The sequence below is a fragment of the Alligator mississippiensis genome, chromosome 7, assembly GCF_030867095.1.
Source record: "Alligator mississippiensis isolate rAllMis1 chromosome 7, rAllMis1, whole genome shotgun sequence".
NCBI lineage: Eukaryota > Metazoa > Chordata > Crocodylia > Alligatoridae > Alligator > Alligator mississippiensis.
Window position 1 is genome coordinate 15,274,415 of NC_081830.1, and position 144,179 is coordinate 15,418,593.

At 45.8% G+C, this 144,179-nt stretch overlaps 10 protein-coding genes and 1 pseudogene across 10 annotated transcripts; all 11 read right to left on the reverse strand.

Annotated features, from left to right (window-relative positions):
* Positions 1–10,171: 10,171 nt before the first annotated feature.
* Positions 10,172–10,690, reverse strand: LOC132251679 (olfactory receptor 14C36-like; the record flags this gene model as incomplete). Its single annotated transcript, XM_059731628.1, has 1 exon — positions 10,172–10,690. A coding segment is annotated over exon 1 (519 nt), but the record flags the coding sequence as incomplete, so codon positions are not given.
* Positions 10,691–18,382: 7,692 nt separating this feature from the next.
* On the reverse strand, positions 18,383–19,300 carry LOC132251818 (olfactory receptor 14A16-like). Its single transcript, XM_059731741.1, has one exon. It carries the CDS (start codon positions 19,298–19,300, stop codon positions 18,383–18,385), a length of 918 nt encoding a protein of 305 aa, XP_059587724.1.
* Positions 19,301–25,826: 6,526 nt separating this feature from the next.
* On the reverse strand, positions 25,827–26,618 carry LOC106740075 (olfactory receptor 14A16-like; the record flags this gene model as incomplete). Its single annotated transcript, XM_059731742.1, has 1 exon — positions 25,827–26,618. A coding segment is annotated over one exon (792 nt), but the record flags the coding sequence as incomplete, so codon positions are not given.
* A 10,272-nt stretch (positions 26,619–36,890) lies between these two features.
* On the reverse strand, positions 36,891–37,811 carry LOC132251819 (olfactory receptor 14A16-like). Its single transcript, XM_059731743.1, has one exon. It carries the CDS (start codon positions 37,809–37,811, stop codon positions 36,891–36,893), a length of 921 nt encoding a protein of 306 aa, XP_059587726.1.
* A 7,356-nt stretch (positions 37,812–45,167) lies between these two features.
* LOC132251820 (olfactory receptor 14A16-like) lies at positions 45,168–45,926 on the reverse strand (the record flags this gene model as incomplete). Its single annotated transcript, XM_059731744.1, has 1 exon — positions 45,168–45,926. A coding segment is annotated over exon 1 (759 nt), but the record flags the coding sequence as incomplete, so codon positions are not given.
* A 4,633-nt stretch (positions 45,927–50,559) lies between these two features.
* On the reverse strand, positions 50,560–51,429 carry LOC132251821 (olfactory receptor 14A16-like; the record flags this gene model as incomplete). Its single annotated transcript, XM_059731745.1, has 1 exon — positions 50,560–51,429. A coding segment is annotated over exon 1 (870 nt), but the record flags the coding sequence as incomplete, so codon positions are not given.
* Positions 51,430–59,165: 7,736 nt separating this feature from the next.
* LOC132251680 (olfactory receptor 14A16-like) lies at positions 59,166–60,379 on the reverse strand. Its single transcript, XM_059731629.1, has one exon. The coding sequence runs from the start codon at positions 60,356–60,358 to the stop codon at positions 59,402–59,404; it is 957 nt and encodes a 318-aa protein (XP_059587612.1). The 5' UTR covers positions 60,359–60,379; the 3' UTR covers positions 59,166–59,401.
* Positions 60,380–71,805: 11,426 nt separating this feature from the next.
* On the reverse strand, positions 71,806–112,708 carry LOC132251822 (olfactory receptor 14C36-like). The gene is made up of 3 exons (XM_059731746.1): positions 112,561–112,708; positions 83,106–84,066; positions 71,806–71,933 (listed from the first exon to the last, which is right to left on the reverse strand). The coding sequence occupies exons 2-3, from the start codon at positions 84,037–84,039 to the stop codon at positions 71,806–71,808; spliced, it is 1,062 nt and encodes a 353-aa protein (XP_059587729.1). The 5' UTR covers positions 84,040–84,066; positions 112,561–112,708.
* Positions 87,246–88,152, reverse strand: LOC132251823 (olfactory receptor 14A16-like; annotated as a pseudogene).
* On the reverse strand, positions 110,990–112,014 carry LOC132251824 (olfactory receptor 14A16-like). The gene has a single exon (XM_059731747.1). The coding sequence runs from the start codon at positions 111,944–111,946 to the stop codon at positions 110,990–110,992; it is 957 nt and encodes a 318-aa protein (XP_059587730.1). The 5' UTR covers positions 111,947–112,014.
* A 12,674-nt stretch (positions 112,709–125,382) lies between the features above and the next one.
* On the reverse strand, positions 125,383–126,366 carry LOC106740150 (olfactory receptor 14I1-like). Its single transcript, XM_059731630.1, has one exon. It carries the CDS (start codon positions 126,295–126,297, stop codon positions 125,383–125,385), a length of 915 nt encoding a protein of 304 aa, XP_059587613.1. The 5' UTR covers positions 126,298–126,366.
* Positions 126,367–144,179: the final 17,813 nt, after the last annotated feature.

The window sequence follows — 144,179 nt, forward strand, 5'->3', positions numbered from 1 at the left end:
GGGAGAAAGCTACCTGGACTCTAAAACTAGGCTAACATTTGGGTAGAAACAATTTGTAGCTGTCAACTTAGTATGGCTGGTTTCATGCCAGTTTATCTACATGGTCTTTGTGTCTGTCTGTCTATCCATCCCATATCCAAACATCTTACCAATATATTTATCTAGTCTGGCTGGTCACTGCTTTTTTGTTCGAAAGGCAAGGGTTCCTTAGGCTGGTATCTTTTATTGGATCAATTATATAATTGGAATAAAACTTTCAAATGCAAGGCTTTCAATACTTGGTTGACTAGATGACCTATCACTTAACTCTGAGGCTGCTTTTGAAACCCTGCTTGAACTGAGTGCAGGATAGTTTCTGAGGTCTATGTTAAAATCCTTTAAACGTGATTGATGAAAATACATTGTCAGCCCTTTGTGCTAGTCTAAACCCAGAGAGTGAGTTCAGACTGAGATCCAAGATTGCTGTATCTCCTCCTCTTTTTCATCATTGCCAGCAACAAAGTTTCCTGCTTATAGACTCACAAAGTCAGTACTGAGGACAAAGTCTCATCCCCACACAATCTACCTTGTTTTCTACGTGAAAACATCTTGCAGCCCCCAGTGACCCTCATGCAAAGTATTTGGACCAATCTGAGTGACTGGAAAAGAATGAACAATTATTTTCATTTTATATATGCATACATGTCAAATGGAGTAATGCCAGCTCCTATTCCTGCATGCTTAAAAAATGAGAAAAAAATGAGAAAAAAAAATCATTCAGTGTAGAAAAAAATTACACTCTGAATACAACATGGAGAATGGGTGAGCTGAGCAAGAAGCTATCTTTTTAAGCAGAGAGGTTGGAATCAATTAGCTGTATTTGCAAGTAGAAGAAGGTTATTAAAGGTAGATCAGATTTTGAAAACAGCTAAAGGGTGTGCGAGTGCTAGCTGTTTGCAGGACAGTGAAAAATTAGAGAGTGCATAGAAAAACAGGTATAAGAATTATCTGGAAATTTGCATTTGAGAGAAAAATCTTTTTATCATTTATAAGAAAACTGAGAAGAAGCTTGATACCAGAAGCAAGCTTCCTGCACTAGAAGCAATGATTAAAATCAGTCAGGTGTTAGAGTATGGAGGAGACCAATTACGGGTTTTGAAACAGCCTAAGTGACTTGGAGAACAGGTTTGCACTGACTTGCAATGGAGGTGGGCAGCTAACAGTTCCAGGCTCCTCTAAAAAACACAGCCAATATCTGGAAAGCCTTTTAGAAAGGGAAACAGTTTGTAGCACTAAGCATCATCTACCTAACCAAATCTCTCCTGCATCATCAAGAGGATCCCACAGTATCTTCCTCCACACTCATGAATCAATAGTGCATCTCTAGCAGAACACTGCACAATTTATGCTCAAAGACTCATTACTTCATATCCCCAGCCTGGGCTGTAACTGCAAAAGTAGGTGCCTCTGACTGTTAAAAATATAACCTTAGCCAGTCCCATCTCAGACCTCTTCATGTTTTTGTTTTTTTTTGTAAAAGACAAGGAAGGTGTGTCAAATTTCAAAGAGTAAAGCCTTGGAATCTTTCCCTATTCTTCCTCTTATTTAATACCCTCCCAGTAACACTGAGGCTGAAAATCCTCCCAAGGTTTACTAGATGAGATCAATAAAGCTACTGCTTCTGAAAGGCAGATCATTCATGTAAGGATCCTGTCCTGCAGTGTGAGCTACCTCTGTAAAGCTTACAGAGGCTCCTGCCCTGCAGCCTTTTTATAGCGCAGTTGACCCAGTTACTACTAATCACAGTCAGCTGACCCCCTCTGATTGGTTATGGGGCTGCTTTTAAGAAACCTCTCCAGTACCTGAGTCTCCTTAATCATTGTCCTAATCTTCAGTTTCTGAACAGCTTTTGTTCTAGTAACATCCATGCTTGTTCTCATTCTTGATCCTATCTTTGACTTGTTTCTAGGTTTTAGTTTTTAATTTTCCATGCAGATCTGGTTCTTGATCCTGGTTTGGTTTACTATTCATAAATGTTAGGGTCAGAAGGGACCTCAATAGATCATCGAGTCTGACCCCCTGCATAGGCAGGAAAGAGTGCTGGGTCTAGATGACCTCAGCTAGATGCATATCCAACCTTCTCTTGAACACCCCCAGGGTAGGGGAGAGCACAACCTCCCTTGGGAGCCCATTCCAGACCTTGGCTACTTTAACTGTAAAGAAGTTCTAATGTCTAGTCTAAATATGCTCTCTGCTAGCTTGTGGCCATTATTTCTTGTAACAGCCAGGGGCACCTTGGTGAATAAAACCTCACCAATTCCCTTCTGTGCCCCCGTGATGAACTTATAGGCAGCAACAAGGTCGCATCTCAACCTTCTCTTGCGGAGGCTGAAGAGGTCCAGTTCTGTAGTCTCTCCTCGTAGGGCTTGGCCTGCAAGCCCTTAACCATATGAGTGGCCCTTCTCTGGACCCTCTCCAGGTTATCCGCATCCCTCTTGAAGTGCGGTGCCCAGAAGTGCACACAGTACTCCAACTTTGGTCTGACCAGCGCCCGATAAAGGGGAAGTATCACCTCCTTGGATCTGTTCGTCATGCATCTGCTGATGCACAATAAAGTGCCATTGGCTTTTTTGATGGCTTCGTCACACTGCCGACTCATGTTCATCATGGAGTCCACTAGGACTCCAAGATCCCTTTCCACTTCCGTGCCAGAAAGCAGGTCATTTCCTAGGCAGTAGGTATGCTGGACATTTTTCCTCCCTAGGTGCAGCACTTTGCATTTCTACTTGTTGAATTGCATTCTGTTGTTTTCTGCCCATTTGTCCAGCCTGTCCAGGTCTGCTTGTCGTTGTTCCCTGCCCTCCGGTGTGTCCACTTCTCCCCACAGTTTTGTGTCATTCACAAACTAGGATAGAGTACACTTCACTCCCTCGTCCAAGTCGCTGATGAAGACATTGAAGAGTATCGGTCCATGGACCGAGCCCTTCAAGACCCCACTGCCCTCACCCTTCCAGGTCAAAACCGACCCATCCACCACGACTCTCTGGGTGCGACCCTCTAGCCAATTCGCCACCCACCGGACTGTGTAGTCATCCAAGTCACAGCCTCTTAACTTGTTCACCAGTATGGGGTGGGATAGTGTATCGAAGGCCTTCCTGAAGTCTAAGTATACAACATCCACCCCTATTCCTGTGTCCAGGTGTTTTGTAACCTGGTCATAAAAAGAGACTAGATTAGTCAGGCATGATCTGCCTGCTATGAACCCGTGCTGGTTTCCCCTCAGCATAATTTGTCCTGCCGGGCTCTCACAAATGTGAGCCTTGATAATTTTTTCAAAGACTTTGCCAAGGATGGAGGTGAGACTGACCGGCCTATAGTTGCCCGGGTCCTCCTTCCTCCACTTCTTGAAAATGGGGACCACACTGGACCTTTTCCAGTCCTCGGGGACCTGGCCCGTGCGCCAAGAGTATTCAAATATTCCCACCAGCGGCTGTGCAATGACTTCGGCCAGTGCCTTCAGTACCCTCGGGTGGAGCTCATCCGGGCCTGCCAACTTAAAGGCATCCAGTTCCTCCAAGTGCCTCTGCACCATCTCAGGGTCTACGCTTGGTAGTCTGGTGCCTTGCTGCTGCCTCTTTACAATCCCAGTGAGAGACTTGTCTTGTCCCTCGCTTAGGAACACTGAGGCAAAGAACTAATGGAGGAGTTCAGGCTTGCCCCCCCTGTCTGTCACCAATTGCTTATGCCCATTTAGTAGGGGTCCTATTCCACCCTGGGCCTTCCTTTTACTCCCTGTATATCTAAAGAACAATTTTTTGTTATTCTTAACTTGGGATGCCATCCTCAGCTCCATGGTAGCTTTGGCCTGTCTAACTGCCTCCCTACAAGCGGGAGCAGAGGAAGCATACTCCTCTTTGGTGATCTCTCCCTGTTTCCACTTTTTATATGCCCCCCTCTTTGCCTGGAGGCTGCTCTGGATATCTCTGGTCAGCCAAGGAAGCCTCTTGGCCCCTTTCCCCCTTTTTCCCCGCATCGGGATCATCTCTCTCTGTGCCTGAAGGATCATTTCCTTAAGGGACAGCCACCCTTCCTGCGCTCCCATCTCTTCAAAACTCTTACTCTGCAGTGCGTCCTTGACTAAACGCCTGAGTTCTTTGAAATCAGCTTTCCTAAAGTCTAACACTTTCACCCTACTAGTTACCTTACCCACTCGATGTCTTATGATGAATTCTATTATTTGGTGATCGCTGTCCCCCAGGTGACCACCGATCTGTAGGTCTCCTACCATGTCATCCCCCATTGCCAATACCAGGTCCAGTAAGGCATTCCCCCTAGTGGGACCATGTACCTCCTGCATCAGATGGAGGTCCTGTACACAGGATAGGAACGTGCGTGAACGGTGAGACTTTGCTGTCTGCGTCTCCCAGCAGATGTCTGGGTAGTTTAGGTCCCCCATGACTACCGCCTCCCTAGTTTTTATGGTCTCTGAGAGCTGCCTCAGGAGCCCCAAATCTAGTTCTTTCCCTTGGTGTGGGGGTCTGTAGCAGACCTCTACCACCAAATCCCTTTCTCATAGACCTCCATGTAACCTAAGCCACAATCCTTCTACTTTCTCCTCCTCCGATTCCGTTTTGATAAGGGTCGATGTATATTGCTCATTGACATAGAGCGCAACCCCTCCCCCTCTCTTTCCCACTCTATCCTTTCTGTACAGCTTATGACCCTCAATGTGTACCGCCCAGTCATGGGAAGAATCCCACCAGGTTTCAGATTGCCCTACTAAGTCATAAGTGTTTTCTGCAAGCAGGAGTGCTAGTTCATCCTGCTTGCTCCCCATGCTCCTAGCATTAGTGTATAGGCACTTGAGTCGGGTGACTGGCGCCTTTGTTGTCTCCTGGCTCTGATGCCCAAAGGGCCCCTTATTGCTTACCTGTGGTGTACTGCTGGTGTTCATCTATCTTCCTTTCCTCTTGACTGGTATCTATGACATAAACATAGGCAGGATCCCAAGAGTCACTTTGTCTGGAAGGAATCTACACCAAGTTCAGCCTGCCACGATAAGCTGATTTATATGGTCCCCTCCCTCAGATGGACAATCAGCTCTGTGCCACAATAGGCCAATCCCATCTTCCTGTTACCTTCACTTTGTGTCATTGGTCTTTGTCAGTTGGGTACAAGTTCTTTAAGCTCTTTGGGCAAGGGATGCTTCTCACTATGCATTTGCTCATCACACTTCATTGGGTCCCCTGAGTCTCATTTGAGCGGCACTCACATATGTAAAATGAATTTTGGGGGGTATCAACAGCGGGGTTTACTGAGTTATCCCTTCTCCAGGTGTTTTTTCTTTAAAACAACAAAATCTGGGTGCAATGGTGGGATTGTAAGTCTGGTGTTGCTGGGAAATATGGATGCTCTGCTGTGGGGCTTAGAAGTTAAGCCTGGAAAGATATTTTTTTTATAAAAACATCTTCTCTTAAAGACATAATGTTTTGCAATATGTACATTTCTTCAAAAACATATGTTTGTGTAGAACTAAAAATAAAATGTATGGGTGAGAGGATTATTTGGTTTAAACCTGCAGTTTCCAGGAGCTTTTGATCGAAAATGTCTAGTTGTAAAGACACTGAAATATGTGGGTTCTTGGGAGCAAGTTCAGCTTTTCTAAAGGGAACTGTTTTATTTTCTTTCATTTTTTCCTTTGATGAGCTAAAGAATTTTGAATACCTTGCTATTAAAATGTTGATAGATTTCCAGCTGTGTGTCTTTTTTAGGTGCTTAAATAAACCACACACCCCCTTGTTACCAACCAACCACAGCTAATTGCAATAACAGACTTACAGCAATGTTCTTTGGGATGTTTTTCTCAGCTTGTGACACATCCTCCAGTGCCAGGACTCCTCGCTTCTTTTCTCACTACTGACCTATCTCATTTCCCTTTTCCCTGCCACTGCTAAATCTTTCAAGTCAAAATATCTTAGTAGGAGCTTTCTCTTCACTCCAAGACTGAACTGGCAGAAGTAGATCCAACCCAGTTTCTCTCTGCAGATCACAATAAACTTCATTGGTTTGGAAGGACTGATGCTGCAGAAAGGTGATTTATCCACATCTCTCTTCTTAGGGCTTCTGGGACTTGTTCCCTAGAGCCCAGCTTAGCTTTGAAGCACACAATCAGAAATAAGCCATCCTGGATTCATATATTTTCAAGACAGAAAGTTTTATTTTGATTGTTTAGTTTCATCGCCTTTTATTTAGTGTATCCTGCTTCTGGGCCAGGATACGTACCATCTGGGAGCCAAGTTAAAATATTCAGGCATCTCAAAAAATGGTGAGCTATGTAGTCACATTTAGGAAATGAGTTACACAGGTGTGCTGGCTCAGTTTTGTAGCTTAGGTGGTGTTGTGAGTTTTACACATAACAGTGCCTCTGATATAGGTGACCCAGTATCTTTTCTCTTCACTTTTATGCCCTGTAATTCTCCATGCTCAGGTATATGTGTTACTAGATCCATCCCATTATTTTTTCTGTTGTTTGGTTCTCTTTAATTGCAGAACAATAAATCCTGGGACTGGCAAAGCAGTAGAAGAGACTGAGGAATGAGGTCTTCAGTGCTCTGTTCCTTAGGGTGCATCTATACGTCATCGTACAGCGGTGTTGCTCCAGTGCCATGCTTTAGCTCTTCCTTTTGGAAGTACTAAAGCACAGTGCAGCAGCTGCCCCTGCAGCACCATGCACCTGTTGCACAGGTTGATTTTCCTGCTATGTCGCCGTAATGATACACTATACCAGGAGAGCGCGCCACTACAGCGATGTAGCTGCCGATCTCATGTAGACCCACATGATTGTTATGTCACTGTAGCACACCGTATGGTGACGTAATGCATTGCTACATCACTGTAGGGTGACATGTAGACATGTCCTTATAGTCTCCAGAAAATCAGAGCCTAAAATGGCAACAAACAGACAGGAAACAGGGGCTAGTGAAGGCAGGTCAGGATGGCTGGGACTCATAAAAAGCTGCACTCATCTCTGCAAATAGATCACTTCACATGTCTCCGAGCACAATATTCCACTCTGGGCCCTGTAGGGTCAAAACACAGGCTGGAGGAAATATAACCATTTATTGTGTATTTAGATTTGGGTCCGTCGTTCCATCTAAAATCAAGCATTTCAAGAAATTTGTAACTCTACTAAATTATTGTTACCTTGTTTTTTTGTCAGGCCACAGCCTCAAATCTGAATCTCAACCTGTTCATCCCAACCTACAGCCTCTCCAGCTGACCGTTCAGGCTGGGGAAGCCTGTGCAGAAACCTCCAGGGGGGCCTACCCTTCTGCCCACTGACGTTCTTCGGTCCCGCACTGTGCCTCCCTGGCACTGGTCAGTCGCTGCCCCCGCTCTGGGGCTGGGGTCTCCCCACTGCCGTGGGTCGCCTGTGAGGCCTCCTCCAACCCCTAATAGCCTCACCCAAACCTCTGGTGAAAACAGCAAACAAAACACAAGCCCCTGGGCTATAACATCAATCCTAGCCACCCGGCTACAACATTATTCCAGCCACACCAGGGGGGCCTTCCCCAAGCTTGGCCTGTACCTCCAGTCTGGCCTCTCCCCACTACTTGCTCTGGGAGAGCTCCTTCCCCCTTGGTTGCTGGCAGGGAACTACCTCCCTGGCCTCTGCCCTGGGGTTTAAATGGGAGCCAGGCCCTGCCCCTTCCGGTCAGCTGACCGCTAACTGGTGTGGGTCACTGGCTCCCTCCGGTTGCCGTGGTAACCCACAGCTGGGCTCCTTCCTCACTGCTCCAAAAGTAGCAGGCACCTTAGTGCCCTGCTACACACCCGGTTTCAGATTGACCTCCTGGTTCCTCATCTGGCTCCTTCCTGCGATCTGCTCCCTCTGCCTGCCCCCTTCAACTCCAAGTGACGCCCAGATCTGGGAGCCTGGGACTTGGTGTGACACTCTCAGAGGCCATGTCTACATGAAATGTTGACTGCACAGTAGCCCGAGACTACTGCACAGTACTGTCGCATGGCAGAAAATGTGACGTGACACTACTGCTGAGTGGTGTCAGGCTACTGTGCAATCAGTGTCAAGAAAGAGCCGCTAGTTGGTGGAATTCAGCAGTAATGCCATTTCCTGTGCAGTCATTTAGTACTTGCTTATACAAGTAGTAAATGACTGGGGACTAACTACTGCTCAGTCAGAGTCTCATATAGACAGGGTCAGAAAGCAGCCAGAGCCCAATGTCCTAGCTCTGACAAGACCAGAATCAGCTGTCACAAACAACCTGGGCTCAGTTGGCATTATCTTAAGTGTAGCTGCCTTCCTCACAAAAGTATGGTCTGGGTATGGTCATCATTTTGCAAGAGATGTGTGCATTACCATCTGCATCCAACTGAAAGAGATTTGGGATTCCAAAACATGTCATCACAGCAATGAAAGGGTCTGTGACTCTTAGGTGCATGTCCGGTGTCCTAAAACTAGGCAAAATGGAGGAGGAAGAACCCACCTCTTTTCCAGGAACCTAGCACTCACAACACTTTCCCATTAATCAGCCTCATACTCAGTTCCTTGGAAACTGAGAGATCTGCTTTCAGAACCATCTTGGCCACGGGAAGATTAACCCATATCACCCTCTTCTTGGACATGTATCCCATCATGACTAAAAGTTTGTGCTTCAATTCACCATTCAGTGAGAAAATGCATTGGTCAAAATGAGAACTCTTCAAAGAAAATGGTTACTCCCAACAACATCAACAGGATCAACACGTGCTATTATTCTTCAGTCATAGGTTGTCCTAGGAAATACTGCAAGTCCTCCTCTTCCAAAATGCCTTTCCATCACGCTAAAATTGACACAGCATGTATGTATTTAGCCACTTGGGTTTAACATGAAAAAGGGACACGTATGTAAGATTGTGGGTTCATATTAACAGATGGCTAAACATGCAGTAGGGTCCAACCAGCATTAATATAATATTTTACCTGGGGATGTGCCCATCCAGAAAGCTACACAGACTCCTTTCCAGCCATTTAATATTGGAAACAAATACTGATGATGGCATTCTTTAACCCAAGGATGCCGTGATATTTACACTAAGATCGCCAGGGCACGGGTGGACAATCACTAGTACAAGCCCTGGAAGAATCAGGGCAACCACAGAATCAGGAGGTCAGGTAACACAAAGGATCTCACTCCAACCCCAGCCCCAAAATGAGACTCTTCTAAGAGCACCGGGAATCCCAGAGCTCCCAATCGCAGGCTTAGCTTCCTGTACACAAATGCCAGGAACATGGGGCCAAACAGAAGAAACTGGCTCTTTTGGTAACCAAAAATGAATATGATCTCATAGGGATAATGGAGACCTGGTGGGACTCCACCTATGACTGGACCACAGGTCTTGATGCCTATACCTTGTATGGGAGGGATAGTGTTGCAAGAAAGGGCAGGGGTGTAACTCTCTATGTGAAGGAGCAGGACACTTCCCTACAAGCAGAGATTGGCACCCATGGAGGGTGACTTGAGACCCTCTGGGTTACAATACGGGGAGACCATGGTGGAGGGGCTATAACTGTAGGAGGCTATTACAGACCTCCTAACCAGGAGGAAGAGCTTGACCATGAATTTGCTAGGGAACTGGCAGCAGCTGTACGCTTTCACTGCATGGTCATCATGAGTGACTTCAACCACCCTGATATCTCATGGGAAGAGCTTTCACATTAAAAAAGGAGGTTGAGTAATAAGACATCCAATACTCCTACTGTCTCACTGTTTAATTAATTTGTAGACCATTGTTTAAATCCCCTACATATTAGTGATGCAAATAATAATACTAATACACCAACTGGTAAACTAAAGTCTTCCATTCATCATCTTGCAAATGATGGCATATATTTTAGGTGGTGCAGATGGTAAAATTGAAGCAAGAAACATTACTTCCCTGCTTCAAAAGAATTTAAACAAAATGACAAGTCAAGTGTCATTGTACCTACGAAGTTAGAGAATAACCCACCACCTTTATTTTCTGTAAATAGGTTGCACACTAAAGTATGAAAACAATAATTTCATGAGTTAATTATAAAAGAAATATAAGAAAAGCAAACTCATGAAAGAAAGATGGACATATTGTTCTTGGAGCGGATCAGCCTGTGGAGCAGTTTCCTCAGGGCAGCTTGGATCTCCCTGTTCCTCATGCTGTAGATGACCGGATTCATCAATGGAGGCACCACAGAATACAGAACAGCTGCCAGGAGATCCAGGGGGGACGAGGAGTCAGAGACGGGCTTCAAGTAGGAAATGCTGCCAGTAGACAGAAGCAGGGAGACCACAATCAGATGAGGAATGCAGGTGGAGAAGGCTTTCTGATGGCCCTGCTCAGAGGGGATTCTCCACACTGCGGTGAAGATCTGAACATATGACACAACGGTGAAAACAAAACAGCCTAAAACTAAACACAAACTGAAGACAAGAGCTGCCAGCTCTCTGCGGTATGTGCCGGAGCAGGAGAGCTTGAGCAGCTGGGGCACTTCACAGAAGAACTGGTTGATGGTATTTGAGTGGCAGAAGGGGAGACTAAAGGTGTTCCCGGTGTGCATTGCAGAGTACATGACACCAGCAGCCCAAGCACAGGCAAGCATCTGGATGCAAGCTCTCCTGTTCATTATTATCTCATAATGCAGTGGTTTGCAGATGGCAATGTACCGGTCGTATGCCATAACTGTGAGAAGGGATAAATTTGCTCCCAAGAAGCAGATGAGACAAAACACTTGGGCAACACATCCAGCATAGGAAATCCACCTGGTGTTCAATAAAGAGTTAGACATGGATTTGGGCATGGTCACTGAGATAGAGCCAAGGTCTAGGATGAATAAATTTATCAAAAAGAAGTGCATTGGGGAATGGAGGTGGTGGCTGAGGGCTACAGCTGTGATTGTTAGGAGATTCGCTGTCAGGGCTGCCAGGTATGCTGCTAGGAAGAGGAGGAAGTGTAAGATCTGCAGCTCCCGAGTGTCAGAAAACCCCAGAAGGAGGAATCCTGTCCCTGCAGTTCTGTTGGACATTTTTCTCCTTGGTGCCTTGTACAAGGCTGGTGAAGGGAGAACAAAGGTAGCGATCAAGGTCAGAGCAACAAATGTACAAGGGAAGCTCACATCAGTAGTAACATCTCGACCAAAATGTCAAAGGTGCCCACGTGGGACTGCTGGGAACAGTTTAGTGGAAAGCAGCTTTTCTGGTTTTCACTTGTTGCGACTTTCTGTAAAAGTCGTTGCTTGTGACTGTACCTCTATAAACACCAAGGCATCTAAAAATAATATTTCAGGGAAAAACAGAGCATTTTATATTTTTTTTAATTGATCCTGTAATGCTTCATGGAGCATGTTATTTCATTGCCTCATTTCCCCTTCTCCTCCAAGGCATCACTATGAATAAACCCATCTCCCCTCTACAGACTGGAACACTGATGGGATATAGCCAGACCCGGGAACCAGCTGGGAAAGAAGAGCAGTGGCCTGAGGTGTTGAAACACTCAGCTATGAACCATCAGAAACAGCATTTCCAAAACAATCATTCATATGCTCTTTTTAGCAGTAAATAATTCTGCATTTGATATTTCCCTAACAGAAGCAAAAGCAAGAACTACAGCAACAATTAGTGGCCCAGGAACAGCGGTCTCTCATTACACTGAGTAGGGCTGTTAATTTTGTGAGATGTCTCCACAGCTCCTCACCATCAGCATGGATTTTACCAACTGGGATACTGAGTATCTTGTGGGAACACTGAGAATGGCCATTTAGCCCAACCCTTTGTTTCATGACATTTAACCAGATATACCCATGGGACTTATCATTTTATTCCTACTATCTTTTCTATCAAATTCCAGGGATAGAAGTGAAAAAACCTTGGGCTGTAGTTCCCAAGACGACTTCTGGAGCCCTTTTTTGAAGTTGGGTGTTGTGTTGTCAACCCGAAACTCTTCTGGTACGGAGGCCCTTGCTAGGTGACATGCTATGAACAGCAGCCCTGCAGTTTCACATATAATTCCTACACAACTCTCAGGAAAGATGATCAGGTCCCAGTCACTTGCTTACTGTTTTAATTTATGGATTTGCTTTTAAAACTCCTCCCTTGTCACTTCATTTTAATTTCTCTGCATTTATATAGCGTGGATCTAGCATGGGCATCTCCCCAGTATTTTCTACTGCCCAGTTTACTACCCAGCTTCTGATATACTTTTAAACAATTCTTCGTTCTTTCACAAAACACTTTTCAAATTCCCTTTTGGCCTACCTTACTATGCTTTACAATTGACCTGCTAGAATTGGCATGCTTTCCTGTTTTCCTCCTTGGGCCACAGCCCTACTCGAACCTCTCTTGGGTCGGAGTAGCTGCTGCTTAATATGTTTTCTCAACACAGTATTTTAAAGCATTTGTGTTTAGCTGGTAGTGCTGTGCTCAACAAAATGCTAACTCAGCCTCCTTTCCTCTTCCCAGGTGCATACAGCAGAGCTACAAGTAGCATCTAAGTGTCACCTTGTCCTTGCCACCTATTGTCACCCATCACCTCTGATCCTCACCATCAAGCAGTTGCATTTTCACAGACCTGCATTTTACACACTGGTTTCTATTCCATCCAGGGGAACAGAAAACACCATCACACTCTCCCTATGCCTGAAGAAAGGTTTTGTGCCCAAAAGCTTGCAAAAAAACATTTTTTTCAACTATTTAGTTGGTCTAATAAAAGGTATTACAAAGGACCTTGTCCAGAATGATTTATATTGAGCTCCATGTGCAGACCGCCTGCCACCTGGTTCTAACCCCTTTACGTGATCCCAGCCCAACCGGAGTGCTAGCTGTGTGCCATCCCTGCCTAGTACCATCCCTCTGGTCCCCTAGACTCTGTCTCATTCATCTTTGCCATTTCTGTACAAGGATGGTAAACTGTTTTGGGAAGGGAGTGCATCTTACTATGTGTTTGCTCAGCGTGCTTCTTAGGTGCCCCCTGACACAGATTTTGGAGGCACTATGAGATGTAAAATAAATTTTGCTGGATATCAACAGTGCCGGTCCCTCCTCTGTTCTCCCTGCAAGCATTATTCTGGGGAACAAGAGATAATGCGTGGAGGGGGTTGGAATTGGGCTATTTCTGAGCATTGCTGAGGCTCTCAAATCGGGCTTTGAATATAGAGCCGGAGGTCTGTTTCCATTAAAGTTTTCTGCTAAAAAGAAGTATTTTTCTAAACCTAGCCTTTGTCACAGTATTTCTATTTCTTCAAAACTATTCACTTACATAGAAACACTAATATTAAAACATAAAAAGGTTCAAAGAAGGAAAGAAGAAAATTTGATTTAAAATGTTATTTCTGCCAGTTTTGCTTGAAAATATCCAGTTGTCAAAAACTGAAATAATAAACGGATTCTTGGTGAAAAATTGAAATTTTCTGGGGGGAGGTTTTTTCTGGTTATTTTGTTTCATTTTGATAATTTTTCCCCCTGCCCAGCTAGAGCATTTTTAATACTTTTACATTGTCCTCTACGTTTCTAGGTTTAACTCATTTTCAAGTCCCTAAATGACGTGGGGATGGACACACACACACACACACACACACACATCTTTTAACCACCCAAATACATTTTATTGCAATGACAAACTGCCTGCAGCTTACTTACTCAGGTTTTTCCTGGTTTGTGATCTGATTATCTAGACCCAGGAGTCTTTATTCACTTTCCTTCGATCAATCTATATAATTTCCCTTTTCCCTAACACAGTCTTATCTTGGTGTTAAATGCTCAGATATCTTACCTTCACTCCGTGGCTGACAGAACTAGACCCAAACCAGTTTGTCACTAGAGAGAATAGAAGACCTGAAGCTGCATGAAGGGGATTTAACCACGTCTCTCTTGGGCCACATGGGACCATTCCCTAGAATCCAGCTTAGCTTTGAAGCAGAGAACCAGAGGGAAACATTCCCAGATTGATATATTTAAAAAGTTTTAATTTTAATCTTTTGGTTAGACTACTATATAATTGTTTGTCTTGCTTTGGGGCCAAGATCTGTATCATAGGGAGGCCAGACTATCAAAGATATTTAGGCACCTAACAATTCAGAGGCACTCAGACACTTTCAGGAAATGTGTATTTTAGGCCCATCATCACCTCTGGTATACGTGGCTTGGCATCTTCCCTCTTGCCTTTTATGCCATGTGCTTCTTGGTGTTTTAATAAACATGTCACTATGTCCACCTTGTTCTGTCTCAAACTCTGGTCTTCTTGACTTTCAGATGAATTGTGAGATTAGCAAAGGATAGACAAGCCTGAGAAATGCAGATCTTCATTGCTGTGTTCCTTTAGACTCCATGAATGCCCTGTGCAAAAATGGCAACAAGCAGACAGAGGAAAAAGGCACTAGGGAGGACAGATAAAGATGGCTGCGACTCCTCAAAGCTGCCCATAACTCTTCAGCTAGCTCTTTTCAGCTCAATAATGCAATTTTGATAACTTTCTTTGGGAATCTTTTAACTGTATGTTAATATAGCTGTCATCTTTAATTCAATGCCCCGTGTCTCTGATAGAGGCCAGGATCAGAAAATGGACCTCTTACAAACTGGACCATGGGCCACGGAACAGGGTGGGCCACCTGGGCCATGGCCAGTTACAAAAAATAGCTATACAGTTTTAACCAGCGGGACAATTGTGCATTTGTGGGTTATATAAACTAACATGGTAAAAGTTGGTCTGGGTGGCTCACCCCATTCTGCAGCCGATAAACTGGACTATCTCCTGTAGAGATGCCTTGAATTGTATTCAAGGGTTATCTAGTGAAGGTGTTGCATGCAACTTGTGTTGTGGACTGGCCACGTCTTCTCCTTGCAGCACATGTAAACCTTTATCCCTGTGCTCCCCATGCAGCACAAACCCCTCCCCAGCACCGTGCACAGCATAAGTTGTGTGGGGCCAGTCCGGCGTATGTGCTGCACACAGAATGCAGGGCCTGTCTGGGGTGCATACTGCATGCAGCATTTGCACCACACTGACTGTGCACACTGGATCCTGCATGTAGGGTGGGTCAATGGGCCCAATCCAGATAAACTCCCAAACTAGTACAGAGTGCTGGCCTGGCACAGGTGCCACATGAAACATCCTTCCCACTGCAGCCTCATGCCATGTACCGTCCATGGCAGGCAGGCTCCACAGGGAGCATCACGGCAAAAGAGACTCATTCATGGACCTGATTTCTCTTGATCCCAACCTGACAGGTGCCAGAGCCTGATGTGACAAAATGTGTCCCTTGCATTCAGCATCCATGCTAACATCCTCATCTGGGGTCTCCCAATTGGGCCTGTGGTAGGAGTCCAGCAGCTCGAAGGGAGAAATTTAAAGATATCCACATTTCCCAATTCCAGAATCAAAACCCTTGGAATTTGTTCACAAAAACAGAAGTCCCAAAATACATCTTTTTGACTTGATCAGTTTTGTCTGGGCTTTCTCCCAGAAGTTGGCAATCTAGGGGGTTTGTGCACACAACATTTTTTGCCCTACAAAACCTTTGGCTTTGATCCCACAAAGCCATTGGCTCCAGCCTGTAGAGCAGGGTCTTTGGCTGCTTTTGATAACATGGGGCTTTACTTGTACTGTGCTGTGCTGTACTGCAACTGGGTGGAAAATCCTGCTGACCCCCTACTTTATCATATTGGCTTGTACATTATGTTGGCCACATGAATTACACAGACATCCCATAAGTCGTCCTTGCAACCTTCCAGGGAAAAACAGTTTTGATTTCCTAACGTGAAAGCCACCACTGACCATTCAGTGAAAGGCAGGGAGGTAAATGACTTCTGGTTTAGAAGACAGTTCGTATCACATGTCTTTGGATTGAAGGTTAGAAAGGCCTTTCTGGTCAGTCTCCTCCAGGGATTTCTGTGTTAAAAACACTAGACACATTTAATCATTCCTTGCATAGCCTCAGCTATAAATTAGTACCTACTTTGGCCAACAGTTCCTATCCAGCTCCTTCCCTCATCATTCAAACCAGCTCTCACACCTGCACCTGCAATACCCATTTAGCCCCACCCCGGTGATAGCCTTACCCCTTGCTCACAGCACCATACAGTTGGATAGCCCCACCGTTGCCAATGCAACTCTCAGCATGTAAGACCCCTCCAGCCCATCTAGGATCAACCCAATCCCTGACACCTGGAGATCTCTAGTCGTCAGCATTTTGTTCTGGAATAAAAAGCACGTATTCTGTGCAGAAGTTGCAGATAGAAAAATGAATAAAAGATAGTGTAGAGAGTTCTCTGTACACATCACAGGGTTTAATCCTAATTGAATTACATTGGTTTATAAATTTTAAAGTGATTCATACTGGAGCATCACATCAGTGTTTGCATGCACTGGGTTTTTGAAAAAATTAAACCCATTCCCTGGCCGGTGCCATAGGAGAGTGAGACGGTTCTGGCTGCCCCACACTAACCCGGGGCCCCCAGCCCATGCCCTACCATGCAGCTGTGGGAGCAGGGGTCTGGCACATGGAAAAAAAAACAAAACAAACAAACAAAAAAAGCTGCAGCAATTCGAAGGGGTGAACTACAGAGAAGTCACTCCACCATCTGGTGGACCAAAAAGCTTGTTTTATGTCATTGAGTGCCTTTGTGTTTGCAGTCTGCTGTTTTGATCCACTACATATTAGTGACTCATTTTAAATAATTACTAGCAAATTGCCCATCAAGAATGACGGGGAAGGGGGGCCAGTGGGAATGGAGCTCCCCATCCAGCCCCGCGCCCCACGCCCCTAGCCTCGCTCTCCACACTCTCCTCAGCTGGCCCCACCATTTCTAAAGGGTTCATGTCAATTTATTATTTTTTTTGCTTCTGTGGAGTTGGGGTGGAGGGAGCCACTGCACCAGAGGCTGCAGGAGAAGGTGGCACAGGAAAGGGGCTCCTGTTTTAACTCAGCTGGCCCAGCCCCTGGATACCCAGCCAATCGGCACATGCACAGTAAGGCAAAAGCTTTATAGATAGGCAGACAGACAGACAGACTAAGCCTTTTATTATATTAGAACAATAAAGTCAAAGGGTTAGAAGGGGCCTCAAGGGGTATGTGGTCTAAGCCCCTGTAAAAATGCAGGAAAGTTACTCCTAAACCATCCCTGATGAGTACCTATCCAGCTTCTTTTTGAAAAACTCCAATGAGGGAGACTCCACAACTTCCCCAGGAAGTCTATTCCACTTCCTCACTTTTCTAAAAACAAGGGTGCTTTTTTTCCCCCAAATTTTAATCTACTTCTACTTTGCTGTAATCCGAAGCTTTATATCCTTCCCTATGCAGCAAGGGAGAACAGCTGTTCACCCTCTTCTTCTTGGTAGCTTTTCAGATATTTGAAGATTGTTACGAATAGCTGCTTAATTGCCTTTTCTGCAAGCTAAATATGCCTAGTTCTCTTAACCTCTCCCTGCATGACTTGCCTTCCAGCCCTTTAGCATTCTTGACACCTATCTCTGAACTTCTCTAACTTCTCCATATTCCTTCTTAAAACATGCAGGCCAGAACATCACAAAATAGTTTAGGTGAAGCCTAACCAGCACCATGAAGAATGGCCGCTGCAACCTCCCATGTTTTCATCTAATACCTCTGTTGTGGCAGCTCCAAACTGCATTCAGTTTTCTGCAGCTACATCACATTGCTGCCTCATGATGAGTCTGTGATCCGCCAGGCTCCCCGGATCCTGTTCAATACTGCAGCCACCCAGGCATTTATAACCCAACCTGTATGTTGGCTTTCGATTATTCTTTGCTAGATGTAGCACCTTGCATTTCTTTCTTTACAATTCACCCTGTTGTTTTTCGCCCATCTTTACAATCTATCCATATCTATTCTTATCCTACAAAGTGTTTGCAGTTCATCCCAGTTTCAGCTCAGTAGGATATTTACCTATATATTCTGTCATCCAAATAATTGATTATATCAATTAGTAAAATCAATCCTACAATTCTCCATAATTCTGGGACTTGGACTAGATCGGGGTTCTCAACCACTGGGCTGCGGCTGTCAGTTTGCAGCATGTTTGGCTGCTGGACCGGAAGTAGCCACAGACCGGCAAACCATGGTCCCCCCAGAGATCCCTTCAAATGCTAATTCCTATGATTCTCTGTCATTCTATGACCTTGCAATTGGTGGGGTTTATTTTTGGTGGGACAAAAAAAATTTGATGTATGGGATATTAGTTTTCCATTTCAAAACTGTTAATATAAAATGATCTGTGTAAAGTGTCATTGTCCTTACAATTTTACAAAATGTAGTCCAACAGCTTTATTTTTATAATCAGGTTTCACACAATCGTATGAAAACAGTTCATCACAAAAATGTATATATAAGTAAATTGAAGGTCATGAAACAATGATGGACCTATTATTTCTGCAGTAGTTTCCACAAAGAAGCTTGGATCTCCTTGTTCCTCATGCTGTAGATGACTGGATTCATCAATGGAGGCACCACACAATACAAAACAGCTGCCAGGAGATCCAGAGGGGACGGGGAGTCAGAGACGGGCTTCAAGTAGGCAATGCCGCAAGTGGAAAGAAACAGGGAGACCACAGTAAGGTGAGGAATGCAGGTGGAGAAGGCTTTCTGATGGCCCTGCTGAGAAGGGATTTTCAACACCGTGGTGAAGATCTGAACATACGACACAACAATGAAAGCAAAGCAGCCTAAACATAAACACACACTGAAAGCAAGAGCAGCCAACTCTCTGCGGTATGTGTCAGAGCAGGAGAGCTTGAGCAGCTGGGGCACTTCACAGAAGAACTGGTTGATGGTATCTGAGTGGCAGAAGGGGAGACTAAAGGTGTTCCCAGTGTGCAGTGCAGAGTAGATGACACTAGCAGCCCAAGCACTGGCAGCCATCTGGATGCAAGCTCTCCTGTTCATTATTATCCCATAATGCAGTGGCTTGCAGATGGCAACATATCGGTCATATGCCATAATTGTGAGAAGGGATAAATTTGCTGCCAAGAAGCAGAACAGACCAAAGACTTGGACAACACATCCAGAGTAGGAGATCGACCTGGTGTTTAATAAGGAATTAGACATGGATTTGGGCACAGTCACTGAGATGGAGCCAAGGTCCACAATGGACAAATTAATCAAGAAAAAGAACATGGGAGAATGAAGTTCACAGTTAAGAGTTACAATTGTGATGATGAGGAGATTTCCCATCAGGGCTGCCAAGTATGCTGCTAGAAAGATAACAAAGTGTAAGATCTGGAGCTCTCGAATATTGGAAAATCCCAAGAGCAGGAATTCAGTCATGGTGGTTTGGTTGGACATTTCCCTCTTCAGCACATTGTGCAAGGCCTGTGAAGGAAGGACAAGAATAGTTGCCAGGATCAGAGTTACAATTATAACAGGAGAGAGTCTCATATTAGATACAGCTCATGAACCAACTGTCAGTACTGTCTATCTTGAAGTGCTGTAAAACTGCTAGTGGAAAGTATTATTGCTGGAAACACGGTTTTTCGAGTATAAAGAAATTCCACAAAAGTCCTAATCTGTGTGTGGTGGGGGTGGGGAGCAGTGGTGTATGTATATATGTGTGTATATATATATGTGTGTGTGTGTGTGTGTGTGTGTGTGTGTGTGTATTTAAATCACCCAAAAGATAATATTTCACAAGAAAACAATATTTATAATTATGAATATTGGTTATGCAATATCTCAGACGGTTTGCCTTTTAATTATTTCATGCTCTCATTATCCTCATTTCAGATCTCGCTATGAAACCATCTCCCTTCATCAAGTTGGCAGACCAGAGTGTGGTATTTTGTATCTGATTTTTAAAAGCAACAACAGGAAAAGCAAGAAGCTCAGCAAACTTCAAGGTGAGGCACAGTGAACACAGCACTTGTGACTACAATCAGATTCTGGTTAATTAAATGCTAGCACATCCTCCCCTTCCCTCTTCCCTGGTATATACAGCATAAACATAGACAGCATCCTAAGTGTCACCTGGTCTGAAATGAATCTATAACATGATTATTAGCACATTTATACAGTCCCCATCCCCATCTGGACAGTCATCTCTATGCCATGATAGACCAATACCATTCTCATGTTATGTCCACGTTGTGTCATTGATCTTTGTCATTTGGGTACAAGAACTTTAAACTCTTTTGAGCAAGGGATGGTTCTCACTATGCATTTGCTCATCACACTTGGTTGGTTCCCCTGACCCTAATTTGAGAGGCACTCGGATATGTAAAAATCATTTTCAGGGGGATCAACTGTGGGGCTTACTGATTTCTCCCTTCTCCAGGCATTTTTTCTGGAAAAATGACAAAATCTGGATGCAATGACTGAGGTGGGATTGTAATTCAGGTGTTGCTGGGCAATACTGAATCTCTGCCATGGGGTTTAGAATTTAAGCCTAGAAAGATGTTTCTTATAAAAATGTATTTTGCTAAACATCTACTTGTTCACAATACATTTATTTTTTTCAGAACCATCAATTTATGGAGAAGAACTATCAATACAGGGCTGGAGGGATAAATGGTGTAAATGTGCAGCCTCCAGGAGCTTTTGATTGAAAAATCTCAAGTTGTCAAAGCTGATCTATCTAATTTCTCCCTCTACTGATCTATTTAATTTCTACACACATCCCTCTTCTTACCAACCACCCACAGTTAATTTGAATAATAAACATACAGCAATGTGAAGTTTTTCTCAGCTTGTGATCTGATCCTCCAGTGCCAGGAGTCTTTGCTTATTTTCCCTCCACTGAGCTATCTAATTTCCCTTTTCCCTGCCACTACCATATCTTCACAAGTCAAAATATCTTAGTAGGAGCTTTCTCTCCACGTCAATACTGACCTGACAGAAGTAGATCCAAACCAGTTTCTCTCTGCAGAAGACAGTGAACTTCACTGGCTTGGAAGGACTGATGCTGAGGGAAGGTGATTTATCCACATCTCTCTTGTTAGGGCTCCTGGGACTTATTCCCTAGAGCCCAGCTTACCTCTGAAGCACAGAATCAGAAACAAGCCTTTCTGGATTCATGTCTTTTAAGGCAAAAAGTTATGTTTTGATTCTTTATTTTCATCATCTTTTATCTATTGTTTCCTATTTCTGGGCCAGGATTTGTATCATCTGCGTTAAACCTGTGTGAAGCGGCTAGTATTCACTTCGGATTAGGATTCATTCGGTTCTGGGGACAGTGATTCTATTCAGTGATTCAAATCACTGTCCCAAATCGTTTCAGCCAAATCTGATTTGGAGATTCGACCGCTGCCAAATTGGCCGAATCTTCAAACTGAACAGACACAATCTCCCACCCACTGTCCCAGCCCCATCAATGGCTTCCCCGCCCAGCCCCAGCATCCCGGCATCTTAAATAAAAAAGAAGCAAAAAGCCCCGCACTCACTGGCTCCTGCCAGGCAGGGGGGAAATCCCCACTGCCCCCCACTACCCCGCACTAGGTGGGGGCTCTGCCATGAGGCCCCAGAGGCTGTGACAGCCGCTGCAGCAACTGGTGAATGCAGGGCTTTTTAATTTTTTTTTTAAGTGTTAGTTAACCTCAAGGTTACAGTGCATTAAAAAAAGGGCCCAGTGGGTGCATCTACACAAGACACTACTGCACCGTGGTTACTGCATATCTACTTAGTGCGTGTATAAGTTATGTATTAAATAAATGCACAGTAACCAGAGTTACTACACAGTAGCACCAGCAAACACCTTTTCTGTGATGCTACTGTGCAGTAGCCTAATACTACAGTTAACTTCACCGGCGCACTAGGCTGGGCGATATGCCAGATTTCAGATCATTAAGGTGCCAGTAGCCCTGGGACCTCCGTCAGGCAGATCTGCTGACTGGGGTGTGGCCCTCACCGTCCAAGCATTTACTCCAAACTCAATGAACAGATTGGTTTCTTTAATATATATATATATATATATATATATATATATTTACACACACACACACAGGAAGAGAGACAGATTAATGAAAAAGAAGGCATATATACATATATATATATTATCAATAGAGAATAATAAAACCAATCATTTGAATACAATCTAGCAATGTAAGTGTAATTGAATATTTCTTACACAGGGGGTTATTTCCTTTCTGCAGACTCCCGCACTGATAACGCTCACTTGGTCATATCCTTTTGATTAAAAAAAAAACCAGTTTCCTTTTAGAATTAAACCTCCCCTCTCATTGTAATAAATAGCAACACATTTATTGCTAGGATCTGCCAATAGATGCTGTGGACACAGCTCCTGTTATTTATGAGGCTCTGAACCCACTTCTGGGAGTGCTGTGACCATTTCCAGGAGTGCTGTGGCTGCTTCCCAATTGACAAGATTGGCTGTGTGGGGCCCACAGACCTCAATCGGTGAGACTGGCCATGAGGGGACGTCCACCCCCCGCAGTCACAGACTAGTTGCTGAGGGGGCATGTGTCCCCCCGACTAAGGTGGCACCAGTCACCCATGCCTGCAGGGTTCTGACCTGGCAGCTGCCAAACAGCCTACCAGCTGAGGCTGGCCATTCCCTTTCCCTCTTCTCCTGGGGACAACCTGTGTCCAGAAGCTGCACAGCTCCATGCCTGGTGAGGAGATTAGCTCCTGGTGGTGCTATACATGCTCTTCCTTGTCCTGATGTTGGCTTCCAGACCAAGTCTCAGTCCCCGTTCCAGTGAGGGAGTGGGGGGATGTGCCTCTTCCCCTCTCTCACAAAGTTGGAATTGGATCCTCCTCTCCTCAAGCAAGCACAACGACCAGAGCCCTCAGCTCACAGCGGGGGCTCTGATTACATTGCAAATGGTCCAATAAAAAGCATGCATGGTGCAGAGTGTATTTTCCTGCTTGGAAAAACCATAGCACCCAATCATTTTCTGGCTTTTCTGCAAAGGGTACTAAACATGGCGCGCCCACCGAGCTTGCAGCCCAGGAAGCTGTGCAGCTGTTACAGTCCTGTGCAGTAGCATCTCAGCACAATGTGGCAAAACAGTGTTGTCTGGTAAAAACTGTCAGCCTCCTAAACTGCACCTGGGTATGTGTATACATGTGCACCTGCATCAGGAACAAGTCTGCTCCCAGTGGGAGCAGTTGAGTGCAGGGCTGTTCCTACCCTGCAGCAGCCAGGGGGAGCTCCAGGCTTCCCCGGTGCCAGCTCTGGGCTGGCAGGGGGCACAAGGGTCAGGCCTGAGTTTTGGAGACAAGGGGGAACTGTCCTGAAGTGGGGAACAGCTCCCAGTTGCACGGATCTTGGGATCCCAGGCCTTGTGATGCCCTGTGCCTGGCAGTGGGGCTAAGCAGCAGCGGGACTGCAGGGAGAACATGGGAGTGGGTAAGAAGCTGGAAAACATATGCACCTCGTACTGTATGCCAGAAAACATAAATAGAGGGCTCTGAGCTGGGGCAAAGCCCTTTTCTTCTGAGCAGCTCTGAAAGCAACAGAAGCTCACACGTCCCTGCTGCAGGGGGATACCAAAATCAGCCTTCCCTTGAACGGGGCTGGGAACAGCTGGGGGCGGCACCCTGTGTATGTATACCCCTTTAAATTGAGCACTGCTGCAGTGGGGAGAGGAGGAACCAGGCTCAGGCCCACCAGCCAGTTGGGGCACCTCATTTAGCAGGACGAGAGCATGATCCCTCCCTGACCCACCCTCCATGAGTCTGGCCTTCGATCCTCTTCATTGCATGTGATCTTCATTTCCCACCTAGGCATGCTGATGGCGTCTCTAAGAAACGCTACAGGAAAGGCCTGGTGCTGCTTCCCCCTCATGTCTCCCCTCTCTCCGGTCCCACCAGTTCTTACCATCCCGACCCGCCTGCCCCTCTCCCCCCCGCCCCGCCCCGCGCTCCCCGCACTCGGGCACAAAGCATCACCCTAAGCCAGCACCCTCGAGCTGGACTGAGATCCTGATCTCCACACAGGAGCCATGGACAGGTCTCCCACCCCATCCCCTGTCCTCTGTGGCCCCCCACTGCCTAGGGTGACTGGGAGCAAATTGCTAATCTAATGCCATCTACTTTAATTCTGCACCCAGGAACAAGAAACTCCAGCAAAAACTGTGCTGGAGTTCATTCGGCTGTGCTAATTGCATAAACAGATGCACCCAGAGAACAGCGTTCTTGTATTAGGACCAAACAAATCATTGGAGAAAGCAATACTCTCCCATCCAGTACTAGGATCTTATGAATATTTTGAAACAGGCAAGTGAGTTTGAGACCTTAAATCTCATTTAAAGTAAGCACCTAACTTTCTTTAGGGAATTTTCTTAAAAACCACAACTTGTTTGAGCAGTGGTGAACAGATATCTATTGCCCTGAACCTTTTTTCCCTGATGATGTGGTATCCCTCCCTTACTATGATCAAAACACAGTAATGTGTTTTGTGATTAGCAGCCAAGTTGATCAGGAAATTTCCTTAAAACTTGTTTGGAAAGTGCTGTGTTAGTATAACTGGACAAGTTCACAAAACTTAGTCATATCAACTCAAGTTCCAGCCCTTCACACATGCATGAACTATTAGGAGGACTAGTACCCATCTGTCTGCCTACCTTCCAAAAGGAAAAAGAAAATAAAAAGCAATTGCATAATAAACTCACAGTAACCCTACTGTCTCAGTGTCCATTCACTTGCAGTTGACTTTTTTAATCCACTGTATATTCATGATGCAATTACAATGACAATAATAATAAACTCATAGGGTTAGAAGGGGCATCAAGGATCACGTGGTCCACCCCCTGCACAAATGCAAGACTGTTACTCCTAAATCATCTGTGAGCAATGACTATCCTCTTTTTGAAAACCTGAAATGAAGGAAACTCCACAACGTCCCTGGGCAGTCTATTCCACGTCTGCACTAATGTAGAAACAAGGGTGCTTTTCCCCCTGAAATCTAATCTAAATCTACTTCACTGTCATATGAAGCTTGACTTCCCCATTCAACAAGGGAGAACAATTGTTCACCGTCTTCTTTACAGCAGTTTTTCAGGTATTTCAAGACTGCTCTGATCTGCCTCTTAATTACCTTTTCTGCAAGCTAATATGCCAACTTCTCTCCATCTTTCCTTCACATGGCTTGTCTTCCAACAATTTATCATTTTTTGTCACCTATCTCTGAACTTCTCTAGCTTCTTCATATTCCTTCTTAAAATGTGAAGCCCAGAAATTCACACAGTAGTTTAGGTGAAGTATAACTAGCACCATGTTGAGTGGTACCATCACCTCCCATGTTTTGCATCTAATACTCCTGTTGCTGCAGCACAAAACTGCATTAATGCTTCTGTAGCTACATCAAATTGCTGATTCATTTTGTGTCTGTGATCCACCCAACCATGCAGATCCTTTTCAGCATTCATACTACCAAGCCATTTATAACCCAATTTGTATCAGTGCTTTTGATTTTTCTCCCCTAGGTGCAGACACTGTATTTCTTTCCTTGGACTCCGTCTCGTTGTTTCTAGCCCAGCTTCCAAGTCTATCCAGATCCATCTGTATTCTGTACCTCTCCCCTAAAATGTCTGCGGTTCATCCCACCTTCCAGAATCTGGATATTTGTCTATATCCAAATAATGAATTAAACCAACTGGTAGACAAAATCTTCAATTCCTTATCTTGCAATTGGTGGCATTTATTTGAGGTGGAATAGATGGTAAAATTGATGCATGAAACATTAATTTCCTGCTTCAAAATTTTTAACACAAAATGACCCACGTCAAGTGTCATTGTCTTTACGAAGCTACAGAACTAACCCACCACCTTCATTTTTTGTAAATAGGCTGCACACTATAGTATAAAAACAATGATTTCATGAGTTAATTATACAAGAAACTTAAGTAAAGGAAAGTCATGAAACAGAGATGGGCCTATTGTTTTTGGAGAGGATCAGCCTGTGGAGCAGCTTTCTCAGGGCGGCTTGGATCTCCTTGTTCCTCATGCTGTAGATGACCGGATTCATCAATGGAGGCACCACACAATACAGAACAGTTGCCAGGAGATCCAGAGGGGACGGGGAGTCAGAGACGGGCTTCATGTAGGCAATGCCACCGGTGGAAAGAAACAGGGAGACCACAATCAGATGAGGAATGCAGGTGGAGAAGGCTTTCTGCCGGCCCTGCTCAGAGGGGATTCTCCACACTACGGTGAAGATGTGAACATATGACACACCGATGAAAACAAAACAGCCTAGAAATAAACACACACTGAAGGCAAGGGCTGCCAGCTCCCTGCGGTATGTGTCAGAGCAGGAGAGCTTGAGCAGCTGGGGTATTTCACAGAAGAACTGGTTGATGATATTTGAGTGGCAGAAGGGGAGACTAAAGGTGTTCCCAGTGTGCAGTACTGAATAAATGACACCAGCAACCCAAGCACTGGCAGCCATCTGTATGCGAGCTCTCCTGTTCATTATTATCCCATAATGCAGTGGCTTGCAGATGGCAATGTATCGGTCATATGCCATGATAGTTAGGAGTGCAAAACCAGCTGTACAAAAAAGGAACAAGTAAAAGACCTGGGACACACATCCAGCATAGGAAATTGCCCTGGTGTTTAAGAGAGAATTGGCCATGGATTTAGGGACAATGACAGAGATGGATCCAAGGTCAAGGACAGACAAATTTGCCAAAAAGTAGTACATGGGGCTGTGGAGGTGGTGGTCCGTAGTTACAGCAGTGATAACAAGGAGGTTCCCCAACAGAGCTGCCAGGTACGCTGCCAGAAAGATGACAAAGTGTAAGATCTGCAGCTCCCGAATGTCAGAGAAGCCCAGGAGGAGGAAATCGTTTACAGTGGTCTGGTTGGTCATCTTCCTTCCCAGGGCACCGTGCAAGTCCTGGGTATAATAGAACAAGGGCAGTGGTAAGGAGGAGAGTAACCAACTCAGTGGCTGTGATATTCCCATGAATAACATCCCCAGATTTCATGCTAAGAATGTAAATATTCCATTTTTTGCCTCATGGAAAATTTGATTTTAGTAAATTATTTTCCCTGGCAAGACCCTACATAAAATAAAATATTTTGATATTCCATTTAGAAAATGAAGAAAATGTTAGCCCAGCCACAACTCAGGATTTTTTTTTTTTTAAATCCAAAAGTCTATAATTTATCCATCTGACCTAGAAAATGTATAACATTATCTGAATTAATAGCAAAAACAGTGAAATATTCTTCATTCACTCTTGTAGCTTTGAGTCTATTATACTTAAAATGTAGTATGATTTCTGTAGCCAGGTTTTCCAACTTGCATGTTTTTAATTGTCCTCTGCATCTTCCTAAGACATGAGACTTCACTGGTACAGAAATCTTACTGAAATTGTTTCTGTAGAAGTTTCCTTGTCTCTTGTGTCATATTCAGGCTTCCCCTGCTGAGATCCTTTGCTCTTGTTCAGTTGATCTCTCAGATCTCCTCTGCACCAACCACTAGTCTAGGTCCCCAGAAGCACAGCTAACTCAGAGGTCTTTTTCTGCTCCCTCTGTCACTGAACGACTGGAGTAAATCCAACCTGGTTTCTGAGTGTGCAGCTGACCTCAACGATGCCTTGTAGAAAAGGAGTGAAGCAAGATGGCAATTTTTCATTTTTTCTTCCCAAAGGCTCATGGGACTCATTCCCTGGAGTCCTGCACAGCTCAGAAGGAAAAGCCCAGATGTAAACAGTCTGAGCTGTACAGATGTTAGCAAAACAGCAGAGCTGTGCTCTGGTTTAATCTCCCTCACAACACAAGCCAGGGGATCTCTGAGAAGGCCCTGAGCTTCTCTATCTGGCTCTGTTGTTCAGGTTAGCCAGCCTGGGCACCTTAGCCTGCCATTGACAAAATATTAGCTCAGCAATCATTAGCAGGGTCATGGTTCTGAATCTACTGTCATGAATATGACAGCCCTTTAGACCACTTTCCCCTGACTCGTATGCATACAGGGCCCCAGCTCCCCCCTCCTTTCCTACACCACCAGCTTCCCTTGAACCCAGCACTGTCAAACACAGATGGACCCCATCTGCCAGGTCAAGCCCACAGGGGTGGTCTAGTGGAGGCACTGCATGCAACGTGCATTGTCGACTGGCTACATCTGGTGCTTGCACCATGTGTACAGCTCTAGCCCTGCACACCACATGCAACACAAACTGACCACAGCACCGTGCACAGCATAAGACTTGAGGGGCAAGTCTGCGGCACATGGTGCCCACAGCAGGTCACTGGGGTGCGTACTGCATGTGGCATTGGCGATGTGTAGGGGGTGTACGGGATGCATTTGCACCCCCTGATATTTGCGGTTCACCCCGTAAAAGAAGCACCGCCAGCACCTGTGGGGTGTTGCCACTTCCCAGTGCCCCACCACCACCACCAACACTGCTGACAGCATCTGCAGACGGTTGCCAATTGCTGCTGTCCACTGCCAACACAGCTGGTTGTGTCTGTAGGTGGTTGCTGACCTCCAATCACCACTCGCAACTGCCCCTGCCCCCACCGCCGACATTACCACAGCTGTCTGCGAGGTTCCCCATACGCTGCCACCACCAACACCTGTGGGCTGTCACCATTCCCCCCCCAGCTTCCAGGGGCATATGTCGTTCATAGCATGTGGCATTTGAACCAGGAGAGGTGTATCTATACAAGATGCTAGGTTGCTGTAGTGATGAGCTATGCCACACATCCATTTATAACCCAGCTTGTATTTGTGCTTTTAATTTTTCTTCCCTAGGTGCAGCAACCTGTACTTCTTTCTTTTAACTTCATCCAGTTGTTTCTCGCCCAGCTTCCCATTCTGTCCGGATCCATCTGAATTGTGTGCCTGTCCTCTAAAGTGTCTGCAGTTCATCCCACCTTCACAGAATCTGGATATTTGTCAATATCCAAATAATGGGTTACACCAACTGGTAAAGAAAAATCTTCAGTTCCTCATCTTGCAATTGATGGCATTTATTTTAGGTGCCGCGGACAGTAAAATTGATGCATGAAACATTACTTTCCTGCTTCAATATTGTTAACACAAAATAACACAAATCAAGTGTCGTTGTACGTACAAAGCTACAGACTTAACCCACCACCTTCATTTTTTGTAAATCAGCTGCCCAATATAGTATGAAAACAGCAATTTCATGAGTTAATTATAAAAGAAACATAAGTAAAGAAAAGTCATGAAAGAAAGATGAACATATTGTTCTTGGACAGGATCAGCCTGTGGAGCAGTTGCTTGAGGGCAGCTTGGATCTCCTTGTTCCTCATGCTGTAGATGACTGGATTCATCAATGGAGGCACCACACAATACAGAACAGCTGCCAGGTGATCCAGAGGAGACGGGGAGTCAGAGATGGGCTTCATGTAGGCAATGCCACCAGTGGAAAGAAGCAGGGAGACCACGATACGGTGGGAAATGCAGATGGAGAAGGCTTTCTGCCTGCCCTGCTCAGAGGGGATTCTCCACACTGCGGTGAAGATCTGAACATGCGACACAACAATGAAAACCAAACAGCCTAGAGCTAAACACACACTGAAGACAAGAGTGGCCAGCTCTCTGCGGTATGTGTCACAGCAGGAGAGCTTGAGCAGCTGGGGCACTTCACAGAAGAACTGGTTGATGATATTTGAGTGGCAGAAGGGGAGACTAAAGGTGTTCCCAGTGTGCAGTGCAGAGTAGATGACACTAGCAGCCCAAGCACAGGCAGCCATCTGGATGGAAGCTCTCCTGTTCATTATTATCTCTTAATGCAGTGGCTTGCAGATGGCAATGTACCGGTCATATGCCATAACCATGAGAAGGGATACATTTCCTCCCAAGAAGCAGGAGAGACAAAAGACTTGGGCAACACATCCAGCATAGGATATCTGGTCATAAACTGATGACCATAAGCTGGTGGAGAATAGGTTTAGAATGGAGATCAGAAGGCAATATTTTACAGTTAGGGTGGCCAAAATCTGGAACCAACTTCCCAGGGAAGTGGTCTTCACCCCTACCTTGGGCATATTCAAGAGCAGGTTGGATAATCACCTGTCTGGGGTCTTGTGAACCCAGCATTCATTCCTGCCTGTGGCAGGGGGTCAGGTTTGATGATCTGTTCAGGTCCCTCCTGACCCTAGCTAGTATGAAACTATCTCCCTGGTGTTCAATAAAGAGTTGGAAATGGATTTGGGCATGGTCACTGAGATAGAGCCAAGGTCTAGGATGAATAAATTTATCAAAAAAAAAGGCATTAGGGAATGCAGGTGGTGGCTGAGGGCTACAACTGTGATTATTAGGAGATTCACCATCAGGGTTGCCAGGTATGCTGCTAGGAAGAGGAGGAAGTGTAAGATCTGCAGCTCCCAAGTGTCAGAAAACCTCAGGAGGAGGAATCCTGTCTCTGTGGTTCTGTTGGACATTTTTCTCCTTGGTGCCTTGTGCAAGGCCGGTGAAGGGAGAACAAAAGCAGCGATCAGGGTCAGAGCAACAAATGTGCAAGGGAAGCTCACATCAGCAGTAACATCTTGATGAAAATGTGAAAGGTGCCCACGTGGGACTGCTGGGAACAGATTAGTGGAAAGCAGGTGTTCTGTTTTTCTCTTGTTGCAACTTTCTGTAAGAGTCAATGTTTGTGGCCATACCTCTATAAACACCAAGCCATCTAAAAAGAATATTATAGGGAAAAAGAAAATATTTAATAATTATTTTAATTGATCCTGTAATGCTTTATGGAGCATCTTCTTTCATAGCCTTATTTTCCCTTCTCCTCCAAGGCCTCACTGTGTATAAACCCATCTCCCCTCTACAAACTGGCAAACTGATGGGATATAGCCAGACCCGGGAACCAGCCAGGGAAGAAGAACAGTGTCCTGAGGTATTGAAACAGTCACCTATGAACCGTCAGAAACAGCATTTCCAAAACAATCATCCATATGCTCTTTTTAGCAGGAAGTAATTCTGCATTTGATATTTCCCTAACAGAAGCAAAGGCAAGAACTACAGCAACAAACAGTGGCCCATCAACAGCAGTCTCTCCCCAGGGGACTCCACTCTTGTCCTTCCTTCAGCCTGAAAAATGGCCATTTACCCCGACCCTTTGTTTTGTGTTTTTTAATCATGTCTTGATCCATTAAAGGACCTTCTGTTCATTCCCATAGTCCCTCACCAAAAGGTCAATTTTAAGAACTTTCAGTGAGGGACCTTGTCGAAACTCCTGATACTGGGTTGGGTTGGATTGGGCTGGGTTGGACTGCACTGGACTGGATTTGATCAACTGCACCCCCCTTGCCCACATGCTAACTGATGTTGCCAGAGATCTCCAGCAGATGGTTGGGATAGAATTTCCCTTCAAAACATGATGCTGACACTTCCCCTAAACACCTACTATATCCATGTGACTTCTGATTTGATTTCGACTATATCGTCTATCAAATTCCAGGGATAGAAGTGAAAAACCTTGGTCTGTAGTTCCCTGATGACTTCTGGAGCCCTTTTTTGAAGTTGGGTGTTGTGTTGTTTACCTGTAAATCTTCTCGTACGGAGGCCCTTGCTAGGTGACATGCTATGAACAGCAGCACTGCAGTTTCAAATATAATTCCTACACAACTCTCTATGGGAATAAGATCAGGTCCCAGTCACTTGCTTACTGTTTTAATTTATGGATTTACTTTTAAACCTCCTCCCTTGTCACTTCATTTTGATCTCTCTGCATTTATTCAGTGTGATTCTGGCATGGGCATCTCCTCAGTATTTTCTACAGCCCAGCTTACTACCCAGCTTCTGATATACTTTAAATAATTTTTCCTTCATTCACAAAACACGTTTCAAATTCCCTTTTGGCCTGCCTTACTATGCTTTACAATTGACCTGCTAGAATTGGCATGCTTTCCTGTTTTCCTCCTTGGGCCACACTCCTTTTCTAACCTCCATTGGGTCAGAGTAGCTGCTGCTTAATATGTGTTTTAAAACATTTGTGTTTAGCTGGTAGTGCTTTGCTCAACAAAATGCTAACTCAGCCTCTTTTCCTCTTCCCAGATGCATACAGCCTAGCTACGAGTAGCATCTAAGTGTCACCTGGCGCTTGCCTCCTATTGTCTCCCCTCGCCTCTGTACCTCACCATTAAGCATTTGCATTTTCACAGACCTGGATTTTACACACTGGTTTCTATTCCATCCAGGGGAACAGAAAACACCATCACACTCTCCCTACTCCTGAAGAAGGGTGTTTGTGCCCAAAAGCTTGCAAAAAAACATTTTTCCAACTATATAGATGTTCTAATAAAAGATATTACAAATACCCAAAGAACCCTGTCTGACCTTGTCCGCAATGATATTATGTTGAGATCCAATATATTTGAATATAGAGCCAGAGGTCTGGTTCCATTAAAGTTTCCTTATAAAAAGAAGTATTTGTTCTAAACCTAGCCTTTGTCACAGTATTTCTATTTCTTCAAAACTCTTAACTTTCATAGACACACTAACATTAAACCATAAAAAGGTTCAGAGACGGAAAGAAGAAAATTGGATTTAAAATGTGTCATTTCTGGTAGTTTGCTTGAAAGTATCCAGTTGTCCAAAACTGAAATAAGAAATGGATTCTGGGTGACAAATTGAAATTTTCTGGAGGGAGTTTTTTTGCACCCCCCCCAGTGCCCAGCTAGAGCACTTTTAATACATTTACATTGCCTTATAGATTTCCAGGTTTATCTCATTTTCAAGTTCTTAAATGACATGGACACACACACACACACACTCATCTTTTAACCACCCAAATACATTTTATTGCAATGACAAACTGGCTGCAGTTTTCTTACTCAGGTTTTTCCTGGTTTGTGATCTGATCATCTAGTCCCAGGAGTCTTTACTTACTTTCCTTTGATCAATATATATAATTTCCCTTTTCCCTAGCAGAGTCTTATTTCGGTGTTAAATGCTCAGATAGCTTACCTTCACTCCGTGGCTGACAAAACTAGACCCAAACCAGTTTGTCACTAGAGAAAATTGAAGACCTGAAGCTGCGTGAAGGGGATTTAACCAGGTCTCTCTTGGGCCAGACTAGCAAAGATATTTAGGCATCTAACAATTCAGAGGCACTCAGACACTTTTAGGAATGTGTATTTTAGGCCCATCATCACCTCTGGTATACGTGGCTTGGCATCTTCCCTCTTGCCTTTTATGCTATGTACTTCTTAGTGTTTTAATAAACATGTCACTGTGTCCACCTTGTTCTGTCTCAAACTCTGTGGTTTTCTTAACTTTCAGATGAATTAATTGTGGGATTAGCAAAGGATAGATGGGGATGAGAAATGCAAATCTTCAGTGCTGTGTTCCTTTAGACTCCATAAATACCCTATTCAAAAATGGCAACAAGCAGACAGAGGCAAAAGGCACTAAGGAGGACAGATTAAGATGGCTGGGACTCCTCAAAACTGCCCATAACTCTTCAGCTAGTTCTTTTCAGGTCAATAATGCAATTTTGATAATTTTTTTCAGGAATCTTTTAACTGTATGTTAACATTGCTTTCATATTTAATTCAATGCCCTGAGTCTCTGATAGAGGCCAGAATCAGAAAATGGACTTCTTACAAACTGGACCCTAGGCCATGGAATGGGGTGGGCCACCTGGTCCATGGCCCGACCAGCTTTTAGCACATTAATTTAGCAAGCTATGCAGTTAAAAAATAGCTATACACTTTTAACTAGAATGACAATTGCGCATTTGTGGGATATATAAATTAATGTGCTAAAAGTTGGTTGGGCCATGGTCTGGGTGACCCACCCCATTCTGTAGCCTATGAACTGGACCACCTCCTGTAGTGATGCCTTGAATGCAATTGCTACAGTGATGCCTACCTGAGTCTACAGAGAGCCTGAGACAATTGCCCTGAGACAGAGAAAGTGCCCCTAGTATCTCCATGGGGTTTAATTTTCAGCCCCACTGATCACTGGTACCCTTGCAGCTGCGTGCAACTTGACAGGGTCGGGAGGGGAAAGCAGTAGTCTGGCCTTCCTTCCCAAACTAGACCTGCCATGGCTAGAGGGGTAAGGACGAGGAGACTGAACTACCTCCTGCATATCAGGGGAACCCTGATCTCAAGGGGGTTGTTATTGCCTGTCCTTCAGTGGAGGACAAAGGGGTAATGTATTCATCTCAAGATCTGTCATGGCCATTTCACAGGCAAGTGGGAAAGCCCTGTGTCTATCTTGGATTTGTCAATGCTGTAGTTTAATGAAACACAATGGGCCTATTTTCCAAAATCACCCTGGGAGCTACAGTGCTGAGGGCAAGGAGTCCTGAGAGCAGCCGCAGATGCTGCTCTTGAGGAATGAGCAGGGATGTTCATAATGACCAGTTCTGCCCTAGCTTTCAGGTCAAGTTTACCCCTTTGAGGCAGTGTCTGATTGGAGACCTGTCATCAGAGGTTTTGTGTCTTCCAGAGTTGTGTCCCTATGATGTATCTGGAGAGGACACCGGAGCATGAACTGGAATTGTCATCACACAGGGAATTCTGAGTTTCCAGCATTTTCCCCAAAGGCCGACAAAATTCATACCCTTTTACTCGCAACCAAATATTGTGAACTTATGTCAGGCTGACTTTGTGTCAGCCAATGTTACTTTGAGAACTGCCTCTGCAACAGGTCACTAAGCACACCCCACTCCCCCCTTTGGGTCTGAACCTGTTCCCCCACTTTGGGTCTGAACCTGCTCTCCCACTTTGGGTCTGACCCCATCCCCCCATTCAGTTCCAACCCTCCCCCTACTCCCTGCCTCGCCCTGTTTCGGGGAGGCATCCCTCTCATCCTGGTTTGGGTTCAATCTTGTTTCCCCCATCCCCCCTGGATCAGGCCAGTCCCTGCCATCAAACACCCTCAGTGTGTGTCCAACCCAGCCCCACCTCCCTCCCCCCCGTTAGCATCCAACCCCCACACTCTGCCACCAATCATGTCCAACACGGTTCGCCACCCCCCCCCACTTCAGGGCTAACGCTGCTCCCTGCCCCCCCCACCTGGTTCAGGTCTGACCCCGCCTCACCCACTCCCTCCCCTGCTCTTTGGGTCTGACCTTGCCCCCACTGTCCCCCAGTTCAGGTCTGACCCCACTCCCCCTCCTCCCCACCCCTCAGGTCCAACCCCACCGTGACAGAGGGGCTCACACTTTACCTCAGCTGGCCCCACCATTTCTAAAGTGCTCATGTCATCTTTATTTTTTTTCCCTCTGTGGAGGTGGGGTGGGGGGAGCCACCGAGCCAGAGGCTGCAGGAGAAGGTGGCATGGCAAAGGGGTCCTGTTTTAACTCAGCTGGCCCTGCCCCTGGCCACCCAGCCAGCCCAGCCAATTGGCACATGCACAGTAGGGCAAAAGCTTTGCAGACAGACCAACAGACAGACTAAGCCTTTTATTATATTAGAACAATAAAGTCGAAGGGTTAGAAGGGGCCTCAAGGGGCATGTGGTCTAAGCCCCTGTACAAATGCAGGAATGTCACTCCTAAATCATCCCTGATGAGTGCATCTCCAGCCTCGTTCTGAAAACCTCCAAAGACGGAGACTGCACAACTTCCCCGAGAAGTCTATTCCACTTCCTCACTATTCTAAAAGCAAGGGAGCTTTTTCCCCAAAGTCTAATCTACTTCTACTTTGCTATAATCTGAAGCTTGATATCCTTCCCAATGCAGCAAGGGAGAATAGTTGTTCACCCTCTTCTTCTTGGCAGCTTTTCAGATATTTAAAGATTGTTATGATCTGCCCCTTAATTGCCTTTTCTGCAAGCTAAGCATGCCTAGTTCTCTTACCCTCTCCCTGCATGACTTGCCTTCCAGCCCTTTAGCATTCTTTCACCTATCTCTGAACTCTCTAACTTCTCCATATTCCTTCTTAAAATGCGGAGCCCAGACCTTCACAAAGTACTTTAGATGAAGCCTAACCAGCACCATGGAGAGTGGAAACCATCACTTCCCATGTTTTAATCTAATACCTCTGTTGTGGAAGCCCCAAACTGAAGTCAGTTTTTTTGCAGCTACATGAAGTTGCTGTCTCATGTTGAGTCTGTGACCCACCAGACTCCCCAGATCCTGTTCAACACTGTTGTCACCCAGCCATTTATAACCCAACCTGTATTTGGCTTTTGATGAGTGCTTGATAGGTGCAGCACCTTGCATTTATTTCTTTACATTTCATCCTGTTGTTTTTAGCCCATTTTCCCAATCTATATATATCTATGTTTATGATATAAAGTGTTTGCAGTTCATCCCAGTTTCACCTCATCTGGATATTTTTATATATTCTGCCATCCAAATAGCTAATTATACCAACTAGAAAAAAAAAATTCTAAAATTCTTTATAATTTTGGGATTTTAACTAGATCGGGGTTCTTAATCCCTGGGCAGCAGCTGCTGGTCTGCGGCATGGTTGGCTGCCAGACCGGAAGTAGCAGCAGACCGGCAAACCATGGCCCGCCACAGCTGGATGGAGAGGCCATGGCCCCTTTGGCTAGGCCCATGGCAGCTCAGGGTTTGCTGCACCACTGCCCTGAAGATGGGTATCCTTACCTGTCGGCCAGAAAATCTGTCCGCAGTCCTCTGTGACTGCTGGGCCATGGTTTGCCAAGCCATGGTTAGCTGGGTCATAGCATAAAAACTTTGGGCACCCCTGCACTAGATTACATCTTTTGATCCCTTCCAATGCTAATTACTATGATTTTCTATAATTCTATGACATTGCAATTGGTGGGATTTATTTTAGGTGGGACAAAGAAACATTGATGAATGAAATAATACTTTTCCACTTCAACAGTGTTAATGCAAAATGATCTGCATAAAGAATCATTGTCCTTAGCATGCTACAAAATTAAGCCCACCACCTTCATTTTTATAAGCAGGTTTCACATGATAGTATGAAAGCAATTCATCACCAAAAATATATGTACTACTGAAGTGAAGTAATTAAAGAATGATAGACCTATTATTTCTCAAGTAGATTCCTCAAAACCTTTGGAGCAGTTTCCTCAGGGCAGCTTGAATCTCCCTGTTCCTCATGCTGTAGATGACTGGATTCATCAATGGAGGCACCACACAATACAGAACAGCTGCCAGGAGATCCAGAGGGGATGGGGAGTCATGGATGGGTTTCAAGTAGGCAATGCCGGCAGTGGAAACAAACAGGGAGACCACGATAAGGTGAGGAATGCAGGTGGAGAAGGCTTTCTGATGGTCCTGCTCAGAGGGGATTCTCCACACTGCGGTGAAGATCTGAACATACGACACAACGATGAAAACCAAACAGCCTAAAGCTAAACACACACTAAAGGCAAGAGCTGCGAGCTCTTTGAGGTATGTGGCAGAACAGGAAAGCTTGAGTAGCTGGGGTATTTCACAGAAGAACTGGTTGATGGTATTTGATTGGCAGAAGGGTATGGTAAAAGTGTTCCCAGTGTACAATGCAGAGTAGATGACACCAGCAGCCCAAGTACAGGCAGCCATCTGGATGCAAGCTCTCCTGTTCATTATTATCCCATAATGCAGTGGCTTGCAGATGGCAACATATCGGTCATATGCCATAACTGTGAGAAGGGATACATTTGCTCCCAAGAAGCAGATGAGACAAAACACTTGGACAACACATCCAGAGTAGGAGATTGACCTGATGTTCAATAGGGAATTAGACATGGATTTGGGCATGGTCACTGAGACGGAGCCAAGGTCCAGAAGAGACAAATTAATCAAGAAAAAGAACATGGGAGAATGAAGTTCATAGTTAAGAGTTACAATTGTGATGATGAGGAGATTCCCCATCAGGGCTGCCAAGTATGCTGCTAGAAAGATAACAAAGTGTAATATCTGGAGCTCTCGAATATCAGAAAAGCCCAGGAGCAGGAACTCAGTCACGGTGGTTTGGTTGGACATTTCCCTCTTCAGCGCATAGTGCAAGGCCTGTGAACGAAGGACAAGGACAGTGGTCAGGATCAGAGTTACAAAAATAACAGGAGGGAATCCCATGTTGGAAACACCTCATGAACAAGCTGTCAGTACTGTCTATCTTTAAGTGCTGCAAAATTGTCAGTGGAAAGTATTATTGCTGGGAATATGTTTTTATGAGTATAAGGAAATGACACAAATTCCTTATCTGTGGGCATATATGTATGTATAAAACCAAACATCACAAGAGAGAGTATTTCAGAACAAAACAAGGTTTATACTTATGAATATCAATTTTGCAACATCTCAGACGGTTTGCTTTTAATTGCTTCATGCTCTCATTCTCACATTTCAGATCTCACTATGAAACCATCTCCCTTCATCAAGTTGGCAGACCAGAGTGCAGCATTTTGTATTTGATTTCTAATAGCAACAACAGGAAAAGCAAGAACCCCAGCAAACTTAAAGGCCACAGAAAGATCAGACACAATAAACACAGCACTTGTGACTACAATAAGAAGCTGGTCAATAAACTGCTAACACCACCCTTTCCTCTTCCCTGCTACATACAGCATTAACATAGACAGCATCCTAAGTGTCACCTTGTATGAAATGAATCTATACCGAGTTCTGCCTGCCACGTGGTTATAAGCCAATTTATATGGTCCCCATCTGCATCTGGACGGTCATCTCTATGCCATGATAGGCCAATACCATCCTTCTGTCACCTCCACATTGTGTCATTGATCTTTGTCATTTGGGTACAAGAACTTTAAGCTCTTTTGGGCAAGGGATGCTTCTCACTATTCATTTCCTCGTCACACTTTGGTGGGTCCCCCAACCCTAATTTGAGAGGCACTCGGGTATGTCAAGTACATTTCCAGGGGGATCAACTGTGGGGCTTACTGAGTTCTTCCTCCTCCAGGATTTTTTTCTGGAAAACAACCAAATCTGGATGCAATGACTGAGGTGGGATTGTAATCCCGGTGTTGCTGGGCAAGACTGAATCTCTGCCGTGGGGCTTAGAATTTTCTTTTCTTTCTTTTCTTTTTCCTTTGACCAGCTAATGAATTTGGAACACCTTGCTATTAAAATGCTGAGAGCTTTCCACTTCAATGTCATTTTCAGGTTCTTAAATACCCCACAAACCGCCCTTCTTGCCAACCAACCATATTTAATTGCTTTTAAAAACTTAAGCAGAGAATCTCAAGGATCTATCTTAAACTGAGAAAAACTTCACAAATAATGTTGCATAATTTTCCCTCTGCTGATCTATCCAATTTCCACACACATCCCTCTTCTTACCAACCACAGTTAATTTAAATAATAAACCTACAGCAATGTGAAGATTTTCTCAGCTTGTGATCTGATCCTCCAGTGCCAGGAGTCTTTGCTTATTTTCCCTCTACTGATCTATCTAATTTCCCTTTTCCCTGCCACTACCATATCTTCACGAGTCAAAATATCTTAGTAGGAGCTATCTCCACTCCAACACTGACCTGACAGAAGTAGATCCAAACCAGTTTCTCTCTGCAGATGACAGTATACTTCACTGTTTTGGAAGAACTGATGCTGCAGGACGGTGATTTATTCCCATCTCTCTTGTTAGGGCTTCTGGGACTTATTCCCTAGATCCCAGCTTACCTCTGAAGCACAGAATCAGAAACAAGCCTTCCAGGATTCATGTCTTCTAAGGAAAAAAAAAAGTTTTGTTTTGATTCTTTAGTTTAATCATCTTTTATCTATTGTTTCCTACTTCTGGGCCAGGATATGTATCATCAGTGGTAGGCCTGTGTAAAGTGGCTAGTATTCACTTTGGATTCAGGGGACAGTGATTTCAATTCAGTGATTCAAATCATTGTCCCAAATCAATTCAGCCAAATATGATTTGGAGATTTGTCCGCTGCCATTTGGCTGAATCTCCAAATTGAACACGCCCGATCCCCCGCCCACTCCCCCAGCCCCATCAATCACTGCCCCACCCAGTCCCAGCATCCTGGCACCTTAAAAAAAAAACAAAAAAACCCCAAGAAAAAACAAGGAAAAAAAAAAAGACCTCCACTCACTGGCTCCTGCCAGCCAGGTGTGTGATCTGCACAGCCCCTCACTACCCTGCACTGTGTGGGGGGGCTTTGCCATGAACCCCTAGAGTCTGTGACAGCCGCTGCAGCACCTGGTGCGTGCAGGGATTTTTTTTTCCTTTTTCTTTTAAAGTGTAGATTAACCTCAAGGTTATTGTGCATTAAAAAAAGGCCCAGTGGGTGCATCTACACAAGACACTACTGTACAGTGGTTAGTGCATATTTATTTCATACTTATATAAGTTAAGTATTAAATAAATACGTAGTAACCAGAGTTACTACACAGTAACACCAGCAAACACCTTTTATGTGATGCTACTGTGCAGTAACCTAATACTACTGTAACCATCGCTAGTGCAGTAGGCCGGGCGATATGCTAAATTTCAGATCCTCAAGGTGCCAGTAGCCCTGGGATCTCCCTCAGGGAGATCTGCTGACTGGGGTGTCCCTGGGAGGGGTGTGGCCCTCACCCTCACCACCCAAGCATTTAATTCAAGCCCAATGAACAGATGGGTTTCTTTATTATATATATAACTATATACAGAAAGAGAAAGAGATTAATAAAAAAGAAGGCATATATACATATATATGTTATCAATAGAGAATAATAAAACCAATCATTTGAATACAATCTAGCAATGTAACCATAAGTGAATAATTCTAATACAGGGGGTTGCTCCCTTACACCAGACTCCTGCACTGATTACACTCACCTGGTCATATCCTTTTGATTAAAAAAACCCCAACAGTTTCCTTTTAGAATGAATCCTACCCTCTCATTGTAATAAATAGGAACACATTTATTGCTAGGATCCACCAATAGATGGTCTAAACACAGCTCCTGTCATTCTTGAGGCTCTGAACTCCTTTCATCAGGCTGGCCATTGCGCCGAAACTTCAGGGCAGATGATGCGGGTGAAGGGTTTCCTCTTACCTCTTCTGTAAATAAACTGCCTGCAAATGCTACAGTATTAAATGTCTCCTCACTCCCCACCTTTGAGGTTTGTTCCTTCTCATCCATTCCTCTTCTCAAATGGCCTCCCCTCCCATGCTCACAGTCCAGCACAGGAGTTCCCCTCCCCTGGCATGTCCTTTATTCTTGCAGCCCTGAGCCCTCCTGGCTCAAACCAGCCTCCCTCCTCCAGGCATAGGGGTGCACCCCCTGACAAGCCGTGCTCCTCACTTAGATAATGGGCAAGCGGAAGTGCCAATGCCCCCCCCCCCCCCACGAGCACTAGCCGAGGAGGGGCAGCACCATATGAAACACTGTGGTGACTTCTGGGAGCAATGCAGACATTTCCAGAAGTGCCATAGCTGCTTCCCAGTTGATGCAATTGGCCGCGAGGGGACCCCACCCCTCCCAGTCACTGACTGGCCCCTGGGGGGGCACCAGTCACCCATGCCTGCAGGGTTCTGACCTGACAGCTCCCAAACAGCCTACCAGCTGAGGCTGGCCATTCCCTTTCCCTCTTATCATGGGGACACCTGTGTCTGAAAGCTGCACAGCTCCATGCCTGGTGAAGAGATTAGCTCCTGATGGTGCTATACATGCTCTTCCTTGTCCTGATGTCAGCTCCTGGAGCAAGTTTCAGTTCCTGTTCCAGTGGGGGAGTGGGGGGCTGTGCCTCTTCCCTCAAATCTTTCAAAGCTGGATTTGGATCCTCCTCTCCAGTCCTAGGATCCTCCTGTGCAGCTGTTACACTACTCTGCACCTGCTCCCAGAGGGAGCAGTTGAGTGCAGGGCTGTTCCTGCCCATCTGCCCTGCTTTGCCCCCTGCAGCAGCCAGAGGGAGCTCCAGGCTTCCCTGGTGCCAGCCCTGGGCTGGCAGGGGGCACAGGGGTCAGACCTGAATTTTGGAGAGAGATGGGAACTGTCCTGAAGTGGGGGACAGCTCCCAGCTGCACGGATCTTGGGATCTCTGGCCCTGTGAAGCCCTTGTCTTCTGAGCAGATCTGAAAGCAGCAGAAGCTCACACATCTCTGCTGCAGGGGAATACCAAAATCAGCTTTCTCCTGAACTGGGCTGGGAATGGCTGGGGGCTGCACACTGTGTACCTATACCCCTTTAAATTGAGCAGTGCTGCAGTGGGGAGAGGAGAAACCAGACTCAGACCAACCAGCCAGTTGGGGGACGTCATTCATCAGGATGAGGCCGTGATCCCTCCCCCACCCACCCTCCTACGGTCTGGCCTTCGATCCTCTTCATTACATGTGATCTTTGTTTCCCACCTAGGCATGTTGATGGTGTCTTTAACAAACCCTACAAGAAAGTCCTGGTGCTGCTTCCCACTCATGTCTCACCTCACCCCAGTCCCACCAGTGCTTTCCACCCCCCACCCCCCACACTTGGGCACAAGGCATCACCCCAAGCCAGCACCATTAAGCTGGACTGATATCCTGATCTCCACATAGGAGCAATGGACAGGTCCCCCCAACCCAACCCCTGTCCATTGTGGCCCTGCACTGCCTAGGATGACTGGCAGCAAATTGCTAATCTAATGCCATCTACTCTAATTCTGCACCCAGAAATAAGAAACTCCAGCAAGAACTGTGCTGGAGTTCATTTGGCTGTGCTAATTGCATGAATAGATGCACCTGAAGAACAGTGTTGTTGTATTAGGACCAAACATAGCATTGAATCAGGTAATACTCTCCCTTCCAGCCCTAGGATCCTAAGAATATTTTGAAACATGCAAGTGAGTTTAAGACCTTGAATCTCCTTTAAAGTAAGCACTTAACTTCCTTTAGGGGTTGTTTTTTTTAAAAAAAACCTCAACTTGTTTAAGAAGCAGTGAACAGATACCAATGTCCCTGAATTTTTTTCTCTAGTGATGGAGTAACTCTCCCTTACTATGATCAAAACACAGTATTAAGGCTTGGAGTTAATGAGACAGCTGTTTCCAAACCAGCCAGATATAGTTAAGCACCCAACAATGCTAGAGCTCTTTCCAAAATCCTAGCCCTCTGAACACTGGACCTCAAGGCTTTGGTGGAAAATGATGTGCTCTATCACACAGATCAATGACAATCTGTTCTTCAATGGTTTGCTTTCCTCAACCTTGAATCATTCCTTTTGCCATTTAGAAAAAAAAACAAAACAAAACCCTCTGTCTGCATCACAAATAAAAATGTCTCCATAAGCAAATCTACTTGAATGTTCTCCTTGTGTATCCTCTTCCTTGTGGTGCAAAAGATGCTTGTTTCATGGTTTACTGTGGGCCCAAACTGACTGAGCTGCCTGTCTGTAGTTCTCATCCTTGCCCTGAAACCTTGCAGTCAGAGCCTGGAGGGAAAAGAAAGATGAAGGAGCACTTGGGAGATATGGGCAAGGAAGCATGTTCTCAGATGGAAAGAGGAAGCACTTTGCCATACCGAGGTTTAGATAGGATATTGTTGTATTGAAAACTTAATGAAGATACTTAAGATATGGGCTATTTCCTCAAAGTTTAATGTGATCAGTAGCAAAGCTGATCAGGAAATTTCCCTTCAAACCCTTTTCGTTTGGAAAGGTCTCTGTTAGTGTAACTGGACAAGTTCACAAAACCTTAGTCATGTCAACTCGAGTTCCAGCCTTTCACACATGCATGGACTATTAGAAGGACTACTACCCATCTGTCTGTCTACCCTCCAAAAGGAAAAAGATAATTAAAAGAGATTCTGTGATAAGACATGCAGTAATCCTACTGTCTCAGTGTTCATTCACTTGCAGTTGACTATATATTCATGATGCAATTACAATGATAATAATTATAAACTGACAGACCTGACACTTGCTGGTTGCAGTGCAGTTGTAAGGCTCCTGGTGACCTTAGCTTATCTGCCCAGCATGCCAGCTTTTACATTGAAAACACCTTTGTCAGGCTGAGGAAGTACCTGCAGTTGGTGTGTCTTCTGGTCCTGGATGGAAGGAATTGTAAAGAAGGCAGAGGCTGGCCTGGTACACAATGCAGGCAAGAAAGCCAGTCAGTGAAAATGGAAATGGAGGTATCAGGGGGTGAGGGACAGGCTGGGGTGTGGGTTGTGGGGGATAGGGGGATGTAGCAGCACAGGTAACAGTGCAGAGGTACCTGGGCAGTCAGATGTCCGGCGGGTCACAGTGTGCCAGAACTCCACTGTCTAATCTAGATTGAGTCCATGAGTTTCTGTACCTAGGAGACTGATGAAGTGAAGTTCATAGGCCCGGCTGTGAAAAGTGGTTTATAATTTGTTCCCTCTTGGATCAGGCCTGAGAGACTGGAGGCAGAGTGTCTTTTGGGTGAGGAATGTGCCCCCGCAGGTAGCTGGGTATTGTTGTCTTGGATAGATGCTGGTGTGCAGTTTGTGGTGTACTGGGGATGGTTGGCAGGTTTTGTGTTTGGAGATGTAGGAAGTTGGCTTCAGTTCTGGTGATGAGATTAGGTGCTTGTTTGAATGTGCAAACCACTTTTCACAGCTGGGCCTATGAACAGCACTTCATCAGCCCCTTAGGTATAGAAACTCATGAACTCCATGTGTTGGGGAAAACTTGTCCCCAGGTTCATTAGGCGGAGGCTCAGACGAACAACAACATAAGTTTAAAGACTTGATTTATTAAAGAATGCATTCTGAACAGACAACTGCCCCGAGAGGAAACTGTCTGTTGTTCTACTTCGCGTGCAGCTTGATTTTATAGCAAGTATGATATAGGAAGTATGACATCTTATGCATAGTAACAGATGCATCAATCTATTTAATAGCCACACTCTTTCTATACCACTATCCTGTTTTTACTAAACTAGAATTGTTCCAATTTGTGCTTAGCCTAGAAGTTTGGGGTCAAGCCCTTTGACTTCCTCATAGCTTAAGCTGTGTACGTGACCTGCTCGCTGTCACATAATGGCGATTGACTCGGTTCTGTTCCCCTTCACATATACACAGTCGAATTGTGGCACACTGTAACCTGCCAGACAGCTGATTCCCCAGGTACCTCTGCACTTTTACCTGCACTGCTACATCACCCTACTCGCCTCTCTCCCAACCCCAGTCTCTCTCTCACCCCCGGATGCCTCCATTTCCATTTTCACTGACTGACTTCCTTGCCTGCGTTGCGTACCAGGCCAGCCTCCACCTTTGTTTTTTATATGTAGGATTCACACAATACTATGAAAAAACTCATATTTTTCTTTTATAATTTATTCAGGAAATAAGTAAAGCAAAGTCATGAAAGAAAGATAGACATATTGTTCATGGAGCGGATCAGCCTGTGGAGCAGTTGCTCAAGGGCAGCTTGGATCTCCCTGTTCCTCATGCTGTAGATGACTGGATTCATCAATGGAGGCACCACACAATACAGAACAGCTTCCAGGAGATCCAGAGGGGACAGGGAGTCAGAGACGGGCTTCAAGTAGGCAATGCTGGCAGTGGAAAGAAACAGGGAGACCACGATAAGATGAGGAATGCAGGTGGAGAAGGCTTTCTGAACGCCCTGCTCCGAGGGGATTCTCCACACTGCGGTGAAGATCTGAACATACGACACAATGATGAAAACAAAACAGCCTAATGCTAAAAATATACTCAAGACAATTGCTGCCAGCTCTCTGAGGTATGTGTCAGAGCAGGACAGTTTGAGTAGCTGGGGTATTTCACAGAAGAACTGGTTGATGGTATTTGAGTGGCAGAAGGGGAGACTAAAGGTGTTCCCAGTGTGCAGGGCAGAGTTGATGGCACCAGCAGCCCAAGCACAGGCAGCCATCTGGATGCAAGTTCTCCTGTTCATTATTATCCCATAATGCAGTGGCTTGCAGATGGCAATGTATCGGTCATATGCCATAACCGTGAGAAGGGATAAATTTGCTCCCAAGAAGCAGAAGAGACAAAACACTTGGGCAACACATGCAGAGTAGGAGATCGACCTGGTGTTCAGTAAGGAATTAGACATGGATTTGGGCACGGTCACTGAGATGGAGCCAAGGTCCACGATGGACAAATTAATCAAGAAAAAGAACATGGGAGAATGAAGTTCACAGTTAAGAGTTACAATTGTGATGATGAGGAGATTCCCCATCAGGGCTGCCAAGTATGCTGCGAGAAAGATAACAAAGTGTAAGATCTGCAGCTCCCAAATATCAGAAAAGCCCAGGAGCAGGAACTCAGTCACGGTGGTTTGGTTGGACATTTCCCTCTTCAGCGCATAGTGCAAGGCCTGTGAAGGAAGGACAAGAATAGTTGCCAGGATTAATGTTACAAATATAAAAGGAGGCAATCTCATATCAGATACAGCTCATGAACTAACTGTCAGTACTGTCTATCTTTAAGTGCTGTAAAATTGTCAGTGGAAAGTATTATTGCTGGGAATATGGTTTTATGAGTATAAAGAAATTCCACAAAATTCCTTATCCGTGGTTATATTTCTATATATATAAAACCAAACCACCCAAAAGAGAATATATCAGAAAACAATATTTATTTATGAATATTCATCATGCAATATCTCAGAGGTTTCGCCTTTCAATTGCTTCATGCTCTCATTCTCCTCATTTCAGATCTCCCTTTTAAACCATCTCCCTTTGTGAAGTTTCAGACCAGAGGGTGGCATTTTGTATTTGTTTTTTAATAGCAACAACAGGAAAAGCAAGAAGCTCAGCAAACTTCAAGGCCACAGCAAGATCAGACACACTGAACACAGCACTTGTGACTACAATAAGATGCTGATCAATAAAATGCTAGCACACCCCCGTTCCTCTTCCGTGGTATATACGGCATAAGCATAGACGGCATCCTAAGTGTCACCTTGTTTGAAATGAATCTATACTGAGTTCTGCCTGCCACGGGGTTATTAGCTGATTTACATAGTCCCCATCCTTATCTGGACGGTCATCTCTATGCCATGATAAGCCAATATCATCCTCCTGTTATCTCCAAATTGTATCATTGATCTTTGTCATTTGGATACAAGAACTTTAATCTCTTTTGGTCAAGGGATGCTTCTCACTATTCATTTCCTCATCACACTTTGGTGCGTCCCCCCAATCCTAATTTGAGAGGCACTCGGGTATGTCAAGTACATTTCCAGGGGGATCAACTGTGGGGCTTACTGAGTTCTCCCTCCTCCAGGAATTTTTCCTGGAAAACAACCAAATCTGGATGCAATGACTGAGGTGGGATTGTAATCCTGGTGTTGCTGGGCAATACTGAATCTCTGCCGTGGGGCTTAGAATTTAAATCTAGAAAGATCTTTCTTATAAAAAAGGTCTTTTGCTAAACATATCCTTTTTCACAATACATGTATTTTCTTCAGAACCATCAATCTATGAAAAAGAACCATCAGTACCGGGGTGGAGAGATAATCTGGTATAAAAGTGCAACCTCCAGGAGCTTTTGACTGAAAAATCTCAAGTTACTGAAATGCTACAAATCTGAACTTCCTACCGAGAACCCACACATTTCAAAGGGAGCTGTTTTCTTTCCTTTCTTGCCTTTTTTCCTTTGACCAGTTAAGTATTTTGAATACCTTACTATTAAGATGCTGAGAGCTTTCCAGCTGAATGTCATATTCAGGTTCTTCAATACCCCACACATAGCCCTTCTTGCCACCCAACCATATTTAATTGCAATTAAAAACTTACTGCAGCATTCCTTGTGAAGTTTTTCTCAGCTTACGAGAGATCCTCCGGATTCTTAGCTTATTCTCCCTCTACTCATCTATCTAACCTCTACACACATTCCTCTTCTTACCAAACAACCACAGTTAATTTGACTAATAAACTTACAGTAATGTGAAGTTTTTCTCAGCTTGTGATCTCATCCTCCAGTGCCAGGAGTCTCTGTTTATTTTCCCTCTCCTGATCTATCTAATTTCCCTTTTCCCTGCCACTACCAAATCTTCACAAGTCAAAATATCTTAGTAGGAGCTATCTCCACTCCAAGACTGACCTGGCACAAGTAGATCCAAACCAGTTTCTCTCTGAAGATGACAGTGAACTTCACTGGTTTGGAAGAACTGATGCTGCAGGAAGATGATTTATCCACATCTCTCTTGTTAGGGCTTCTGGGACTTATTCCCTAGAGCCCAGCTTACCTCTGAAGCACAGAATCAGAAACAAGCCTTCCTGGGTTCATGTATATTAAAGCAAAAAAGTTTTGTTTTGATTCTTTACTTTGATCATCTTTTTGGTATTGTTTTGTACTTCCAGCCCAGGATATGTGTCATCTGTGGTAGGCATGTGCAAAACGGCTAGTATTCACTTTGAATTCGGTTTTGTCCTGTTCAGGGGACAGTGGTTGGATTCAGTGATTCAAATCGCTGTCCCAAATCAATTCAGCCAAATCTGATTCAGAGATTCGACCACTGCCAAATTGGCTTAATCTCCGAACTGAACAGGCCTGATCCCCCACCCATTCTCCCACCCCATCTGTGGCCACCCTGTCCGACCCCAGCATCCGGACACCTTAATCAAACAAAAAAAAGCCCCACACTTACTGCCTCCTGCCAGGAAGGGGGGCAATTCCTACTGTCATTCACTATCCCACGCTATGGGGGGGGGCTCAGCCATTAGCCCTCAGAGGCTTGACAGCTGCTGAAGCAGCCGATGAGTGCAGGGCTGTTTTTTGTTTTTTTTTTTAAGTGGTGTTTAATGTGATCAGTAGTAAAGCTCATCAGGCTGCTCTGATGTGCCCCCATAATTACCTTTTCTGCCACCTAGATATGCCTAGTTCTCTCAACCTCTCCTTGCATGGCTTGCATTCCAACCCATTTTCATTCATGTCACCTATCTCTGAACTTCCCTAACTTTTCAATATGTTTTCTTACAACATGGAGCCCAGAACTTCACATAATAGTCTAGATGAAGCCTAACCAGGAGCAGGTCAATTGGCTGTATAGAGCCATAGAAACATAGAACTGGAAGGGACCTGTAAGATCATCAAGTCCAGTCCCCTGCCATGGGCTGGAAGTTTTTGGACTCAGATGTGCTCCTTTCCAGCCTCATCTTGAACACCTCCAAGGAGGTTGACTGCACCTGGTGAAACTTACAGAGAAGAAGTTTTTCCTTATGTTCAACCTGAAGTTACCCTTTATTAGTTTATGCCCATGAGTCCTCATCCTCCCTTGAGGTGCCCTCCTGAATAGTCGTTCTCCTACTTCTTGATGCTCCCCCCCGATGTGCTTGTAGGCAACTATCAAGTCACCTCTCAGCCTTCTCTTACTCAGCCTGAACAGGCCCAGTTCCCAGAGTCTCTCCTCATAGGGCCTACCCTCCATGCCCTTACCCATACAAGTGGCCCTTCTTTGTACCTTCTTGAACTTATCCACATTTTTCTTGAAGTGTGGTGCCCAGAACCGGCACAGGACTCCAGCTGAGGCTGACTAGAGAGGGAGGAGCCCCTTCCTGGATCTATTGGCCACATATCAGTTGATGCATGCCAGAATTTTGTTTTACCTTCTAGAAGCCTCAACACACAGTTGGCTTATATATGCTCGTGTTCCAGTTGATTGTGACCCCCAGGTCTGATTCAGACGCTGCGCCAGCCAGTGGACCACCCCTCATTGTATAGTTGTGGTGAGGGTCCTCCCTACCCAGGTGAAGGACCTTGCACTTCTCCCTCCCTGTTAAGCCTCATCTGATTTTGTTCCACCCATAAATCCAGTCTTCCAAGGTCATCCTGACCGTCACCCTATCTTACGGTACGTCTGTGTATTTGAACAGCTTGGTATTGTCTGCTGACTTAATCATTGAGCTTTCCACCCCCTCGTCCATATAATTAAAGAATATATTGAATAGCATTGGTCCGAGCACTAATTCCTACCACCTCCCATGTTTTCTAACTAATACTCCTGTTGTTGCAACCCAAAACTGCATTCATGTTTTTTTAGCTACATCAAATTGATGACTCATGTTGAGTCTGTGAGGCACCAGATCCCCAGGATCCATGTATTCATAGATGCTAGGGTCAGAAGGGACCTCAACAGATCATCAAATCCAACCCCTGCCTACACAGGAAAGAGTGGTGGGGTCTGATAACCCCAGCCAGATGCCTATCCAGGGTTCTCTTACAGACCCCCAAGTTAAGGGAGAGCACCACCTCCCTTGGAAGCAATATCCTAATTTTGGACACACTTAGCATTCAAGATCCTTTTCAACAATGCTGCCACACAGTTATTTATAACCCAGCTTGTATTTGTGCTTTTAATTATTCTTCCCTAGGTGCAGCAACTTGCATTTCTTTCCTTGGACTTCATCCTGTTGTTTCTAGCCCAGCTTCCCAGTCTATCCAGGTCCATCTGAATTCTGTGCCTGCCCTCTAAAATGTCTGCAGTTCATCCCAGCGGCACAGAATCTGGATATTTGCCTATATCCAAATAATGGATTACACCAACTTCCATTCATCATCTTGTAATTGATGGCATATATATTAGGTGGCGCAGACAGTAAAATTGATGCATGAAACATTACTTTCCTGCTTCAATGGTGTTAACACAAAATGACTCAAGTCAAGTGTCATTGTACGTACAAAGCTACAGAATTAGCCCACCACCTTCATTTTTTGTAAACAGTTTGCACATTATAGTATGAAAACACTAATTTCATTAGTTAATTATAAAAGAAACATAAGTAAAGCAAAGTAATGGAAATTTTGTTCTTGGAGCGGATCAGTCTGTGGAGCAGTTTCCTCAGGGCAGCTTGGATCTCCCTGTTCCTCATGCTGTAGATGACTGGATTCATCAATGGAGGCACCACACAATACAGAACAGCTGCCAGGAGATCCAGAGGGGACAGGGAGTCAGAGATGGGCTTCAAGTAGGCAACGCCACCAGTGGAAAGAAACAGGGAGACCACGATAAGGTGAGGAATGCAGGTGGAGAAGGCTTTCTGATGGCCCTGCTCTGAGGGGATCCTCCACACTGCGGTGAAGATCTGAACATACGACACAACAATGAAAACAAAACAGCCTAGAACTAAAAACATACTTAAGACAAGAGCTGCCAGCTCTCTGCAGTATGTGTCAGAGCAGGAGAGCTTGAGCAGCTGGGGTATTTCACAGAAGAACTGGTTGATGGTATTTGAGTGGCAGAAGGGTAGACTAAAGGTGTTCCCCGTGTGCAATGCAGAGTAGATGACACCAGCAGTCCAAGAACAAGCAGCCATCTGGATGCAAGCTCTTCTGTTCATTATTATCCCATAATGCAGTGGTTTGCAGACAGCAATGTATCGGTCATATGCCATAACTGTAAGAAGGGATAAATTTGCTCCCAAGAAGCAGAAGAGACAAAACACTTGGGCAACACATCCAGAGTAGGAGATCGATCTGGTGTTCAATAAAGAGTTAGACATGGATTTGGGCACGGTCACTGAGATGGAGCCAAGATCCACAATGGACAAATTAATCAAGAAAAAGAACATGGGAGAATGAAGTTCACAGTTAAGAGTTACAATTGTGATGATGAGGAGATTCCCCATCAGGGCTGCCAAGTATGCTGCGAGAAAAATAACTAAGTGTAAGATCTGGAGCTCCCGAATATCAGAAAAGTCCAGGAGCAGGAATTCAGTCACGGTGGTTTGGCTGGACATTTCCCTCTTCAGCGCATAGTGCCAAGCCTGTGAAGAAAGGACAAGAATAGTTGCCAGGATTAATGTTGCAAATATAAAAGGAGGCAATCTCATATCAGATACAGCTCGTGAACTAACTGTCAGTACTGTCTTTAAGTGCTATACAATTGTCAGTGGAAAGTATTATTGCTGGGAATATGTCCTTTTGAGTATAAAAGAGCTTCACAAACATCCTTAACGGTGGTTTTATATATCTAAAACCAAAACACACAAAAGAGACTCTTTCAGAACAAAACAATGTTTATAATTATGAATATTGGTTATGCAACATCTCAGTGGGTTTGCCTTTTCATTGCTTCATGCTCTCATTCACCTCATTTCAGATCTAACTATGAAGCCATCTCCCTTCAACAAATTGACAGACCAGAGTACAGCATTTTTATTTGATTTTTAACAGCAACAACAAGAACAGCAAGAAGCTCAGCAAACATCAAGATCAGGCAACACAGCACTTGTGACTACAATAAGAAGCTGGTCAATAAACTGCTAGCACACCCACCTTTCCCCTTCCCTGGTATATACTGAATATGCATAGACACCATCCTAAGTGTCACCTCATCTGAAATGAATCTAAGTAATGCCTTCCATGTGGCTATTTGCCAATTTATATTGTCCCCATCCCCATCTGGACAGTCATCTCTATGCCATGATAGGCCAATTTCATCCTTCTGTTATCTCCACATTGTGTCATTGATCTTTGTCATTTGGGTACAAGAACTTGAAGGTATTTTGGGCAAGGGATGCTTCTCACTATGCATTTCCTCATCTCACTTTCTTGAGTCCCCCGACCCTAACATGAGACGCACTCAGATATGTAAAAGACATTTTCAGGGGGATCAACTGTGGGGCTTACTGAGTTCTCCCTCCTCCAGGAATTTTTTTCTGGAAAACAACCAAATCTGGATGCAATGACTGAGGTGGGATTGTAAATCTGGTGTTGCTGGGCAATACTGAATCTCTGCCAAGGGGTTTAGATTTCAAGCCTAGAAAGATGATTCTTATAAAAATGTATTCTGTTAAACATATCCTCTCTCACAATACATGCATTTTCTTCAAAACAATCAGTTCATGAAGAAGATCTATCAATATGGGGGTGGAGGAATAAATTGGTTTAAAATAGGAGGCCTCCAGGAACTTTTGATTGAAAAAAAAACAAACTCTCAAGTTGCTGAAACACTGCAATGTGTGGGTACTTGATGGCAATTTCAGCTTTCAAAAGGGAGCTGTTTTCTTTTCTTTCTTTTCTTTTTTCCTTTGACCAGCTGAAGAATTTTGAAGACCTTGCTATTAAAATGCTGAGAGCTTTCCACTTCAATGTCATTTTCACGTTCTTAAATACCCCACACACCGCCTTTCTTGTCAACCAACCATATTTAATTTCAATTAAAAACTTAAGCAAAGAATCTGGAGGATCGATCTTAAACTGAGAAAAACTTCACAAAGAATGTTGCATGATTTTCCCTCTACTGATCTATCTAATTTCCACACACATCCCTCTTCTTACCAACCAACCACATTGCTCTAAGTTTATTAAACAAATGAATGTGAAGTTTTTCTCAGCTTGTGATCTCATCCTCCAGTGCCAGGAGTCTTTGCTTTATTTCCTTCTACTGATCTGTTTGATTTCCCTTTTCCCTGCCACTACCAAACCTTCACAAGTCAAAATATCTTAGTAGGAGCTTTCTCTCTGCTCCAAGACTGACCTGACAGAAGTAGATTCAAACCAGTTTCTCTCTGCAGAAGACGGTGAACTTCACTGATTTGGAAGAACTGATGCTGCAGGAAGGTGATTTATCCACGTCTCTCTTGTTAGGGCTTCTGGGACTTGTTCCCTAGAGCCCAGCTTACCTCTGAAGCACAGAATCAGAAACAAGCCTTTCTGGATTCATGTATTTTAAGGCAAATAAGTTTTGTTTAATTCTTTACTTTGATCATCTTTTATCTATTGTTTCCTACTTCTGGGCCAGAATTTGTGTCATCTGCAGTAGGCCTGTACAAAGCGGCTAGTATTTGCTTCGGATTCGGATTCATCCAGTTCAAAGATAGTGATTCAATTCAGTGATTCAAATCACCATCCTGAATCGATTCAGCCAAATCTGAGTTGGAGATTCAGGGGCTGCCATATTGGCTGAATCTCTGAACTGAACAGGCCTGATCTCCCGTCCGCTCTCCTAGCCCCATCAATGGCTGCCCCACCTGGCTCCAGTGTCCCAACACCTTAAAAAAAACCCTAAAACAACTTGCACTCACTGGTTCCTGCCAGGCAGGGGGGCGATCCCCAGAGCCCCACCACTACCCTGTGCTGTGTGTGTGGTGTGGGAGGGGTGGGCTCTGCCATGAGCCCCCAGAGGCTACGACAGCTGCTGCAGCAACCGATGAGTGCAGGGCTTTTTTTTTTTTCCATGTGTAGGTTAACCTCAAAGTTACTGTGCATTAAAAAAAGGTCCAGTGGGTGTATCTACACAAGGCATTACTGCACAGTTTTTACTGCATATTTATTTAGTGCTTGTATAAGAGAAGTATTATATAAATTCACAGTAACAAGAGTTACTACACAGTAGCACGAGCAAACACCTTTTAAGTGACACTACTGTGCAGTAGCCTTATACTACTGTAACCTTTGCCGGCGCATTAGGCTGGGCGATATGCCAGATTTGAGATCCTCAAGGTGCCAGTAGCCCTGGGATCTCCCTCAGGCAGATCTGCTGATGGGTGTCCGTGGGAGCGGGTTTGGCCCTCACCCTCATAGTCCAAGCATTTACTCCAAGCCCAATGAACAGATGGGTTTCTTTATTATATATATAACTATATACAGAAAGAGAAAGAGATTAATAAAAAAGAAGGCATATATACATATATATATTATCAATAGAGAATAATAAAAGCAATCATTTGAATACAATCTACCAATGTAACTGTAAGTGAATTATTGTAACACAGGGGGTTGTTCCCTTACAGCAGACTCCGGCACTGATTACACTTGCATGATCATATCCTTTTGATAAAAACAAAAGTTTCCTTTTAGAATTTAACCTCCCCTCTCATTGTAATAAATAGCAACACATTTATTGCAAGGATCTGCCACTACCTGGTGTGAACACAGCTCCTGTTCTTCTTGAGGCTCTGACCCCCTTTCATCAGTGCCGCAGCCACTTCCAGGAATGCTGTGGCCACTTCCAGGAGTGCCGTGGGTGCTTCCCAGTCAATGTGATCGGCCATGGGGGAACGCCCCCTCCCCCCCCATTTGGCAAGATTGGCTGTGAGGGGACCCCCACTCCGCCTTCCAGTCGCTGATTGATCTCTGGCATGTGAGCTCCTGGAGCAAGGCTCATATCCCGTTCCAGTGGAGGAGTGGAGGGCTGAACCTCTGCCCCGTCTCTCTCAAAGCTGGAATTTGATCCTCCTTTCCTCTTTTCCCACATTATGGGTGCTTTAAAGCACAAGCACAGTCAATCAGAGCCCTCAGTTTGCAGTGGGGCTCTGATTACATTGCAGATGGTCCAATAAAAAGCATGTACAGTGTATAGTGTGTTCTCCTGCTTGGAAAAGCCATGGCACCCAGTGCAAGCATTTGCTGGCCTTTATGCAAAGGGAACTAAACATGGTGTGTCCACCAAGCTTGCAGCCCAGCGAGATATACAGCTGTTACACTGCTCTGCAGTAGCATCTCAGCACAATATGACAAAAGGTGTTGCATGGTAAAAACTATCAACCCACTAAATTTCACCTGGGTATGTGTATACATGTGCACCTGGGTCAAGAGCAAATTTGCTCCCAGTGGGAGCAATTGAGTGCAGGGCTGTTCCTACCTGCCTGCCCTGCTTTGCTGTGCTGCAGCAGCCAGGGGGAGTTCCAGGCTTCCCCAGTGCCAGCCCTGGGCTGGCAGGCGGCACAGGGGTCAGGCCTGAGTTTTGGAGATAGGGGGGAACTGTCCTGAAATGGGGGACAGCTTCCAGCTGCACAGATCTTGGGATCCCACGCCCTCTGATGCCTTATGCCTGGCAGTGGAGCTAAGCAGCACTGGGACTGCAGGGAGAAGATGAGAGCGGGTAACAAGCTGGACAACATATACACCTTGTACTGCATGTCACTTGAACCAGGCAGGGAATGGCTGGGGGCTGCACACTGTGCACCTATACCCCTTTAAATTGAGGAACCAGGCTCAGACCCATCAGCCAGTTGGGGGATGGCATTCAGCAGGACAAGGCTGTGATCCCTCCCGCACCCACCCTCCTTGAGTCTGGGCTTCGATCCTCTTTGTTACTTGTGATCTTTGTTTTCCACCTAGGCATGCTGATGGCGTCTTTAACAAACCCTACAGGAAAGTCCTGGTGCTGCTTCCCCCTCGTGGTTCCCCTCTCCCCAGTCCCAGCAGTGGTTATGGCCCCCGCCACACACACGCGCGCTTGGGCACAGGCGTCACCCCAAGCCAGCACCATCAAGCTGGACTGAGATCATGATCTTCACACAGGAGCCATGAACAGGTCCCACCACCCCACCCACTGTCCTCTGTGTCCCCCCACTACCTAGGATGACTGGGAACAAATTGCCATCTACTCTAATTCTGCACCCAGGAACAATAAACTCCAGCAAGAACTGTGTTGGAGTTTATTCGATTGTGCTAATTTCATGAATAGATGCACCCGGAGAACAGTGTTGTTGTATTAGGACCAAACATAGCATTGGAGAAAGCAATACTCTCCCTTCCAGTCCTGGGATCCTATGAATATTTTGAAACAGGCAAGTGAGTTTAAGATCTTTAATCTCATTGAAAGTAAGCACCTAACTTCCTTTAGGGTTTGTTTGTTTGTTTTTTTCAAACCTCAGCTTGTTTAAGCAGTGGTGAACAGATATCTATGACACTGATTTTTTTTTTCCTAATTATCTGGTAACCCTCCCTTACTTTGATCAAAACACAGTACTAAGGCTTGGAGTTAATGAGACAGCTGTTTCCAAACAGCCAAATGTAGTTAGGCACCCAACAATGCCAAAGCACTTTTGAATGTGCTAGCCCTCTGAACACCGGACCTCAAGGCTTTGGTGACAATGATGTGCTCTAACGCAGATTAATGAGACTCTGTTCTTCAATGGCATGCCTTCCTCAGCCTTGAATCATTCCTTTTGCCATTTGGAAAACTGCTCTGTCTGCATCAGAAATAAAAATGTCTCCATAAGCAAATCTACATGAATGTTCTCCTTGGGTATCCTCTTCCTTGTGGTGCAAAAAAGGCTTGTTTCATGGCTTACTGTGGGCCCAAACTGACTGAGCTTCCTAATGTCTGTAGTTCTCATCCTTGCCCTGAAACCTTGCAGTCAGAGCCTGGAGGGAAAAGAAAGATGAAGGAGCACTTGGGAGATATGGGCAAGGAAGCATGTTCTCAGATGGAAAGAGGAAGCGCTTTGCCATACCGAGGTTTAGACAGGATATTGCTGTATTCAAAGCTTATTTATAGTAGTTAAGACACGGGCTAATTCCAGAAAGTTTCGTGTGATCAGTAGCAAAGCTGATCAGGACATTTCCTTTAAAACATTTTTTTATTTGGAACATGCTGTGTTGCTATAACCGGACAAGTTCACAAAACCTTAGTCATGTCTGTTAGACTCTGACTCCATGCGGCAACCAAACAACTGGGGAGATGTTGGTCCAATTGCCCAGGGATCCTGTTGCTCATTAGCCAGAGCAGGGCAGGGAGCAAACACCAGCACACATTGCTCGCAACAGCTTTTTTCAGAACAGAGATGGCTTTGGGCGAGCTCCCTCACCGACCAAATACGGGGAGCAGCCCTGAACAACAGTTATTTTCAATATTTATACACCTGGTCTATACATATTTACATGGATTCCACCCATGACCTTCCTGCGGTTCCACCCATTTCTCCTCCCATCTCCAGCTCCACCTGTTTACTGTTTGCCTCATTAGCTTGGTATTGCCTATGCATTTCATTCATTTACATGCCTCTCTGCTAAGAGCGCATGCATAAAAAAATGACCCCTATCTTCTTTTGGTCACTTTGCAGTTTCTCGACAGTTCTTGCTGGTTTTCTTGCTGACTTCTCCATCTCCAAGGCTGTATCTCTGCTGTTGTCTCCTGGCACTAGTTGCTTAACACATCATGCACGTTGCACTCTATCCTTTTGTTAAGAATCCGCTTACTTAAGCACTAGCTAAATTGGTTGCTTTTAATATGTCAGCTAGCCTTGTGACCAGCAGCTTTTCCTGAGGTTACCTTTTAATATATCAACCAATCTTGTGACGAGCAGCTTTTTGCTGAGACACAGGTAAAAGCCTTCATTCAGCTGCACGCTCAGCACTCCTCAAATTCCCTATCATTACTCCAGCATCCAAAATCCATATTGTTACCCTAACAATGTCAACTCGAGTTCCAGCAGTTCACATGTGCATGAAATATTAGGAAGACTAGTACCCATCTGTCTGTCTACCCTCTAAAAAGAAAAAAAAAAAAAAGAGAGATTGTGTAATAAGATACATAGTAATCCTTCTGTCTCAGTGTCCATTCACTTGCAGTTGACTATTTTAATCCACAATATAAATTTATGATGCTATTACAATGATAATAATAATAAACTCATAAGGTTAGAAGGGGCCTCAAGGATCATGTAGTCCACCCCCTGCACAAATGTAAGCCTGTTACTCCTAAATCATCTGTGACCGATGACTATCCTCTTTTTGAAAGCCTGAAATGAAGGAAACTCCACAACATCCCTGGGCAGTCTATTCCACGTCCACAATGGTCTAGAAACAAGGGTGCTTTTCCCCCTGAAATCTAATCTAAATCTACTTTGCTGTCATCTGAAGCTTGATGTGTTTCCTTATTCAACAAGGGAGAACAATTGTTCACCCTCTTCTTCATGGCAGTTTTTCAGATATTTCAAGACTGCTCTGATCTGTCTCTTAATTACCCTTTCTGCAAGCTAAATATGCCTACTTCTCTCCATCTCTTCTTAACATGGCTTGTCTTCCAACAATTTATCATTTTTGTCACCTATCTCTGAACTTTTCTAATTGCTACATATTCCATCTTAAAATGTGAAGCCCAGAAATTCACACAGTAGCCTAAGTGAAGCCTAGTACTATCACCTCCTATGTTTTACATCTTTCTTAGCAAGCTTTTGGGTTTAAAAACCTTTCGTCAGGCTGGGGAAGCATCTGCAGCTGGTGTGTGCTCTTCCTGTCTTTTAAATCCAAATGCTTGCTACGAAAATTGTTTCCAACTATTTAAGCTGGTCTAATGAAAAGTATCAGATTCACGCAAAGAACCTTGTTTGCCTGTGGCCAACACGACCACAATGAACATGCTTGTTTTACATTTAATACTCCTGTTGTTGCAGCCAAAAACTGCATTCACTTTTCTGTAGTTGCATCAAATTGCTGGTTCATATTGACTCTGTGACCCACCTTTTCAGCCATGATACCACCCATTTATAACCCAAGCTGTATTTGTGCTTTTGATTATGCTCCCCTATGTGTGGCAACTTGCATTTATTTCCTTGGCTTTTGTCTTATTGTTTCAAGCCCAGCTTCCCAATCTATCCTCATCCATCTGAACTCTATCCCTGTCCCCTAAAGTACTTGCACATCATTCCAGTTTCACATCATGTGGAGATTTGCCTGTATATTCTGTCATCCGAATAATTGATTGCACCAATTAGTAAACAAAACACTTTAATTCTTCATATCTTGCAATTGATGGGATGTATTTTAGATGGTGCAAAAACAGTAAAATTGATGCATGAAACATTACTTTCCCACTTCAACAGTGCCAATACAAAATGATAAAAGCCAAGTATTTGACCTTACAACGTTACAGAATTAACCCACCACCTTCATTTTATATATGTAGGATTCACACAATACTATGAAAAAACTAAGTTAATGTGTAAATTAGAAAACAAAAATATAAGTAAAGCAAAGTCATGAAAGAAACATGGACAGACTGTTCTTGGAGCGGATCAGCCTGTGGAGCAGTTTCCTCAGGGCAGCTTCTATCTCCCTGTTCCTCATACTGTAGATGACCGGATTCATCAATGGAGGCACCACAGAATACAGAACAGCTGCCAGGAGATCCAGAGGGGACGGGGAGTCAGAGACGGGCTTCGTGTAGGCAATGCTGGTAGTGGAAAGAAACAGGGAGACCACAATCAGATGAGGAATGCAGGTGGAGAAGGCTTTCTGCCAGCCCTGCTCCGAGGGGATGCTCCACACCGTGGTGAAGATCTGAACATACGACACAATGATGAAAACAAAACAGCCTAAACATAAAAACACACTGAAGGCAAGAGCTGCCAGCTCCCTGCGGTATGTGTCAGAGCAGGAGAGCTTGAGTAGCTGGGGCACTTCACAGAAGAACTGGTTGATGATATTTGAGTGGCAGAAGGGGAGACTAAAGGTGTTCCCAGTGTGCACTGCAGAGTTGATGGCACCAGCAGCCCAAGCACTGGCAGCCATCTGGATGCAAGCTCTCCTGTTCATTATTATCTCATAATGCAGTGGCTTGCAGATGGCAATGTACCGGTCATATGCCATGATGGTGAGGAATGAAAAATCAGCTGAACAAAAGAGGATCAAGAGAAAGACCTGGGACACACATCCAGCATAGGAAATTGTCTTGGTGCTTAAGAGAGAATTGGCCATGGAGTTAGGGACAATGACAGAGATGGCTCCAAGGTCAAGGATGGACAAATTTGCCAAAAAGTAGTACATGGGGCTGTGGAGGTGGTGGTCCATAGTTACAACAGTGGTAACAAGGAGGTTCCCCACCAGAGCTGCCAGGTACACTGCGAGAAAGATGACAAAGTGTAAGATCTGCAGCTCCCGAGTGTCAGAGAAGCCCAGGAGGAGGAACTCGGTTACAGTGGTGCAGTTGGGCATCTTCCTTTCCAGGGCACCGTGCAAGTCCTGTGTATAATAGAACAAGGGCAGTGGTAAGGAGGAGGGTAACCAACTCAGTGGCTTTGATAGTCCCATCAATAATGTCTCCAAATTTCATGGTAAGAATGTAAATATTCCAATTTTTGCTCATGGGAAATTTGATTTTAATAAATTATTTTCCCTGGCAAGACCCTACATACATAAAATAAAATATTTTAATATTCCATTTAGAAAGTGAAAAAAATGGTAGCCCAACCGCAACTCAGGATTTATTTATTTATTTATTTTTATTGATTTAAATCCAAAAGTCTATAATTTATCCATCTGACCTAGAAAATGTATGCTGGAAACAAATATGTGTGAAATATAAGATATATAAAATTTGACTTCCTTAGTGGTCCTAATCCCACCCCACCCTCCACCCAACTCCCAATAAGCTGTATAACTTTATCTGAATTAATAGCAAAAACAGTGAAACATTCTTCACTGACTCTTGTAGCTTTGAATCTATTATATGTAGAATGCAATATGATTTATGGAGCCAGGTTTTCCAACTTTAATATTTTTAATTGTCCTCTGCATCGTCCTAAAACACGACACTTCATTGATACAGAAAACTTACTGAAATGTTTTTTTTGGAAATGTCCTGATCTTGTGCCATATTCAGGGTTCCCTTCCTGAGATCCTTTGCTCTTGTCCAGTTGATCTCTCAGATCTCCTCTGCACCGACCACTAGTCGAGATCCCCAAAAGCACAGATAGCCCAGAGGTCTTTCCCTGCTCACTCTGTCACTGAGTGACTGGAGTAAATCCAACCAAGTGTCTGAGTGTGCAGCTGACCTCAACCCTGCCTTGTAGAAAAGGAGTGAAGCAAGACAGCAATTTTTTTAGGTTTTTTTCTTCCAAAGGCTCACGGGACTCATTCCCTGGAGTCCTGCACAGCTCAGAAGGAAAAGCCCAGATGTAAACAGTCTGAGCTGTACAGATGTTAGCAGAACAGCAGAGCCGTGCTGTGGTTTAATGTCCCTCACAACACAAGTCATGGGATCTCTGAGAAGGCCCTGAGCTTCTCTATCTGGCTCTGTTGTCCCAGTTAGCCAGCCTGGGCACCTTAGGATGCAGGGAGGCACCAAATTGAATTGGGTTAGTTCCTATGTAGTTTTGCATGAGAAAATAACATGAGAATAAAAGTTAGGTTGTAAGGTGCAAAAGAAATAATTTTAAATGTAATTAATATATTCCATAACTCAGGCAAACAAGCTCCATTGCAAGGCATCACATTGACAAAATATTAGCTCAGCAATCATTAGCAGGGTCCTGGTTCTCTATCTACTGTCATGAATATGACAGCCCCATGGAGAACTTTCCCTTGACTTGTTTACATCCCAGGTCCTAGCTCCCCCGCATTTCTTCCACCACCAGCTTCCCTTGAACCCAGTGGTGTCAAACACAGATGGACCCCATCTGCCAGGTCAAGCCCACAGGGGTGGTCTAATGGAGGCACTGCATGCAACGTGCATTGTGGGCTGGCCACATCTGGTGCTTGCACCACGTGTACAGCTCTATCCCTGCACACCACACACAGCACAAAACAGCCCCAGCACCGTGCACAGCATAAGATGTGAGGAGCCAGCCTGTGGCACATGTTACCCACAGCAGGTCACTGGGAGTGCAGATTACATATGGCATTGGCAATGCATAGGGGGTGTACATGGGAGCATGTGGACCTCCTGAGATTGGTGGTTCACCCCATGAAAGAAGCACCTCCGGTCCCTGTAGGCAGTTGCCACTTGCCAGTGCCCCCTCGCCCCCGACTGTCCACACTGCCAACAGTATCTCTGGCCGGTCGCTGATCGCTACTGGTCGCTGCCAACATGGCTGGTGATGTCTGCGGGTGGTCACTACTTGCCACTCCCTCTGCCCCGCCGCCGACACCACCACGGCTACCTGCAGGAGCTCCCCATTTGCTGCCATCACTGCCGCCTGCAGGCAGTCGCCGTTCCCCCACAGCTTCCGGGGGCACGTGTCGTTCATGGCATGTGGCATTTGCACCAGGGTAGCTGAGTCTATACGAGATTCTAGGTCGGTGTAGGGATGAGCTACGGCGATGTCGTTCATCCCTGTGGCAATGTAGTGTTGGCAGGCACTAACCATGATGCTGCCGCTACTGTGCAGTAGCAATGAGCTCCTGAGCATTACTTCATTGCTACTGCACAGTAGGGTTTGAAATGTTCCTTGCCCCTTGGGGAATTCGCAGTCACGGCGGGTACTGCGTGTTCATTTAGTTCTCGTTACAGCAAGTACTACATGTCTGCACAGTAAAAACTGCCCAGTGGGGCAGACGTGTAGCTGACTGTGCACACTGGATCCTGCGTGCAGGGTGGGTCAATGGGCCCAATGCAGACAGACCCCCAGTCTAGTACACAGGGCTAGCCTGGCACAGGTGCCACATGAAGCAGACATCCCCATGTAGCCTCATGCCATGTACAGTCCATGCCAGGCAGGCTCCACAAGAAGCACCAAGAGATCAGAGACTCATTCATGGACCTGATTGCTCTCGATCCAAACCTGACAGATGCCAGAGCCTGATGTCACAATATGTGTCTCTGTCCTTCAGCCTCCATGCTAACCTACTGTACTGGCAGCTCCCACTTGGGACAGGGGTTGGTTGGAGTGCAGCAGCTGGAAGATTTATGCTGTTTGGAATTCGCTGTCTTCACAGATGTTCCCATGACCAGAAACTATGATCCCATCATGAGAGAAATTTAAAAATATCAAACTTTCTCAAACCCCAGGTTGGGATTTATTTTATTTTTTCATGAACCAAACAGTCCCAAAGCATTTCATTTTGACCTTATCAGTTTTGTCTGGACTTTATCACAGCAGTTGGCAATCTAGAGCCCATGACCCCACTGTATCCACCCTGTGGAGGAAGGTGTTTTCCTAACAGAGGCCTTCTCTTACTCTGCACTGTGCTGTACTGCAGCTGGGCAGCAAAAAGAAGCAGCACTGAGGAAAAGTGGTAGTAGTCACCTGGTTTTGGTATCAGCCTAGTTTTCCCCTGAGCTGGGTCAATCTCGCCTAAAAATAGAAAATGTTGGTGATCCCCTGCTCTATCATATTGTGCCCATTACATAGAGTTATACAGCTATCCCAATAGCCCTTGTTGCAACCTTCAAGAAAAAAGTGGTTTTGTCTTCCCAATGTGAAAGCCATCACTTTCTGGTGGCATCTCTGATTGGGAATCTTCTTGAGATCACAGTTATAATTCTTGAGCACCATCGTCACAGCCCCATGCACTTCTTCGTGATGAATCTTTCTATCCCAGACGTTGGAACGATCTCTGTCACCTTCTCAATATCCTTAGCCAATTCTCTGCTGAACACCAGGTCCATGTCCTGTGCTGGATGTGTCATCCAAGTCCTTTTCTTCTTGTTCTTCCTTGCAGCTGACTTCCCTTTCCTCACCATCACAGCACATGATCGATGCATTGGTATCTGCAGAACACTGCACTATGAGACAATCTTGAACAGGAGAGCTTGCAGATAAATGGCAGCCAGTGCATGGATCTGTGGTTTTCTATTTTCTACCCTGCACACTGGTAACACCTTTAGTGTGTCTTTCCAGGAAGCTAATATCATCAACCAGTTCTTCTGTGAAATCCCTCAGCTAATCAAGCTCACTTGCTCTGACTTGTACCATACACACCTTGAGATACTTGCTGTTGGTGTTTGCATAACTTTAGATCTGTTTACTTTTCATAATTGTATCTTACATTCAGATCTTCAACACAGTGCCCATCTGAGCAAGGACAGCACAAAGACTTCTCACTTTCCTTCCCCACCTCATTCTGGTCTCCTTACTTATAAGCATGTGTACCTTTCCCTATATGAAACCTATCTCCAGCTCCCCATCAGCTCTTGACCTCATAGAAACCATAATCTATTCCATGCTGGATCCAATAATCAATCCAGTTATGTAGAGCAGTGGGGTGGGGAGAGGTGGGAGGGCTGTCGGTGGGGGCAGCAGGAGCTGTTGAGTGCAGGGCTGTTCCTGCCCATCTGCCCTACTTTGACCCCTGCAGAGAAGACTTTTTAGACACGGCTGTGGTAAGGCTCCTGTCAAGCCTCGGGTAACAAACCCAGGACATTGGCCCACAAAAGGTCTCTTGGCTCCCCCAGCTGACTCCTTGCCTTTTGCAGGCTCCTCACTCTTTCATTCGCTTCTGGTATGTTTTCCGTCATCTCTCTGCAGAGGTTGCCTCTAGCCGTGTGGCACAGTCTGTTCCCCAGCCTGGTTGCTCCAAACTTGCTATCCCTGAAGTCGAGAGGTCTTTTTCCCCTGGTTTCAATAGGAGTAGGGCTGAGCGCCTTTTCCTAATCTCTATCCTGACAGCAATTTGAGTGTGGGCCAAAAGCACCTCTATGTACAGAAAGTTTCTAATTGTTAAAGGCTCTTAAAGCTTCCGGAGAATGCAGTGACTGGAAGATGAAGCTGGACAATTTCATTCGAGGAATACGGTGCACCCTATTTTCTTGTTACACACCGGGTTATTAACCGCAGGAACAACTTACCCGGGCGGGGGTACAATGAGTTGTCCCTCACCTGAGGTCCTGAAATAAAGGCTGGGTCTCTGTAAAAGAGAGGCTAGAGCATGACCTGAAATGGAGGATACCTGCGCTGCCTCCCCTCTGCTCAGGCTGGCTGGTTGTGCAGGATTAGTGTGGAGCATCTTCCCTTCCATGCAACCTGCGGCTCTAAGCCCTACAATACAATGGGTAGCTGGGGTCTGCTCCCTTAGTGCTGCTCACAGCAATGCCAAGTGCCACACTTCATTGCTCAGGTGCCACGACCAAGAGTTGTGGGGGTTGAGCAATACTTCCTGACCCCGGCATTGCAAGCCCCGCCACCCTGGACATGCACAGAAAGGTGCAGAGAGGAGCTAGCAAAGCTCTTGTGGTAGAAACAGAGGGTGGGCAGCAAAGGCAGTGTTAGAGCTACCAAGCATTTTCAGTGGGGGCTAGCGAGCGCAGCAGGAGTGAGCAAGAGAAATCCTGAGGAGCACGGATCAAACAAGACCTGGCCTGACTTTTCTTTTTTCCCTCTTTCCGTGGAACAGTTCGAGACGCTGTCTAAAGATGCTGGACCTGCCATACCAGATGACATGGGGGTTGACACAGGTACGCATGGGATTGTGACACTGCCTAAGTTAGGTGATGCGCTCAAGGTCACTCAGGAAGTCTATAGCGAGGCCAGGAAGTGACCTGAGGGCTCCTGAATCTGCATTCATTGACCTCCCAGAGACCATCATTGCTGCCCTACCTACCATCTCCCATGCAGCGCTGCAGGACAGAGATAGCTAGCACCTGATCTTCAAGCATGAAAGTCTGCAGAGCTTAGCCGCAGCAGAGGATCCAGTCACACTGGTGATCAGTGCCCATGTAGCAGAAAGCCCCCTTTTCCTCTGGCCTGCATTTGCTCTCCCTTCTTTGAATATGTTTTTACTCTTCTACCTTTTCTTCCTTCCTCTTTCTTTCACTTTAAGATAAGGAATTGTGTTCCTTATATCTCTGGCTCCATATATCACTGGCTCTAAATATTTCCGGCTCCGTATATCTCAGGCTATATATATCTCTGGCTCCATATATCTTTGGCTCCAAATATATCAGGCTTCATATATCTCAGGCTGTATATTTCTCTGGCTCCATATATTTCTGGCTCAACATGCACTTCACACGTACTGGTTGGAGTCCACTACTTTGGATTCCTGATGGGATTTGCTGGGTGTTGTGTTGCGAAGGGGTGTGCGGGCACAGTTGGTGGCAACTGCCCGTAACCCATGGGCCTGGTTTCGGGGTGTGCACAGAGGCAGCCCCTAGTTCGGTTGGCTGTAGGCTGGGGCTTGAAACTGGTGGTGGGCTGTAGATTGCTGAGGGAAGTCTGACTGTGTTGGCCTTTAGCGTGTGTGAAACATGGGATGCTCCTGCAGCTGCACGTCTCCCTGTCCCCATTTATTGTTCTCTCTTTGTTAAACCCCCCTGTCTTACCTCACTCCCCTGTTTGGTTTGGCACCTTCTCCCCCTTTTCCCTGCGCTCAGCTCCTGCCTCTTGGCCCCTCCTGGAGTTTCAGCCCAATTTCAGCCCTCCCCATTTCATTTTGGCTGGCACTTGCCTCCTCTTCCCTCGTATGCCTCCTCCTGCTGTGCTTCCCCTGCTGCTCTGGCATTGTGTCACCACACCTGCTGCCTGTCCTTTCTCCCTGGGTTGTTCTGGTATCAACCTTTTCTTTGAACCTTGGTCTGCCCCCGTCTTCCACCAAGAGGGTATTGCTCAGGGTGTGTCCTGTCTGTGGCTGTCCCCGAGGCTGCCGGCACTCTTTCAGGTAGATTAAGTGCTGGTGGTAGAGAGTCAACATCTCCCCATGGGGATTTTATGGTTGGGGGGTGTCTGTGGTGACAGGAGCCCAGAGTGCACCCTGTCTGGGGGTGGTGCAGAGCGGAGGCTTTAGCCCTTTTCTTCCCTCTCATGGGGGGGATGTCTCAGGGTTAGGCTGAAGTTGGCGGCATCCCAGCTGAGGTAAGAAGGGAAAACGAGAGGTGCTTTTTTGCATGGAGCAGACTGGGCTCAGTACAGCGCCAGAGAATTTCTGGAAAGCAGCATGCGATGGTGTGAGCTGCTCCTTACGGATGCTTATGGATCTCAGGATTAATTTAGTCTGTACAAATGCAGCTATATACCCTGCCTTTGGCTGAGTTCCAGCTGACAGGGCTAAGTATAGGTACCTCTCTGCCCAGTATAGGTACCTCTCTGCCCAGAAGGTGCCAAGGCCCAAGAGGATGAGAGAACTTCCATTTTGGGAAAGATCAGTCTGCCACGTGCACATTTGTTATGGGATCAATGCTGGTCTCACAGACAGCTGTGCAAATTCACCCCAGGTCTCCAGCTTCCTGGGCCCCCCTCCCCTGTGCTTCCTGTTCAAGTGTGCTTATGGAGTAGATGTACAGAAACTCAGAGTGGTTGAAAAATAGCTTCAAATGTTGTTCCATTTTTTTGGAAGCTAGTCATTTTATACCACTGTAAGCAAACATTTTTGGTGTTTCCTGAGTATTTTAATTGCACTTTGCCAGTAACTGCTGTAATTTTCAATTTTTTTGCTTTCACGGTGATGTCCTCAATGTTTGTGAACCTCTTCCACTGGCTAGTACCTTTCATTCCCTGTACAAAAATGGCAAGACTTCTTTCAAAAGCCATACAGCACCCAGCAGAGTCCAACCTCCTAATGAAAGGTGTGAACCACATGTTATGGCAACGCTCTGGTTGTAGGTCAGGGAATGAGGATGACTCGTGTGTGAGAATGCATGCCTGGGCTCCTGTGGCTGCGCAACTGCAGCTCCCTTTTCTTCTATAACAAGTCACTCAGCAACAACATTTCTTCAGCAGTGTACCTATCTCTCTCTCTATATATACCTTTATCTGTATATATCTCCACATCTCCATATATCTCTATCTCCATATACTTTTATGTCCATTTACTTCTAGCTCCCTCTGTCTCTAGCACCATATATCTCTAGCTGTATACATCTGTAAGTCCATTTATCACTACCTCCATATATCTCCAGCTCCACAAAAGTCCAGCTCATTATATATTTGGCTCCATCTATCTCTGGCTCTATATATTTCTGCCTTTATATACCTATGGCTCCATATATTTCTGGCTCCATAAAATTCCAGCTCTATATATCTCTGGCACCATGCATCTCTGGCTATAAATATCTTTGTCTGTATATATTCCTGCCTCTATATAATTCTGGCTCCATAAAACTCCAGCTCTATATATCGCTGGCTGCATATATCTCTGGCACCATATATATCAGGCACCATGTATATCTGCCTCTATATATCTCTGGCTCTATATGTCTCTGGCTCCATAAAACTCCAGATCCATATATCTCTGGGGTCATATATATTTCTGGATCCATTTATCTCTGGCTCTACATATTTCTGGATCCATTTATCTCAGACCCTATATATCTCTGGCTCTGTATATGTCTTGGTCCATATATCTTTGGCTCAATAAATTTCAGTCTTTATCTGTCTCTGCCTCTATATAGTATTGGCTCCATATATCTCAGGCTCAATATATGTCAGGCTCTATATATATGAAACTCCATATAGTTCTGGCTCAATATATCTCTGGTTCCCTATATCTCTGGCTCCATTTACATCTGGCTCTACATATTTATGGATCCATTTCTGTCTGCCTCCATGTATCTCAGGCTCTATATATCTCTAGCTCCATATATCACTGGCTGTAAATATTTCTGGCTCTGTATATCTCAGGCTATATATATCTCTGGCTCCATATATCTTTGGCTCCAAATATATCAGGCTTCATATAACTCAGGCTGTATATTTCTCTGGCTCCATATATTTCTGGCTCTATAAATCTAAGGCTCCATATGTCTCAGGCTCTATAAATTTCTGGCTCCATCTGTCTCTGGCTCCATATATCTCTAGCTCCATATATCTGAGGCTGTATATATTTCTGGCCCCAAATATCTCATGCTCTATATATCTCTGGCTAAATGTATTTCTGGTTCCATGTAGCTCTCGCTCCTTATATCTCTGGCTCCATATAGCTCTGGCTCAATATATCTGAGGCTCCATATATCTGAGGCTCTACATATTTCAGGCTTCATATATATTTGTCTACATATGTCTCAGGCTCCATATATCTCAAGCTATGTATTTCTCTGGCTCCATATATGTCAGGCTCTATATATTTCTGGCTTCATATATCTCTCACTCCACATATTTCTAGCACCATATATCTCTCGCTCCATATATTTTTGGCTCCATATATCTCAGGCTCTGTATTTCTCTGGCTCCATATATTTCTGGCTCCAAATATATCTTGCTCTATATTTCTCAGTCTCAATCTAAATAGTGCTCTATTTCTGGCTCCATATATCACTCACTCTAAATACTTCTGGCTCCGTATATCTAAGGCTCTATGCATGTCTGTCAGTCTATATATTTGGCTCCATATATCTCAGGCTTTATATATCTCTGGCTTCATATTTCTCAGGCTCTATATTTTTCTATCTCCATATATCTCTCGCTCCATATATTTTTGGCTCAATATATTTCTGGATCTATATATCTCAGGCTCCACATAGCTCAGGCTCTTTAAGTTTCTAGCTCCATATGTCTCTGGCTCCATATATTTCTGGCTCCATATATCTGATACTCTATATATCTCTGGCCCCAAATATCTCAGGCTCTAAGTATATCTCTGGCTCCATATAGCTATGTCCCCATATATCTCTCGCTCTATATATCCCTGGCCCCATATATATCTGGCTCTGTAAATCCTTGGGTCCCTATATCTTTGTCCCCATATCTCTCTCACTCTATCTCTCTCACTCTCACTTCTGGCTCTATATATCTCTGGCTCCATATATCTCTGCTCCAAATATCTCTGGCTCAAAATATCTCTGGCTCAAAATATCTCTGGCCCTCTATAATTCTGGATCCCTTTATCTCTGGCTCCATATATCTCTGGCTCCATATATCTCTGGCTCCATATATCTCTGGCTGTAAATCTCTGGCTGTAAATCTCTGGCTCTATATATGTCTAGCTCCTTATATCTCTGGTTCTATATATCTCTCGATAAATATATGTCAGGCCCCATATATCTGTGGTCACATATATCTGTGGCTCCATATATCTTTGTCTTCATATACCTCTAGCTTCATATACCTCTGGTTCCATATACCTACGTCTCCATATATCTCTGGCTCCATATACCTCTGACCTTGTATATCTCTTGCTCCATATATATCTGGCTCCATATATCTTTGTTTCCTTATATCTCAGGATCCACAATTCTCTGGCTCCATATATCTTTGGCTCCATATATCTCTGGATCCATATATTTCAGGCCCCATATATCTCTGGCTCCACATATCTCTGCTCCAAATATTTCTGGCCCAATATAACTCTGTTCCACATATCTCTGGCTCCACATATATGTGTGTCGTGGAAGAAACACGCTGTAGAATTTGGAATCAGGTCAGGTAGCTATCAAAATAAAGTTCTATTGGAGAGAGACCGTTAAAGGAAAGACTCCCTCTGGGCAAATAACCTTTTTAGAGATTCAAGACAAAAGGTTGCCTAAACTAGCTTTTCCTGCCTTGGGGCTATCGGTCTTGTGTCCTTCAAGACAGCTTTAATGGTCATCTTCCTCTTATCTAAGGAATTTCTCTCTCCCACCCTGAGGCCTCAGCCATTCTTTGCTTCCACAGGGAGATGTTCATATAGAGCTACAAATCCCACTTCAATGTGAAATACTTTAAACGTGAGTGCTTCACTGCTGCCCAGCTGTACAGGTTCCTCAGAGCCTAAGTGCTGCAAAAGGCACTGGAGCAGGTGCTGCAGTGGAAAAGGTTTGGCATGTTAGATGGGGAAGAGGCGAGACTGTGTTTATGGAGCACAGAGGGTATAGGAAAGCATGGCCAAATGCCTTTCAGGGGGAAAAGCATTAGGTGCATCTCCTAATGGGGACAGCTGTGCTCAACAGGTCCCAGCTGAGGAGAGAGTTGCATGCAGACTAATGCCTCTGTCCTTTTTGACTAAAATACTAATGGGAAAGACAAGTAATCTGTCATATAGATGTCTATCTGGGGGGGAAGCAAAACATCTACCAAGATAAATACGTTTTTTGAGAGTCTGGATAGAAAACAAACACAGGACTTAAAAGAAGACTTTTGGAGAGAAATTTGAGTAGGAACCCTGGTGTCTAGCACGTGATTTTAGTCCCCAGCAAGTGAAGCTGGTACTGATTTGGGAAGAGCTGGCAGGATTGTTAGCACCTGCAAACAAAGACACAATCACTGTCCAGGGCAAGCTATTTCTGTTTGTTTGGTTTTTTTACCTTACAGATGGGGACTTTACCATGCATATGAGGCATTAACTGGCATTAGATGGCATTACTGAGAGGCATTTGAAGCTGCACTTGGCATATGATGGCAGCACCTGCACATGTCAGGCTGTACCTTACATATTATGACTACACCTGACAGGTGGGGGTCCATATTGATACCACAGTATTATTACATAGTCATAAAATGGTGATTTTGAACTGGTGAGTTGTTTTTAATTTCACCTGTCTCTGCCAAACTAGTTTTCCTATGACTAAAATTAATTTGGCTCTATTGGCCACAGGCCCTACCCTACGCTCAAAAGATGGCGGATCAGAGGAAATAAAACATTGATGCTGAAGGTCAAGTTTTCAAAGGTAGTTGGACCACTGATTTTTTTGCTCTTGAACAAAACAGCAACATCCTGTGTCTGATTTGCCACGAGAAAGTGGCTGTCTGCAAGGAGTACAACGTGAAGCGACATTATTCTACAAAACATGCAAAGCCATGCGACAGCCTGGTGGGTCAGGGTAGAAGTGATCGGGCGAAGTCTCTAACACAGAGCGTGAACGGGCAGCCGTCTTTCTTCAAAGCTGTGAGGCAGAAGTCTGAGGCAGCGACCAAGATCAGCTTCTTGATATCCGAGGCAATAGCTAAGAGGGGGAAACCGTTGTCTGATGGAGAATGTGTGAAAGATTGATTGGGCACATTTGCATCTGTGGTATTCCCTGAGAAACAGTCAATGGTGGAGAAAACCAGCCTTTCACATCAGACGGTTGCTAGAAGAGTAGATGACATGGCATCAAACACTGCCGATTCGCTGATGAAAAGACTCAGTGTCCGTCAGTTTTACAGCGTGGGGGTTGACGAAAGCACAGATGGGAGCGATACAGCTCAACTGGCAATCTTTGCACGAGGAGGCACCAAACAACCCCATGGTGCTGGGGAACTGCTCGACTTGTGTCCAATGCAAGGCAAAACGACAGGACAGGACATTTTCAATGAAGTGAAACGTGTCTTGTTGCAATTCAATCTTCCAGAGGACAAACGCTGTGGTCTAACAACGGATGGCGCCCCTGCGAGGATAGGCAAGCACAATGGATCTGTCCGTTTACTGGTCAAGTCCGTGCCTCGGGATGTCATCACACATCCCTGCATCACTCACCAGGAACAACTGTGTGCAAAGGCCCTGGGGATGAAACTGTGATGGAAAAGGTTGTTTCTACACTCACTTTCATAAGGTCAAAAGGGCTTAATCATAGACAGTCCCAAGCATTTCTTGTGAGATAGGATCAGCCCATGATGATGTCATTTACTTCTGCCAAGTTCATTGGCTCAGCAGGGCAGCCACACTAGCCAGACGCTGGTCACTGCTTGACAAAATCCTTTGACTGGTCCAAATCAAGTGAAACACATGCAAGCTGCTGGTCCATTTTAATTGTTAGTCTTTTTTTTCCCCACTGCTTACTCTTTCCCATTCACTTCAAACATGTTTTTCAAGACTTTTCCCTTCTCACCAACAGCTCCACTTGCATCTTGCTGGCTGCGCAGCGAAAGAAGCCACATGGTGTTTTCTCTGCATCTGAGCTCCATGACACTCGGCCCCACTCCTCTCCCACCCCAGAGGAGCAGTAGACTTGTCCATGCCCTCGCTTACCAGGCCCTTTAGTACCAAGTCACCATTGGGCAGGTCTGTGAAACCCATAACCAGTGACCGCTCTGAAAGTGTTCTAACATCATGACAGCATGTACGATTTAATTGATTTAAATGTACTGCCTGTAATAGCACCTTTAGACACCGAGGGAAGTTCAGAACCTACACATTTAAGCACCATCTGAGCTGTGGTTTCATACAATCATAGAAAAAAAAATGGGCTAAGAAAGACCTTGATAGGTCGTCTAAGATCTAAATGTTGTGTTTAGGTGCCTGACCTGAAAGGTTTATAAAATGACAATGTATCATCACCTTACTGTCTTTACAGCATAATACAGAAAGCATCCTCCAATGCTTTGTCTCATGATCATATAGGAGTAACACCATAGGCTTCAGAGAAAGGGGACAGTAACCCCATCACAGTCCACATTTTAATGTCCCAAGGAAGAAGTCGTTTTCCTGTGATCTGTATCAGCGTTTGGTTTTAGGATGATGGTTGTTGTCCTCACACAAAACCATCTCATTTCACAGGGGCTTGATACAGATGTTTTTCTTCCACTTCTCAGGAGGTACCTCAGTCTTCCTCCTCATAGTAATAGCAGATGACTGGTATGTGGCCATCTATAAACCATTACGGTACTAGACCATCATGAACCGGGGGGTTGCATAGAGCTAGTGACTGGGGCATGGTTGGGTGGCTTTGCCCATTCTAGTGTCCAAATCGCACTGATCTTTCAGTATCCCTTTTGTGGACCCACTCTACTGCATAATTTCTACTGTGATGTCCCACGGGTCATGAAACTTGCTTGCACAGAAACCCATGCGGTAGACTTGCCGATCATCTCCAACAATAGGTCTGTAATCTCTGGGGCCTTCTCTGCATTACTTATTTCCTATACTATCATCTTGGGCAAGGTAAGAATGCATGTTATGGAAGGGAACCACAAAGCCTTTCCACGTGCACTGCACAAATTACATTGGTGTGCTTGCATTTTGGACCTGGCATGTTCATTTTATGACAGACCCTTCCAGAAATTCACAGCGGATAAGGCAATCTCTGTGCTCTACACAGTGGCCATCCCCACAGTGAACCCGGTGATCTACACACTGAGGTGTGCCAAAATAAAAAATGCCATTCAGAGGTTACTGTGGACAGTCCTGTTCTCAGGAAAGGAATCAGAGCCCTCATTTGCTGAATAGTCCCTGTGTTTCCCACTTTGCAAAACTTTTCAGGTTAAGATATAATAACTATCACAATGATAATATCAATATCGCTAACAATAACGATAGGAATAACCGTAATACATGAGGTCAGAATCTCAAAGCCTTCTTACATGGTTTGTATACATCTAGTACAACGTTCTAGTTTTTTCCAGTCATCCGAGTGGCTATTTCTTCATCCACTCAGTCACACGCCCTCCACCTTTCTCCTGGCCCCACATATTTCTTACAAACCTCCCACTATTATCTGTTCAGAGACCAGCCTCACGAAAGTACTAGAGAAGCCCCTGGGTAGTTACTGACCCGTGATGTGATGGTCAAGTACTTTGCTGGGCCGTCACTGAGACCTAGGTTCAACCAACTCTGGGCAAGGGGGCCTAACATGTGCATCTTTCTACTTTTCTGGTGACTACTTAGTGACTGAGGGCAAAACATGGGAGGCTTTCCTCTCCCATACATCCTTCCTTTGTTTCTGCGTACAGGTCCCAATAGTCATGGTTTATGGTTGATGTTTTCAGACTTCTAAGGCCACTATGGATCCATCAGGGGTTCAAGTGCCTGCCCCGGCTTTTTACCCAGCCAATGAATCCCTTTCTGTCTGTGCCATGTCTGCAAATGTAGGCAGTTGGTGATGCAGCTAGGAATGACATTCCTTGCATGTAATTGCACAAGGTAAAAGTCTCCACTGGCTTCACTGGAGGGAAACGTCCCTCCTAGAGAACTGAAGATCTGCCTCCGAGAGTAATTGAGAGCTGCCCTTTGAAATGAGTGGGGGATCTGGGTGCCCCTATAAGCAGACATAGTATAAAAGTCCTTCCTGAAATACTCAATATTATATCTATAACTTGATCTCTCTTTTTTCTTGCAACCAGGTCTCTGAAAATCTCTCTCCTTCTCAATAATCTAGCATAGCCTCAAGATCACATTGTATGATTAATGCATCGGTTGTCTCGGCCTTTCCAAGACTGCTATGTCTGTGACTGTAGAACCAGGTGCCTCCAAAAGTGTTAAAAATATTACAACAAGGTCAAATTTCAGCCATATTTGTTTCCTACCTGACAGGAAAATTAGATCTAGTTCTCAAAATCAGATAGACCCCCACACTTTACTTTCCACTTATCTATTTTCTAACTCCGGATGTAGCATAGGTACTAAGATTAAAGTTTCTCTAAAATTCCTTTAAGGTTTTCCTGGCTGAATCAAAAACATTGCCACTGTTAAAGATATATCCTTAGCCAGGCCCATCTCAGCCCTCTTCATGTTTTTTTAATAAGAGACAAGGGAAGTGGGTCAAACTTCAAGGAGTAAAGCCTTGGACATCTTTCCCTACTCTTTCTCTCATTTAGTACCCTTCCCAGTAACTCTGATGCTGAAAATCCTCCCAAGGTTTACTAGATAAGATCAATAAAGCTACTGCTTCTGAAAGGTAGGTCACTCATGTAAGGATCCTGCCCTACAGTCTGAGTCACCTCCGTAAAGCTTACAGAGGCTTCTCCCCTGCAGCCTTTTTACAGTGCAGTTGACCCAGTTACTACTAATCACGGTCAGCTGACCCCCTTTGATTGGTTATGGGGCTGCTTTTAAGAAACCCCTCCAACACCTGAGACACCTTAATCATTGTCCCAATGAAAATTAGGCATGGTGGTCACAAACTCCTTGAAAATCATTTCAGGCTCAACATTAGAAAAAACTACTTCACAACTAGGGGGTCCAGACTGTGACCATTACTCCTAGTTTTCCCCAAGGGTGCCCTGCTGAACAGTTGTTCACTGAGCCCTAGATGTACGCTTCTGATGTAGTAGTAAGCTACTACCAAGTCCCCTCTCAGCCTTCTCTTTTTCAGGCTGAAGAGTCCCAGGTCCCTCAGCCTTTCCTTGTATGGCTTTCCATGCGAGTCTTTGATCATATGAGTAGCCCTTCTCTGGACTCTCTTAAGCTTTACCATGTCCCTTTTAAGGTGCAGAGCCCAGAACTGGGCACAGTACTCCAGCTGCGGTCTCACCAGTGCTGAGAAGAGCTGAGTAGAGCAGAAGAATCACTTCTTTGCGATGGTTTTGTTAGAGATGTATCACTTGAGGTATGACAGCATATTGTTGGCCTTGCCGGCTACAGCATCGCACTGCCAGGTCATGTCCATACTGTGGGTAATTATTACCCCCACGTCTGTGGTGGCGAGTGATGGGGGATCTTCAGTCCCGCTGCCTGATGAGAGGCAGCAGTTGCACAAGCACCCGTGTCACAAGTTTTGCCTGTCAGCAGCTAGGGGTGCAGGGCCCCAGAGCCCCCCTGCACCAATCTCCTTGACGACTGGCAGGCTTTGTGGCCTCAGCGGGGGCAAGCAGGCCTGCAGCTGTCACCCTGCTGTGCCTTAACACACTCAGTGTCACCCATATCACAAGTTTTGCTTGTTCACAGCTTGAGGTACAGTTTCCCCAAACTCCTGCACCTATCTCCTTGAAACTTGGCAGGATCTGTGGCCTCCACAGGGGCTAGCATGCCTGCAGCTTTGACCCTGCTGTGGCTTAACGCATATACATGACACAAGTTTGGCTCTCAAGACTTTGGGGTGCAGTTTCTCTGACCCCCTGCACCAATCTCATTGAAACTTGGCGGGCTTTGTTGCCTCAGCAGGGGCTACAATTTCTGCAAGTTTCATCCAAATTTGGCCAGAAATGATTAATTTGTAGGCTGTTTCAACCTTCCCCATTATAGCCTATGGGCGAAACGTCTAAACAGCATTGAAACGACGAAGTGTTTCGACTTACCTCGTTTTGTTTCGAGGCCGTTTTGACCTTAGCTGTTCCATTTCAATTTTGCTGTTTCAACCTCAAAACAGGTCAAAACAGCATCGAAACAGAACTGGTGGCAGAATTTCACACAGCACTACTAAATATGCTCCGCTATTACTTTTAGCAACATCACTCTTCAAGAAATGGCTGAATGCCTTGTGCATTTCAGTATCTGTACTGTTTCTATTACTAGCAATCATGTTGGTATTAGGGCAAGTCATTACCAGCAAAGTAAAAAACAAAGTTTACATTACCATCAATTATTTATTTTAGCATTAACATAAGCAGCACAGCTGTATAGCAATATTTTTAAGTTAGAAGAATTCGGTTTACAAATTACAGTAGAAATAATGGCAATATTAGAAATGAACCATTTGGATGTATAGGTAGAAAGGGTACAGTTTGACTTAAAGGCAGGCCTGGTAGCATGCCATCTATTACTAAACATTGCCAGACATTTTCTATTATAAGGCCTTCCTTTCAGTTGCTCATAACGGCTACACTTTAACAAATCAGAGTAATAGCTAACGTGTTGCATATTTTCCTCTGGCTGAAAGGTTTTGGAAGAATTCAGCCAAAATAGCTTGGCTGCTTTTGGGAAGAAAGGTAGGGGCAAAAAAAACATTCCACTGTTTAAAAAAAACAAAAAAAAACCCCTCCCCCCACCCCCCTCCTTTTTATTTGGAAGCTCCAGAGCAGGGACCTGACATTTGACATAAAGGAAGTCTTTGTTAATCCCATGAAAAACTGTCCCATTTTGACTCTGGAACTGAGCAGGGAGCTTGTCTTTTTTGAGCTCTAATTGACATACTCCCCTCCCTTGTCCTTCTGACACTGAGATAATGAAGCCATATGACTCCATACAAAGGGCCAAACTGCACTATGGGGTTGGAGTGGGCAGTAGATTAGGAAAAGGAGTGTGGGGCTGAATTGGAAGCAGAAGCTGGCAAGGAAGGAGACTGAATGGTGGGCAGTGAGAGAGCAGATGGCCATAACCTAGAGACCTCCTAGCCTGGCTGACTGGGGCCACCTGCCTGCTAGGGCTGAGAACAGGCGCACACACTTCACATGTGAGCAGCCTGAGAGGGGTTCCAGCCACGCTACAGGCTGTCCTTTGGTGGGGATGGGAGGGGTTGAGTAGCGCGGCCTATTGAACTTCAAGCAAGGTGCTTTTTATCTTTTGTTATAAGGTAGTACTTAACTAAAAATTATTATTCACAAGAGTTTTACCAGGTCTCGTGTCTTTTGTTCAGTCCATAGATAGAATCCAATTTGTTCTCAGAGTTGGTCCACATTTTTGGAAAGCTGAGATGTACATTGTGCTCCTCATTATTCCCCATGATGAACTTATAAGCAGCCACAAGGTCGCCTCTCAACCTTCTCTTGTGGAGACTGAAGAGGTCCGGGTGCCCTAGTCTCTCCTCGTAGGGCTTGGCCTGCAAGCCCTTAACCATACGTGTGGCCCTTCTCTGGACCCTCTCCAGGTTCTCCACATCCCTCTTGAAGTGCGGTGCCCAAAATTGTACGCTGTATTCCAACTGCGGTCTGACCAGCACCTGATAGAGGGGAATTAGCACCTCCTTGGTTCTGTTCGTCATGCATCTGCTGATGCATGATAAAGTGCCATTAGCTTTTCTGATGACTTTGTCACACTGACGACTCATGTTCATTTTGGAGTCCACTAGGACTCCAAGATTCCTTTTCACTTCCGTGCCACCAAGCAGGTCATTTCCTAGGCAGTAGGTATGCTGGACATTTTTCCTCCCTAGGTGCAGCACTTTGCATTTCTCCTTGTTGAATTGCATTCTGTTGTTTTCTGCCCATATGTCCAACCTGTCCAGGTCTTCTTGTAGTTGTTCCCTGCCCTGCGGCGTGTTCACTTCTCCCCACAGCTTTGTGTCATCCACAAACTTGGACAGAGTACACTTCACTCCCTCATCGAAGTCGCTGATGAAGACATTGAAGAGTATCGGTCCAAGGACCGAGCCCTGCAGGACCCCACTGACCACACCCTTCCAGGTCGATACCGACCCATCCACTATGTCTCTCTGGGTGCGACCCTCCAGCCAATTCACCACCCACCGGACTGTGTAGTCATCCAAGTCACAGCCTCTTAACTTGTTCACCAGTATGGGGTGAGATACCGTATTGAAGGCCTTCCTGAAGTCTAAGTAGACAACGTCAACCCCTACTCCTGCATCCAGGTGTTTTGTAACCTGGTCATAGAAAGAGACTAAGTTAGTCAGGCATGGTTTACCCGCTACAAATCCATGCTTCAGCATAATTTTTCCTGCCGGGCTCTCACAAATGTGAGCCTTGATATTTTTTTCAAAGACTTTGCCTTGGATGGAGGTGAGACTGACTGGTCTATAGTTGCCTGGGTCCTCCTTCCTCCCCTTCTTGAAAATGGGGACCACGTTGGCCCTTTTCCAGTCCTCCGGGACCTGGCCCATGTGGCCCATGCTGAGCATTCAAATATTCCTGCCAGTGGCTGTGCCAGCCTGTGCCTTCAGTACACTCAGATGGAGCTCATCTGGGCATGCCAACTTAAACGCATGCAGTTCCTCCAAGTGCCTCTGCAACATCTCAGGGTCTACACTTGGTAGTCTGGCGCCCTGCTGCTGCCTATCTACAATCCCAGTGAGAGACTTGTCTTGCCCCTCGCTTAGGAACACTGAGGCAAAGAACTCGTTGAGGAGTTCAGCCTTGTCCCCCCTGTCTGTCACCAATTGCTTCTGTCCATTTAGTAGAGGTCCTATTCCTCCCTGGGCCGTCCTTCTACTCCCTGTGGCAGAAATGCCACCATGGGTGCCCCTCTCCAGAGATCTGTCTCAGCCAGCGTGAGAGGCTGGTGTTGAATCCCTCAGGGCGGGGATCTCCCACCTTGTCTGCATGACAAAAGCCTGGGGCCTGGGAGGTGGATGCTCTGGTCACCTGGGCAGTGGGGGGAAAGACCCGGCCCTGCGCGGGCCCAGGTAGCCAGGGATGCTTTGAGAGATTGATTGGTTTGTGGCCAGTATTGGCAGCTTCGATTGGACCGGGCTGCTGAGGTATGAGAGGTTATTTAAGGCTTGGTCCAAGAAGAAGGGGGCCTTTTTTAGCCATTAGCCATGCGGTCATCCAGGTGAATCTGAACCTGGCTCTCTCCTCATCACCGCATGCTCCAAGAGTGCCCTGCCTCCAGAGGATACAACAACCACCTCTGGATGATGCGAGCGAGTAAGCTACTCGAGATCCGATTAGATATTTAGCTTCAGTAACTCAGATGCGTGTTTAAACGGCTACCTCAGCCACCCTGGTTTGCTCTATGGGATTCCTTTGATATTCCTGTAATATTTCTATGATATTGCTCTACCTTTTACCCTGTTTCCACCCTACCCCCTGGAATCAATAAAGTTCTCCTTGTGACCGGTGTGAGAGACTTATTGAGGGGTGGGCCTAAATTATGCCAAGGAGGCCCCTTAGGTCTGTGTACTAAGGCAGGCTTCCTAATAAGCCCCTGACTTGGGGAAGTGCCCCAAGTGCTTGTATTGGGTCTAGGACCCATTGGACGACCAGGCCTGCATTTTCCAAGGTGCGCAGAGCCAGAAGTGAGTCCAGAGCCTTGGATGGTGGCAGCGGGAACCCCGGGCTAGCGGGTGTGCTCCAGGGAAGGGGTTGGCCGGACGGGAGGCACCCCAAGGGAGGCACTCAGAGCCTGGAAGGTGGTCAGGCGCAGGGAGGCGGGTGGCTCAACGCAGGAGCTCCCCCTACTGGCCTGCCACACTCCCTATATATCTAAAAAACAATTTTTTGTTATCCTTAACTTGGGATGCCATCCTCAGCTCCATGGTAGCTTTGGCCCGTCTAACTGCCTCCCTACAAGTGCGAGCAGAGGAGGTATACTCCTCTTTAGTAATATCTCCCCATTTCCACTTTTATGTGCCCCACTTTTTGCCCGTAGGCTGCTCTGGATTTCTCTGGTCAGCCAAGGAAGCCTCTTGGCCCCTTTCCCCCTTTTTCCCTGCATCAGGATCGTCTCCCTCTGTGCCCAAAGGATCATTTCCTTAAGGCACAGCCACCCTTCCTGGGCTCCCAACTCTTTAAAACTCTTACTCTGCAGTGCGTCCTTGACTAAACGCCTGAGTTCATTGAAATCAGCTTTCCTAAAGTCTACCACTTTCACCCTACTAGTTACCTTACCCACTCAATGTCTTATGGTGAATTCTATTATTTGGTGATCATTGTCCCCCAGGTGACCACCGATCTGTAGGTCTCCTACCATGTCATCCCCCGTTGCCAATACTAGGTCCAGTAAGGCATCCCCCCTAGTGGGACTGTGTACCTCCTGTGTCAGATGGAGGTCCTGTACACAGGATACGAACCTGTGTGAACGGTGGGACTTTGCTGTCTGCGTCTTCCAGCAGATGTCTGAGTAGTTTAGGTCCCCCATGACTACTGCTTCCCTAGTTTTTATGGTCTCACTGGCCTCCCTAGCAGGAATTACAGTGTTCCCTATCAAAAAACTGAAAAATCCCTGATACAAAAATCTCAAAGTCACTCTGTAAAATACCTTGAAATCCATGTTCCCCCACAATCAAAACAAAAGACAACTAGAGAGAGAGACACAGCGATCAGTTGGGCAATGTTTTACTGATACCTCTACAGTGTTAAAGCAATTTGGAAGCCAACCAGTGTCTTTATCACCATAATAGAGTGAATTCTAAATACCTATATGTTTTGTTGCCTCCCCCCCGCCACAGGGCTTACAGCCCCACCCCCAACAAAGGCCAAATGGCTTCTGCAAGGGCTACCACCCCTGCTTGCTCCCCCAGTCCCTAGATTGCTGCCCGGCCTGGCCCCAGCCCCTGCTTGCACCCCCAGCCCCCTGATGGCTGCCCTTCTACCAGCCTCTAGCACTTAAAAAAAAATTAAAAAGTCTTTACTCACGGGCAGTAGCAGGGGTTGCAGGGGCTCTGGGTCTTAATGGCAGAGCCCCTCCTCCCCCACCCATGCAGCAGAGGACAGGGGGGCAGCACAGCCTGGGCTGGGGTGGCTACAAGTGTCACCCTGCCCAACACTGTGCAGGGTGGGGGGTAGTGACCCCGATAGCAGTTGTTACTGCTGGTGACTGCGGGGTGTGAGGGGACGGGGTTGGATTTTTTTAAATTGCTGGGATTCTGGGGCTGGGTGGGGCAGTGACCACTTTTTTCCAGTGCAGGTTTTTTTGACCCCTTGACATCCAGGAGTCTAATTTTGCCCCCACATGTGGCTTTGAGGTGCTGCAAGGTGCATATACACACTCATCTGGACTCGCCCACTGAGGACATAATCCACAAAAGCAATAATTAAATCAAGTCATACAGAAGCCACTTAGCTGGGACAAGGTGCATCTAGAGTTCTGGTTTCTTCTCATAGGACACAAGGTTTTTAAGACAGGGCTAGACGTAGCCTTCACTGGGTCGATAGAGCTGGGGCTGGTCCTGCTTTGAGGAGGGAGTTGGACTAGATGACCCCCGGAGGATTCTTCCAACCCCAATTTTCTATGCTGTGTATGTTTTCTATGGCAGCACAAGCATGTTGCATTAATAAGTCACAGAATAATACTATAAAGAGCAATGTGATCAGAGGCCGGGACCCAGATCCTTTTCAACAGTCATACCCCACAGCCATTTATAACCCAATCTGTATCTGTGCTTTTGAATATTCTCCTCTAGACACAACAACTTGCATTTATTTCCTTGAACTTCATCCTGTTCTTTCAAGCCAGGCTCCCCAATCTATGCAGGTTCATCTGAATTATGTTTCTATCCTCTAAAGTGTTTGCACTTCGTTCCAGTTTCACATCATCTGGCTACTTGCCTGTATATTCTGTCATCCAAATAATTGATTACACCAATCAGTAAACAAAAGCCTTCAATTCTTTATCATCTTGCAATTGATGGCATTTATTTTAGGTAGCACAGAGAGTAAAATTAATGCATGAAACATCAGTTCCCTGCTTCAGCAGTGTTAACACAAAATGACGAAAGTCAATAGTCATTGTACGTACAAAGCTACAGAATTAACCCTCCACCTTCATTTTTTGTAAATGGGTTGCACACTACAATATGGAAACAATAATTTCATGACTTAATTATAAAAGAAACATAAGTAAAGTCATGAAAGCCAGATGGACATACCGTTCTTGGAGAGGATCAGCCGGTGGAGCAGTTTCATCAGGGCAGCTTGGATCTCCTTGTTCCTCATGCTGTAGATGACCGGATTCATCAATGGAGGCACCACAGAATACAGAACAGCTGCCAGGAGATCCAGAGGGGACGAGGAGTCAGAGACGGGCTTCGTGTAGGCAATGCCGGCAGTGGAAAGAAACAGGGAGACCACAATCAGATGAGGAATGCAGGTGGAGAAGGCTTTCTGCCGGCCCTGCTCAGAGGGGATTCTCCACACTGCGGTGAAGATCTGAACATATGACACAATGATGAAAACAAAACAGCCCAAAGCTAGAAACACACCGAAGGCAACAACTGTCAGCTCTCTGCGGTATGTGTCAGAGCAGGAGAGCTTGAGCAGCTTGGGTATTTCACAGAAGAACTGGTTGATAATATTTGAGTGGCAGAAAGGGAGACTGAAGGTATTCCCAGTGTGCACTGCTGAATAAATGACACCTGTAACCCAAGCACAGACAGCCGTTCTGATGCAAGCTCTCCTGTTCATTATTATCTCATAATGCAGTGGCTTGCAGATAGCAATAGATCGGTCATATGCCATGATGGTGAGGATTGAAAAATTGACTGCACAAAAGAGCATGAAGAGAAAAACTTGGGACACACATCCAGCATAGGAAATTGTCCTGGTGTTTGAGAGAGAATTGGACATGGACTTGGGGACAATAACAGAGATGGATCCAAGGTCAAGGATGGACAAATTTGCCAAAAAGTAGTACATGGGGCTGTGGAGGTGGTGGTCCGTAGTTACAGCAGTGATAACAAGGAGGTTCCCCAACAGAGCTGCCAGGTACGCTGCCAGAAAGATGACAAAGTGCAAGATCTGCAGCTGCCGAGTGTCAGAGAAGCCCAGGAGGAGGAACTCGGTTACAGTGGTGCAGTTGGACATCTTCCTTCCCAGGGCACCGTGCAAGTCCTGGGTATAATAGAACAAGGGCAGTGGTAAGGACGAGAGTAACAAACTCACTGGCTTTGATATTCCCATCAATAAGATCCCCAGATTTCATGCTAAGATTGTAAATATTCCATTTTTTTGCCCCATGGAAAATATGATTTTAATAAAGTACTTTTCCCTGACAAGACCCTACATAAAATAAAATACTTTGATAGTCCATTTAAAAAGTGAAGAATATGTTAACCCCAGACACAACCCTGGACTTTTTTATTTATTTATTTATTTATTTTTTGCTTTAAATCTGAAACGCTATAGTTTTAAATTGATCTCACTTAGAAAATATATGTGACATAAAATATATTATATAAGAAGATGAATTCCTCAGAGCCCCCTCCTTCCCTCATACCTTACACTCAATAAGCTGTATAACATTATCTGAATTAATAGCAAAAACATTGCAAATGTCTTCATTCACCCTTGTAGCTTTGAATCTATTATACATAAAATGCAGTAAGATTTGTGTAGCCAGGTTTTCCCACTTCTATATTCTTAAATCTCCTCTGCATCTGACTAAGACAGGACACTTCACTGATGCAGAAAACTTACTGAAATTGTTTTTGCGGAAATGTTCTGATCTTGTGTCATAATCAGGCTTCCCCTGCTGAGATCCTTTGCTCTTGTCCAGTTGATTTCTCAGATCTCCTCTGCACCAACCACTAGTCTAAAAGCACAGGTAACTCATAGGTCTTTCTCTGCTCCCTCTGTCACTGAACAACTGAAGTAAATCGAGCCAGGTTTTTTTAAAAGGAGTGAAGCAAGACAGCAATTTTTCTGTTGTTTTCTTCCAAAGGCTCATGGGACTCATTCCCTGGAGTCCCGCACAGCTCAGAAGGAAAAGCCCAGATGTAAACAGTCTGAGCTGTACAGATGTTAGCAGAACAGCAGAGCTGTGCTCTGGTTTGATCTCCCTCATGATACACATCAAGCCCACAGGGGTGGTCTAGTGGAGACACTGCATGCAATGGGCATTGTGCACTGGTTACACGTGGTGCTTGCCCAATGTGTACAGCTCTAGCCCTGCACACCACACACAGCACAACCTGGCCCCAGCACCGTGCACAGCATAAGATGTGAGGGGCCAGCCTGTGACACGTGGTACCCATAGCAGGTCACTGGGGATGGGTATTGCATGTGGCATTGACAATGTGTAGAGATGTACATGGGTGTACGTGCACCCCCTGAAATTGGGGGTGCACCCCCGTGAAAAAAGCACTGCCGGCGCCTTTTGTGCAGTTGCCATTTCCCAGTGCCCCACCGATATTGCCAACAGCATCTGTGGACGATCGCCGCCAGCCACTACCAATGTGGCTGGTGATGCTTGCAGGTGGTCGCTGGCTGTCAGCACTCACCACTCCCCCCCGCCGCAGCCACCGACATTACCACGGCTGCCTGAGGGAGTTCCCCATTCACTGCCACAACCAATGCAGGTGGTTAGTTGCCGCTTCTGGGGGCACACATCTTTCATGGCATGTGGCATTTGCACTAGGCTGGGTGTGTCTATATGAGATGCTAGGTCACTGTAGCAATGAGCTGCAGCAATGCCATTCATTGCTTTTTCAATATAGTGTTGGCAGGCACTAACCAAGATGCTGCCACTGCTGTGCAGTAGCAATGAACTCCTGAGCATTACTTCATGGCTACTGTGCAGTAGGCTTTGAAATGACCCATGTGCCTTCAGGACTGCGTGGTCATGGCTGGTACTGCATGTTCATTTAGTTCTCGCTAAAGCAAGTATTACATGACTGCACAGTAAAAAGTGCCCAGTGGGGCAGACGTGTAGCTGACTGTGCACACTGGATCCTGCATGCAGGGTGGGTCAATGTGCCCAATCCAGACAAACCCCCAAACTAGTGCACAGGGCTAGCCTGGCACAGGTGCCACATGAAGCATACATCCCTGTGCAAACTCATGCCATGTACAGCCCATGCCAGGCAGGCTCCACAAGGAGCATCAAGGAATCAGAGAGTCGTTCATGGACCTTATGTCTCTTGCCTGATGGATGCCAGAGCCTGATCTGACAATATGTGTCTCTGTCCTTCAGCCTCCATACTAACTTACTGTACTGGTGGCTCCCACTTGGGACAGGGGTTGGTGGGAATCCAGGAGATAAAAGATTTATGCTGTTTGCAATTCGCTGTCTTCACGGATGTTCCCCTGGCCAGAAGCAATGATCCCATCATGGAAGAAATTAAAAAAAAAAAACCTTTCCAAGTCCCCAATTTAGGATTTCACTACTCCTAAACATTTAAAGACAGATGCTTATTCATTTTCTTCTTGAAAAAGTTGAATGAGCAGATTCCACAATTTCCACAAAACCAGTCGTATAAGTAAGATGGGGGAGGGGCAGTGGGGCACTAGCCCAGGTGGAATGGGAGTTAGGTACCTACCCTTCTTAGATAGGTTGAAAAGCTCTTTGGAGATCTGGGTATCATGAAGAACGCGTGCTCCCAGCAGCTGGGGGGGCACAGCTGCGCTGGCAGTGGTGGGAGCGCTGTGGTGGCAGCAGGAGTGCGGCAGTGGTAAGCAGGGAGCTCCTGCAGATACCGCTCATGCTGTTGGCAGTGTGGGGGAGCAGCGGGTGGCAAGCGCTGAACAGGGGTCGACAACCACCCCCAGGCACCACTGGCAGCAGCGGCAGTGGCCAGTGGCAATTGCGGAAGGCCCGCAGAGGCTGCCAGTGGTTTCAGTGATGGGGTGGTCAGCGGTGTCTGCCTGCAGGCATTGCCGACACTGTTGGCAGTGCCTTTTTGTTGGGGGTGCACCACCATGCTCAGGGGGTGCACATGTACCGCGTACACCTTCTGCGGGTTGCCCCTGAGCGTGGTAACTGCGATGGGGCCAAGATCCAAGACAGACAAATTAATCAAGAAGAAGAACAAGGGGAATGAAATTTGTAGTTAAGAGTTACAATTGTGATAATGAGGAGATTCCTCACCAGGGCTGCCAAGAATGCTGCTAGACCGATAACAAAGTGTAAAATCTGGAGCTCCCAAATATTGGAAAAGCCCAGGACCAGGAACTCAGTCACGGTGCTTTGGTTGGACATTTCCCTCTTCAGTGCATTGTGCAAGGCCTGTGAAGGCAGGACAATGACAGTGGTTAGGATCGGAGCTACAAACATAACAGGAGGGAATCTAACATCAGAAACAGCTCATGAGGAGTTTCCTCACGATAGCTTGGATCTCCTTGTTCCTCATGCTGTAGATGACCAGATTCATCAATGGAGGCACCACACAATACAGAACAGCTGCCAGGAGATCCAGAGGGGACGGGGAGTCAGAGATGGGCTCCGTGTAGGCAATGCCGGCAGTGGAAAGAAACAGGGAGACCCTGATAAGGTGAGGAATGCAGGTGGAGAAGGCTTTCTGCCGGCCCTGCTCCGAGGGGATTCTCCACACCACGGTGAAGATCTGAACATATGACACAATGATGAAAACAAAACAGCCCAAAGCTAGAAACACACCGAAGGCAAGGGCTGCCAGCTCTCTGCGGTATGTGTCAGAGCAGGAGAGCTTGAGCAGCTGGGGCACTTCACAGAAGAACTGGTTGATGATATTTGAGTGGCAGAAGGGGAGACTAAAGGTGTTCCCCGTGTGCAGTGCAGAGTACATGACACCAGCAGTCCAAGCACAGGCAGCCATCTGGATGCACGCTCTCTTGTTCATTATTATCCCATAATGCAGTGGCTTGCAGATGGCAACATATCAGTCATATGCCATAACTGTGAGAAAGGGTACATTTGCTGACAAGAAGCAGATGAGACAAAACACTTGGACAACACATCCAGAATAGGAGATGGACCTGGTGTTCAATAGGGAATTAGACATGGATTTGGGCACGGTCACTGAGACAGAGGCAAAGTTCCAGGAGAGACAAATTAACCAAGAAAAAGAACATGGGAGAATGAAGTTCATAGTTAAGAGTTACAATTGTGATAATGAGGAGATTCTCCATCAGGACTGCCAAGTATGCTGCTAGATAGATAACAAAGTGTAAGATCTGGAGCTCTCGAATTTCAGAAAAGCCCAGGCGGAGGAACTTAGTCATGGTGTTTTGGTTGGACATTTCCCTCTTCAGTGCGTAGTGCAAGGCCCATGAAGGAAGGACAAGGACAGTGGCCAGGATCGGAGTTACAAATATAACAGGAGGGAATCTCATGTCAGAAACAGCTCATGAACAAACTGCCAGTACTGTCTACCTTTAAGTGCTGTAAAATTGTCAGTGGAAAGTATTATTGCTGGGAATATGGCCTTTTAAGTATAAAGGAATTCCACACAAGTCCTTATGTGTGGGCATATATATAAAAAAACTGAACGACCCAGAAGATATTTCAGAATAAAACAATATTTATAATTATGAATATCAGTTATGTAATATCTCAGACGGTTTGCCCTTTAATTGCTTCATGCTCTCATTCTCCTCATTTCAGATCTCACTATGAAACCATTTCCCTTCATCAAGTTGGCAGACCAGAGTGTGGTATTTTGTATTTGATTTTTAATAGCAACAACAGGAAAAGAACGAACCTCAGCAAACATCAAGACCTGGCACAGTGCCCACAGCACTTGTGACTACAATAAGATGTTGGTCAATAAACTGCTAACACCCCTCTTTCCCCTTCCCTGCTATATACAGCATAAACATAGACAGCATCCTAAGTGTCACTTTGTCTGAAAATAATGTATTCTGAGTTCTCCCTGCCATGTCGTTATAAGCTGATTTACATGATCCCCATCCATATCTGGATGGTCATCTCTTTACCATGATAGGCCAAAACCATCCTTCTGTCACCTCCACTTTGTGTCATTGATCTTCGTCATTTGGGTACAAGATCCTTAAGCTCTTTTGGGCAAGGGATGCTTCTCACTATGCATTTGCTCAATCACACTATGTTGGGTCCCCTGACCCTAATTTGAGAGGCACTCAGATATGTAAAAGACATTTTCAGGGGTGTGAACTGTGGGGCTTACTGAGCTCTTCCTCCTTCAGTCATTTTTTTCTGGAAAACAACCAAATATGGATGCAATGACTGAGGTGGGATTGTAATCCTGGTGTTGCTGGGCAAGACTGGTACTCTGACGTGGGCCTTAGGATTTAAGCCTGGAAGGATATTTCTTATAAGAAAATGTCTTCTCTTAAAGACATAATGTTTTGCAATATGTGTTACAGTATTTCTTCCAAAGCATAAGTTTATGTAGAAGAACTAAAAATAAAATATATGTGTGGGAGGATTATTTGGTTTAAATCTGCAGTCTCCATGAGCTTTTGATTGAAAATCTCCAATTCCAAAGACCCTGAAAGATGTGGGTTCTTGATAGCAAGTTCAGATTTTCTAAGGGAGCTGTTTCCCTTTCTTTCTTTTTTTCATTTGACCAGTTGAATAGTTTTTTTAATATTTTGGTATTAAAATGTTGATAGATTTCCAGCTGTGACTTTCTTCGGTTCTGAAATACCACACACATCCCCCTTGTCACCAACCAAACACACTTACTTCCAATAACGATCTTACAGCAATGTTCCTTGTCAAGTTTTTCTCAGCTTGTGATCAGATTCTCCAGTGCCAGGATTGTTTGCTAATTTTCCTCCTAGTGATTTATCTAATTTCTCTTTTCCCTGCCACTACCAAATCTTCAGAAGTCAAAATATGTTAGTAGGAGCTTTCTCTTCACTCCAAGACTGAACTGGCAGAAGCAGAGCAAGTTTCTCTCTGTAGATGACAGTGAACTTCACTGGTATGGAAGAACTGATGCTGTAGGAAGGTGATTTCTCCATATTTCTCATCTTAGGGCTTCTGGAACTTGTTTGGGGACACTAGGTAAGCCAGTCTTGCAAGATCTGAGGGAATGGTTCTCCCTCAGTGTGACACAGTGGCGATGCAGAGGGGGTGCACAGGGGTGCACATGCACCCCCTGAAAGCACCGATGCACTCCCTGACCATCCGCGCTTGCCACTTAAGTGATGGGCAGTGGGGCAGGTGGGAGTGCCAATACCCCACCCCTGCAAGCACCAGCTAATCACTGCAGCCACTCCCAGGAGTGGCCGCAGCCACTCGGGGAAGTGGCTGCAGCGTTTGGCTGCAGCGATCAGCTTTCATAGGATCAGTCGCAGGGGGGAATCCCCTCCAGTCGGCAGGATCGGCAGCAGCAGAACACCCCTCCATTCAGCAGGACTGATTGCAGGGGGGGCATGTGTCCCCCTGACTAAGGCAGCACCAGTCATCTATGGAGTGACAGGAAATCCAGGGTCTCAACTGGACGATTCAGGTGCCTGTACACTAATGCCAGGAGCATGGGGAACAAGCAGGAGGAGCTAGACCTTCTACTTTCCAGTGGGCATTAGGAGCTAGCCCACCTTACCTCTGAAGCACAGAATCAGAAAGAAGCCTTCTTGGGTTCTTACATTTTAAAGCTTTGATTCTTTAGTTAGTTCACCTTTTATCTACTGTTATCTGCTTCTGGGCCAGGATACACATCATCTGGTGGCCAGATTAAGACAGACATCTTAAAAGTCAGTAAAGTTTATAGTCACATTTAGGAAAGCTATTACATAAGTTAGCTGGCTTGGTTTCATAGCTTTGGTGGTGTTGTCAATACCTTTAAGATCTGCCTACCTACTTTTTAGACATAACAATGACTCTAATATAGGTGGCTCAGTATCTTTTCTCTTAACTTGTATGCCATGTACTTCTCTCTGCTCCGGTAAATGTGTCACTATATCCATCTTGTTATTTTTCAGTTGCTTTGGTTTTCTTTAATTTCAGAACAGTGAATCCTGGGACAGGCAAAAAAGTAGAAGGGACTGAGGCATGAGTTGTTCAGTGCTCGGTTCCCTTGTGGAAAATCAAAGTCTAAACTGACAACAAGCGCAGAGAGGCAACAGGGGCTAGTGAAGGCAGGTCAGGATGGCTGGACTCATAAAACTGGCACTCATCTCTGCAAATACATCACTTCACGTGCCTGTGGTCACCCTGTTCCACTCTGGGACCTGCAGGGTGACAAGGGAGACTGGAGGGAAAATCACCATGCGTTGTGCAGTTAGACTCAGGTCAGTCATTCTGTCTGGATCAAGCCGATCAGGAATTTTGTGACTGTGCACTAAATTACTCTTACCTTGTTTCCTGGCAGGCCACAGTCTCAAACCTGGATCCTCAGCCTGCCCGGTTCAGCTGCTCATGCTAGCCTGCAACCTCTCCAGCTGACCATGCAGGCTGGGGAAGCCTGTCCAGAAACCTCTATCAGGGCCTGGCTTTTTGCTCATTCTCTACCACCAAAGTGGCCAGTCACTCCCCCACTTCACTCCACCTCCATCTAAACTCCTGACCTGGAACTGGAAGTGTCTGGACAACAGGGACGCGGATGGCTTTCCTGTCATCATACTTGTGCTTCTGCCAGCTCTCTCTGGGTGCATCTGCATGTGCAATTAGGGTGAAAACTCTGGTGCAGTTCACAGCACATTGAGCAGGGGTGGAGCAGCTCCATGCTTGCACAGGGCTGGGGGGCCAGCCCTAGACTCTGGAGGACATCATCGGGCAGCTCAGGGGCTGCCTGAGGCATGCGGGTGCTCCAGTGCAGGGCTAGCCATCTACAAGTGCATTGTGGTGGCATAAACTACTCTGGTGTAGGATAATACTTGTCCCAGACCATACTAACCTATGGTGCAGTTAATTAATTGACTGCAACCTAATATGGGCACACATGTAGATAGCAATGTTTAATGTAGATAGCAATGTTACTTAGTCAGCTCCACAGTAAAGCACACGTGTCAATGCACAGTTTGATTTCCTGGCTTGTTGACTTGGATGGCTCCTGGACTCCACTCCTTGCCTGATCCTCCTGCTTCCTGATTCAGCTTCCCCCACAGACCCATTCTCACACAGACAGCCTGGCTCATTCCTGGAATCTGCTTACTAAGCCAGACCCCAGTCAGCCCCTTGAACGCCAAGGGACCCCCAGATCTGGCAGCCTCTGTCCCAGTGTGACATTTTCAGAGAGTAGCCAGAGTCGAGTGCCCTGCAACTGATAAGACCAGAAGCAGAAACTGCAGCTCTCCCAAATTATATGGGCTTAAGTGTAGCTGGCCTTCCTCATCATCTTAATCCAACCTAAAGAGGTTCGGGATTCTTAAACAAATCATCTCTGTCCTGAAAATGTCTCTGACTAATAGCTACATGTCAGGTGTCCTCAAACCAGGCAGACTGGAGGAAAAGCCCACCTCTTTTCCAGCAGCCTCGTACTCAGAGCACTTCCTCAGTAGTCTGCCTGACACTCAGTGGGTAGGTCTTGCCTTTTTTAATACACACTAAGGAGTCACTAAGAAACCATGCTGTTTAGTTAACGTGCATTGAAATAAGCTAAGGTGCATTAAGCATCACTTAAACTGTGGATGTCTGTACATGAGTAGGGAGGCTGCTCTGACGCGCTGTACTTCCCACTGCATTGGAGCTGACTCGATTCATCAAGACTGCTGGACTGGGAAAATTCCTGTGCTCCAGCAGCCTCCCACATCTCATGTATCAATGCCCCTGCACTTCCAAATGGTGGCAGGGGCACTTTATCTAAAGCTCCTTCAACTTTACCTAAAGTTTGTTGAGTGAGCTTTAGATAAAGCACCCCTGCTGCCATTTTGAAGTGCGGGGATGATGATACACAAGATGCTCTGGGAGCTCTAATTACACAGCTCTCAGAGCCGCTCTAATTAAAGCACACTCCCATGCTCCACTCTCAGAGCACTTGTATAAATGCTCTGTGCTGTTTATTTAATGTGCATTAAAACAGGCTAATGCACATTTTCCTAGTACCTCACAATGGAAGGTGCATATATACAAGCACCAAGGCTCCTCCAGTGTGCTGGAATTCCAGCATGTCAGAGCAGACTCAATTAATGAAGTCTGCTGGACATGGTAATTGCCGCGCTCCAGCAGCCTCCAGCATCTCATGTATCAGTGTCCCTGTGCTTAAAAATGGCAGAGGGGGCACTTGAACTGAAGCTCATTGAATTAACTTTAATTCAAGCACCCTCGCTGCCATTTTTAAACATGGGGAGGCTGACACGAGATGCGGTGGTGGTCTCGGAGCCACTCTGCTTACAGCACCACTCCCCACCCCCACCCCCCAGAGCACTTGCAAAAGTGTGTGGAGATACTAGATTTAATGACATTAACTAAAGAATGTTAATGCATGTGTAGTGGTGCTCAGAAATTAGGAGACCTGATTCCAGAATCATCTCAACCAAGGGAGGTTTAAACCCACATCACCCTCTTCCTGGAAATGAACCCCATCATAAATAAAAGTTAACGTGCTTAAAGTCAATGAACAAATGCATTGATCAAATTCTGAATGAGTCAAAGAAAATGGCCAATCCCAATGTCTTTAGAAGGATGATTACTTGATATTATTCTTCTGTTGTAGGTTGTTTTAGGAAACACTGGAAGTCCTCCAATTCTAAAATGCCTTTCCATTGTACTAAAATTGACACAGCATTCATGTATTTATCCACTTGGGTTTAAGAAGAAAAAATGCACATAGTAGACCCTAGATGCATATTAACACATGACGAAACATCCAGGAGGCAGAACCAGAATTAAAATAGTCTTTTATCTGGAGACGCACCCATCCAGAAATCTACAGAAACTCTCTTCTTGCCATTTACTATTGAAAGAAAATACTGACGATGCCATCTATAATTCCTGGTCCCAAAAACCTCTAACCCAAAAAATATTCCCCTCTGCCACCATCCCTTCCATGGACTATAAGACAAATGTGGATGTTTTCCAAAGGCATACATTCAACAGAAATTAATTATCTGAAGTGCTATAACTTTTGAACAAGAAAATAGGATTACTCCATAATAGCTTTCTGAACAGTAGGCCATTGAGGAACAGCCTACTGCAACTGGCTGGAGGGAAGGCAAGCAACTCACACAAGCTTCTTAAGTGAATGTCAAGCCAGAGAGGAAGCATATTACAGTATAGGAATGACAAACCTGAGTCCTCTCCACATAGCAGAGATGGCCTCAGTTCAACAGTCCAGCAGCCTTTCTATGATCACGTGACTCATCACCTGGATGAGAGAAAAGCTGTTGACATCATATACCTCGACTTCCAGAAAGCCTTTGACCTGGTATCCCATGAGGTACTGATCAGGAAACTGGAAGCTATCGGGCTCAACTGTGGGACCACCAAGTGGGTGTGAAACTGGTTGCAGGGCAGGACACAGAGTCCAAATGAACGGATCGGTGTCATCCTGGTGAGATGTGGGCAGTCAGTACTTGGCCCAGTGCTGTTCAATATCTTCATCAACAACCTGGATGAGGGGATGAAAAGCCGATTGGCCAGGTTTGAGGATGACACCAAGATATGGGGTTGTGCAGACACACCCACAGATAGGCTGCAGATACAAGCAGACCCAGACAGGCTGGCATGTTGGGCAGAACGGAACCAGATGAGGTTCAATGTAAAGAAATGCAAAGTGTTTCATCTGGGAAGGAAGACCCCCCCAGCACACCTACAGGCTGGGCATTGCTAACCTGACCACCACTACAAATGAAAGGGATCTGAGGGTAAATATAGACCCCAGCATGAATATGAGCCAGCAATCTGATGCAGTAGCCACTAGGGCCAATAAAACTCTGGCGTGCATCAATCGATGCATCTCCAGTAAATCCAAAGAAGTGATTCTCCTGCTTTACTCCAACATTGGTGCAGCCGCAGCTGGAGTATTGCGTCCAGTTCTGGGCACCACACTTCAACAAGGATGTGCTAAAGATTGAGAGTGTCCACAGAAGGGCCACCTGCATGATCAGGGACTTGCATGGCAAGCCATATGAAGAGAGGCTGAATGATCTCGGACTCTTCAGCCTAAAGAAAAGAAGGCTGAGAGATGACCTGATTGTGGCTTACCGCTATATCAGAGGTGTACATCAGGGGCTCAGTGAACAACTCTTCACCAGGGTGCCCTGGGGGAAAACTAGAAACTCCTGGAAGATAGTTTCAGGCTGAACATTAGGAAAAACTTCTTTGCAACTAGGGGGTCCAGATGATGGAACAAGCTCCCCCCAGAGATGGTGCAATCATCTACCCCAGAGGTCTTCAAGAGAAGACTGGATGCTCACCTGGCTGGGGTCATCTAACCACAGATGTCTTTCCTGCTCATGCAGGGGGCTGGACCTGATGATCCTTTGGGGTCCCTTCCAGCCCTACTATTCTATGAAACAAGTGTCAAAAGGCCCTGCTGTCATTAAGCCAAGGTCCTATAAAAAGTAACAACTGAAGGTCTGGAGTGCAGAAGAAACTAGACAGTTGCAGAAGAGCAACATCAAGGAGCCAGGATGCAGGGACAGAAGAAACTAGTGCCCAGATGAGACTGATTCAGCTTCAACCTTCAGTTAGTCAGAGGTCTAAAAGTGGAAGTGCAGTCTGAGGGGAAGCTCTGAGTATTCCAGTTTGCCCCAAATTATTACAAAGCTAACATCCTTGGAATGGAAGGATACTCTGGGAGCATCTACACATGCAGGCACATGTGTTTGCAGCAGCTCAAATAGAAGCAGTGCAAATTTGAGCCAGGGCTTTTTGCCTCAGTACACGTGCCTAGCCATACATTTTGTTGTGGGGCAAATAGTGCAACTTGGGGCAAAATAACCCTGCCTTGCTCCTCCTGGATCTGCAACCAGGGGCAACTAGAGCTGGGGGCCAGCACCTGTGCTGTCCCCAGCAGTATAAAAAGCTGCCCTGTCCTGGCCCCATCAGTACAAAAAGCTGGCTTGTCTAGTAGCTCAGGGCTACTCACTCTCAGGAACTTTTGGGGGCTAGCCAATTGGTACCTGGGGTCACTGCCCCTTGTGCCAGCCAGACTGCTTAAGCAGCCCTGAGAGCTCCCTGTGCACTTTACCCGCTGCAGCAGTCTGGCAGTGGGGGCTGCTGCCTGTCTGTGACCTGCTGTGCACCCGCCAGACCCGGATGGAGACTGCACAGCCAGATGAGACAGCTGGCCCTCTGGGCCAGCTGCCAGTGGGCTGTGGCTGCAGAGTTGGCCTTTCTGCAGCACTACTGCCATGTGTCTGCCTTGGCCATCTGGGCAGCTATCACCCAGAAAATGTTCCCAGTGGGATGCCCTGCTTTGAACTGTCAAAGCATGTCCTCATGGCCCCAGCTGGCCAGAAGTTTAGCCCTCTCCAGCTGGGTCCACCGTGTCAGCTCTGAGCAGGAAGGGTCCTGCCACTGGCCTCCCTAGCAGGAATTACAGTCTTCCCTATCAGAAAACTGAAAAATCCCTGATACAAAAATCCCAAAGTCGCTCTGTAAAATACCCTGAAATCCATGTTACCCCACAATTAAAACGAAAGACCACTAGAGAGAGACAGAGAGACAGCGATCAGTTGGGCAATGTTTCACTGATACATCTACAGTGTTAAAGCAATTTGGAAGCCGACCAGTGTCTTTGTCATCATAATAAAGTGTATTCTAAATACCTATATGTTTTGTTGCCGCCCCCCCCCCGCCCCAACACAGGGGTTACAGCCCCCTCCAACAAAGGCCAAATGGCTTCTGCAGGGAATACCACCCCCGCTTGCTCCCCCAGCCCCCAGATTGCTGCCTGGCCTGGCCCCGTCCCCTGCTGGCTCCTGCAGACCCCCTGATGGCTATCCCAGCCCCCTGATGGCTTTTAATGGCAGAGCCCCTGCATGCAGCACAGGGCAGCGGGGGCAGCAGCGCCTGGGCTGGGGCTACTACAACTGTCACCCTGCCCCACGCTGTGTGTGTGTGTGGGGGGGGGGGGGCATTGACCCCGACAGTAGTTGCTACTGCCGGTGACTGCGGGGGGGAGGCGGGGTTTGATTTCTTTTTTAATTGCTGGGATTCTGGGGCCGGGTGGGGCAGCGACTGCTTTTTTCCACTGCAGGTATTTTTGACCCCTTGATATCCAGGAGTCTAATTTTGTCCCCGCATGTGGCTTTGAATTTGTACAGTGCCTTCTGTACCCTTGATGGAGCTCATCTGGGCCTGCCGACTTAAATGCATTCAGTTCCTCCAAGTGCCTCTGCACCATCTCGGGGTCTACACATGGCAGTCTGGTGCCTTGCTGCTGCCTCTTTACAATCTGAGTGAGAGTCTTGTCTTGTTCCTTGCTCAGGAACACTGAGGCAAAGAACTCATTGAGGAGTTCAGCCTTGTCCAATCTCATTTCCTTTTATGACCATGTATCCTATCACCATCCTATCACCATGTATCCTATCACCTGGACAAGGGGGAAGAGTATATCTGTCGTATATCTTGACTTGAAAAAAGCCTTCAATCTGGTATCTCCTGATCACCTCTTGGCAAAACTGGCTAACTGTGGCCTTGGCCTCACCACGATCCACTGGCTGGGGAATTGAGTCTCCACCCAGAGGGTGGTGGTTGACGGAAGTCAATCATCATGGTGCCTTGTGGTCAGTTGGGTCCCTTAGGGCTCTGTCCTAGGACCTATACTATTTAACATTTGAATTAATGATGTAGACATTGGTGTCAGAAGCAGACTGACCAAGTTTGCCGAGAACACCAAACTCTGGGGTAAAGCATCCTCATCGGAGGGCAGAAGAGTGGTCCAGGTTGATCTCAACAGGCTCAGGTATTGGGTGGACGGGAACCTGATGGTGTTTAACACTCAAAAATATAAGGTTCTCCACCTTCAGAGGAAAAAAACTGCAGCATCTTTATAGGCTCAGCAGTGCTATGCTGGCTAGCACTACAGATGAAAGGGACTTGGGGGTCATGATTGAACACAAGATGAATTTGAGCCTTCAATGTGATGCTGCAGTCAGTAAAGTGAGAACAACACTGGCCTGGTTGCATAGATGCTTCTCAAGTAAATCCCAGGATGTCATTCTCCCATTGTACTCGGCCTTGGTGAGACCGCAGCTGGAGTACTGCGTCTAGTTTTGGCCTCCACAATTCAAAAAGGATATGGATAAACTTGAGAGAATGCAGAGGAGAGGCACATACATGATCAGAGGTCAGGAAAACAGACCTTATGACGAGAGGCTGAGAGCTGTGGGACTCTTCTGCCTGGAAGTGCAGGCTCAGGTGTTATCTGGTGGCCACATAGAAGTTTATCAGGGGTGACCACCAGGATCTGGGGGAATGTCTGTTTACCAGAGTGCCTCAAGGGATGACAAGGTCTAAGGATCACAAACTCCTCTGTGACCATTTCAGGGTGGACCTTCTTTAATGTCTGAGCCCCCAAGGTTAGGAATAGACTGCCGTTGGAGGTGGTTCAAGTGCCTACCTTGAATGCCTTCAAGAGATTTGGATATTTATCTTGCTGCGCTCCTATGATCCCGGCTGACTGACTGCCCCTGGGGCAGGGGGTTGGACTCGATGATCTTCTGAGCAGTGCAGAGTAGATGACACTAGCAGCCCAAGTACCGGCAACTGTCTGGACGCAAGCTCTCCTGTTCATTATTATCTCACAATGCAGTGATTTGCAGACAGCAATGTATCAGTCACATACCATAACTGTGAGAAGGGATAAATTTGCTCCCAAGAAGCAGAAGAGACAAAACACTTAGGCAACACATCCAGAGTAGGAGATCGACCTGGTGTTCAATAAAGAGTTAGACATGGATTTGGGCACAGTCACTGAGATGGAGCCAAGGTCCAGGAGAGACAAATTAATCAAGAAAAAGAACATGGGGGAATGATGCTTATGGTTGAGAGTTACAGCTGTCATAATGAGGAGACAGTGGTTTGGTTGGACATTTCCCTCTTTAATGGATTGTGCAAGGCCTGCGAAGGAAAGACAAGAGTACTGGTCAGGATGCAAGTAACAAATATAACATAAACATGGGCAGCATCCCAAGAGTTACTTTGTCTGGAATGAATCTACACCGAGTTCAGCCTGCCAGGATAAGCTGATTTGTATGGTCCCCACCCCCTGCCTGTACAGTCATCTCTGCGCCACGATAGGCCAATCCCATCTTCCTGTTACCTTCACTTTGTGTCATTGATCGTTGTCATTTTGGCACAAGAACGTTAGCTCTTTGGGCAAGGGATGCTTCTCACTATTTATTTGCTCATCACAATTTGTCAGGTGCCCTAAGCCTAATTCGAGAGGCACTCACATATGTAAAACACATTTTGGGGTGTATCAACTGTGGAGCTTACTTAGTTATTCTTCCTCCCGGGTTTTTTTTTTCTGGAATACAACATAATCTGGATGCAATGAATAGGTGGGATTGTAATTCTGGTGTCGCTGGGAAATACTGAATCTCTGCTGTGGGGCTTAGAATTTAAGACTGGGAAGAGATTTCTTTTAAAATTGTCATCTCTTAAAGACATAATGTTTTGCATTATACACATTTCTTCCAAAGCATAAGTTTATGTAGAAGAGCTACAAATAAAATATATGGGTGGGAGGATTATTTGGTTTAAATTTGCAGACTCCAGGAGATTTTGGTCAAAAATCTCTAGTTCCAAAGTCACTGAGAGATGTGGGTTCTTCGGAGCAAGTTCAGATTTTCTAAAGCGAACTGTTTTCTTTTCTTTTCTTTTTTTTTTTTTTCAGCTAAAGAATTTTGAATACCTTGCTATTAAAATGTTGATATCTTTCCAGGTATGTCTTTTTTAGGTGCTTAACTAAAATACACATCCCCCAGTTGCCAACCAACCACAGTTAATTGCAATAACAGACTTACAACAATGTTCTTTGTGCGTTTTTCTCAGCTTCTGATATATCCTCCAGTGCCAGGATTCCTCGCTTATTTTCCTGCTACTGATCTATCTCATTTCCCTTTTCCCTACCACTATCAAATCTTTCAAAGTCACATTATCTTAGTAGGAGCTTTGTCTTCACTCCAAGACTGAACTGGCAGAAGTAGATCCAGTTTCTCTCTGCACATGAGGGTGAACTTCACAGGTATGGAAGGACCGATGCTGCAGGAAGGTGGTTTATCCACATCTCTCTTTATAGGGCTTCTGAGATTTGTTCCCTAGAGCCCAGCCTAGCTTTGAAGCACACAATCAGAAATAAGCCATCCTGGATTCATATATTTTCAAGCCGGAAAGTGTTATTTTGATTGTTTAGTTCGATCACCTTTTATCTATTGTATCCTGCTTTTGGGCCAAGATATATAGCATCTGAGAGCAAGATAAAAGGATTCAAACATCTAAAAAATCAGTGAGATACATAGTCACATTTCACAAAACAGCTACACAGGTAAGAGTGCTGGCTCACTCATGTAGCTTAGGTGGTGTTGTGAGTACCTTTAAGATCTGCCTGCATTTTACACATAACAGTGCCTCTGATATAGGTGGCTCAGTGTCGTTCGTCTTAACATTTATGCCCTGTAATTTTCCATGCTCAGGTATATGTGTCATTATATCCAACTTGTTACTTTTCTGTTGCTTTGGTTCTCTTTAATTGCAGAACAATAAATCCTGGGATTGGCAAAGGAGTAGAAGAGACTGAGGAACGAGGTCTTCAGTGCTCTGTTCCCTTAGGGTGCGTCCACACGTCATCATACAGCGGTGTTGCTCCAGTGCCATGCTTTAGCGCTTCCTTTGGAAGTACTAAAGCACAGTGCAGCAGCTGCCCCTCCAGTGCCATGCACCTGGTGCATGGGTTGATTTTCCCGCTATGTTGCTCTAGTGACACACTATACCAGGAGAGCGCACTAGGGGTATGCGAAGTGGGCCCTATTCAATTCGGATTCAGATTTGGCCTGAATCAGGGACAGTGATTCGATTAATTGATTCGGATCACTATCCCTGATTTCGATTCGGCTGAATCCTATTCTGAAGATTCGATGCTGATTTGGAGAATCGGCGATTGGCACACACCTTGAAATGTTTTTTCTACATACCTCGAGGTACCACCGTGGGATTAAGCCCTTCAGGAAATTTGTAACACTTTACTAAATTATTGTTACTGTGCCCACCTCCGTTCGATTAAGCGCTCCTGTGCGGCCTTAGCCTGGACCATGGACTGCACCTGTCCTGGGCTTGCGGGTGGACCCCACAGGCTACCCATGCTGACATCAGGGGGTCTCCTTAACTCTCCTGCCACGACTTGGAATGTTGCTTCAGTGGAGGGGTTCCTCTTTGGGGCAGCCTCCAGGGTCATCGCGCCTCCCAGCAGGCACTCACAGGGCTCCGACCTCCCCTACACCCCGGCCACTCGCCACCTTGGGTTGCCGATCTTCAGGCCCCTTTGGCGTTCTCAGCTCTTCCCCAATCTCTGCCCACGGCTTGCCAGCTACGTGCCTGAGTCTTTGGGCCTTGGTGTATGGTCCACAAAGTCCTCGGACCTGGTCCCTCCAATTAGACTCTCTACCGCCCCATACTAAGCACCCTGTGACGTGACGTGCCAATCCCACCACCATGAAAACTAATGCCCCTAAGCTACTGGGCCAGGAGGCCCCAAAGAGTGCCTCTGGCCTATGGGCTGCGTGGATTCCCCTGGGCCCGGGTTCCACAGCCTCGGGGGCTCACCCCACTAGGGTATTGAGTCCCCACCTCTTTCTAAGGCCGCTGTGGGCCACGAAGGTTAACTGTCCAGCCCCACTTTGGGTCTTCGGCCGCCCTCCGGTGCGGCCCAACAGGGCCCTGTTGGCCACGCCCCCTGTTCCCTCCTCTCCGAGGCTTTCGTGCCGGCTCACCCCTCAGTCTCAGTGCCAGCTTGCCCCGACGCTGCTCTCTCTGCATCTGTCTCCGGTTCCTTCGCGGGTGCTGCTGCCGGTTCTGCTGAAGGTGCAGCTGCTAGACTCTCTGGCAGCGTCGCTCCCGGCTCTACTGCCACCCCTGCGGACGATGTCCATGCCGCTTCCGTCGGATCTGCTGTCAGCCTCACCGCCGGCCTCTCTGCTGATGTCGCTGCCGGCTTTCCAGCTGGCTCTGTTGTCGGCGTTACTGCCGGCTTCCTTGCTGGCTGTCTTGTCAGCGTCGCTGCCGACTCTGTCGGAGCCTCTCCTGGCTCCGTCCCCAACTTCCCACGCTGCCGGGCATGGCGGCTGATCCCCTCCATGTGAGGGCTCTCCCCTCAAGCCTCTACTCGTCAGCCACCCTGCCACATTGACGGAGACGCTTTTTATTTCCACCGGGCGGCGTCTCCTGCCCACGCTGCTCGGCCGCAGCTGGATATATGCGTAGCTAATCACTCACAACGACGATTTTGCTGTGCGCATCTCCTCCGGCTCTTCAGGCTCTGTGAGAGGTAAGTGGGGCTCTCCTTTGGCCTGGGGCCATCCTGCAACCCCAGCTCCCCGCGACAGTTACCTTGTTTTCTGTCAGGCCAAAGTCTCAAATCTGAATCCCCAACCTGCTCACCCCAACCTACAGCCTCTCCAGCTGACCATTCAGGCTGGGGAAGCCTGTGCAGAAACCTCCAGGAGGGCCTACCCTTCTGCCCACTCCTTGCCAACAGCGTGACTGGTCACTCCCCCACTGCACTGCACTGCCATTGCAACTCCTGACCTGGCAGAAAACATGACGTGATGCTACTGCTGGGTGGTGTCAGGCTACTGTGCAGTCAGTGTCAAGAAAAGGCCATTTGTTGGTGCAACTCGGCAATAACACCTTTTCCTGTGCAGTCATTTAGTACTTGTTCATACAAGTACTTGTTCATACAAGTACTAAATGACTGGTGACTAACTACTGCTCAGTCAGAACCTCATGTAGACACTGTCAGAAAGCAGCCAGAGCCCAATGCCCTAGATCTGACAGACCAGAATCAGAAACTGCAACTGTCACAAGCTGCAATGGCTCAGTTGGCGTTGTCTTAAGTGTAGCTGCCTTCGTCACAAAAGTATGGTCTGGGTATGGCCACCATTTTGTACGTTGCCATCTTCATCCAACTGAAAGAGATTTGGGATTCCAAAACATGTCATCATGGCAATGAAAGGGTCTGTGACTCTTAGGTGCATGTCAGGTGTCCTAAAACTATGCAAAATTGAGGAAGAATAACCCACCTCTTTTCCAGCAACCTAGTACTCAGAGCACTTTCTCATTACTCAGCCTCATACTCAGTTGCTTGGAAATTGAGAGATCTGCTTCCAGAACCATCTTGACAAAGGGAAGTTTGAATCCACATCAACTTCTTCTTGGACATACATCCTATCGTTACTAAAAGCTAATGTGTTTCAATTTACCAATCAGTGAATAAATGCATTGCTCAAAATCAGAACCCTTCAAAGAAAATGGTAACACCCAACCACATCAACAGGACCAATACATGATATTATTATTCAGTCATAGGTTGTCTTATGAAATACTGTAAGTCTTCCTCTTCCAAAATGCCTCCTCGTGTTATGTCCTCCTGTTATGTCCACGTTGTGTCATTGATCTTTGTCATTTGGGTACAAGAACTTTAAACTCTTTTGAGCAAGGGTTGCTTCTCACTATGCATTTTCCCATCACACTTTGTTGGTTCCCCCGACCCTAATCTGAGAGGCACTCAGATATGTAAAAAACATTTTCAGGGGGATCAACTGTGGGGCTTACTGATTTCACCCTTCTCCAGGCATTTTTTTCTTGAAAAAAATGACAACATCTGGATGCAATGACTGAGGTGGGATTGTAATTCAGGTGTTGCTGGGCAATACTGAATCTCTGCCATGGGGTTTAGAATTTAAGCCTAGAAAGATGTTTCTTTTAAAAATGTCTTTTGCTAAACGTATTCTTGTTCACAATACATGTATGTTTTTCAGAACCATCAATTTATGGAGAAGAACTATCAATACAGGGCTGGAGGGATAAATGATGTAAATGTGAAGCCTCCAGGAGCTTTTGATTGAAAAATCTCAAGTTGTCAAAGCTGATCTATCTAATTTCTCCCTCTACTGATCTATCTAATTTCTACACACATCCCTCTTCTTACCAACCACCCACAGTTAATTTGAATAATAAACTTACAGCAATGTGAAGTTTTTCTCAGCTTGTGATCTGATCCTCCAGTGCCAGGAGTCTTTGCTTATTTTCCCTCTACTGAGCTATCTCATTTCCCTTTTCCCTGCCACTACCAAATCTTCACAAGTCAAAATATCTTAGTAGGAGCTTTCTCTCCACGTCAAGTCTGACCTGACAGAAGTAGATCTAAACCAGTTTCTCTCTGCAGAAGACAGTGAACTTCACTGGCTTGGAGGGACTGATGCTGCGGGAAGGTGATTTATCCACATTTCTCTTGTTAGGGCTCCTGGACCTTATTCCCTAGAGCCCAGCTTACTTCTGAAGCACAGAATCAGAAACAAGCCTTCCCGGATTCGTGTCTTTTAAAGCTAAAAAGTTATGTTTTGATCCTTTATTTTAATCATCTTTTATCTATTGTTTCCTGTTTCTGGGCCAGGATATGTGTCATCTGCGGTAAACTTGTGTGAAGCAGCTAGTATTCACTTTGGATAAGGATTAATCCGGTTCTGGGGACAGTGATTCTATTCAGTGATTCAAATCACTGTCCCAAATCAATTCAGCCAAATCGGATTTGAAGATTCAACTGCTGCCAAATTGGCCGAATCTTCAAACTGAACAGACAAAATGTCCCACCCACTCTCCCAGCCCCATCAATGGCTGCCCTGCCCAGCCCCAGCATCCCGGCATCTTAAATAAAAAAGAAGCAAAAAGCCCCGCACTCGCTGGCTGCTGCCAGGTAGGGGGGAAATCCCCACTGCCCCCCACTTCCCCACACTGTGTGGGGGCTCTCCCATGAGCCCCCAGAGGCTGTGACAGATGCTGCAGCAGCCGGTGAGTGCAGGGTTTGTTTGTTTGTTTTTTTAAGTGGCGGTTAACCTCAAGGTTACTGTGAATTAAAAAAAGGGCCCAGTGGGTGCGTCTACACAAGACACTACTGCACTGTGGTTACTGCATATCTACTTAGTATGTGTATAAGTTATGTATTAAATAAATGCACAGTAACCAGAGTTACTTCACAGCAGCACCAGCAAACACCTTTTATGTGATGCTACTGTGCAGTAGTCTAATACTACAGTAAACTTTGCCAGTGCACTAGGCCGGGCGATATGCCAGATTAGACATCCTTAAGGTGCCAGTAGCCCTGGGACCTCCCTCAGGCAGATCTGCTGACTGGGGTGTGGTCCTCACCCTCACCATCCAAGCATTTACTCCAGAACCAATGAACAGATGGGTTTCTTTATTATATGTATAACTATATACAGGAAGAGAGACAGATTAATGAAAAAGAAGGCATGTATACATATATATTATTATCAATAGAGAATAATAAAACCAATCATTTGAATACATTCTAGCAACGTAACTGTAAGTGAATAATTCTTACACAGGGGGCTGTTTCCTTACTGCAGACTCCTCCACTGATTATACTCACCAGGTCATATCTTTTAAATTAAAAAAAAAACACACAGTTTCCTTTTAGAATTAAACCTCCCTCTCATTGTAATAAATAGCAACACATTTATTGCTAGGATCTGCCACTAGATGCTGTGGACACAGCTCCTGTCGTTTCTGAGGCTCTGAACTCACTTCCAGGAGCGCTGTGACCATTTCCAGGAGTGCTGTGGCTACTTCGCAGTCGACAAGATTGGCTGTGTGGGGCTCACTGACCTCAATCGGTGAGAATGGCCATGAGGGGACCTCCACCCCCTGCTGTCACAGACTGGTTGCTGAGGGGGCACGTGCCCCCCCGACTAAGGTGGCACCAGTCACCCATGCCTGCAGGGTTCTGACCTGGCAGCTCCCAAACAGCCTAACAGCTGAGGCTGGCCATTCCCTTTCCCTCTTCTCCTGGGGACAACCTGTGTCCAGAAGCTGCACAGCTCCACGCCTGGTGAGGAGATTAGCTCCTGGTGGTGCTATACATGCTCTTCCTTGTCCTGATGTTGGCTTCCAGAGCAAGTCTCAGTCCCCGTTCCAGTGAGGGAGTGGGGGGCTGTGCCTCTTCCCCTCTCTCTCAAAGTTGGAATTGGATCCTCCTCTCCTCCTTTCCCACATTATGGATGCTTTAATGCACAAGCACAACCAATCAAAGCCCTCAGCTTTTAGCGGCGGCTCTGATTACATTGCAAATGGTCCAATAAAAAGCATGCATGGTGCAGAGTGTATTTTCCTGCTTGGAAAAGTCATAGCACCCAATCATTTTCTGGCTTTTCTGCAAAGGGTACTAAACATAGTGTGCCTACCGAGCTTGCAGCCCAGCGATCTATACAGCTGTTACAGTACTGTGCAGTAGCATCTCAGCACAATGTGGCAAAACAGTGTTGTCTGGTAAAAACTGTCAGCCTGCTAAACTGCACCTGGGTACATGTATACATGTGCACCTGCATAAGGAACAAATCTGCTCCCAGTGGGAGCACTTGAGTGCAGGGCTGTTCCTACCCTGCAGCAACCATGGGGAGCTCCAGGTTTCCCTGGTGCCAGCTCTGGGCTGGCCAGGGGCCAAAGGGTCAGGCCTGAGTTTTGGAGAAAGGGGGGAACTGTCCTGAAGTGGGGAACAGCTCCCATCTGCATGGATCTTGGGGTCCCAAGCCTTGTGATGCCCTGTGGCTGAGAGTGGGGCTAAGCTGCACCGGGACTGCAGAGAGAAGATGGGAGTGGGTAAGAAGCTGGCCAACATATGCACCTTGTACTGCATGCCGGAAAACATAATTAGAGGGCTCTGAGATGGAGAAAAGCCCTTGTCTTCTGAGCAGATTTGAAAGCAGCAGAAGCTCACACGTCCCTGCTGCAGGGGGATACCAAAATCAGCCTTCCCTTGAACGGGGCTGGGAACAGCTGGGGGCGGCACCCTGTGTATGTATATGCCTTTAAATGGAGCAGTGCTGCAGTGGGGAGAGGAGGATCCAGGCTCAGACCCACCAGCCAGTTGGGGGACCTCATTTAGCAGGACTAGGGCATGATCCCTCCTCGACCCACAATTCACAGGTTTGACCTTCGATCCTTTTTGTTACATGGGATTTCCTGATGGTGTCTTTAACAAACCCTACAGGAAAGGCCTGGTGCTGCTTCCCCCTCGTGTCTCCCATCTTCCCGGTCCTGGCAGTGCTTACCGCCCCCTCCACCCAATCCCCAAACTCAGGCACAAGGCATCACCCCAAGCCAGCCAAAGCTACCATGGAGCTGCCAAAGCTACCATGGAGCTGAGGATGGCAACCCAAGTAAAAGACAACAAGCAATTGTTTTTTTAGATATATTGGGAGTAGAAGGAAGGCCCAGGGAGGAATAGGACCCCTGCTAGATGGACAGAAACAATTGGTGACAGACAGGGGGGACAAGGCTGAACTCCTCAACGAGTTCTTTGCCTCAGTGTTCCTAAGTGAGGGGCACGACAAGTCTCTCACTGGGGTTGTAGAGAGGCAGCAGCAAGGTGCCAGACTTCCATACGTAGATCCTGAGGTGGTGCAGAGGCACTTGGAAGAACTGGATGCCTTTAAGTCGGCAGGCCCGGATGAGCTCCATCTGAGGGTGCTGAAGGCACTGGCTGACATCATTGCAGAGCCACTGGCAGGAATATTCGAACGCTCGTGGCGCACGGGCCAAGTCCCGGAGGACTGGAAAAGGGCTAACGTGGTCCCCATTTTCAAAAAGGGGAGGAAGGAGGACCCGGGCAACTATAGGCCAGTCAGTCTCACCTCCATCCTTGGTAAAGTCTTTGAAAAAATTATCAAGGCTCACATTTGTGAGAGCCCGGCAGGGCAAATTATGCGGAGGGGAAACCAGTATGGGTTTGTGGCGGGCAGATCGTGCCTGACCAATCTAGTCTCTTTCTATGACCAGGTTACTAAATGCCTGGACACAGGAGGAGGGGGTGGATGTCGTATACTTAGACTTCAGGAAGGCCTTCGATACGGTATCCCACCCCATACTGGTGAACAAGTTAAGAGGCTGTGATGTGGATGACTACACAGTCCGGTGGGTGGCGAATTGGCTAGAGGGTCGCACCCAAAGAGTCGTGGTGGATGGGTCGGTCTCGACCTGGAAGGGTGTGGGCAGTGGGGTCCCGCAGGGCTCGGTCCTTGGACCGATACTCTTTAATGTCTTCATCAGTGACTTGGACGAGGGAGTCAAATGAACTCTGTCCAAGTTTGCAAAAGACACAAAGCTATGGGGAGAAGCGGACACGCCGGAGGGCAGGGAACAGCTGCAGGCAGACCTGGATAGGTTGGACAAGTGGGCAGAAAACAACAGGATGTAGTTCAACAAGGAGAAATGCAAAGTGCTGCACCTAGGGAGGAAAAATGTCCAGCACACCTACAGCCTAGGGAAGGACCTGCTGGGTGGCACAGAGGTGGAAAGGGATCTTGGAGTCCTAGTGGACTCCAAGATGAACATGAGCCGGCAGTGTGATGAAGCCATCAGAAAAGCCAATGGCACTTTATCGTGCATCAGCAGATGCATGACGAATAGGTCCAAGGAGGTGATACTTCCCCTCTATAGGGCGCTGGTCAGACCGCAGTTGGAGTACTGCGTGCAATTCTGGGCACCGCACTTCAAGAAGGATGCGGATAACCTGGAGAGGGTCCAGAGAAGGGCCACTCGTATGGTCAAGGGCCTGCAGACCAAGCCCTACGAGGAGAGACTAGAGAAACTGGACCTTTTCAGCCTCCGCAAGAGAAGGTTGAGAGGCGACCTTGTGGCTGCCTATAAGTTCATCACGGGGGCACAGAAGGGAATTGGTGAGGATTTATTCACCAAGGCACCCCCGGGGGTTACAAGAAACAATGGCCACAAGCTAGCAGAGAGCAGATTTAGATTGGACATTAGGAAGAACTTCTTCACAGTTCGAGTGGTCAAGGTCTGGAACGGGCTCCCAAGGGAGCTGGTGCTCTCCCCTACCCTGGGGGTCTTCAAGAGGAGGTTAGATGAGTATCTAGCTGGGGTCATCTAGACCCAGCACTCTTTCCTGCTTATGCAGGGGGTCAGACTCGATGATCTATTGCGGTCCCTTCCGACCCTAACATCTATGAATCTATGAAAGCCAGCACCATCGAGCTGGACTGAGAACCTGATTCCGCACAGGGGCCATGAACAGGTCTCCCACCCCACCCCCTGTCCTCTGTGGCCCCCACTGCCTAGGGTGACTGGGAGCAAATTGCTAATCTAATGCCATCTACTCTAATTCTGCACCCAGGAACAAGAAACTCCCACAAGAACTGTGCTGGAGTTCACTCGGCTGTGCTAATTGCATGAATAGATGCACCCGGAGAACAGCGTTCTTATATTAGGACCTAACATATCATTGGAGGAAGCAATACTCTCCCTTCCAGTCCTAGAATCCTATGAATATTTTGAAACAGGCAAGTGAGTTTGAGACCTTAAATCTCATTTAAAGTAAGCACCTAACTTTCTTTAGGGTATTTTTAAAAAAAACCTCAACTTGTTTAAGCAGCAGTGAACAGATATCTATGGCCCTGAATCTTTTTCCCCATTGATGTGGTAACCCTCCCTTACTATGATCAAAACACAGTAATGTGTTTTGTGATCAGTAGCAAAGTTGATCAGCAAATTTCCCTTAAAACTTATTTGGAAAGTGCTGTGATATTTTAACCGGACAAGTTCACAAAACGTTAGTCATGTCAACTCGAGTTCCAGCCCTTCACACATGCATGAACTATTAGGAGGACTAGTACCCATCTGTCTGTCTACCCTCCAAAGGAAAAAGAAAAAAAACAGAGATTGCATAATAAGACACAAAATAATCCTACTGTCTCATTGTCCATTCACTTGCACTTGACTGTTTTAATCCACTATATTTTCATGATGCCATTACAATGATGATAATAATAAACTCAGAGGGTTAGAATGGGCCTCCAGGAACATGTGGTCCACCCCGCTGCACAAATGCAAGACTGTTACTCCTAAATCATCCGTGAGCAATGACTATCCTCTTTTTGAAAACCTAAAATGAAGGAAACTCCACAATGTCCCTGGGCAGTCTATTCCACATCTGCACTGGTCTAGAAACAAGGGTGCTTTTCCCCCTGAAATCTAATCCAAATCTACTTTGCTGTCATCTGAAGCTTGATGTCTTTCCCTATTCAACAAGGGAGAACAATTGCTCACCCTTTTCTGTACGGCACTTTTTCAGATATTTCAACAGTGCTATGATTGGTCTCTTAAATACCTTTTCTTCAAGCTAAATATGCCTACTTCTCTCCATCTATCCTTAACATGGCTTTTCTTTCAACCATTTATCATTTTTGTCACCTATCTGTGAACTTCTCTAACTTCTTCATATTCCTTCTTAAAATGTGAAGCCCAGAAATTCACACAGTAGTTTAGGTGAAGCCTAACTAGCACCATGTTGAGTGGTACTATCACCTCCCATGTTTAACATCTAATACTCCTGTTGTTGCAGCACAAAACTGCATTAATATTTCTGTAGCTATATCAAACTGGCGATTCATATGGAGTCTGTGAGCCACCAGACCTAGCAGATGCTTTTCAACAATCATACCACACAGCCATTTATAACCCAATTTGTATCTGTGCGTTTGATTATTCTCCCCTAGGTGCAGCAACTGAATTTGTTTCCTTGGACTCAGTCTCGTTGTTTCTAGCCCAGATTCCCAGTCTATCCACATCCATCTGAATTCTGTGCCTCTCCTGTAAAGTGTCTGCAGTTCATCCCACCTTCAGAGAACCTGAATATTTGCATATATTCAAATAATGGATTACATCAACTGGTAAACAAAAGTCTTCCATTCATTGTCTTGCAATTGGTGGCATTTATTTGAGGTGGAACCAATGGTAAAATTGATGCATGAAACATTACTTTACCGCTTCAACAGTGTTTACACAAAATGACCCAACTAGTGTCATTGTGCTTACAAAGCTACAGAATTAACCCACCACCTTCATTTTCTGTAAATAGGTTGCACACTATAGTATGAAAACAATGATATCATGAGTTAATTATAAAAGAAACATAAGTAAAGTAAAGTAAAGTTATGAAACAAAGATGGGCAGATTGGTTTTGCAGAGGATCAGCCTGTGGAGAAGTTGCTTGAGGGCAGCTTGGATCTCCTTGTTCCTCATACTGTAGATGACCGGATTCATCAATGGAGGCACCACACAATACAGAACAGCTGCCAGGAGATCCAGAGGGGACGGGGAGTCAGAGACTGGCTTCAAGTAAGCAATGCCAGTAGTGGAAAGAAACAGGGAGACCACGATAAGGTGAGGAATGCAGGTGGAGAAGGCTTTCTGCCGGCCCTGCTCAGAGGGGATTCTCCACACTGCGGTGAAGACCTGAACATAAGACACAACGATGAAAACTAAACAGCCCAAACCTGAACATACACTGAAGACAATTGCTGCCAGCTCTCTGTGGTTTGTGTCAGAGCAGGAGAGCTTGAGCAGCTGGGGTATTTCACAGAAGAACTGGTTGATGATATTTGAGTGGCAGAAAGGTAGACGAAAGGTGTTCCCAGTGAGCAGTGCAGAGTTGATGGCACCAGCAGTCCAAGCACAGGCAGCCATCTGGATGCAAGCTCTCCTGTTCATTATTATCCCATAATGCAGTGGCTTACAGATGGCAACATACCGATCATATGCCATGATAGTTAGGAGTGCAAAACCAGCTGTACAAAAAAGGAAGAAGAAAAAGACCTGGGAAACACATCCAGCATAGGAAATTATCCTGTTGTTTAAGAGAGAATTGGCCATGGATTTAGGGACAATGACGGAGATGGATCCAAGGTCAAGGATGGAGAAATTTTCCAAAAAGTAGTACATGGGGCTGTGGAGGTGGTGGTCTGTAGTTACAGCAGTGATAACAAGGAGGTTCCCCACCAGAGCTGCCAGGTACACTACCAGAAAGATGACAAAGTGTAAGATCTGCAGCTGCTGAGTGTCAGAGAAGCCCAGGAGGAGGAACTCGGTTACAGTGGTCCAGTTGGACATCTTCCTTCCCAGGGCACCGTGCAAGTCCTGGGTATAATAGAACAAGGGCAGTGGTAAGGAGGAGGGTAACAAATCCAGTGGCTTTGATATTCCCATCAATAATTTCTCCAAATTTCATACTAAGAATGTAAATATTCCTCTTTTTGCCTCATGGAAAATTTGATTTTACAACTTATTTTTCCCTGGCAAGACCCTTCATAAAATAAATTATTTTGATATTTCATTTAAAAATTGAAGAAAATGTTAGCCAAGCCACAACTCAGGATTTTAATGTTTTTATTTTTATTTATTTAAATCCAAAAATCTATAATTTATCCATCTCACCAAGAAAATGTATGTTAGAAACAAATACACGTGAAATGAAAGATATATAAAAATTGATGTCCTTAGAGGTCCTATTTCCACCCCACCCTCCACCTGACTCCCAATAAAATGTATAACTTTATCTGAATTAATAGCAAAAACAGTGAAATATTCTTCATTCACTCTTGTAGCTTTGAATCTATTATATCTACAATGTAGTATGATTTTTGTAGCCAGGTTTTCCAAATTTTATATTCTTAAATCTCTGCATCTTACTAAGACAGGACACTTCACTGATGCAGAAAACTTACTGAAATTGTTTCTGTGGAAGCTTTCTTATCTCTTGTGTCATATTCAGGCTTCCCCTGCTGAGATCCTTGCTCTTGTCCAGTTGATCTCTCAGATCTCCTCTGCCCCAACCACTAGTCTAGGTCCCCAGAAGCACAGCTAACTCAGAGGTCTTTCTCTGCTCCCTCTGTCACTGAACGACTGAAGTAAATCCAACCAGGTTTCTGGGTGTGCAGCTGACCTCAACCCCGCCTTGTAGAAAAGGAGTGAAGCACGACAGCAATTTTGCCCTTGTTTTCTTCCAAAGGCTCATGGGACTCGTTCCCTGGAGTTTTGCTTAGCTCAGAAGGAACAGCCCAGATGTAAACAGTCTGAGTTGAACAGAAGAGCCATGCTCAAGTTTAATCTCCCTCACAACACAAGTGATGGGATCTCTGAGAAGGCCCTGAGCTTCTCTAATTGGCTTTGTTGTCCCAGTTAGCTAGCCTGGGCACCTGAGCATGCAGAGAAGCACCAAGTTGCAATTGGGTTACTTCCTACGTAGTTTTACATGAGAAAATAACACAAGGAAAAAGTCAAGTTGTAAGGTGCAAAAAAAAAAAATAATTCTAAATATAGTTAATATATTCCATAACTCAGGCAAACAAGCTCCCTTGCAAGGCAACACATTGGCAAAATATTAGCTCAGCAATCCTTAGCAGGGTCCTGGTTCTGTATCTACAGCCCCAAGGACCACTTTCCCCTGACTCGTATACATCCAAGGTCCCAGCTCCCCCCCATTTCTTCCACCACCAGCTTCCCTTGAAACCAGCGGTGTCAAACACAGATGGACGCCAGATGCCAAATGAAGCCCACAGGGGTGCTCTAGTAGAGACACTGCATGCAACGTGCATTGTGGACTGGTTACATGTGGTGCTTGCCCCATGTGTACAGCTCTAGCCCTGCACACCACACACAACACAACCTGGCCCCAGCACCGTGCGCAGCATTAGATGTGAGGGGCCAGCCTGCGGCACATGTTACCCACAGCAGGTCACTGGGGGTGCGTACTGCATGTGGCATTGGCGATGCCTAGGGGTGTATGCAGGTGCATGTGCACCCCCTGAGATTGGTGGTGCACTCCCTGAAGAATCACTGCCGGTGCTTGTGGGCAGTTGCCACTTGCCAGTACCACCCGCCCTCCCCCCCTGACTGCCAACACTGCTGACAGCATCTGTGGATGGTGTCGGATTGCCGCTGGCCACTGCAATGTGGCTGGTGGTTTCTGCAGGTGGTCGCTTACTGCCTGTCAGTGCTCACCATTCCCCCACCCCCCACCGCCGACACTACCATGGCTGCCTGCGGGAGCTCCTTGTTCGCTGCCACCACCACCACCTCCAGGCAGTCGCCGTTCCCCCACAACTTCCAGGGGCACGTGTTGTTCATGGCATGTAGCGTTTGCACCAGGCTAAATTTGTCTATACAAGATGCTAGGTCGCTGTAGCGATAATCTACAGGGATATTGTTCATCGCTGTGGCAACGTAGCATTGGCGGGCTCTAACTGTGATGCCGCCGCTACCGTGCAGTAGCAATGATCTCCTGAGTATTATTTCATTGCTCTTGCACAGTAGGGTTTGAAATGACCTGTGCGCCTTCAGGACTGCGCAGTCATGGCAGGTACTGTGTGTTCATTTAGTTCTTGCTAAAGCAAATACTGAATAACTGCACAGTAAAAACTGCCCAGTGGGGCAGACATGTAGCTGACTGTGCACACTGGATCCTGTGGGTAGGGTGGGTTAATGAGCCCAATCTAGACAAACCCCCAGTATAGTACACAGGGCTAGCTTGGCACAGGTGCCACATCAAGCAGACATCCCCATGCAGCCTCATGCCATGTACAGCCCATGCCAGGCAGCTCCACAAGGAGCATCAAGAGATCAGAGACTTGTTCATGGACCTGATTTGTCTTGATCTGAACCTGACAGATGCCAGAGCCTGATCTGACAATATGTGTCTCTGTCCTTCAGCCTCCATACTAACTTACTGTATTGGCAGGTCCCACTAGGGACAGGAGTTGGTTGGAGTCCAGCAGATAGAAGATTTATGGTGTTTGGAATTCGCTCTCTTCATAGATGTTCCCATGGCCAGAAGCAATGATCCCATCATGGGAGAATTTTTAAAATATCAACCTTTCTCAATCCCTAAATTGAGATTTATTTTTTTTGAATGAACCAAACTGTCCCAAATCATTTCATTTTGACCTTACCAGTTTTGTCTGGACTTCATCACAGCAGTTGACAATCTAGAGCCCATGACCCCATTGTATCCACCCTGTGGAGGAAGGTCTTTTGCTAACAGGGGCCTTCTCTTACTCTGTGCTGTGCTGTACTGCAGCTGGGCAGCAAAAAGAAGCAGCACTGAGGAAAAGTGGAAGTAGTCACCTGGTTTTGGTATCACCCTAGTTTTCCCCTAAGCTGGGTCAATTTTGCCTAAAAATGGAAAATGTTGGTGATCCCCTGCTCTATCATATTGATGTGTCCATTACATAGCATTACAAAGACATCCCAATAGCGCTCCTTGCAACTTTGGAGAAAAATTATTAAAATATATTATAGAATATATACAATACTAGAATTTTTACCTAACTACGTAAGATTAAATGTAGGTTAAACAACTGTTAGGGACATACTTAATTTTCCATCCTTACTCATGCTATATTTACATTAGACTTGTGAGTCTTACATTCAGATCTTCAACACAGTGCCCATCTGAGCAAGGACAGCACAAAGACTTCTCACCTTCCTTCCTCACCTCATTCTGGGCTCCTTGCTTATAAGCATGTGTACCTTTCCCTATATGAAACCTATCTCCAGCTCCCCATCAGCTCTTGACCTCATAGAAACCGTAATCTATTCCATGCTGGATCCAATAATCAATCCAGTTATGTACAGCAGTGGGGAGGGGAGAGGTGGGAGGGTTGTTGGGGGGCAGCGGGAGCAGTTGAGTGCAGGGCTGTTCCTGCCCATCTGCCCCACTTTGACCCCTGCAGCAGCCAGAGGGAGCTCCAGGCTGGGAATGGCTGGGGGCTGCACACGCTGTACTTATTGCCCTTTAAACTGACCAGAGCTGCAGTGGGGAGAGGAGGAACCAGGTTCAGACCCACCAGCCAGTTGGGGGACCTCATTCAGCAGGACCAGCCATGACCGCTCTGCCACCCACCCACCCTCTACGGGTCTGGCCTTTGATCCTCTTCATTACATGTGATCCTTGTTTCCCACATTGGCATTCTGATGGCATCTTTAACAAACCATACAGGAAAATCCTGTCGTGTCTCCCCTCTCCCCAGTCCCGGCAGTGGTTACCGCCCCTCTTCCCCCACTCCACAAACACTCGGGCACAAGGCATCACTGCAAGCCAGCACCATCAAGCTGGACTGAGATCCTGATCTCCACACAGGGGCCATGAATAGGTCTCCCACCCCACCTCCTGTCCTCTGTGGCCCCTCCACTGCCTAAAGTGACTGGGAGCAAATTGCTAATCTGATGCCATCTATTCTTAATTCTGCACCCAGGAACAAGAAACTCCAGCAAGAACTGTGCTGGAGTTCATTCAGCTGTGCTAATTGCATGAATAGATGCACCCAGAGAACAGCGTTCTTGTATTAGGACCAAACATATCATTGGAGGAAGCAATACTCTCCCTTCCAGTCCTAGGGTTTTATGAATATTTTGAAACAGTCAAGTGAGTTTGAGACCTTAAATCTCATTTAAAGTAAGCACTTAACTTTCTTTAGGGAATTTTTATAAAAAAAACAACTTGTTGGAGCAGTGGTGAACAGATATCTATGGCCCTGAATTTTTTTTCCGGTGATATGGTAACCCTCACTTACTATGACCAAAACACAGTAATGTGTTTTGTGATCAGTAGCAAAGTCAATCAGCAAATTTCCCTTAAAACACTTTTTGTTTGGGAAGTGCTGTGTTAGTATCCCTGGACAAGTTCACAAAACCTGAGTTGTGTCAACTCGAGTTCCAGCTTTTCACACATGGATAAACTATTAGGAAGACTAGCTCCCATCTGTCTGCCTACCCTCCAAAAGGAACAAGATAATAAAAGAGATTGTGTAATAAGACACACAGTAATCCTTCTGTCTCAGTGTCCATTCACTTGCAGTTGACTGTTTTAATCCACTATGTATTCATAATGCTATTACAATGATGATAATAATAAACTCATAGTGTTAGAAGGGGCCTCAAGGATCATGTGGTCCACGCCCTGCACAAATGCAAGACTGTTACTCCTAAATCATCCGTGAGCAATGACTATCCTCTTTTTGAAAACCTGAAATGAAGGAAACGCCACAACGTCCCTGAGCAGTCTATTCCACATCTGCACTGATGTAGAAACAAGGGTGCTTTTCCCCCTGAAATCTAATCTAAATCTACTTCGCTGTCATATGAAGCTTGATGTCCTTCCCTATTCAACAAGGGAGAACAATTGTTCACCCTCTTCTTTACAGCAGTTTTTCAGATATTTCAAGACTGCTATAATCTGCCTCTTAATTACCTTTTCTGCAAGCTAATTAGTTTTCTCAGTCTTTTTTTAACATGGCTTGCCTTCCAACCATTTATCATTTTTGTCACCTAGCTCTGAACTTTTGTGACTTCCTCATATTCTCTCAAGATATGAAGTCCAGAAATTCACACAGTAGTCTAGGTGAAAACTAACTAGTACTATGTCAAGTGTTACTATCACCTCCCATGTTTTATATCTAATACTCCTGTTGTTGCAGCACAAAACTGCATTAATGTTTCTGTAGCTACATCAAATTGCTGATTCATATTGAGTCTGTGATCCACCAGACCCTGCAGATCCTTTTCAAGAATCATACTGCCCAGCCATTTATAACACATTTTGTATCTGTGCTTTTGTTCAGTCTCCCCTAGGTGCAGCAACTTGCATTTATTTCCTTGGACTTCATCTTGTTGTTCCTAGCCCAGCTTCCCAGTCTATCCGGATACATTTGAATTCTACTCCTATCCTCCAGAGTGTCTGCGGTTCATCCCACCTTCCAGAATCTGGATATGTGTCTATATCCAAATAATGGATTACACCAACTGGTAAATGAAATCTTCAGTTTCTCATCTTGCAATTCATGGCATTTATTGTAGGTGGTGCAGTCAGCAAAATTCATGTATGAAACATTACTTCCCTACTTCAACAGTTTTAACACAAAATGACCCAAGTCAAGTGTCATTGTATGTACAAAGCTACAGAATTAACCCACCACCTTTTTTTTTTTTCTTGTAAATAGGTTGTACACTATAGTGTGAAGACAATAATTTCATCATTTAATTGTAAAAGAAACTTAAGTAAAGCAAAGTCATGAAGCAAAGATGGGAATATTGGTTTTGGAGAGGATCATCCCATGTTTTCCACTTGGTTTTGTCACTTGGGGTGCCTGAAGAAATGCAGCAAGGCATGTGGGAGCAGACTTGAGTCTGCTAGAGCTTGGCAAATGCCATGCTCCAACAGACTCCAACATCACGTGTACCATTGTCCCTGCACTGAAAAATGGTGGCCGGGGTGCCTTAACTAAAGCTTTTTCAATGAGCTTTTTCCCCCACTGCGATTTTTCAGCATGGGACACAAATTATAACTCCCAGAGCATCACATGCATCAGAATGGCTCTTGAAGCCACTCTACACATGTGCTTCGCATGCGCGGCGGGGGAGGGGAGGAGGGGCACTAGTGCTTGAGTTAAACACCCTTGGTTTTGTCTCACACACTGCTGGACATCTTGCACACACTACACGGGCTTTGGCAGAGCTGTCCCCCCTCTGGCCAGGCTAGCCCCCGCCTTGTGCAGGGCAGGGTTGTCCTGTCCTGGTGTCTCCAGCCCCGGGCACTGGGCACTATCAAGGATGGGATACAGGATATGCTGGACTAGACGGTGAAGGGGCTGCTACGGGCAGGGGATGGGTCCAGCTGGGTGGGGCACACTGTGAGCTCACAGGCATGAGTCGGTAGGAGATCAGCCATTGGGCCAGAGGGGCAGTGACCTCATAGAGGGCTGACATCAGCCTGCAGGGCCAGGTCCAGAGCCCCAGGCCAGAGGCTCAGACCTGAACACACCTTCGTGGTGGCAGGTCTCTCTGGCTGAAGCTGATACAGGTGAGGGAGAATCTGATTCCTATTTCTAGTCGCAGGGCCACCTGTCTTATCTACCCATCCCTCCTGCCCCGCAGGTGCCACCCCCAAAGCTCTCGGGTTTGGGCCAAGTGGCGCAGTTGGGCCCCTCTCTCTTCTTGGTCCCCAACCCTTCCTCATGGTTAATGAGTTCAGGTCTGTGGCCCTTCTCAGTCACAGTCTGCAATTCAGGCCCAGGTCACAGGGCCCTGGCATGTAACAACATGGGAGTAACTTTGATGAAAGAGCCAGTTGTGATCTCTGCAAAATCTTAGCCAGTGCAGGCCCCCTGAAATGTTTGGACTGGGGATGAAATACCTAGTTGTGCCCTTTGAATGGGTGGGGGCTTTGATCCCCATGTTCCCCTGCAGCTCTGTCCAGCTGTCTGCCACTCTGAGCTTGATGCCCAGTGGCTGAGACATGGAGCAACCCTTTAGTTTTCAGTACAGCAGCATCGGAGTTGGACTGCTGCACATTGAACAAGAGCTCCCCCCACCCTCCTCTGATGTCCACAGGGGCCTTTCCACCCTCCCTTACTTCTCCCTTCCCTTCTCCTCCTGCCATCCCCTAGTCCTACCCCTGGTTGTGCAGAGCAGCTGTGCTGTGCTTGAAGGGATCTGGGGGGACTGGGAGGGCTCAAGTGGGTGGGCAGGAAGGAGAAGGGTTGGGCAGGAGGAGGAGGGGGTGAGGAAGTCTAGCATGTGGCTAGCGTCGCTGTCTGTGCCTGACACAGGCTGTGCAAGTGAGAAGGAAGAGGGCAGGGGGGAGACACCTTTGGGGTGACTTTCATTAGACCAGGTGTCAAATTTGGGAGCAGTGTTAGACAAGGACACAGCAGAAGGGCACCTGGTGTCCAGAAACTTCTCTAACTAAGCAAAAAGTCTGTGACAAGGAGAAAAACATAGCAGAAAAAATAGAATTGAAGTGGGGAATTCTTTCACAACTATATGGTTGGTCAAAGAAAAAATGTCCCTAAAATCACCTTGATCCTTGCATATTGCCCAGATCAGCATGGCTACAACAGTACTCCAACCCTACTGGGAGGAAGGATACAGCCTTTATTCAAATAAGTCAGGCGTAGCCAATCATGGGGCAGAGCATTTGATGCTAGGAGACAATGTCCAGGTGGTTGCTTAGCACAAGGTGATTGTGACCCAATGGGCTGTCCACCTCTCCGGCCACCAGTCTAGAAAGAGGTGGGTCGAGGTGGGGCACACTTTATGAGTAAGGCTCACAGAAATGTGCTGAGCGCACAAGAGTGGGGAGACTCCTGGATATTCAGGAGTCTGAAGAGGGGTTCACTCGAGTGACCCCAGGGCCCTGTGCACACTCTCTGCCCCAACAAGCCTGACCTCTTGCTTTGGGGTCCCCTCCAACTTGATCTTGCCCCAGTGCCATTTTTACTCATTCCTGGCTCCCTGCCAAGCATCCAAGCACTCAGTTGGATATCTCAGATCCCACTGCAAGGCTTTACTATAAAATGTATGGAGAAGGTGACTTAGAACATCTCCTAGAGAAGAGCGAGATGGAGCATGCTCCCTGTCCTGGCTCATCAGGGAAAGGGGAATCCTTCCACTCTCATTGTGCCTTTGCAAAGGCAGGACATGGCCCATGTTGAGCCATCAACAATACACTCCCATGAAACAGTTTGCCAAACTCAAAGCTCTGGTTCACTAATGGTATTAGCAACTTCTTGGAATCTGTTCAAAAAAGCAACAATCCCTTTAGCAAAAAGAAACCTGGGTAAAGCGGGGCGTGGAGCAGACACTGATTGCAGCAGAAGTGATAGTAACCCACTGTTTATGTTTCTCAGCAGATTCAGCCAGGGTTTTGACAGAGTACAAAACACTCAAAAGCTTCTCAGAAAAAAAATTCAGATGGACAGACCTAAAAAACGACAAAGCAAAAAAACCCTCAACCTGCTTCGTAAAAAAATGAAGGTTAGAAACAAAGCCACAGTACAATTTACAAATATATGTATATACATATCATATATACCTTAACAAGGCCATCGGTCAATGGCTCGAGTCAATAGTAGCCTATGGGTCTGCTGGCAAGTCTATCGAGACAATCACAAAGAAGTTGATGACTGCAGCCCCAATCTAACAAGATGCACATGCCTTATTTCAAGCATTTCTGTGATCCCGGGGAGCTCAACAGGACTGCTCCATGCTTGCTTCTTAGCACGGTGCATCAATGTTTGCAGGATCAGGGTCCAACACAGAGCTGACTGGGCCCTGGTGGTTTTTAAATTTGATGAGCAGAGTGCTCCAGAGCTCAAAGATCCTGATCTCCTGGTATTGTCTCCACTGTTGCATCTGCCTTTTCACTGTCTTTCCATTAAAATGGCTATGTCCCTCAAGCAAAACTCTGGCTACACCAAAGGCCAAACTCCCATTTAATTCAGTAGGGCCAAGCTTTCACCCTTACTCAACCCAGAGTTGTGCTTTTATAGCAGAGCCTGCAACACAAACTCCTAGACCTGCAAGCAGTTTACACTCAACATTTAGGACTATCTTAGCATTTATTGCTTTTAATGTCAGGACGCCAGCAGCCTAGATTTGTGCCAATTGCTAATAAAGGCACAAACAAGAAAAGATCCTTCTCCCAGGTAAGAAGTCAGGGCATGGGGAGATGTCAGAACTGGAAGATGACCTGCACCTGCCACGACATGTATTGTTGTGCAGGACTCATCCACTCAAATGGCATCGTTCCCCACAATCTTCCACGGTCTTTTCAGAAACAAGCAAGCAGGATATAATGCTGCAAGATGTGCTGTGTTGGGATGGGTTGTGTGACATACCCTTTGCTTAACACCAAGGGAAACAACGGCATGACCAAACTACCGAAGGCACTACAGCCCAGTGGCCACAGATTAGTAGATAGTGGAATTGGGTCAAAGCTGCTAAGTGCAAAATGGGGGCAAAACTATTTTCCTTCTGCACTGGGGCGAGGGTGCTCATTAGCAAAAGCCTGCGCCGTCCTTGAGAACCATAAAAGCTGCACAGCAGACAGTGTTTAGATGCCTCATTGCGAGGAAGAGCAGGGGGCGGCACTGCCCAGGGAGAGCACAGCCTTTGAGTTTTGGTAGGAGATGGATTAAACGTCTGCAAATTAATTGATTCATTTTCTGTAAGGGGAAGCGAGCTAGCTGATAAGTGCTTTCTCGGCGGGGGAGAAATCAAGTCATCTCTCAGCTCACGTGGGGGAACCCTGGCCCTGCTGAAATCAGTGACAAATCTCCCCGGGCCTTCAACATGGTCAGCATTTTCTTCCATGTTCTTCATGTTGGCCTTTCAGAAACAAGCTCGGGGAGAAGCAATGCTGACCCTAGTCGGTCCTTCACTGACCTTTCCTGAACTGGCTGTTTCTTTATTTCCTATATTTATTCTGTTAGATTTATATCCCACCCTGACCCCAGTGATCTTTGCTGCCTGGGCAGGGGGTCGGACTCAGCGATCAGTTGAGGTCCCTTCCAACCTGAGCGTCTACGAATTGAGACTGCTTTTCATGGGAGGCTATTATTATTTATCCTATGAGTTTGAATCACACCCAGGAGAGCGCTGTTGCCCTGTGCAGAAGGGAGAATGAAGGAATTAATTAACACCTTCACTGCCCTTTCTCATTTGTTCCTGCTACAGAAAAACAAGACCAAGGAGATAACTGATGCAGTTACAAATATAATGACATGGTTTGTAGATGAGATAACAGATATCCTCTATCACGCAATAATGGAACATAAAGAGAGATAAACAACTGAGAGAGATACGAGATATGAGGAGGCCAGTTCCTCCGGCCCTAGAAGGGCTAATCGGATTTTAAAAAATAAGGGATATTTGGGGTGTCACGTGCTAAGGTGCTCACTCGAGGCAGTGACAGTCTGGCTGTTGGGAAGCTCCTAAAACAGGGCCAAGGTTTCGGGCAGAGTGCCAAGAACGCCCACAACTTCAACTTGTAAGATGTTGGCATGCCCGGGGCGGATGGTGGGGGAGCCACCAAGGGCCTGATCCTGGTGGCCAGACAGCCCCAGCCCCTTCCCTGCCATCCACCCAGAGGCATGCGTGCCAAGCAAAATGTCTTCGAGTGCCACACTTTGACACCTGGGCGGGGGGTTGCCTACCCCTGTCCTAAAAGTTGTGTGAGCTCTTCCGAGGTGGGCAGGGTCTGGAGACAGATACAGATATAGGCAGTAAGTCATTAAGCCAGGGGTTTTCTACCTTCTGGGGTCATCGTACCCCCGGAGGCCAGTTGAGAAGGCAGGAGTCCCCCAGCGGCCAGACAAGCAGGGGGTCCCCGCTGCCCTCCCTGCTGCCCCCCTCACCAGGGGTTGGGCCTGGAACCAGTTTTGTTTAATATTGCTGCTGACAACAGGGAAGATGGCATAAAGTGCACCCTCAGCAAGTCTGCAAATGACACTAAGCTGGGGGGGACGGGCAGTAGATATGCTGGAGGGCAGGGCTATGATTCAGAGAGCCCTCAACAAATTGTAGGAATGAACGAAAAGAAATCTCATGAGGTTCAGTAAGGACAAGTGCAAAATCCTGCATGTAGGATGGAACAATCCCATGCACTGGTAGAGACTGGGGACCAATTGGCTAAGCAGCAGCTCTGCAGAAAAGGACCTAGATGTTAGAGTGGACCAGAAGATTAATATATGCCAACAGTGTCCCACTGTTGTCACAAAGGCTAATGGCAATTGTGCTGCATTAGCAGGAGCATTACCAGCAGATGGAAGGAAGTGGCTTTTCCCCTCTTTTGGCACTGGTGAGGCCACATCTGGAGTACTGTGTCCAGTTTTGGACCTCCCAGTACTAAAAAGATGGAGACAGACTGGATAGAGGGCAAGAAAAATGGTTAGGGGGCTAGAGTACATGAGTTAGAGAAAAGGCTGAGGCAACTGGGCTTATTTAGTGTGAAGAAGAGAAGACCAAGTACGTGTTTAATAGCAGCCTTCAACTCCCTCAAGGGTGGTTACAAAGAGCATGGAGCCAAATTGTTCTCAGTGGGGGCAGATGATCAAACAAGGAGCAATGGTCTCAAGTTGCAGCAAGGGAAGTTTAGGCTAAATATTAGGAAAAACTGTGCAATGAGGAGAGTAATAAAGCACTGGAACAGATTACCCACAGAGGGATGGGAACACCCACCGTGGTTGTTTTAAGACCCAGCCAGACAAAGCCTTGGGTGAGATGACCTAGTTGAGGATGGTCCTGCTTTGAGCAGAGGGCTGAACAAGATGATCTCTGGAGGTCCCTTCCAACCCTAATTTTCTATGATTCTATTAGTCATAGGTTTAGAGCAGAGTTAGCTACAGGTAAAACATCTCTCAGAGCTTTACAACACTACTCCCCTCATATAATAATAGAATTAGGGTTCAAACAGACCTCAAGAGGCTATCCACCCCAACTGGAGCATATCAACTATGGCTTTTTCGATGCCAGTCTTAAAAACCTTTAAGGATGGAGATTTTACAACCTCACTCCCTTTCAGCTCTGTGCAGGAGTTCCCTTTGCTTCTTTGCTTCAAGCACCTTGCTGAAACTAGCTTCAAATTGCACAACAGGATGAGTTCCTATCAGTCAAAAGAATCCAATTCATTACTTTCAAAATTGCCCTTTTTGGATTTCAATTTTGGGCACTTTCCTGGACTGCCAGAAGTATTTTATGTGAGCTGAAATATTTCTTTTTCTTTTGGAAAATCTTGTTCTCTGGGGAGTGCTGGAAAATGTTGACTATTCTTTATTTGAAATAACAACACATTTCATATTTTGCAGGATCTCCCATGGGATAGCAGTCCCAATTCCCATGCAATTATAGAGTACCGGATTGTGGTCTCTGCTTGGAAAGGCTGTAGAAGCAAACTCGGTAAAGCCACACTATTGGCTTTATTGGAGCTCTTAGTATAGGCTGCTTGTTGGAAAGGTGAAAGGAGCTGCTATGTGTCATGGAAACACTGAGGGACTGGCAGCTTGAACATAGTTAATTCACCTTCCAACATCCCCAGGTTTAAGTATGGCAATCCCAAATTATCTACAGTTTCCCTATAGTGAAATACAAGGACAACCAAAACCCAGCATCACTACAGTCATGATGTGTACAGGAGCCCAAGTGTGTAGACACTTACAAGAAATCATTTCCATCCCTTTGGCATTGTGTGGAGGAAAATCATTAGCTGCCTTGCAAAACCCATACAGGAAAGCATGACTGAATGTCCCAGCACCTGCGTAATCACTGGCACCTACTAGCTAAAAGCCATTATCACTCTCCTTTCAAACCTTCTCATACCCTCCTTCCAGATCCCAAATAATCAAACCTCAAGAAAACTTTTTAACCCAGAACAGAGAAAAAACCAGTGATATTCTCCACCAGGGATTAAAGGGGATATAGGAGGTACATAAAATATGTTGCAGTAGTGCAGTAACAAATGACAGCATCAGCATCAAAGATAAAATTCAACAGTTACAAAGACATTAACTAGGGCAGAGCAGCATCTTAGAGACCAACTAGTTCAGGGACACACAAGCTAAAAATTAGATTCAGAGGCTATTTAAAACTAAAGAAACACAACGGACATTGGTTCGATTAATCCATATTAATAACACAGTTGATTGATTCTATAAAAATGTTTGGTAAAACCAGTCACTGGAGAATAACTGATACCTTCTTCTGAATAACCACTTCTATCTCATCAGTTTCCACAGAGCTTCTTTGATGTCCTTGTTTCTCATGCTGTAGATGACTGGATTCATCATTGGTGGGAGCATAGAATAGAGAACAGACAGCACGAGGTCCAGAGCTGATGGGGACCCAGATGTGGGCTTCATATAGGCAATCATCCCAGTGCTAGCCAGCAAGGTGACAACAATGAGGTGGGGAAGACAGGTGGAAACTGCTTTATGCCGGCCCTGCTCAGAGGGGATTCTCAGTACAGTAGTGAATATCTGAATATAAGACACAAATATAAACACAATGCAACCAGCACTTAAACATGCACCAAAGATAAAGACCTGAATTTCACTAGTAAACACCTCTGAGCAAGAGATCCTAAGGAGCTGGGGGACTTCACAGAAGAACTGGTTGATGTTGTTGGAGTGGCAGAAGGGCAGCCTAAAGGTGTTCCCTGTGTTCAGAGCAGAGTACAGAACAGCCGTGCTCCAGGCCGTGGCTGCCATTAGCAGGCAAGCTCTGCTGTTCATCACTGTCTCATAGTGCAGTGGTTTGCAGATGGCGATATATCGGTCGTAAGCCATGATGGTGAGGATGGCAATGTCTGCTGCAATGAAGAAGAAAAAAACTTTGGTGACACATCCAGAATAAGAAATCAGCCTGGTGTTCAGTATGCCATTGGCCATGGATTTGGGAACAATGACAGAGATGGATCCGCTGTCTAGGATGGATAGATTGAACAGGAAGAAGTACATCGGGGTGTGGAGGTGACTGTCAAAGGCTATGAGCGTGATAACAAGGAGATTGCCAATCAGGGCTGCCAGGTATATTATTAGAAAAGTGGCCAAGTGCAAGATGTGCAATCCCAGGGCGTCGGAGAACCCCAGGAGCAGGAACTCAGTCACCGCGGTGCAATTGGACATCATCATCCACAGCACCTTCTGGGATGCCTGTGGAGGGAAAGGGAATGACTGTAGTGAGGACACGAGCAAGCAAGAGAATAACCCCATCTTTCCTGTCCACAGTCATGCACATTTTATTTTTTTATAGTGCCACCTTATTTTCAGTTGAAAGGCAGTTTTGGGGGGTGTTTTAAATGAAAAATTAGGGCCCCTAAAGTAACAAAATTGTTAAGAAACATTTTTTTGTCACTTCAATATATTGTGGCATTTCATCCAAAAAGTGGTCGAGAAAGGTATTTTGCCAGTGCTTTTGTGGAGACCTTTTCACTGGCACCGACTAGAACGGACACATTTCCCATGCCTGTGAAAATGCAGAATTTGTCACTGCCATAAACTGGCCTAGCTCCTCCGCAGTCCAAGGAGCTGTGTCAGTCCCCATCAGGTTCAGGTCCACCCATGATATAGCTTTGCAAAAGAGAACAATTACAACCCCGTTTCATGAATGCTGGTGCCTGAGTCTGACCCACAAGGAGCTGCTCATGAAAGTATAAAGTCAAAAAGGCCATGCCATTGCATTTCCATTTTCCTAGGCACATATAGAATAGACACAGCCCATGTCTTAAGCTATGAGTCATCTAGAAAGATTGCACACAGCTTTGTACACATCTTGCCAGCCACTTGATTGCAAACTGGCTTCCAGTCTCACAAATATGTATATGCATGGGCTATCAAGACCCCAGTTTTGCTTTAAGTATTGTAACTCATCTATTTAAAAAAAAAAAATTGATCATGATTGATCATCTGAACAGATCATCTTTTTCTTTATTTGCTGAAGCTGAAATCCCTCTGTGGGCAAGAAACTAAATTATCCTTAGTACTTCTGGGATTACTGATAAAAAGGAAGACATGTTAGCAGTGCTGCTCCAAGCCCAGGGAAGTTGAGATGCAGATGAGAGCTCTAATTCTGCACCCTTCTGCAAAGGCATTGCCTGGGGCTCCTGCCCTGGTCACTCACCTCAGTTATAGTAGTGTAGAAAATGGAAAATCTGCATTTTTCTTTTCATAAAAACATATTTACTTGTTTGACAAACTGAAGAAATGTTATTACATGGAGAATAAAACTCTCAAACAATTCTTAATTGTCATTTATATTTCTGTTCCAAATGTTCCTCTGTCTCAATACCCAAACTTATTGAATTGAATATTTTACTTACTGTGCTCGTCTTAATGATTTTGTCTTCGGTTTCCTACATTAGATCCTTGAACGCCAGGACGGTTTGGTTACTGATTGTCTTCTACTGTATCTAATCCCTTGTCCCCCTATCACTGCACTATCGAGATGCCAGGGGCATGGGTTTTGCAGTCATCCACCCCTCACTCCATGAGAGAACGGAGAGGGGGAGATCAACATGATTTCTCTCTGAGAAAGAGCTCTGGGTGCAGCTCACATGGAGCCTTGCTGGAATAAAAGGACTGAAGCGTCAGCACAGTGATTTCTCTATGCATCTTTCCTAAGAGCTCGTGGGACTCGGTCCCTAGAGCCTTGCACAGCTCACAAGCAGAGGCCAGGGACAAACACCCTTGGATTCACTGATTAGACACGGATTCACCGAGTCACTGGAATAGAACCCCCCTCCCGCCCCCCAACGTGGTGCAAGCACCAGCTCTGAACACTTTTAAAAAACATTTGGATGCTTATCACGCTGGGATCCTTTGCCCCTACCTTTGTCCCTTGGGCAAGGGGCTGGACCCGATGATCTGACAAGGTCCCTTCCAGCCCGAATGTCTATGAAATCTGTAATTTTGAAGCCAAGAAGGACTGTCACGATTCTCTCATTTGACCTACTGCAGATCACACGTCAGAGGATTTCACTCTGGCTTCTAACTTAGGCCATGTCCATCAGTGGGTCAATGTTTCTGGGCTTTGCTAATAGCCACAAGAGGCTGGTGAGTATTTTTCCTCCCTCCCATTGCTACAAGTGTTGGGCTTCACTTCACCCCACAATCCTGCTTTCTTCACAAGCAGTCAGTACTGGCTGCTAATTGGTAGTATTTAGCCATACCTAAAAGGTCTACCCTCCCTGCCTCTGGTCCACTCATATTCATGCCAGTCACCACATTTGGGAGCAGGAGGGAATTTTATTACAAAGTGGGATTGGTGGAGACTTGTGGGGAGATGGGGGTCCTTGCTCTGTACTACAGGGCATGGCTGCCTTACATGCATCTCCTGAAGGTGTTTTAAACCCCTTGCAGCAGCAGGACACGGACAGCCTTCATCTCCCTCTTTTACCTGTGGCAGATTTCAGTGGTTTTAGTGTGTGTGGGCAATATACATTGTAGTGGTGTGACAGGGAGACTGCAAGGTTTTAAAAACAGTTTAAATAAGGTTACATATGTGATAGTTTGGTTAGGGAAGATGCTGCCTTGAGCAGGAGGCTGGACCTCCCTCCAGAGCTGCTTCCAGTCCTACGTTTGTGCTAGTCTGTGATTTATCACATTTGACTTGTCCATGGGACCATCCCCGGGTCTATTATCCAATGTGGACTCTAACTGAGACTTCTCCTGGGAGCGAGATGGTGTTCATCTTTCCAGTTCTCTTTGCTTTTTCTTCCTAAGGACTGCAAAGGAGGAGAGCCCACAAGCCCAGGAGGATGCAGGTGTGGAAAAGGAGGGTACAATGGCATGGCAGCATGTGGTAGACGAGCAGATGAGGGTGACACATAATGACCGGAGCTGGGGGGAAAGGTGGGATGATGTTCACTTACATGTTACTATGGGAGATCTGAAGGCATGGGGGCAAGGGCTGGGGGAAGCAGGACAGAGGGGAGAAGAGAAGGGGAGAAGAGACTGTATCCATAACACCAGTAAAGTAGGTTTAGATTGGGTATCAGGACCCTCCACTCAGGGTCAGATGAATCCCTGTATTTGGGATCAGGGAGGAATTTCAATTTATGGTCAAATGGGGAGCACCATGGCAGGGTTTCCCATCCTCCAATGGAAGGGGGTTGCCAGTGCACTTTTAGTAAAAATTTAGACAGGGTTTGGCTTTGGATAGCAATGGTCCTTCTTCAAGCACAGGGTTGTAGTAGATGACATCCAGGGGTCCCTTCCAGCTCTATTTTTCTCTGATTGTAGGGGAACTCAGGAGGGCTGTCTCCTTCTCCAGCTTCCAACACCTGCGGTTTGGGCGCTTTCTACAACTACACGTTTAGGACCACCACCTCTCCATTCAAATACTCAAGGAAACCTGTTTCTTTGCACAGCTCTGCACATCAGCCAACCCCCTCTGCACCATCAGGTGCATTTGTTTCTGGCCCCATGGACTTGTACAGGTCCAGCTTTTCTAAACAGACCCTAAACTGAACTTTTGCCAGTATTGGCTGCTCATCTTCTTCCCAAAATATGCTGCCAAGTGCAGCAGTCTGGAAGCTGACTTTGCCTGTGAAGACTGAAGTCAAAAAAGGCATTGAGCACTTCAGCCATTTCCACATCATTGGTCACTAAGTTGCTTCCACCACTCAGCAGGGCACCAGCGCTTTCCATGATCTTCCTCTGGTTGCTGACATACCTGTCGAAAATCTTCTTGTTTCCTTCCTGATCCCTGGCTACCTGCAACTCCAACAGCGCTTTGCCCTTCCTGATTTCAGCCCAGCTGGCCTGAGTAATACGCTTATCCTCCTCCCTTGCCATTTGTCCACATTTCCATTTCTTTTAAGTTTCTTTTTGGGTTTTAGTCCTGGATATTTGGAAAAGGGCAAGTATAGTGCGCATCTTTAAGAAAGGGAAGAAGGAGGATCTGGGGAACTACAGAACAGTTGTCCTCACCTCATCCCTGGAGAAATCATGGAGCAGGTCCTCCAGGAATCTGTTTGTAAGCACTTGGAGGAGACAAAGGTAATAAGGAACAGTCAGCATGGAGTCACTAAGGGCAAGTCATTCCTGACCAACCTGATGGAAGAGATGACTGCCCCTATGGATGTAGGGAGAGCTCCGAATGCTCTATACCTGGATTTCAGCAAGCCTTTGGATACAGTCTCCAACAATATTGTTACAAGCAAGCCAAGGAAGTATGGGTTGAATGGACTGTGAGGTGGATTGAAAATGGCTGATTGGTTCAGCTCTGAGGGTAGTAATCAATGGGTCACTGTTTAGGTGGCAGGTGATATCCAGTGGACTGTCCCTAGGGTTGGGCCTGGGGCCTATTTCAATATTTTCATGAAAGACCTGAAAGATGTGCTGGAGTCACTCCTCATCAAGTTTGAAGATGACACCAAGCTGTGGGTAGTAGTAGATATGCTGGAGGGTAGGCAAGGATTCAGAGACACCACAACAAATTTGAGGATTGGACCAAAAGAAATATCATGAGGTTCAGTAAGGACAAGTGCATAGAAGGGCAATGTAGAAAATTATGCTTGGAAGGAAGCTGAGGAGGTCTTCTAGTCCAACCCCTTGCTGAAAGAAGGACCATCTCCAATTGGATCGTGCCCACCATGACTTTGTTCATCCAAGTGTTAGAAACCTTCAAGGATGGAAATTCCACAGCCTCTCTCCATTTCAGCTCTCGATAAGAGTTCCCTTTCTTGTATTTCTTGTATGTAAACTACATTGCCAGAACTAGCCTCAAGTTGCCCAAATTGGATGAGGGGGTAGAAAGCACGCTGTCCAAGTTTGCTGATGACACTAAGATGTGGGGCGAGGTGGACACACTTGAAGGGAGAGAGAGGCTGCAACTAGATTTAGACAAACTACAAAAATGGACAGATGAGAATAGGATTGAGTTCAACGTAGACAAATGCAGGGTGCTGCTCCTTGGGAGAAGCAATCCACAGCATACATACAGGCTGGGGAGTTCCCTTCTTGAAAGCACACAGGTGGAAAGGGATCTTGGAGTCATTATTGACTCCAAGATGAACATGAGCCGCCAATGCCAGACCGCAGCCAGCAAGGCCAGCCAGACCTTGTCATGCATCCAAAGGTGCACCTCAAGCCGGTCCAGAGAGGTGATCTTCCCCCTCTATGTAACTTTGGTCAGGCTGCAGTTGGAGTACTGCGTCCAGTACTGGGCACCGCACTTCAGGCCAGCCTGGAGAGTGTTCAGAGGAGGGCCACCCACTTGGTAAGAGGGCAGCAGGACAGGCCCTACGAGGAGAGGCTGAGGGACCTGAACCTGTTAAACCTGTTCAGTCTCAGCAAGAGGAGGCTGAGGGGGGACCTGGTGGTTGCCTACAAGCTCATCGGGGGGATCAACAGCAAATAGGTAGAGCCCTTTTCTCCCCACCACCACCTGGGCTGACAAGGAACAATGGTAATCAGCTGATGGAGAATAGGTTTAGGTTAGAGATCAGAAGGCAATATTTTACAGTTAGGGTGGCCAAAATCTGGAACCAACTTCCGAGGGAAGTGGTTCTCGCCCCTACCTTGGGTAAATTCAAGAGGAGGTTGGATGTTCACCTCTCTGGGGTCTTGTGAACCCAGCATTCATTCCTGCCTGTGGCAGGGGGTCAGGCGAGATGATCTGTTCAGGTCCCTCCTGACCCGAGCTACTATGAAACTATGTGTCCATATCAGTCAAAACAATCCAGTTCCTTACTCTCAAAATTGCCCTTTTGAGTGTCAATTCTGGACAGTTTTCTAAATTGCTAGCAGTATTTTCTTGGAGAAGAAACTTTTTCTTCTCCTTTTTCTTGTTAGAAACTCTTTTTTCACTGGGGAATGTTGATTATTCTATCTGATTTGAAAGGGAAACACAATTCATATTTTGCCGGATTTGGGGTGGAACAGTAATCACAATTTCCATGTAGTTGTACGGTACCAGATTCTGGTCTCCACTGAGTTTGCTGCTTCATCATTTCTAAGAAAGGCCACGCTCCTGGAATTATTGGACTTCATAGGATAGGCTGCTTGTTGGAAGGGAGAACGAATTGAGGGACTGGCAGCTTGAAAGCCATTTTGGCTTGACATAGTTAAATCACCTTCCAAAATCCCCAGGCTCACCTATCTACTGTTTCAGGGGGTGAAATAGAAGGACAACCTAAATCCAGCATCACGACAGTCATGATTTGTATAGAAGCTCAAGTGAGTAGACACTTAGAAGAAATCATTTCCAACCCTTCAGCATGGTGTGGAAGAAACCATTAGCTCCCTTGCAAAACCTGTACAAGGAAATCATAATTAAGATTCCCAGCACCACAGTGATCACTGACACCTCCTACCTAAAAACTATTATCACTCCCCTTTAAACATTCTCCTACCCTCCTTCCAGATCTCAAATAATCAAACCTCAAGAAAAAAAATTAACACTGAAAGGAGAAAGATCTCATGATATTCTCCAAGAGGGATTTTTGGAGATATAGAAGGTATATACAAGGTGTTGCAATAGTGCAGTAACAAATGACAATATCAGCATAAAAGCTGAATTTCAAACAGACACCGAGATAGTAGCTAGGGCAGAGCAGCATCTTAAAGACTAAGTAGTTCAGGGAGACATAAGCTTCAAATTAAATACAGAGATTACTTTAAATGGTGTTGTGCTAAAGCAACAAAATGGGAATTGGTGGAATTAATCTATATTAATAACACAGTTGATTGTTTCTATAAAGAAGTTCAGTGAAACCACAGTCACTGAAGAATAAATAAACCACTTCCATCTCACCAGTTTCCATAGTGCTGCTTTGATATCCTTGTTTCTCATGCTGTAGATGACCGGATTCATCATTGGTGGGAGCATAGAATAGAAAAGAGACACCATGAGATCCAGAGCTGATGGGGACCCAGATGTGGGCTTTATATGGGCAATCATCCCAGTGCTTCCCAGCAAGGTGACAACAATGAGGTGGAGAAGGCAGGTGGAAACTGCTTTATGCCGGCCCTGCTCAGAGGGGATTCTCAGTACAGTAGTGAATATATGAATATAAGACACAAATATAAACACAATGCAACCAGCACTTAAACATGCACCAAAGATAAGAATCTGAATTTCACTAGTAAACACCTCTGAGCAAGAGATCCTAAGGAGCTGGGGGACTTCACAGAAGAACTGGTTGATGATGTCGGAGTGGCAGAAGGGCAGCCTAAAGGTGTTCCCCATGTGCAGGGCAGAGTACAGAAGAACCGTGCTCCAGGCCGTGGCTGCCATTTGCAGACAAGCTCTCCTGTTCATCACTGTCACATAGTGCAGTGGTTTGCAGATAGCGATGTATCGGTCGTAAGCCATGATGGTGAGGATGCAGAGGTCTGCTTGAATGAAAAAGAGGACTAAAAAAACTTGGGTGACACATCCAGAATAGGAAATCAGCCTGGTGTTCAGTATGGAATTGGCCATGGATTTGGGAACAATGACAGAGATGGATCTGATGTCGAGGATGGACAGATTAAGGAGGTAGAAGTACACTGGGGTGTGGAGGTGGCTGTCAACGGCTATGACTGTGAAAACAAGGAGATTGCCAATCAGGGCTGCCAGGTATATTGTTAGAAAAGTGGCCAAGTGCAAGATGTGCAATCCCAGGGCATCGGAGAACCCCAGGAGCAGGAACTCAGTCACCGCGGTGCAATTGGACGTCATCATCCACAGTGCCTTTTGGGATGCCTGTGGAGGGAAAGGGAATGACTGAGTCAGGAGAAGATGAAGCAAGAGAATAACCCCTCCATTTCTTTCTGCAATTGTGCATAACTTGATTTTTAGAGGGCCTCCTTATTTTAATTTGAAAGGCAGTTTTCTGATGAAAGATAAGGGTTCCTAAAGTGACTACACTTTTCATGAAACGTTTTTCTCACTTCAGAATATTGTCACATTACATTCAAAAATGTGCAGGAGAAGTATTGTTCTAGTGCTTTTGTAGAGGTCTTGTTATGCCCCCTGACTAAACCTTATGCATTTCCCACATCTGTGAAAATGGAGAAGTTTTCAATGGATTGTCTGCTCTTTCATCCTAACTACTGCAGTAGAGGAGAGCACACAAGCCCAGGTGGAGGCATGGGTAGAAAGAGAGGGACCAATGACATGGTAGCAAGTGGGAGACAAGATGAGGCTGACACATACTGACCTTAGCTTGTGGGAAAAGTGGGAAGAAATACAAAAAAAACCCCATATTTCTTATCCACAATTGTCCATGACTTGATTTTTTTAGAGGTCTGCCTTATTTTCAGTTCAAAGGGAGTTATGTGATAAAAATCAGGGCTCCCAAAGTGACAATATTTTTCATGATACTTTAAAAAAAATTCAGATTATAGAGACATTGCAGCCAAAAAGCAAACAGGAAAAGTATTTTATCAGAGCTTTTGTAGACACCTTGTCACTGCCACTCACTAGTGCTCATACATTTCCCACGTCTCTGAAAGTGGAGAAGTTGTCAGTGGATTATCACACTGGCATATACTGGCCTAGCTCCTTTCTAGTCCAAAGGGCCATGTGAGTTCACATCAGGTGCAGGTCCATTGCAAGTCCATGTGACCTGGGAAAAGGGAATAATTTCAACCTCAGATTCTATCAATGCATGAATGTCAGTGCCTGAATCTTACCCATGGGCAGCTGAGCATGAAATTATGAAGTCAAAAAAGTCATCCCATAGAGTTTCCATTTTTGTAGGGACATAGAGCCTAGACACAACCAGCATCTTATGGTCTAAGTCATCTGGAAAGATTGCAATCAAATGGCTGGTAGGATGTTCACAAGGCTGTGTGTTCAAACTGGCTTCAAGTCTCAGAAATATATGTAAGCATGGGATGTCAACATCCCTGCATTGTTTCTATATTTTGTAAGTCATGTATTTCAAATATATTTGACCTTTTCTTTATTAGTTTAGTCTGAAAATCTTCAGTGGCCAGCAAACTAGATGACTCTTCATACTTCAGGGGTTACTGATAAAGAGGGAGACATGCTAGCAGGGCAGCTCCAAACCCAGGGAAGGCTGTGATGCACAGGGCAGCTCTGCCTGCCATGCTGCTTACCTGTGGTCATGGCTATTTCCATCCCCTCCACAAAGGCAGCTCCTTGGGCTGCTGTCCTTTTCCCCGCTCAGCTATATTACTGTAGAAATGGTAAACATTGCAGGACAGAAGTCTGCTATTGTTCACTCGAATATTTCTATACTTAATTTTTCTAACTGGAGAGATGTTATTAAATGGAGAATAAAGTTCTAAAATAATTTTAAATATAACTCATTATAATTTCTATAAAAGATCCTCTCTATTAAAAGCCACACATTATGGAATTGAATAAATTACTTACTGTCCCTGTTTCAATGTCTGAAGTCACAGTCAGTGAGTTCATAGAATCAGACATAGGGTCAGAAGGGACCTTGCAGATCTTCAGGTCCAACTCCCTGCCTGGGCAGGAAGAAAACTGGGCTCATATAACCCCAGACAGGTAGGCATCAAGCCGCTTCTTAAAGACCCCCGGGGTAGGAGCCAGTTGTCTATGTATATGTTGGGAGGTCTTGTGGGACTATTACCCTAGAGCCCTGCACAGCTCCGAAGCAGAGTCTGTAGGCAAACATGCTGGATTCACAGATATTGAAGGCAGAAGGAATGTCCAGAGTCTCTCATTGGACCCACTGCTGAACACGTCAGAGGATCTCACTGTGGTTTGTAACAGGCTGTGTCCATCAGTGGGCCAATGTGTCTAGGCTTTGCAATGTTGGGTTGGGAATAATTTTTCCCCTCTCCTGTTGCTAACAGTGTTAGGGCCCCCCTCTCCTCACAACCCTGCCTTCCTCAACAGCACTGGGGGTTGGCTACAGCCCAGGATAAAGTGTTTTCCCTGTTCCCCCAGAGACCTGCCAATCATCACATTTGAGAGCAGGAAGGAAATTTACTGTAGAGACAGATGTGTAGAGACTTATGGGGGAAGGAGGTTCCTTTCTGTGTAATGGGGTGGAGTAGGCTGGTGCCTTATTTCTATATCCCAAATGTGATTAAAACCACTTACAGGAGCAGGATGCTGACAGTCTTCATTTCCCTCTTTTCCCTGCAGGAAATTTTGGTAGTTTAAGTGATTGTGGGCAATATACCTTGTAGTGGTGTGACAGGGTGTCTACATAGTTTTAGAAACAGTTTAAACAAGGTTTCATAAGGGATAGCTTGTATAGGTAAGATGATGCACTGGCTAGGGGGCTGGACCTCCAGAGCTGCATCCAGTCCTACTTTTGTACTAGTCTGTGATTCATCACTCTTACCTTGTACATGGGACCATCCCCTGGTCAGCTCCCAGGTTTGGACTCTAACTAAGACTCCCCTAGGAAGTGAGATGATGTTCCTCTTTAGAGTCCTGTCTGCTCTTTCTTCCTAAGTACTGCTGTGGAGGAGAGCACACAAGCCCAGGTGGGTGCATGGGCAGAAGGAGAGGAACCAATGACATGGTAGCATGTGGTAGATGAGCAGATGAGGCTGACACATACTGACCTTAGCTTGGGGGAAAAGTGCAATGATGTCCACATACATGTTAACATTGGAGATGTGAAGGCATGGGGGCAAGGGCCAGAGGGAAGCAGGACAAAGCCGAGTAGAGACAGGGAGAAGGGAGAAAATCCAGAACACCAATAAAGTAGGGTCAGATTTGTTATCAGGAGAACGTCTTCACTGATGGACCAATGGGGCAGTGGACTAGACTGATTAGGGATGTTGTACAATCTCCATCATTGGAGGTGTTCAAGGGGATGGATATGTATTGGTCAGGCATGATCTAGGAATAGCTACATCCATGTTTGTCTCTGGTTATTTCCAATTCCTCTGGTCTTTGCTGTTTGCTGCACGGGATCAGGAAGGATTTTCTCCCCCCTCCTTTTGCTACATGAGTCATGGGGTGGGGCGTTTCTTCTACCTTTAGAAACATTTGGTGCTAACTGAAATCAAGGTTGGGGATTTTGACTGATATGCCAAAGCTCCTGTCAGACTATACCCCCAAGATCATGAGCTAGAGAGTCTTGCCCCACCACTATAAGTCAGAAAAAAACCCTATACTTGGGATCAGGAAGGAATTTCAACTTATGGTTAGACATGGAGGAGTGGGGTGGAGAAACCTGGTTCTAAACTGTCTATCTGGCAGCCAGAATCAAGTGGAGTGCTCCAGGGGTTTGGTCCAGAACCAGTTTATTTTCAGTATCATTGTCGACAACTGAGAAGATGGCATAGAGCACACCCTTAGCAATTCTGCAGATGACACCAAGCCGGGGGGAGTAATAGATATGCTTGAGGGCAGGGCTATGATTCAGAGAGACCTCGACAAATTGGAGGATTGGACCAAATGCAATCTCATGAAGTTCACTAACAAGTGCAAAATCCTTCATGTAGCATGGAACAATCCTATGCACTGGTACAGACTGGGGACTGACTGGCTAAGTAGCAGGACCTAGGGGTTAAAGTGGATCAGAAGGTGAATATGAGCCAACACTGTGCCCTTGTTGTAAAGAAGGTCAATGGCAATTGTGCTGCATTACCAGGAGCATAACCACAAGATCAAAGGAAGCGATTCTTCCCGCATGTTTGGCATCAGTGAGAGCACATCTGGAATACTGTGTCCAGCTGTGGGCCTCCCACTACTGAAAGGATGTAGACAGACTGGAGAGAGTTTACTAGAGGGCAAGAAAAATGGATAAGGGGCCAGGTTACATGAGTTATGAGGAGAGGCTGAAGGAACTGGGCTTATTGAGTTTGGAAAAGAGAAGACCAAGATGGTGTTTAAAACCAGCCTTTAACTCCCTTAAGGGAGATTACAAAGAGGATGGAGTCAATTGTTCTCAGTGCTGGCAGATGATTAAACAAAGAGCAATGGTCTTGAGCTCAGTTTAGATATTAGGAAAAAAAATCTTATCAACAGGGTAGTAATGCACTGGAACAGGCTACCCAGAGAGGTGGTGGAAGCTCTATCCTTGGAGGTTTTGAACACCCAGATAGACAAAGCCTTGAGTGACATGATCAAGTTTATAGTGGCCCTGCTTTGAGGAGTGTGTTGGACAAGGTGATCTCCTGAGGTCTGTTCCAACCCTTATTTTCTATGACCCTAAGATTAGTCATTTGTTTAGAGCAATGTTAGCTACAGGAAAAACATCCCTCAGAATTTTACAACACCACTCCTCTCATACAATAATAGAAGCACAGAAAATTAGAGATGGAAGGGACTTCAGGGCATCATCTAGTCCAGCATTGGGTGTTGAGGTTGGGGATTCTGAATGAAATGCTGAAGCTCCTGCAAGGAAGGAGATTGTGCCACCTCTCTGCCTTTCACCTCAACGCAGACTTCTCCTTGCTTCTGTTTCTTGTATGAAAACCACGTTGCCTGAACTAGCTATAAATTGCCCAACAGTATGAGTCACTTTCACTCCAAATAATCCTATCCATTACTTTCAAAATTCGCTTTTGGGTGTCAATTCTGGACAGTTACCTACCTTCTCAAAAGTAATTAACTGGAGCTGATATTTTTCTTCTTTTTTTTTTTCTTTCGGAAGATGCTGTCCTCTGGGGCATTCTGGGAAATGTTGATTATTTTTTCTGATTTGCAAGAAAAACACATTTTTTACCTTACCTGATCTCCCATGGAAGAGACGTCCCAATTTCCAGGCAGTTGTATGGAAACAGATGGTGGTTTCTACTGAGTTTCCTTTTACATCCATTCTAAGCAAGGTCACACTATTTGCATTATTGGAGCTCTTGGCATAGGCTGCTTGTTGGAAAGGTGAAAGTATCCGATACCGGTCCTGAAAGGATTTAGGGACTAGCAGCGTGAACGTTATTTGGGCTTGACTTAGTTAAACCTGGGGATGTTGGCAGCTGATTTAACTATCTACAGCTTCCCTATAGTGCAATAAAACAACAACCAGTATCCAGCATCACTGCAGTCATGACGTGCACAGGAGCTCTGGTGTGTACACACTTACTACAAATCATTTCCATCTCTTCAGGGTTGTGTGGAGGAAAAACCCACAGTGCCCTTGCAGACCCATACAGGAAAGCATGCCTAAAAGTCCAGGAACCTGAGGAAAGACTATCTAAACCCCATTATCACTCCTTTTAAAATATTCTCATACCCTCCTTCCAGATCTCAAATAATCAAACCTCAAGACAACTTTTTAACCCAGACAAGACGAAGATCCAGTGATGTTCTCCACCAAGGCATCTTATAAATATTTAAGGTACGTAAAAGCTGTTGCAACAGTGCACTAAGAAATGACAGTATTGGCATCAAAGATAAAATTTAACACGTACGAAAAGATTATCAAGGAAAGAGTGGTATCTTAGAGAAAAAAGGTTCAGTGAGATATAGGGTGAACATTAGATAGAGAGGTTATTTAAAATTGTGTAAACCTAAAGAAACACAACTGACATTAGTTAACTTAATCTTTATGAATAACACAGTTGATTGATTCTATAAAAACCCCACTACTGACACCGATGGAGTTAATTTGTATTAAAACAGCTCAGTTTCTATAAAAAAGTTCAGGAGAACCACAGTCATTGGTGAATAACTGACATCTTCATCACAATAAATCACTTCCATCTCAGCAGTTTCCACAGTGCAGCTTTGATGTCCTTGTTTCTCATGCTGTAGATGACCGGATTCATCATTGGTGGGATCATAGAATAGAGAACAGACACCATGAGGTCCAGAGCTGATGGGGACCCAGATGTGGGCTTCAAATAGGCAATCATCCCAGTGCTACCCAGCAAGGCAACAACAGTGAGGTGGGGAAGACAGGTGGAAACTGTTTTATGCCAGCCCTGCTCAGAGGGGATTCTCAGTACAGTAGTGAATATCTGAATATAAGACACAAATATAAACACAATGCAAACAAGACCTAAACATACACTAAAGATAAGAAACTGAATTTCACTAGTAAACACCTCTGAGAAAGAGATCCTAAGGAGCTGGGGGACTTCACAGAAGAACTGGTTGATGTTGTTGGAGTGGCAGAAGGGCAACCTAAAGGTGTTCCACGTGTGTGGGGCAGAGTACAGAAGAGCCGTGCTCCAGGCCGTGGCTGCCATTTGCAGACAAGCTCTCCTGTTCATCACTGTCTCATAGTGCAGTGGTTTGCAGATGGCGATGTATCGGTCATAAGCCATGATAGTGAGGATGGCAAAGTCTGCTGCAATGAAAAAGAAGATGAGAAAAACTTGGGTGACACATCCAGAATAGGAAATCAGCCTCGTGTTCAATATGGAATTGGCCATGGATTTGGGGACAATGACAGAGATGGATCCGATGTCGAGGATGGACAGATTGAGGAGGAAGAAGTACATCGGGGTGTGGAGGTGGCTGTCCAAGGCTATGAGCATGATGACAAGGAGATTGCCAATCAGGGCTGCCAGGTATATTATTAGAAAAGTGGCCAAGTGCAAGATCTGCAATCCCAGGGCACCGGAGAACCCCAGGAGCAGGAACTCAGTCACCGCGGTGCAATTGGATGTCCTCATCCAGAGTGCCTTTTGGGATGCCTGTGGAGCGAAAGGGAATGACTGTGTCAGGAGAAGAGGAAGCAATAGAAAAAACACCATTTTCCTGGCCACAATTCTCCTTGACTTGATTGTTTTAGAGGTCCACCTGATTTTCAGGTGAAAAGGAGTTTTCTGATAGAAATCAGGGTTCCCAAAGTGACAATGTTTTTCATGATACATTAAAAAAAAAAATTGTATAATTTTGGCATTTTATTGAAAAAGTGGGAACAAAATGTATTTTGTCAGAGATTTTGCTGGCACCTTGTCACTGCCACTCACTAGTGCTAATACATTTCCCTCGTCTGTGAAAGTGGAGAAGTTGTTAGTGGATTATCACACTGGCTGAAACCACTCCAGCTCCTTTCTAGTCCAAGGGGCCATGTCAGTTCACATCAGGTGCAGGTCCATTGGAAGTCCATGTGACGTGGGAAAAGGGAATAATTACATCCCCAGATCCTATCAATTCATGAATGCTGGTTCCTGAATCTTACCCAGGGGCAGCTGAGCATGAAATTAGAAGTCAAAACGGTCATCCCATAGTATTTCCATTTTCCTAGGGACATAGAGCTTAAGATGCTGGCTGTGTGCGGGGTCTAAGTCACCTGGGAAGATTGCAATCAAATGGTTCGTAGGATGTGGACAAGGCTGTGTGTACAAACTGGCTTCAAGTCTCAGAAATATATATAAGCATGGGTTGTCAACATCCCTACATGGTCTCTACATTTTCTAAGTCATGTATGTCAACGATATTTGACATTTTCTTTATTAGTTTAGCCTGAAAATCTTCAGTGGCCAACAAACTAGATGACTCTTGGCACTTGGCACTCTTGGTTATTGATAAAGAGGGTAGCATGTTGGGCAGCTCCAAGCCCAGGGCAAGAAGTGATGCACAGGGCAGCTCTGCCTGCCATGCTGCTAACCTTCGGTCATGGCTATTTCCCCCCTCCATAAAGGCAGTGCCTTGGGCTGTTGTCCTGGTTCCCCGCTCACTTACATTACTGTAGAATAGGTAAAAATTTCAGGACAGAAATATACCATTTTTCATATGAATACTTATATGCATACTTTTTATGACGTGTCAAAATTTTATTAAATGGAGAATAAAGTTCTGAAATAATTTTAAATATAATTCATTATAATTTGCATAAAAGATCCTATTAAAACTTAAACATTATTGAATTTAATATATTACTTACTGTGCTCTTTTAAATGGTTTTGTCTTCAGTTTCTTATGTTAAATCCTAGGGCAGCTTGATTACTGATCATCTACTCCTGCCTCCAATCCCTTGTCTCCTCTGATCACTGTGCTATCTAGATGCCAGGGGTGCAGGTTTCTCAGGGTCGTGCACTCCTCAATCTGCGGGAGAACTGAGAGCAGTTGATCCAAAATGAGTCCCTGAAGAAGAGGTGGGCGTGCAGCAGCCTTGGAGCTTTACTGCAATGAAGGGACTGAACTCGCAGTCAGTGAGTTGTCTATGTATACATTGGGAGGTCTTGTGGGACTATTTCCCTAGAGCCCTGCACAGCTCAGAAGCAGAGTCTATGGGCAAACATGTTGGATTCACAGATTGTGAAGTGAGAAGAACTGTCCAGTGTCTTTCATTGGACCTACTGCTGACCACATGTCAGAGGATCTCTCTGTGTCTTGTAACAGGCTGCATCTATCAGTGGGCTAATGAGTCTAGGCTTTGCTAATCACAATGTTGGGATGGGAGTAATTTTTTTCCCTCCTTCTGCTGCTAATGGTGTCAAGGCCTCTCTCTCCCGACAACACTGCCTTCCTCAGCAGCACTGGGTGTTGGCTGCAGCCCAGGCTAATGGGTTTTCCCTGTCTGCACAGGGACCTGCCAATCACCACATATGGGAGCAGGAAGGAAGTTTACTGTACAGACACATGGGTAGAGACTTGTGGGGGATGAGGGTCCTTTCTATGTAATGGGATGGGGGTGCTGCATTCTTTGTGTATCCTGTGTTGTAGTGGTGTGACCGGGTGACTGCATACTTTTAGGAACAGTTTAGAAAAAGGTTTTGTATGGGGTAGTTTGGATAGGGATAATCGTGCCTTGTACAGGGGGCTAGACCTTCAGATGCTGTTTCCAGCCCTAATTTTCTATTCATCTACAATTTATCACACTTGTCTTGTACATGGGGACATCCCCTGGTCCATTACTGGGTTTTGACTCTAACCAAGACTTCCCCAGGAAGTGAGACAGGAATAAAGAGCAAACAGAAATGTAAAGATATACACTAAGTACTGCAATGGAGGAGAGCACATCAAGCCCAGGTGGATGCATGTGTGGAAAGAGAGGGAACAGTGTGGTAGATGGGCAGATAAGGGTGACACGTAATGACCACGGCTTGGGGGAAAGGTGGGATGATGTCCACATACATGTTACTATGGGAGAACTGAAGGCATGGGGGCAAGGGCTGAGGGGAAGCAGGACAGAGGGGAGTAGAGAAGGGGGAAGAGAGAGAATCCAAAATACCAGTGAAGTAGGTTCAGATTCGGTATCTGAGGAACTTCTTCACTGATGGACCAATGAGGCAGCGGACTAGACCGCTTAGGGAAGCTGTGCAATCTCCATCATTGGAGGTATTCAAGGGGATGGATAAGCGTTGGTCAGGCACTGTCTAGGAATAGCTACCTCCATGTTCTTCTCTGGTTATTTCCCATTCCTCTGGTCTTTGCTGTCTGCTGCATGGGATCAGGAGTATTTTCTTTCCCCTTCTTTTTGCTACACGAGTTACAGGGTTTTTTTCTACCATCTTTAGAAGCATTGGGTTTTGGCTGAAATCAAGGTTGGGGATTTTGGCTCTGTACGAAGGGGGTTCCCTGTTTGCTTTTATTAACCTGTTAGAAATGGCTTTTAATGTGGATAGCTATGATCCTGCCTTAGGTAGAGGGTTGGTGTAGTTCTATAATTTCATAGTTTCTAGGGTAGGAAGGGACCTGAACAGATCATCAAGTCCAACCCCCTGCCTTGGGAAGGAACGAGTGCTGGGATCATAATACCCCAGCCAGATACATATCCAACCTCCTCTAGAAGTCCGCCAAAGTAGGGGAGAGCGCCACCTCCCTTGGGAGCCCATTCCAGAGCCTGGCAGCCTGAACCATAAAGTAATGCCTCCCCATATCAAGCCTGAACCTGCTCTTGATCAATTTGTTGCTGCTCTTCTTTTTTATCCCAGGTGGTGCCCAGAGGAACAGAGCCTCACCTATATTTTGTTGGCTCCTGGTGATGACTTTATAGACTGTCACCAGATGCCCTCTCAGTCTTCTCTTGTGGAGGCTGAATAGATTAAGGTCCTTTAGTTTATCTTCATAGGGCCTGGCCTGATGCCCCCTTACCGTGTGAGTGGCCCTTCTCTGGACCCTCTCAATGTTAGCCACATCCCTCCTGAAGTGCGGTGCCCAGAACTGCATGCAGTACTCCAGCTGCGGCCTTACCAGCACCACATAGAGCAGAAGGATCATCTCCCTG

Coding starts and splice junctions, on each gene's coding strand:
- LOC132251819 (XM_059731743.1), bottom strand. CDS start 37,811: ATGTCCAACCAAACCACCGTGACTGAGTTCCTGCTCCTGGGCTTTTCT.
- LOC106740150 (XM_059731630.1), bottom strand. CDS start 126,297: ATGATGATGTCCAATTGCACCGCGGTGACTGAGTTCCTGCTCCTGGGG.
- LOC132251822 (XM_059731746.1), bottom strand. CDS start 84,039: ATGTCCAACTGCACCACTGTAACCGAGTTCCTCCTCCTGGGCTTCTCT. Junction 71,934..83,105: donor GCTGATCCTCTCCAAGAACG/GTATGTCCATCT, acceptor TCCCCCTCTTAG/CTATTGCCTCGGATATCAAG.
- LOC132251680 (XM_059731629.1), bottom strand. CDS start 60,358: ATGCCCAACTGCACCACTGTAACCGAGTTCCTCCTCCTGGGCTTCTCT.
- LOC132251818 (XM_059731741.1), bottom strand. CDS start 19,300: ATGTCCAACCAAACCACCATGACTGAATTCCTGCTCTTGGGATTTTCC.
- LOC132251824 (XM_059731747.1), bottom strand. CDS start 111,946: ATGTCCAACTGGACCACTGTAACCGAGTTCCTCCTCCTGGGCTTCTCT.